The sequence below is a fragment of the Thermobia domestica genome, chromosome 11 (assembly GCF_964235325.1).
Source record: "Thermobia domestica chromosome 11, izTheDome1.hap1.1, whole genome shotgun sequence".
NCBI classification, from domain to species: domain Eukaryota; kingdom Metazoa; phylum Arthropoda; class Insecta; order Zygentoma; family Lepismatidae; genus Thermobia; species Thermobia domestica.
In genome coordinates this window covers 250,707,185-250,813,562 of record NC_137464.1, presented here as the reverse complement: position 1 = coordinate 250,813,562, position 106,378 = coordinate 250,707,185, and the positions used below count along the sequence as shown (strand labels likewise).

At 36.3% G+C, this 106,378-nt stretch overlaps 1 protein-coding gene across 1 annotated transcript; it reads left to right on the top strand.

Annotated features, from left to right (window-relative positions):
- The first annotated feature begins 26,890 nt into the window (after nt 1-26,890).
- On the top strand, nt 26,891-100,152 carry LOC145664921 (UPF0764 protein C16orf89 homolog). The gene is made up of 6 exons (XM_081732025.1): nt 26,891-27,394; nt 48,195-48,362; nt 56,926-57,173; nt 89,753-89,909; nt 92,944-93,061; nt 96,262-100,152. Exons 1-6 carry the CDS (start codon nt 27,199-27,201, stop codon nt 96,431-96,433), a joined length of 1,059 nt encoding a protein of 352 aa, XP_081588151.1. The 5' UTR covers nt 26,891-27,198; the 3' UTR covers nt 96,434-100,152.
- The last annotated feature ends 6,226 nt before the right edge of the window (nt 100,153-106,378 follow it).

Below are 106,378 nucleotides of genomic sequence, written 5' to 3'. Positions count from 1 at the left end.
AGGAATAAGAAAGTGTTGAATTTAAACATTCCTAAGAAATGCAATCAAATGAAATGAAATCTTTGTTTTAAGTCCCAAGGTTACGTTTGTTAGGCTAAAGGAGACGCTGATGATGAGGAATGAAGGAAATGGCGGAATGAGTAAAGTAGGAGGAAACGGGAGAACTCCGAGGAAACCTACGCACACGGTATTTGTCCACTACGAAGTTTACTTAGCGCGAGCTGGGATCGAACCAAGGACCCCATCCACCAGAGGTGAACACTCTACCACTGAGCCACCGCAGCACGAAACATTTCTAAGAACCATAGGCGCCTACTATATGGGTCCTCCGGAGCTCAAGCATCCATTGAAAGTTTTTAATTGATACTAGCACCCGTTGAATTTTTGCGTTGGAATTAACTTCAAAATTACATTTTTAAGCCGTAAATAAATAAATAAAGTATAGTGCATGTGACCTCAGGTTAAATTTCAGAAAGAGATGTGTATATATGTTCCCAGGGCCGGATTTAGGAGGGTGCAAAGGTGCACGTGCACCCCCCTTCGTTGTAAATATACACTGTCTAAAATGAGAAGCTAGCAGTGAAAGTAGCAACACTTTCCGAAACTTTCTGCCATCATCTTTCCGTTTGGGGCGTAGAAGAAAGTAGAGCTTTGCAAAAGCAATAGTTTAAGTCGATTTTCTGAAGGTTGAAGGAAAATGATTCACCAAGCAAAACAATATAACATTTGTTAAGTACGAAAAAAAAAAAAAAACAGAAGCCAGGAGGAGAGAAGAACATTTTCCCCCCCTGCATAACACTTGCGATCCTCTTTAAAACTTTTCTCCTTTCTATGCATCAATGTTGTCAGAGGTAAAGAATATTGTCACATGTCACTTTTTGAAGAGTTTCAGTGTGATTGGTTATTTTGGTAGTTATTGGTGCACCCTCCCTCAAACAATCCTGGATCCGGCCCTGTATGTTTCTATTTATCAATACGTATGTTAGACTTCAGGTTTACAGCATATTGAGGATCGAGCTATATAACATTATGACGATAACAATAATCCGTATTCACAAGCGAGTGTAGTTTTTTTATATATATATAATTATTTCATTTAAGAACTTGGTGTTACTATTTTATGTTTTTAAAAGTGTAAAATGCGTTTACATAAGTTATAAGACAGTTGAATCATTTTCTATGTCACTCATCTTATCGTCAAATGTTCTAATGGTTTTATTATTATTATTATTATTATTATTATTATTATTATTATTATTATTATTATTATTATTATTATTTTGTCTCTCTACTTTAGCCAACATTGGTAAACACGTTTGAAATTCACAAACAAAATCTTAAATGTTTAGGAATTTTGTTCATCATAAAGTTTAGGAAATCGTGCTAAAATAAATTAAATTAAAATATTTTTTTTTACCCTTTGCAATATAAAAAAATAAGTTTATGATTAATTATATTTCAGCAAGTCTTGAAAATCTCTGAAGCAGTGGCAGATCTATCCCGGGGCCGGGGGAACTAGGCCCATCAGTTTTTGAGTAACAAAAATAATGGAAGTTATTATTTATATATTTTTGAAAGTATATAGTAAACTCAAAATATAGCAATCTTTGTTCTGGTTGCCTCCCCCAGTTTTTACCTCCTAGATCCGCCTCTGCTCTCAGAAAGAATTTAGGAAACACTGGTTTGTTTGATCTACTAAAAAAAAAACATAATAAAAATGATATGAGATGTTAGTGAAGAAGCATAAGCATCCATTGTAAAAGTTTAAAAAAGTCGGTGTCGATACTAAGAACAACTAACCTGATTTGAATTGATATAAACAGAATGAAATCAATTTGACCTTAGAATCGTGCTCGTATGCTATTTCTATTTTTATATGAAACAATATTTTGTTCCTTCTTTCCGGACGTTGTTGTTTTAAGTCAATGTCTCCGTTCATCGGGTGCAGATGATAACTGCGTTTTCATGTCTTTCTGGGATTTACATATTCCAGCTTCGTTCACAGTGGAAAAAGACAAAAGTAGGAACGGGATAAAAAGAACGCCGCGTTTCTCAGTTCAAGTTAAATATTGAGTGAGAAAAGTTGTTGCAGAGGAAATATACGTAACATACAACATGAGAAGTGTTTCGATTTGGACTCAAAGTAAGTAAAAATTTAATGCGTAAGCTTTATTATAACTAGAATGTGTGTGTTAGTATAACTTTTGAACGGAAGACTTGATATCAGCAGGGTGGCGTGGAACCGACTCACATATTTCAAAGTTGAATATTGCGCAAGCGCGAGTGGGTTACGGGTGGGAGATTAGAAGAGAACAGGATACCATAACACTTACTATGGACATCGTTGAACAAATGTGTCTTCTGTGTTCGCACTTATTACGAAACGAAATCAGTCATTGAAGTGGAGCGATTGTTCAGACCAGTGTTCGAAGTGGAAAAAAAGCAGAGACCGTATGTTTTATTACGATTTTGACTCAACATACCGGCTATTTAAATATTTTCTTGATCACTGAAAAACCAGAGACGGTATGTCCTCATTACTGAAATACCAGAGGCATACCACCGCATACCGTCTCACTTCGACCACTGGTTCAGACATTTCTTTCTTACCTGACATTACGCTAAAGGTCCATTATAACCGTTGCAGTGTTTTTATAAATTGGCATCCTATCCACTTTACATCTCCCAGCCGCAACCTATTCTAAGTTATTGCGCCTGCGCAATATTCAACTTTGAAATGTATCTCCACGCCACTCTATTATTTATTTATTTTTGGTAGCAACTATTTGTTTATTTGTTGAAGATTAGGTGTTTAGCGTCCCTTTTTAGCACCAAGGCTACTTAAGGTGGAATCCCAACCATCATAAGGCGTTTAAGTTTTGACGATCGAACTCGGGACGACATGGATTAAAGACTCACGCGCTAGTCATCAGACTAGCGAAGACGGCTGATAGCAGCGTTTGTTGGTGCTTTAGCGTCAATTACTAGCTTCACTGGGTTTAAAAAAAAAAAAAAAAAAAAAAAAAATTAGTAGAAGCGCTCTGAAATCGATAGAAACAAAGAAAATATAACGAAAAATCGGAAAATAATAAGTAATCTATATAAATAAAAAATTAAATATCACTATTGTGAGCTGAATTTGAATTTAAATGGCGTCGGAGGTGTCACTGTTCATCTCAGCGACCACGAAAACTATGGTTTCGACACTAATATCAGTCATTTTCGATCATTATATATGTATCTCTCCTCTTCCCCTCCCCTAAGTGAAATGATAAAAATCCAAACCAAATCGGAATCTGATCTATGTTGGAAATTTGATCGAGATCGGTCGGGTGGTTCAAGAGGTTCAAGAGGTATACAAACATACTCACTTTCATTTTTTTTATATTGATTGTGGTAATACTATGAGTTATCTATGATTAATATAGAAAGGTACGTACGAGAGAAGTATTATAGTCATAGCAATAATCAACTTTTCCTTAGAACTCTAGACATCTATAATTCCTACACCAATATTCATGAACATTCTGTTAATGATGTAATGAAAAGAATTGAGTTTCGGAGAATGATTTTAATGCGTGTAAGTTATGTTTATTTGTGTCTATAGAATTGATGCAAGTACTATATCATGATTAGGCATTGACAAACAGGAAATAAGTACATCTTCGACTCTTAGATGTTAGTTTAATAGAAGTCCTGTAGTTGATACACTCAAGGGGCCGCGGTGGCACAGTGATAGAGCGTTCACCTCTAGTGAATGGAATCCTTGGTTCGATCCTAGCTCGCGCCAAGTGAGCTTTGTGGAGTGCAAACCGCATGCGTGGGTTTCCTCGGGGTTTTTCAGTTTCCTCCCACTTTCTTCATTCCATCATTTCATTCGTTCTCATCACCACCCGTCTCCTTTAGCTTAGCTGGCATAATTGTGGGACGTAAAACTTACAGATTTAATTTCATTTCAAAGTATTGTCTATCGATATAATGTAAATCTGACATAAGTTGGAACTTGTTTGTGGACCAGCTTGTTTGGATCTAGAAAAAAAGATGACATTGGACATTACGCTCTAACTCATGCATATGCAAGTTGGAACTAGGGATAGCCAGAACCGGTTCCTGGCGGAACCGGTTTTCGGCTATAAACGGATTCGATTCTACAAAATCTAATTCCGGAACCGGTTTTTCGGATCCAGGTCTGGAACCGTTTCCCAAGATCCGGTTCTGGGACCGGTTTTTCAGATCCAGATCTGGAACCAGTTCCTAAGATCCGTTTCTGGAACCGTGTTTTCGGATCCAAGTCTGGAACCGGTTCCTAAGATCCGGTTCTGGAACAGGTTTTCGGCTCTGAAGGGGTCCGATTCTAGAAGATCCGGATCCGGAACTGGTTCTTTGGATTCAGGTCTGGAACCGGTTCCTAAGATCCGGTTCTGGAACCAGGTTTCCGGATCCAGGTCTGGAACTAGTTCTGAAAACCGTATCTCCAAGAACCGGTTCTGCCGGAACCGAAACTTTGTTTCCATACCTAGTTGGAACAGGTGGAGGGGTGGCAATCACAGAGACTTACTGACATCGAGAGCCGTACGTATTCAATGGAGAAACTCCCTCTATCGTACACTAATATAACAGAGACACAAAATTTGTGATAAAGGTAACGAACAATTTACTTACTAAAGAAAAGCAGAAAAATCTACTAATTTATTATTTTAATGGGGAACTTGACTTTTCATGTTCTTGACTAGTCTCTGAGTGTTCGGTGATACACCGGATGTTCCAATGTGGAGAATATTTTCAAGGTGTGCATCAATTATTCAGGGGGAAAACTTCTGTTCAGTTAAAGAAATTACGTAAGAAATACACTTTCAATAACGGGTCAGACAGGGCGGGTGAAAGGGTTTAATGGTACGGAACTGACACGTTAGTGGGCTGTTACACATGGCTGCGAATTCTCTGTTGGTGTTGTAAAAAGTCCTTCATTTCCGCCGGTAATGGAAAGCAATTCTTCCTCGATAAATTCTCACCAATATAATTGAACCGAATAGGGATTCTAGATAGCGTCGGTAAATCGTTTCTGGAAGGCAAATGCTCGCTTCTATTTTGAATAATGCACCAAGTCACGGACATTTGTACTTATAGCGTAAATTGGCAATATAATAGTAGTAAATACACTTGTGGGTGAGATTGTGGGTCAAGAGTTCGATCATCAGGCACTACAAAAATGTTCGTATCAATAGTGTTGTTTGACGGTTCTAAATTTGTATCGTCTGTGACTTCTTTTTGTATCTCTTGAAACGAAAAGCTCTCCTCTTTAATATTATTATTTGATCGGACATTGCCTAAGAAGAGATTGTATCATGAGGGACGTCCTAGAGGGTATGGTGGCGGGAAAGAGAGGGAGGGGACGAAGGAGACTACAATTAATGGATGATATTAAAACAGAAAGATCATACGCGAAGACGAAAAGGTTAGCGGAGGACCGTGGAACATGGAAGCTTCTCAGTTGCGGCAAGTGACCTGCCAATAAAGGCAGAATACCTATGATGATGATTTGGACAATGCAAAAAACGTAAATTACGAATCAGAGAATAATGATGATTAGGAGAGTGATGGAAGTAAGAAATAAAATATGTAGCCAATTCTACTCTGAAAAGAGATGGAGAAATACGTATAAACGAGTAGAATAGTATATAACTAACTAACTAACTCTATGGCCTATGGAGCCCGGAGGTTCAACGTCGCGTTCACGAAAGCTCTCCACTGACTTCTATCCTTAGCCAACTGGATCCAGTTTCTACTTTGTATTCCTATTTCTGCGAGAATCCATCTTGATATTGTCCTCCCATCTGAGCCTAGGTCTTCCTAATGGTCTTTTTTCGATTGAATTTCCAGTTAAAACTTGGAAAGTGGCCCTATTTTCTTCCATTCTGGCTACATGACCTACCCACCTGAGCCTCCTAGACTTGATGACCCTAACAATGTTTGGTAAACGGTATAAATTATTCAGTTCCTCGTTATGAAGTTTCCGTCATTCTCCATTGCTGTAGCTCTTCGATCCGAATGTTCGTCTCAGGATCTTGTTCTCAAATACTTTCAGTTCATGTTTCTCCTTCAGAGTAAGAGACCATGTTTCGCAACCATACAGAACAACAGGCTTGATTATCATTTTATATGTATATTAAGCTTAAAATTCCTCGACAGAATTAACGACGACAAAAGATTTTGAACTGAATAATAACACGAATTCCCTGCTTTTAGTTGATATTTAACATATATCGTCTAAAATAAAGTTAGGCCTACCTGTAGTCGCTTTTCAAGTGATTTTATGAAAAGAAATGGCGTTATAAACCAAGTTTGATATGGATATCCCTTTCAATTCTTTGAATCGATTTTATTTTGATCCATATCTGTTTAATTTTTGCAATGAAATGTGGCAATCCATAGGCTGATTCTTTGAATCGTCATCATAATTATCATAATCATCATGATGACATTTTTAAGTTTTACATCGCAGATAGGCTAAAGGAGGCGGTGATGATGAAAAATGAATGAAATGGTAGAATAATGAAAGTGGGAGGAAACAGAACCCCGAGAAAACCCACGCACACGGTGTTTGTCCACCACAAAGCTCACTTGGCGCGAGTCTTTGAATCGCGTATCATATGAAACATTAAATACTGATGTAAAGAGCAAAATGATATGTAGGGAAGCGAGTTAAATCGACGTTAATTACAAAGGTATTTGACACTTCCTAATATTATTATTATGAAAGTAAATAATTCACTACAAAAATCGAGAAATCTATCTATCATTAGTAATTTAGTAAATATTACAAATGTGAAAGACAATATTGTTTCACAGAACGTTTTGTTGTAGTTTCTCACGCAGTATTAGATACGTTTATTTATTTGTGTATTATGTATATATGTATTTAATTTGCAATGTTCATCGGCAAACAGAAAGACACGATGGACGATTTAATAATTTATTAATTTAGCTATTTGACGAAACAAATGGTATCAGTGTGGAGAATTGTTTTATATAGTTGTCCATTATTTTTAAATATATGAATAATTAAAGATTTAAAGTAAACCTAATAAATGAACTACGTTCATTTTGCATTATGCCTTAAAAGAAAGACATTTCCTCCTTCGTTTAAAAGCCTTTGGTAGGTGAAAAGCTGTATGCTGACTCGCACTCCAAATCATAATGATTTTTTTTTTTTTTTTGAAAGAATCGATTTTTCTCAATCTTTGGTAATTACAGCTATGAATTTGTAATTAAGAATTAGTGCAAATTGAAGTAGTTCAAAGTATTTAAACCAAGATGTCTTGCAGGTGAATTTTTTTTTTTTTTTTTTTTTTTGGATTTAAAACCCAAATAAAGAGAAAATTATCCTAAATTTCGTTCTTCAGTGAATACCAATTCCACCTTTTAATAATGAATATCACTCAGTTTTCGTGTTTAATCTTATATTTATTTAACAATTTCTTTACCTTGATATACGTAAAATTAGAACTCACCATAAGAAGTATAGGGTTAGCATAAATGCTTCATTCATTTTGAAACGGCTACATTTTTTGAAGTATTACACGTGCAGCACAGTACACACATGAAACATATATGAAAAGAACCACACAAACTCAATAAGTTTGTACTGTGTGGCAGCATGAGTCCATTATCTTTCCGATTGGATGTAGCAGTGTGGCAGTACCTGTCGAAAATGGGGGAAAGCAAGCAAACAGTTTTTATGTGCTTGAATATGCCAGATGTTCGTCTGTTATAGCTGTGCAACGCTCTTTCAGAAGAGAGTATGGAAAGAAACTGCCATGTAGACAAAGCATTTTGTGATGGTATCGGCAATTCAAGGACACTGGTTGCTTGTGTAAAGGGAAAAGCACCTGGCCTCCCAGATCTCTTGATTTAATGCCCTGCAACTTCTTCCTGTGGGGGTACGTTAAGAACCTTGTTTACGTACCCTCACTACTGCAATCCTTAAAGTCTTTCCAGCCTTAGAACAAAGTAGACATAAGCAAAGCGAAGTGTGTTGCTCTGCGGCTCACACACGTGCTTCAGCAGCGAGAGACGTGAACAGCAAGATCGTCTGCTAGCTTACTGTCGTCGCATAATTTCCGAAGTGTAAGGCTATAGTTGGTTGGTAAATAATTAACGCACTGATACTAACTACTGCTATGCTGGAAATATGTATTTTCTTAAATCGTTATAAAAACGAAATTGTTTCTGTTCCTGTTGTTCTCTTTTTATGTTTTATAACACGAGACGAAGATAGCTTATTGTCACTCTTCGTCGCCATGAAACTCTGCATTCTACAATTTCAAATGAGTGGGCTCGGCGCGCGAACGCATACGCATGCGCAGTAAATACTATATGTCCAAGTACAGGTATGGTTGAAATAAAGCTACATCTGTTGTTAAATATTATGTATTTTGCGTTTCTTATCACAAAATGCAGGATAAATTCAGATATTTTTATTCGAAATTATTATTTTACTAGGGATTATATTGCGGTAGGATACTAGTGCAGTGAGAACAACAAGCAATCACTGGTCATCGACCGACTGGTAGTCAGATGGGTTTGTTTACATCTACTTTTTTCTAAGCCTGGAAAGAGTATAGTCGAGTTCAAAGAACGAATCATATATCTTTTCATATATCTTTCGTGTAAGTACATGTAATACTTTTGAAAATGTAGTCTTTTCAAAATGAATGAATAATTTATGCTAGCCTTGTACTATTAATGCCAGTATGACAGTTATAGTAAGCGTTATATTTGAATTTAAGATTCGTAATGCCGTTATAGTCGAGTTTTTTTGAAGAGTTAAACAATCGTTTGCCAACTTACCCAACAGATAAGTGGAGTTTTTGAAGTTTAAGTCAAATTCCCTACCAATTCTATTTCGTCACTCTGTACCACTGGCGCAAATCCCGGGGGGACGAGGGGGACATGTCCCCCAATCTTGGAGCTGGGAGGGACTGTCCCCCCAATAATCTGACTTAAAAAGTGCTTTTTTGGATAAGTGTGATGATTTATGCCCGACTGCCACAAAGGAATGTGAGATGAAATTGATTTCTCTTGGCTTTTCCATTTTTAAAAAAGAATCGTATTCTGTAGTATTTCAAACTGAATTTCGTGCTGTAGTGCGTTTAGTAGTCTCATCAATATGTATTAATTCCACTTCCGCTACTTGGGCACAAATTGCAATAAATGACAGAGGAGGATATGCCCGTCTCCTCATGCTGGAAAGTTGTCTCAGCTGTAGGAACGGGCACAAATTCCGGGGACATGGGGAGACATGACCCCTCCCAACATTGGAACTGGAGGCTCTCCCAATAATCCGATTTGAAAAGTGCTTTTTGCAGATAAGTGTGATGATTTGTGTCCGACTGCTACAAAGGATAGTGAGATGAAATTGGTTTCTCTTGGTTTTTCCATTTTTATTGAAAATGAAGGTGTGCGACTGTGTGTGACGTAACCTGATGTGAAATCTTATCTCTTCCTCTCCCCTAGGCCCTAGAACACGAAGAGTATATAGACTACCCAATGTCAATAACCCATCTTTTCAGTAAATGCGCATTTCATCTATTTGTAGTATCAGCCTAGGCAGCTACTCATGCTTCGTAAGCCAACTCTATGACCTATGGAACTCGAAGGTTCAATGCCACGTTCACAAAAACTCTCCATTGACTTCTATCCTTAGCCAACTGGATCCAGTTTCTACTTTGCATTCCTATTTTTATGTGATCCATCTTAATATTGTCTTCCCATCTGCGCCTACGTCTTCCTAATGGTCGTTTTCCGATTGGTCTTACCGCTAAAACTTTGAAAGCGTCCATACTTTCTTCCATCCTGGCTATATGTCCTGCCCACTTAAGCCTCCTAGACTTCATGACACTAACAATGTTTGGTAAGCCGTATAATTTATGTAGTTCCTCGTTATGAAGTTTTCGCCATTTCCCATTCCCGTTCCTCTTGGGTCCGAATATTCGTCTCAGGATCTTGTTCTCAAATACTTTCAGTCTATGTTCTTCCCTCAGAGTAAGCTACCATGTTTCGCAACCATACAGAACAACAGGCATGATTATCGTATTATACATTTTAAGCTTCAAATTCCTTGACAGAATTCGCGACGACAAGAGATTTTGAACTGAATTCCCTGTTTTTAGTCGTTATTTAATTTCTTCGTGAATATGATTTTCATCTGTTAATATTGATCCTAGATTTTTGAAAGTATCCACTTTATCAATAGTATTATTTAATATTTTAACGCATTCATAATTTGCCGTATTACGGTCCCGACGCACTTCCATGTATTTAGTTTTCTCTGCATTTCTTTCTATTGTTCTCATATCATCCCCTATTAAATTTACATCATCAGCGTACGCATAACCTGGCGAACACCATTCAACTCTAGGCCCTGGTTGCTATCTTTGATTTTTCTTATAGCGTATTCCAGGGTAAAGTTGAATAATAATGGCGACAACGCATCTCCTTGTTTCAGTCCATTCTCGACGTTAAAGCTCGTGGCCAAAAAATTTCTTACCCGGACTTTACTTTGGGATTCATTTAAACATATCTTAATTAATCTAATTAGCTTTTTCGGTATTCCAAATTCTGTAATAACGTTGTACAATATTTCTCTCCTAACCGAGTCGTACGCCTTTCTAAAATCAATAAATAGTTGATGTACCGGGCTACTGTATTCCCACTTCTTTTCGAGTATTTGGCAAATGGTAAATATTTGGTTGATAGTTGATCGATTTCGTCTAAATCCGCACTGATAATCTCCAATAATTTCATCTGCGTACGGGGTCAATCTTGCTAATAGAATGTTTGAAAGAATTTTATAGGATGTTGTCAGAAGAGAGATGCCTCGATAATTATTAGTCAGTTTAGTCGTCTTTCTTGTGGATTGGAGCAATGATTGATTCTTTCCACTCTTGTGGCAATTCTTCCTTGCTGTAGATAAGGAAAATGCATTTGTGTATCTTGTTCCACAATTTTTCGCCTCCAGCTAAAATTAACTTAGCCGAAATTTCGTTTACACCCGGAGATTTGTGTTTCTTTAATTTCTTTATAACGATTTCTACTTCTATTCGGTTGGGTTCTGGAATATACGGTTCTGCGGTGTGAATCTCCCTTTCTCCCCGCACATTAGTTTTTGGCTGCGTGTTAAGCAAATCGTCAAAGAAATCTGTCCATCTATTTAAAATGCTATCTGTATCAGTGAGAACTGTTCCATCAGCTTTCTTTAATATAAGCACGAGGTTGATAGCCTTTCTTAAATTCGTTGATCCCTTTATACATGTCCCGAATGTTTTTATTTTTACTATTATCTTCAAGTTCCTTAATTTTAGCTTTCAAAAACTCGCGTTTCTTTGTTCTAAAAGTTTTGGAAGTTTCCCGCCTGATGTCTACGAAATTTTGTGTAGTTATTTCATTCGGATTTTGTAGCAAACGTAATTTTTCCTGTTTTCTCTTCTCTGCTAGTTTGTTCTACGTATTTCCGCGTGTCCTAATTTTTCTTTTGAGAGAGGATGCTTCGTAAGCAATGAAAAGAATTCAACTGCTAGAATAGTTTTCTCCATAATTTTAAGGTTACATCTGTTAAGTAAAGAGTATATGACATGCGTCAGTTTTCTGTAACGATTCCTGCAATGTTATTGAGATTATCATCATTTTGCTCAAATACGAGTATTGTTGCGTCATACATAATTGATATTCTTTCTTCATAGTTTTGGGGAAGTCATTATTTATATTATTACAAAACAATTTTAACGTTGACCTTTGTGGATGCCTAATTAGAAACATACCAATTATAAATATGCATGTATTCAGATTTCAGAATGTGTTGACGGCAGTGATTTGTAATACTGATATGTACTACTACTTCATCTACATCGCCTAATATATGACATACTCTACAACAGGTTCACCTCAGAAATCAGATTCATCTACCGTAATATGAGTTTCATCTCCCTTCTCTAGAATAAGCCTCAAATCTGCCTACCACCCAATGTTGAAGACAACGAATGGCGTATTTAGGATTTTGTATCGAGGGGCTATGTCCAACACAAGGAAGGAAGTGGGCATTTGCCCACCTGAGTTTGAGAATTAAATAAATTTTAATTTATGCATAAATTGAAGTTATAATGGCAAGAATTGCAGACCGATAAATTCTATATGATATGATACAAAAATTTAGGAGTGAATCTAACCCTTTATTCTATTCATACAAGAAAAAGGAAGCATCCTCTTGGCCTTCCTAATTTCCCGGGCTAATTATTCCTCCGTTTTGATTTTCTTTAATTCAAACATTTCCTTCTTTTAAAAATAACTAACCGATATAATTTTTCCTTTGTTATAATAACCAAAGTCCTTTCATGTTGATATCCGCGCAAGTTGGTGTGGAGCACCAGTTTTGCTTATCAACTGCTCTTAGTTTTGGTGTTACTGATGACGGCCGACTTGAATCACAACTGACAACGGTCGATAAAGTATGATAAGCGAAATGAAAGAAAGTAACATCAAGAAAAAGAAACAGAAAAGTAGAAAGGACGAAAACAACAAAAGACGCAGAACAAAAGGACGCAGTTCTTACATGGAATGAAATTTGACAAATACAGTATTATTTCTGAACAAAGAGCATAAGAAAATGGAAAGTCTTAGAAATGGTAAGAAGGATTATTGTTGTGCATGGAATGCGAAAAACTAACAAATTTATTTCGGGGGGAGCTTGAGCCCAGTCCAATAGCCCCCTAAATACGCCACTGAAGACAATTCTACTCCCCTGATCCTTCACAGCATTGTTTTTCAACTTCATAAATATTTTGAACATCGCTTTTGTGTATATATATATATATATATATATATATATATATATATATATATATATATATATATATAATGGGAACGGTCTTACCCGTCCCCTCCCCTCAATGTTGAAGACAGATTTGCGCCGATGCTCTGTACTTTAACCAATTTACGAGTTGGCAATACAATAGTATCAAAAATTAGACTGTTGAAGTCAATATATTCCACGAAATATTAAGAACTATTTTGCAAAATTCTAAATGTTTCGATTGCAATAAATTATTAGTTTTTATGGTTCTAACGCCTGGAACATGCGAAAATTACAGAATTCTTATATTTGTATTTTCAAAAATTAAGTTCGCACAAAGTAACGTACACCCTTCTAAGGTATTATTGAAAGCGATGTTGTTTGAGCATCCGATTATGATGTTATGGTAATCGTAGTTGTATGACAATAATATAAAAAATGATCTCCATTCACAGGGATATCTGTTCAAATTATGAAATTTTCCATTTGCCATATAAACTCTTGATGGTATATCATATTTCTTTTCTCCATTTAGAAATCATAGAGATTTTACTTCATACATTTCTAAATCAAATCCTTAAAAAGTCCAAAATCGTTTACGTAAAGTATTTTTAATAATTCTGTAACACTTCTTTTTTTGGGACAAAATACAGACCAATCACAAAGCCCCCTTTAAGTGGACGATAATTACTTTTTTATATATAATGCACGACGGATATTATGAAGCAAACACTTGCTGATACGTTCATTTACATTATTGATCAACGTGTTATTGTGAATTGTTGGGTGTACGTAAGAAATCAAATAGGAAAGACCATGGCAGACCATATGTGAAAATGCACTTTGCGGATTCATAAAGAGAATCATGACAAAACAATGATGTGATAACACTGACCAATTGAAAAATATACTGTGAAACAAGCTTTCACTCATGTTACGCCAGCATTATTCTGAAAAATCTCACAAAGAACCTGGTGGCGTATTATCTTTAGCATGAAATTGCGGTGCATAGACTAATTCCGTGTATCATTAATGGTTTATGTGACACGACAATATCACAAATTCATCGTACATTAGCAAATAACAATTATTCTAGAGAACATTTTTTAATTTGTTTGCGAACTCCCTTATGGCTAAGGGGTTAACGTCGCGCCTGTGGTGTGGGAAACCTAGGTTTGATTTCTGGCGAGAGATCGGATTCCACTCCACGTCGCATGTGGCCTCACTACTGAAAGGGATGTCACCAAAAATCCTGCGCTTCCTGCTGAAAAGAAACCCAAAATCAAATCAAATCATGTGTTCATTTATTTCCGTATGATAGACATTCAGTCGAAAAAAATGTAAGTTTTTTCAGGTCTGTCATATTGAGTGAGGTTTTCTTGAGTTTTCCTCACTCACACCAGCCAAATGCCGAGATGGTACCTAGTATATAAGTCCCCGATCACTTTCTTGCTTTCCTCGTATAGTGTAATCGTCGAGGGACATCATTCTAGGGATGGCCAGAACCGGTTCTTGGTGGAACCGGTTTTCGGGTCTGAACGGATCCGGTTCTAGAAGATCCGGTTCCGGAACCGGTTTTTCGGATCCAGGTCTAGAACCGGTTCTTCGGATCCAGGTCTGGAACCGGTTCTGAAAACAGAACCGGTTCCTCGCGGAACCGGTTCCGCTGGAACCGAAACTTTCTTACCATCCCTACCTAAACGCGAGCTGCTGGCAAGCTGTGAACAGTATGCTAGATGAAATGGTGGAAGCGACAGGCAGGCCCCCAGGCAACGGCAGCTTGTCTCATTTGGCTAAATAAACTGGGTAACTGGCAAACTCATTGGCTAAACAGGCAAACTGGCCAACTCATTTGGCTAAACACCCACTGGTGGACCAAATTTTTTTTCTGGGGGCACAAGCGGGTCTGGGCGGGGAAGGCACAAGCGCATGATCCTCTTTGCATTATTTTTGAAGGTGAATTTTATGCCTCCTTTACGGGTTTTTGGGGGCTTTCAGATCCAGGTCTGGAACCGGTCCCTAAGATCAGGTTCTGGAACCGGGTTTTCAGATCCAGATCTGGAACCGGTTCCTAAGATCCGGTTCTGGAACCGGGTTTTCGGATCCAGGTCCGGAACCGGTTCCAGAACCGGTTCTGAAAACCGGATCTCCGAGAACCGGTTCTGAAAACCGGATCTCCGAGAACCGGTTCCGCCGGAACCGGAACTTTGTGGCCATCTCTACATCATTCCTCATATGAATGACGAGCTAACATGGCCATAGATGCTGGAAGCCCAGAAATCTAATTCCTCATCCTAATCCTGCGTATGAGAGGTAACGAGACTTTGTGACCACCCTGTATAATAAGCATTAATTTCAGTAAACAAAGTGATTAGAAGTTAATTGGAAACCAATATTTAAAGTATTCCCAGGTTATATAGTAACATGTTATTTGAGAATATCAACTTAAGAATTCAAAGTCGAGTTTCCTTTGGAAGTTACTGTTTGTAAAACACAGTAGCGGAAACTAGGTTTCAGAAACGTATTATGCGGTTATTTTACTTCTGAAGAACTGAAGACAAATCTCCTATTCGTCTTCATTAGAGTGTAGAAAACTTTCTTCTCCATTAATCCAAGCAACAGACAGAGCATAAATTTTTCCCACCTTCTTGTTTTCTTGAATAGAAATCGATACAATTCTAACAAATCACTGAACACTAGAAATTTTTCTCCATTGCGAGGCACTGGCACACGCATTACAACTGACTTGCCTTCTGTCACCTTCGAAATGATATCAAGAAACTTGCTAACAGATCATAAAACATCTCTGACAGTGATACCAACTTGAAACTTTATAAAATCCCGTCTCTAGAGGCAGAAATTCCCATTTCCCTCTTGAACATGAAACATTGTACTAAACACATTCTTTTTTTTTTTTTTAATGAAACTATTGTATACCACACATTTCGTTCAATATATTCTTTTATCTTCTACGTTTATCAAGGAGTGTATTTATTTATCAATACAACAGGTAGATGCCCAATTAGAATGCTGAAATATTACAATATATTTTTACAACAGTTTTTTTAGTACCTTGCCGGACGTCGTGCGTATAGCTACAATTTTTATCATGTTTTTGACATAATTTGTTGTAGGCAAAGCATATTTCTCCAGATTGGTGACTTCAACATTATGTTGGTCCTAGCCTTTTTGTAATAAAATAGACTGCCTTATTGGTTCTACTTCTAACTGAAGGAACATGAAAGTATAATAAAGTTTGAACAATCGAATTCATTTTGAACTTTTTTTTTTTTTTTTTTGGAGGAATACAGGATCGGCAATATTACGTCTTCTTTCTAATGAGCAAATATTAAAATTGTCTACCAATATACTACGGTTTTCAAGTAAGGGATAAATTCCAGTTACTTTGTATATCAAATACGTAAGAAATTTTGATTGAGCTTTTTCAGTTTGTTGGTGATTCTTTTGTTGCGAGGGGTTCCAAATTACAAGAGCATTTTCCAACTTGGAGCGTACATATGAGTAATACATTTTCAAGAGTGTTTCAATATTACTGAAGTCCTTAGCACTTCTGATTATGAATGCTAATAATGTAAAAGCACCATAAGTAACATCTTCGATGTGTTTAATGAACGTTAATTTCGGATCAAGTGTAACACCTAGATCTTTAACTGTATTAGGTCTGCTTATAGAAGTATTACTAAGTTTATAATCATATAAATAAGTATTTCCTTAATTGAAAGAAACAGCTGAAACTGTTAGTGAAAATAAAGTAAATTTTGCCATCAGAGTTTAGTATTTACATAATTTATTTGTGGCATCATATTGTAATAGGCGTAAGCAAGGGCGCCCATGTTGTGGTTTCTATAGGAGGACAAGTATAAGCGGCATTTCAAATATAGTTTCAAATTTTGCGATAACTATTCTAAAAAATTCTATTGGGTTTTCGATTTTTCGAAGTACAATTTCCTATAGGTGGGCAAGCGCCCCACAATGGGCGCCCTTGGACGTAAGTATGTTAAAAGAACTTTATTGTCGAGTCATTTTGTATAAAACATATTCGAAGTTGCTTGTTTCTTGCTTTGCACTTTACTTTTTCCGTTAATAGTATTCTTATTTAAAAAAAAGTACCAGAACACAAGTTACATATCTCGGAGATTGTTTCTTTGAGAATCGCAAGTTGCTTCTGTACTAGCAAGCATATTGTGGTAACAAAATTTGGCAACTAACATTAATTTTAAGATGATTGAGGAGTGGTTGGTCTACTTTCCGCCAATAGAGAATGTTGTTGCTCTCGATGAAAAATTCCATATTATCAGGTAATATTGTAACGAAAATTCCCTTTTCAAAAAATTGTCAAAACTCGCAAAAAAAAAAAAAAAATGGGTTTGTTTCCCACCTGTTGGCACCACTGATCTGTGCTTATTTTTTAGCAACAGTATAGCCAGTACCAACGCGTATTTTTTCATTGTACGTATGCAATTTCTATACTAATATACGCAAAGACTTGATACAGGGACGTAGCCAAAAGGGAAAATAGAGGTCTGGTACCCCTTAACTATATTCTGCTGCTCAAATAGGGATTATATGTTATATGTTTAATAACTGCCAAACTGGATCTACACAGTTGCAAATTTACGCGTTTTTCTGTAGAATTGCATAAAGTCTTTAAATGTTCTATTATTTTCTATTAGCTGTAAAGCACCCATTGTTGCAAGGTCCATTTAGTTGTAGTGCGACATCTTCAAACTCGAATTTTAACTAGCTCAGAATTTTGTCCAGTTTTTGTACATTTTTGTCCACCCAAGAAAAAAAATTGTACCATTCAAATAAAAGAGGGAGGGCCATTTCAAAATTTGGGGCACTTCGATCATCCGTAGTGCGACATCTTCAAATTCGAATTTTAACTAGCTCAGAATTTTGTCCAATTTTTGTACATTTTTGTCCACCCAAGAAAAAATTTTGTACCATTCAAATAAACGAGGGAGGCCCATTTCAAAATTTAGACCAACCATTTAGTTGTAGTGCGACATCCTCAAATTCGAATTTTAACTAGCTCAGAATTTTGTCCAATTTTTTCCCTTTTTTCCACCCAAGAAAAAAATTTGTACCATTAAAATAAACGAGGGAGGGCCATTTCAAAATTTGGGGCACTTTGATCAGCTGTCGTGCGTCATCTTCAAATTCGAATTTTAACTAGCTCAAAATTTTGTCCAATTTTTGTACATTTTTGTCCACCCAAGAAAAAATTTTGTACCATTCAAATAAACGAGGGAGGGCCATTTCAAAATTTGGGGCACTTCGATCACCTGTAGTGCGACATCTTCAAATTCGAATTTTAACTAGCTCAGAATTTTGTCCAATTTTTGTACATTTTTGTCCACCCAAGAAAAAATTTTGTACCATTCAAATAAACGAGAGAGGGCCATTTCAAAATTTGGGGCACTTCGATCACCTGTAGTGCGACATATTCAAATTCGAATTTTAACTAGCTCAGAATTTTGTCCAATTTTTGTACATTTTTGTCCACCCAAGAAAAAATTTTGTACCATTCAAATAAACGAGAGAGGTCTATTTCAAAATTTGGCCCAACCATTTAGTTGTAGTGCGACATCCTCAAATTCGAATTTTAACTAGCTCAGAATTTTGCCCAATTTTTGTACCTTTTTGTCCACCCGAGAAAATATTTTGTACCATTCAAATAAACGAGGGAGGGTTATTTCAAAATTTGGCCCAACCATTTAGTTGTAGTGCAACATCCTCAAATTCGAATTTTAACTAGCTCAGAATTTTGTCCAATTTTTGTACATTTTAGTCTACCGAAGAAAAAGTTTTGTACCGTTCAAATAAACGAGGGAGGGCCATTTCAAAATTTGGGGCACTTCGATTTAACTGTAGTGCGACATCTTCAAATTCGAATTTTAACTAGCTCAGAATTTTGTCCAATTTTTGTACATTTTTGTCCACTCAAGAATAATTTTGTACCGTTAAACGAGGGAGGGTCATTTCAAAATTTGGCCAATTCGATCTCCTGTAGTGCGACAAAATTTAAATCCTAATTTTAATTAACTCATAATTTTGTCCGATGCGTGTACGTTGTTGTAGAACTAAAAATAACTTTGTAATATTTAAAAGAACGAATTAGGGACATTTTTAAATTTTAGCCACATGGATTATTTGTAGTGCAACATCTTTAAATTAAAGCTTTTAACAAGCTTAGAATTTTGTCTAAATTTTGTACTTTCTTCTATCACCAGTGAAAGATTTTCTACAATTTAGATAAACATCAAGGAGTCATTTCAAAGTTTGGCCTATTCGAACACTTGTAGTGCGACATCTTCATAGTGATGTCAACCTGTTCGGCTGGGCTGAAGCCTTCTCGGTTGCGATAAGCCATCAGCTCAGCTCAGGTGACCCATCGGCTTGACTCAGGTTAGCCATGGCTTGGTTCGGTTCGGTTCACGTGAGCCATGGGTTCGGTTTGGTTCGGCGGAATTGAGTCATCAGCTCGAAACGGCTCGGTTTCGACGAGCCACCGGCTCAGTTCTGCTCGGCTCAGGTGAGCCATCAGCTCTCTTTTTCTCGGCTCGGCTCAGCTCATGTGAGACATCGGCTCGGACCGGCTCGGTTTTGAAATCTGTTGGCTCGGCTCAATTCTCGGTTCGGCTCGGTAGTGACTTAGCTGAAGAATTAAGGACACCAGCGTCTTCTACGAGTTTTGCACCCTCCGAAAATGTCGATATTTCATTATGTACCCTCGCCGTTAATGAGAAATTCCTAATTGAAAATGCCGAATTTCCATTAGCTTGGAACGCAACATATTCGTATTGAAGAACCAAGAATACCGGCGTTTTCTACAAGTTTTGCACGCACAGAAAATGTCGATATTTCGTTTTGTAACCTCAGAGTTAATGAGAAATTCCAAACTCAAAATGGGGGGCGCGGTGGCTCAATGGTAGAGCGTTCACCTCTGGTACTTGGGGTCCGGGTTCGATCCCAGCCCCCGCCAAGTGAACTTTGTGGTGGACAAACACCGTGCTCGTGGGTTTTCTCGGGGTTCTCCCGTTTCCTCCCACTTTCTTCATTCCACCATTTCACTCATCTCTCATCATCACCGTCTCCTTTAGCCTAACCGGCAGAATAGGCTGGTGTTCTTAATTCTTCAAAATGAGCTGGTGGCGTTCCAAGTTAATGGTAATTCGGCATTTTGAATTTTGAATTTCTCATTAACTGTGAGAGTCCAAAATGAATTATCGACATTTTCTAAGGGTGCAAAACTTGTAGAAGACGCTGGTGTTTTTAATTCTTCAGTACAAATTAATGGCGTTCCAAAATAATGGTAATTTGGCATTTTGAATACCGGGAATTTCTCATTAACTGTCGGGATACAAAACAAAATATCGACATTTTCTGAGGGTGAAAAACTCGTAGAGGACGCTGTTGTTCTTAATTCTTTAATACGAATTGGTGGGATTCCAAGTTAATGGTAATTCGGCATTTTGAATTCGGAATTTCTCATTAACTGTCAGGTACAAAACTACATATCGATATTTTCTGCGAATGCAAAACTCGTAGAAGACACTGGTGTTCTTTATTCTTCAATACAAACTGGTTGCGTTCCAAGTTAATGGTAATTCGGCATTTTGAATTTTAATTTTTCTCATTAACTGGGAGGGTTCAAAGTGAAATATAGACATCTTCGGAGGGTGCAAAACTCATGGAAGGCGCTGGTGTTTTTAATTCTTCAGTACGAAATAGTGGCGTTCCAAGTTAATGGTAATTCGGCATTTTGAATTCGGAATTTCTCATTAATTATAAGGGTACAAAATGAAATATTGGTATTTTCTGCGGGTGCAAGACTCGTAGAAGACGCTGATGTTCTTAATTCTTTAATACGAATTGCTGGCGTTCCAAGTTAATGGTAATTCGACATTTTGAATTTTAGATTTCTCATTAACTGTGAGGGTACAAAATGAAATATCGACATTTTATGAGGGTGCAAAACTCTTAGATGACGCTGATATTGTTAATTCTTCGTAACGAGTTGGTGGCGTTCCAAGTTAATGGCAATTCGACATTTTGAATTTTAAATTTCTTGGTAACTGTGAGAGTACAAAATAAAATATTGGTATTTTCTGAGGGTGCAAAACGTGCTCTACCTTATGGCAGGTTAAAACTTAAATTTCGCTTTTGTGGTAAATTTTGAATTTTGAATTTTAATTTTTCAATTGTTATTTTCGCGGTTTGGGTGATGGTACAAAATTTTTGAAAGAGGGTGCAAAACGGTGCAAAACTAGGAGATGATGATGGTACTGTTAAATCGTGAAAATGAGTTAGTGGCTGAAATACCATTAACTTGGAACACCATTTTGAATTTCGAATTTCTCAGTAATGGTGAGGGTACAAAATGTTTCAATCAAGGTGCAAAACGGTGCAAAATCGGTGCAAAACGATGAGATATAAAAGAATGAATTTTGGGATGGCGGAGTTCCAAGTTAATGGACCTCTTAATCCTGATGTACACAAAACCATGGTTAATTAAAAGTTCTAATTACACCCTAGTTACATTTCACTTGTTTTAGTTTGACCACGAACCACCTCAAACGCGATCCATACCATTTAGCTATATGCAATTATTCAAGGACTTACAGTTAGTAATACACATTGTGTTGATTTTTGGTTTGGTTTGTTTTAGTTTTATGTCCCATGATTATGCTAGGGCGTCTAAAGGAGAGGTGGAACTAATGATTATAATGAAATCCGAACCACTTCGGTCGTTCAACTGTACCCCCACCGGAAATCGAATTCGGGAGCACGCGAACCGAAGTCAAGCGTGCTAGCCACTAGACCAAATGGAGGTCCTCACATTGTGTTGATTTAAATCATTGAGTCAGTATTGTCAAACTCGAAGATCAAAAACTAGCGTGTCTGTGCTCTAAAAGTAGTGGATTTGAACTATTTGTAGGCCAAATATATACAGTAGAAATGAATTATGTGGCAACTAATGACTGGTACTAATTAAATGATTTTTAACATGGACCAGAAAATATGCTAGACATATTGCAAGAAATTATGATCGATGAACAAAAATAATTCTAGACAGAATACCACGAGATAAAAACAGCCTAGGAAACGTCCTTGTACAAGAAGGTTTGACGAAATCAAGGACAACTGGGGAGTAACCTGAAAAAGAATTGGTCAAGGTAGATAGGTGTAGTGAAGACTTGGAAGGATCTTCATCCAGCAGTGGATTGATAATGGTTGATTATAATTATGGTCATGATTTTATTATATCTGGACCTCAGTGCTAAACTAAACCAAGTCATAATTTCCTAATTTTACAGGAGAAGCGAATAACCGGTTCCTTAGGTAAGACCTAAAGTACTGTTTTTCAGCCTGTTAACTATAGGCCTACTAAGTAGTTACAAAGTAATAGGATGCTTTTAGACTTAACATCATTACACCACTAGAAAAAACATAGTATATTTAAAAAGTATTGTTAACTCAATTTCGACCAAAAAGTGACTTAGCATACATAGTCTATCTCTAAAGTTCATACATACATACACACAAAACACACACACACACACACACACACACACACACACACACACACATATATATATATATATATATATATATATATATATATATATATATATATATATATATATATATATATATATATATATATACTATGTATGCGATACCGGTATATATATACATCCAAAATTTAACGAAATTCGTACAGCCATAAAAAATATTTTTGATTCTTCATATTCCAGCAAAACTACGAAAATTAATAGAAAAGAAAACTAGAAAGTTAAGAATCACTTGTTTTGCCGGGACAGAGAAAATAGATGCATATAGCTCGAATTACCTATATACTTATATAATATGTCTGTCCATGTTTCGCAAGTAATTTTCAATCAATATAAAATTTCAACGTAATGAACGCATGATTAGTTTTCTCGAATAAAGATCACATGCACCGCTGAGAGCTCAAGAATAAGCTTAATCTATGTTAAGGCACTGGACATATGCTTATGTAATACATTACGACCTTATGAACTTGTATAAGAAACAGAATGTACTTAAAGTGAGACGCGAACTATACGAAACATCGGACTTTGAATCTAACTTCTTTGGTGACCCAACCCGAGACCACAGAGACTAGTAGCAAAGATGAGTGCCGTAGCTCCCACCACAAGGTTAAGGAAGTTCCTGTTAAGGAAGTGTCAATTAAACACCGATATGTGAAACGGTAATAAAGCATTTGGTCAATTTGAAACAAAATATAATGTAGTAATAATTTACTCTATTTGTTAAGATAATGAACGTTATATTCTGTTTTTAAAATGACATGCAAAGCAGAATGTATTGGATAATAAATGAGAAATTGTAAATTTCAATTTCGGTGCGATTAAATACATTCGTACTCCTATGTGTTGCGTTATCCGTTAGGAGGTATCGAACAATTTTGATTCAAAGGAAGGAAATAAACTACTGTATAGTACTGGAGTTAATTTAATAGAGTTTAATTGTATACGCAGCACTGACGATATTTGAGACAAAGTCTATTGCTGAAAGTGAAATATGGGTTACTATTATTGCTTTATCCCAAGTACGTTATACTCACTGATGATTGAAGCTGGAACACACATATGGAAAGCATTAGCGCTAGCAAATTAGCTACGAAGAGGCACATCACACCATAATTCTAAGTGAAGAATGAAGGCAAAAAATAAGAAGCGGAAACGACAGACTGTACGATAATAATACTTTCACAATTTTAATTTCACACTATTTATTTCGAGACTTTCGAGACGAGACCGAGATCGAGACAAGCATCTGTTGACCGAGACGAGACGGAGACCGAGACGACGATTTTTGACTTGAGACGAGATCGAGACCGCTACTTATCAACCGAAACGAGACTGAGACTTATAAAGTCTCGTCTCTTCTCGTTTCGAAGCTATCCCTAATTTTCACTGTCCGTGGTTTAATTGAAAGGTACAAAATTTTTACTACGTGATACAAAAACGTACAAAACCGGAAAAATTTTCAGTTAATTAAGTTGCACTACAGGTGTCGCACTACAGGTGTTCGAAGCTGCCAAATTTTGAAATAACTCCACGTTGTTTATTTGAATGCTATAAAATGTTTTGCTAGTGATACAAGAATGTACAAAAATTTATCGAATTCTAAACTTGTTGGAATTCAAATTTGAAGACGCCGCGCTACAGATGATCGATGTGGCTAAGAATTAAAATAGCCTACCTTCGCTTATTTAAATGGTACAAAAATGTACAAAAATCGAAAAAAATATTAGTTAATGAAATTACGAATTTGAATATTGTTGCACTACAGGTAATCGAAGTGTCCCAACTTTCAGAATGATCTTCCTCGTTCATTTCAATGGTACAAAATATTTTCTTTGGTGAACAAAAATTGGACAAAATTTTGAGCTAGTTAAAATTCGAATTTGAAGATGATGCGTTACAAGTGAACGAAGTGCCCAAAGTTTGAAATGCCCCCTCGCTTATTTGCATGATACAAAACTTTTTCTTCGGTGGAAAAAAGGACAAAAATTGGCCAAAATTCTGAACAAGTTAAAATTCGAGTTTGAAGATGTCACAATAGAGGTGGTCAAAGTGTCCCAAATTTTGAAATGGCCCTCCCTCGTTTATCTGAATTGTACAAATTTTTTTCTTGGGTGGACAGAAATGAATAAAATTTTGAGCAAGTTAAAACTCGAATTTCAAAATGTCTCACTACGTGTGATCGAAATGTTCCAAATTTTGAAATTGAACTCCCTCGTTTATTTCAATGGTGCAAAATCTTTACTTGGGTTGACAAAAATGGACAAACATTGGACAAAATTCTGAGCTAGTTAAAATTCGAATTTGACAATGTCCCACTACAACTAAATGGTTTGACTAAATTTTCAAATGGTCCCCATCGTTTATTTGAATGGTACAAAAATTTTTCTTGGGTGGACAAAATTCTGAGCTAATTAAAATTCGAATTTGAAGATGTCGCACTAAAACTAAATGGTTTGGCTAAATTTTGAAATAGTCCTCTTTTGTTTACTTGAATGGTACAAAATTTATTCTTGGGTGGACAAAAATGAAAAAAATGGAAAAAAATCTGAGATAGTTTTAATTCTAATTTGATGATGTCACACCACAGCTAAATGGTTCGGCCAAATTTTCAAATTGCTCTCCCTCGCTCATTTGAACGATAGAAAATTTTTATCCCAAGGTGGACAGAAATTGGACAAAATTCTAAGCTAGTTAAAATTCGAATTTGAAGATGTCGCACGACAGGTAATCGAAGTGCCCCAAATTTTGAATTGGCCCTCCCTCGTTTATTTGAATGGTACAATATTTTTTCTTGCATGGACAAGAATGTACAAAAATTAGACAAAATTCTGAGCTAGTTAAAATTCGAATTTGAGGATGTCGCACTACAACTAAATGGTTGGGCCAAATTTTGAAATGGCCCTCCCTCGTTTATTTTAATGGTACAAAATTTTTTCTTGGGTGGACAAAAATGTACAAAAATTGGACAAAATTCTGAGCTAGTTAAAGTTCGAATTTGAGGATGTCGCACTACAACTAAATGGTTGGGCCAAATTTTGAAATGGCTCTCCCTCGTTTATTTGAATGGTACAAAATTTTTCCTTGGGTGGACAAAAATGTACAAAAATTGGACAAAATTCTGAGCTAGTTAAAATTCGAATTTGAAGATGTCGCACTACAACTAAATGGACCTGTCGTATTGTTAAGAAAAAAGACAAACAAACAAATAAACAAACAAACAAAGACACTGGCCCATCGATACATCAGTGTGAGTGTAATATATTTTGTATCAGAATTGTACGTATTAGACTAATGACATTTTAAACTTTCTTGAGAATAATGTCACTCATACATGTGTTAAGAGATTGGACAGAATGTACCAAAGCAATCAACAGAAGGTGAATTTTGATCCAGAAACTTTTTACATTTTTTTTTTACATATACATATTTGTGAATAAGTACATGTTTGTGTATAAAGTATTAGCTAGAAGCACAAATACTGAAGTTTAGTACAGTGTGTAAACAAAAAATAGCTAGTTTATTTCTGTAGCTGTAATTTTGCCTTTGCATTGCAATGTATTTAGAATTTGCAGGGAATTGTCCGTAGATACATTATTGTGATAATATTTTCATTGGAAATACTTAAATACACAGGAAAAGTAAAAGTTTATTGTATCCTACTTGTATACTATACTAGTTCGATTGTATATTATACTATACTGTTCGATTGTATACTACTACTAGAATACTGAAAGCTGGAGTGAGTCCGAGCTACTTATGTTCAGTAGTGATTTTGTATTACACCATTTGTTTCAGAACTTGTTTGCGAAAAATAAAATCAGTTGTAGCTTACACACAAAAAAATCCTGTTCGATTACATTCACACGTTCCTCCTTACAAGATGACATCGTACATAAATTCAGAACCGATTCTGGGACCAGATCTCAGGAACCCGTTCCAGACCTGGATCCGAAAACCCGGTTCCGGAACCGGATCCGTTCAGAACTGAAAACCGGTTCCATCAGGAACTGGTTCCGGCCATCCCAAGTCTATACCGTTTGTCCAACGTACTTTTGAGTGCGCCCCTGGTACTAATAAACCACAACACATGTATATAATTTTCTAAAAAAAAAGTTACGAAATATTTCAGAGGGTCTAAATCGGGTGGACTTGTCGTCAGTACGCCCTTGCTAACCACTTAGCTTTCTAGTCAGAGACTTAGGTAAAGAAATTAGCTTATAACAAAGTATGAAAAAATTTCTCATACCCTGTTCGAGTTTGAATTGCAAACAACGTTTCAGATATCCCCCCTCCCTTACTCCCCTTTGGTTTTATCTCTTCTCGTTCCAAAGCCACTTTAATCTTAATTTTCTCACCTGATCGTGGATTCCACACGTGCAACAGAAGAAATAAGTAAGAGTCAAGGAAACAGCAGGAACGTGGAAGTGGGCAGATGATTTAGAAATCAACGTCACCAGAGGTCTCAGCCAATCTGAATACATTGCTTTAGTTTTGTTTAGTTTTGAGTGTGCTCCCCGCTTGCTTCTTTACTACACTTCTAATTCACCTGCCAATCTCTTCTTCTTTATCTTTTTTTTAATTCACAGTCTCCGCGGCTACAGTGACTAGATTATCTACTCCTGAGCGTTGTCTCACCTGAACAAAAAAGACGGATTGTCCAGGCAAGAGAGTGCTATTCAGTCTAAGCAGCGCGCTCAACGCAAACCATCTCCCGCCAACCACAAGAGGGCGCGTAAGGAACCAAATATGAGGACCTGCATATTGTTTACTTTGACTTACCTGTGTTTTCATCAATCTTCTGGCAATTTATGGAGAACACAAAATAACTATTTAATAAAATTAGAAAGTGTTATTCAATCTGTGGAAAATATTGTTGACTACTTTAAAAGTCGTTGGAATGAATTGATTTTCGATGCTGTTTTGGGCATTCGGATCGCTGAAGGTAAGAAGGAATTTTTTAAAGTATATATTTGATTTAGTTTTGGACTTTAGATTTTAACAGGATGGAATAATTTTTATCTAACTTATGATTTGAAGGTCCTGAAATTAAAATCTAATTTTAACCTTTAAAATAATTTTTAAACCTGTTACAAAGACTATTAAAGCGTTTAGCAAAATACAGTCGAAGTTCGATATCTCGAAATTCTTTCGGAAACGCAAAACATTCCAAATTATAGAAAATTCAAGATGAAGGAAGTAAGCCAGAGTGCTTCATGAAATGAAATCTTTAATTTTAACGTTCCACGGTTATGCCCTTCAGGCTAAGGGAGAATGATGATTAAGGCAAGTGAATGATGATGAGAGAATCGGTAGAATGAGGATGTGGGAGAAAACGGGAGAACCCCAAGAAAACTTACGGACACGATGTTGTCCATCACAAATTTACTTGGCCGAAGATCAAACCAGGGTACGTACCGTTCATATCGGAGGAATATTGACGTGTACAAGTGACTACTCTCTGTAGTGAATTCACAATTAGATAGTTCTTACATGCGTGGTATCGCTGGTCCTAACTCTCACTCAGTTTCTGTTCAACAGCCAGGGTCATCATTTGGGAAAGAGAGGGGTTAACGCTCCCCCTGAGTTTGAGAAGTACATACATTTTAATCGATTGTATATTCATATATTAAAAAGAAAACGTGTAGCAATGAAGCATTTTGCCCCCTGGCAAAATTCGAGATGGCGCTACTGAGTCCAGGTTATAATTACCAGTTTGCCAAATCCTTTTTTGATTTACAGAGGAAAGCAACTGGCCACCCTATCCCTATTTAATTGGCTTAGTACCTCCGGCTAGCTACGTTAGAGTAGGTTGACTAGAACCTACCTTCAGGTAGAACACTCAGACAAGCGAACTAGAGTAAATCTGACAGTTGTAAACAAACTAATCTTAGTTTTAGATACTATAGGCCTAACTTCAGGGCCGCCCACAGGGGGTATGTATGGCGCAAGCTGCGCCATTGAGAAAAATTTTAGGGGGGATTTTACTCTACTTTGGAACTAGCAATTTTACTGTCGGAATAGCATTAAAACAAAATTTTGAGAAGCTAATTTTCAAAAATTTTCCGGGGTGAACCCCCCGTACCCCCTGTTTCGATACTCGATGAATGAAGTACCGCGCAAGTAACCGTATGAAAGGAAAGGTTGGTTCGTTTTAAGAGAGAAGTGCCGCCCACAGAGGGATGAATGGCGCAAGTTGTGCCATCGAGAAAAAAATTGGGGGTAAATAAAAAAAATTGGGGAAGAATTTTACTCTAATGTCGAATAAGTAAGGCCATTTTTATAATTACTACTGCTCCTACTACTACCACAAGCATTCTATAATACTACTACAGGAAATAAAAAAAACAACAAAAATAACAATTACTAGTACTATAAAAACTACTGCTACACTGGGCAATTGTTTTAGAGGACTTGAGTTTTGAGGAGGGAAGAGATTATTAGTTTTGGGGGGAGTGCGCCATCAGCTTTGGGGGGGATGGGCACCCCTGACCACAATTACAGCTAATGCTATACTATGGTACTACTACTACTAAAAGTAAAGGGATTTCTCCTCTTCACTCGCATTCGAGATAGGCTATTGGACGACCAAATACTACATAGAAGCAAGGTTCCACGATTTTTAGATTTCAGTTCATACAGGGAGTGATATAATTTACACCACATACCTCTGGTACATGGGATCCCAAGTTCGATCCCCGGACAAGTAAATTTGTGGTAGACAATATTATGTGCGTGGGTTTTCTCGGGCTACTCCCGTTTTCTTCCTCTTTCTCATTTCACCAAATTCTTCCATCGTCATTCACTTGCCGTAATCACCGTCTCTCTTAGCCTAAAGGGTTTAATCGTGGGGCGTTAAACTGAAATATCTCATTTTATCATTTCATTTCAGTTTGTACCACGATCCGGGCCATCTTTAGAGCCAGTACCCATTTTACAGGTACCTGGTGAGCGAGAAAAGCTGAACCGCATTGGAACGAGGGAGTAGCATAGTTAGGAAAAGGCTTCTTTCTTCCCCTTTTCCCGGATAGTATGCTCGCCAAGGGACGTATTCAGCGAAGCAAATACGCTAATTATCGCCCGGAACAAGAACTCGCCTTAGCGCCCCCCCCCCGCCCAACCAAACGAAAACGCTCCCCCAAATATCTGCCCAATTTTGCGCCCTCCCAATCCAACGCCCGGGGCACAAGCCCTGTTTGTCCCCCTAGTTACGTCACTGGACGTCATTCTTCATATGACAGGCTTACAGCCATAAATGTCAGTAATGCCCAGAAGTGTGTAAATAATTAAATAAATAAATAAATAAACATTTCAAAATGACGATTATATTAATTCTTGACCATTCAACAATATCCGTATCTTAATCGTTCACTACTTCAAGGGCACTGACTGTAGCCATAAACCAGTTTTATTCTGTTTTTATTTTTATTTTTACGGAAAAAGCAAAACACATTAGTAAGGTTTCTTGCTAAGCGTTTCTTTTTGCACGCAATGTAGATAGAAAACATTATGAGGTGTAGAAAAAAGAAAAATAATGCTCAAAGGAAAAAGAAAAAGAAAAGACAGTCATTAAGAGCTATATCTACAGCTGGCGACATCAGGACTTATCACTAAATAGACAATTTCGAATTGTTATTTCGAAATATCCTTGCAACTTTTTTAAACTAATAAACTTATATTTAAAAAGCTGTATTTTTGTACGATACAAACTTCGACAGTGAGAGATTGTTTGACATATTTCACAATTTCACCAGATTAACAGCGTTACTTACAACCCGAAAAATATTGTATTTGTTCCAAAGGTATTACATCAGATTATTACATATTTTCAGATCTACATGTTAAATGAATACATACAATATTACATTCAGTACTCAGTGTTACAAACTGAGGACGGTACAGTATCAAAAACATAAACGAACACCCACAGTTTGGGAGCCTCTACAATGGTAATACCAAAGTGGGATGGTCGTTGCAATGCACATCCAAATCACTTTAGTGTCAAATACTGTGATCATGGTGTGACGATCAGTGTTTCGTCCAAAGTATTTTTGGGGGGGTACTGCCCCCCCCGGAGCTTCGAGAGTAACCCCCGAAGGAGATCAAAATCACACGTCTATAACATAATATTAAATAGAATAGTACCGGGTGAAAATACTATGTGCCCCTCCGAATACTAACTGTGCCCGCCCCTGAACATTTTCTCTGAAAGGAACACTGGTGACAATCCAATCAGTAGTTCGTGAGATGTTTTCTCTCCCGGACAGAAGACAACACGGACAAATGGGGTAAATATGTAAATAAAGAGGTTGTGGTTGGTAAGTCCAACTCCTTAACAAATAAGTTGTTTACAGCATGATTCTTTACACGACTCTCCCCAAAATAGATTTACGAATAATTATACCTTACTTTTGGATATTTTTACAATATTATAAAACAATGTGGTGTTAGTATGATATAAACTGCGAACGTGAAATAAAAGCAAGGATAGAAATGGCGAAAGAAGCTTTTTTTAGGAGGAAGAAAAGTCTATTTTGTTTGATCTTGAATAAAGAGTTGAGAAAAATACTCATAAAAGTGCTTCGTGTGGAGTATAATTACACAGTGTGGGGCACAAACTTCAACATTACGTACAAGTGATGAAAAACGACTGGAAGTTTTTGAAATGTGGGTGTGGAGAAGAATGGAAAGAATTAGCTGGGTCGCGGAAAACGAATGAGAGGGTGTTAGAAATAGTAGGAGAGAAAAGAACAATTTTAGATATTATTGAGAAGAAAAAGAGAAACTGGTTGGGACATTGGCTAAGAAGGAACTGTATCATGAGGGATGCGCTAGAGGGTATGGCGGCAGGAAAGAGAGGGAGAGGGCGAAGGAGGTTACAATTGATGGACGATATCAAAACAGAAAAATCGTACGTGAAGACGAAGAGGTTAGCGGAAGACCGTGGAGCAAATACCTATGATCACAATGATGATTACCGAGGAGGCGGCGTAACCGTCTGTGGCATATTGAATCAAAAGAGGAAATTTTATTCATTCATCTATATACGGCTGGTGAAGTCTAATGCACATAGGAAATGCATTGCTTTATAACCAGGCAGCGTCCAGTTTTATGAAGATCAAACTCAGCTATCTCTGTAACAAATAGCATCATTGCATTTTGGGGGGAGGGAGGGGAGGGAAACAATAGAAGGAGTGTTGTAGTTATAATATTACTTGTATAACAGACAGAATTGCATAACCTTAATGTATCAGTTAGAAACATTGTACTTGTATAATTTAACGTTTGTAGACTGCAAGGAATTTGAAAGAAAACTGCTTTTGTTACTAAAAGCAGAGTGCACCATATTTTCTCGGGGTTAAGTTTAGAGTTACCTCTCCGCTTTTTATAAAAATCAGGAAAATTTACAGGAGAAATGAGGTAAGAAATGATAATTTGAAGTTTTTATTTGATGTTTAGGAATGTAAGTTCGGCAGGAAAGTTATGTTTAATACGAGAAAAGATATGTGGAAGTTAGTACTATTTGCCGGATGCGGAAGCATTGCGGAAGGTTTCAGCAGCATGGTAGTTGTAAAATATGGCGAATATGGCGAACAGGTGTAACGGATGCGCAAAAATAATGAAGAAAACCATTTAAATTTTTGTGAAGCCCACGGAGTACTAAGTTAAGTGAAATGTAACAATTGTTAATACTTTAAGCACTGTTTTTTGTATGTTGCAACGTCCAAGGGCAACTCTGGACTGGAGGAGCAACTCTAAACTTAAGCCTTTTCTCGAGACAAGGTTATCTAAACATCGAATGAGCTATGTATTCCTTGCGTTTTAAGGTTTTTAGAATCTTACAATGAATTTTGAACAGGTCATTAACAATGTGATGGCTTTAATTGTACTCTTTTGAAATTGAAATCACAGGATGATGTCATTGTGACTTTGTTATCTTCTTCTTCATAAAATACTTCAAATTGCTAATAAAATAACACATCTTCCGCTCAGGTGAATATTAAGTAATGAATATTGATAACGTCCATAGTATTTAAAAATTGACGTCTTTTATGAAACTTTTTGTCATATTATTACACGATGTTTATCCAAACAGCTGTTAATCCTATTGTGAACTGCATTTCTGACAGCTGTTCCTCCACTTATCTACTGAAAGAGTTATACTGGAGGTTATGTTAATAATCTGTAACCAGTGGCGTAACTACAATGGAGCGAGTGGAGCAGTTGCTCCAGAGCGCACAGTAAAAGGGCGCAGAGATGGAGTGGGTCAGTGGGTCGGTGGGTCAGTGGGTCAAGTTTTCAGAGTGGATCAGTGGGTCGTGGGTCAACAGCATGTGACCCACTGTGACCCACCACCCACCGTGACCCACTGCGATCCACCACCCACCGTGACCCACTGTGACCCACCACCCACCGTGACCCACTGCGACCCACCACTCACCATGACCCACTGCGACTCACCGACTCAGTATGATCTACCTACCCACTCTGCTCACTGCATTGTAGACAGTATCTTCTGAAGACTGGTAAATTTGTCTCCGTTTTACTTTCAAGACCGTCATTTCCCTTCCTTTTCCATTTATTTCTGTCTACTTATCTGAAGTGAGTAAATCTAACCAAGTGAAAAAAGAATTTCAGGCACTTTTGGATATTGATATTTTTAATAGTAATAATAGCAATAGGACATACTACTACTTGGCTTTCGAGACTTGTGAGTTTTTAAAGGAGCTAACTACTGAAAAAAATACGTTTTTGAATCACTGTAATATATAAATTGTTAAAAAAAATGAATGTAACTATGTGTGCCTGATCATCACGGTCAAATTGCAAAGTCAAATTAAATTACTTTTGGTATATAGTTAGGCCTTAATCCAAACTGGGATGTTATATTGCTTTCATTATAATGCATAATATCCTAAGGAGGTAGTAAGAATCCGAATTTTTGCGAAAAAAAAATGAGTATCTCGCAAGCCGTTAAACTTCCGGAGCTGAAATTCAGTGTATTAACTCTTTATTGAAAATAAACATCCTAGCATTTTTTTTTTTAAATTCTTCTTTATGGGGGTGGGATACTTTCTCTATATGGAGAATTTGTAGTGAGTTGGTTTGTAAAAAGGATCGAAAATGATCGATGTTATATAAGAAAAAAAAATCAGAAACAAAAAATACAGTGCTTGGCTTCATATATCCATTGCTTTCTACTATAATAATTGCTGAAGCTTACATTTATTATATGGAGCGCTTACAGCACAGGGCAATTAACCCATAAAGTTGTGAGAAAAAATAGGCATAAAATTTGTACTGTAAGCTTAATTGCACGGAAATTTTAAGTTTGGACTATACACATAATTATATGGATTTACACTTTTTTTTTCCTTTTACGTTGGTCTACTTACCTTGATTTGGAATTTTCAAATTTCATCCTTTTTTCCACTGAAAAATATCGATAATTCAACAAGAAAATAATTATACTATGATAATTTAATTGAAATTCATCGTAATTTGGCACATGGCAAACAGCAATGTGGTAATTGAAGGGGAAGAAGGAGGGAAATTCCCATTCACCTCTGAACACTTTCCAGGGACCTCGTTCCCTTTCGCTTTCTAGACGGGGGAGGGAACTTGGTAATGGCATCAAACCTTTATGTGTAATTACAAAAATTAAATTTATAAACAAATAAGAAATCATCAGTTTATCAGGCTTTAATTGATAATTTATTCACAAGATTCCCTATCGAAGGCGTGGTAGATGAAGCTTCTGTTCTCCATGAGTCGACATTACCAACTGACATGGTCGATATGGAAAAAATGTTGTATGGTGATAAAGAGATGATACTTCTTGCTGAGTATTTCAAAACTGACCAAGAAAAATCGTTATCAGACTTAAGTCTAACATGCAGATTGTCGATGAGGAGTTGCAGAAATCGGGTAGAAGTATTATCAATTTCCACGACAGAGTGCGAACGGGGATTTCCCTTTATGAATTTACAGATGACTGATATTAGAAATAAACTAAGTGCTCAAAGATGATCTAACTTGTTGTTCATCAATGTTAATGGCCCACTGCTAGACAAGCTCAAAGTAGACGAGCTAGTTATTTCTTGGCTGAAGGATAGACATCATTCCGCTGCGGATGATTTACCACGAAAAAGTTACCAACAGGAAATAAACCCGACTTCGATAGTCATTCATTGGACCGCCCTCTGTCCGATTCATACTTTTTGAGATATTCGTCTCTAAACTTCATTTTCCCATACTTTCGACATACCCTATCTCCGTTACGAAGCGTTTGCGGACACAAGTTAACTAAGACTTTTTTGTTAGTTATGGCGTGTACTATCTACGGTTTAATTTATGACCATTACTTATTAAACATCCTGTATATATATAACTAAACACCTGAAGTGCGTGCGGCACTGGGCGGGTATGAGTAAATCGATGATTGATCGATCCAGGGCGTAGTAAAAGTAGTTACGCCACTGTCTGTAACACACATGTATAACTAAATATTGCGGGCCCAGTTCGTTTAAAATTATTTTAGTATCCACCAAAAGTTACCACGATAATTATTTCAATAAATTATACTATTTTTATTTCTTTTAAACTTCGTATTTCTTTAATACTTATTACTCAATTCACAGAAATTAAAAATACACTTCAATCACAATGGCTTCCTCACTTACAGGGTGTCCGAGAAGTCCTTCCCTGAATACAGAAATTGATAACTCAGGCTAGAAATAAGATAGAAATATGAAACTGGTGTTGAATTGTTTACAAACTATAAAAGTTTTTGTCTATGTTAGGTTTGTTCCGTTTTTACCAAGTCTCAATTATTTTTGTTTTAGGTTTGTAGTACGTAAGTAAGAAGCCCCAAGAAGCCATGCCAACCAACCAGGAGAAGGCACAGTGTGTCCTGTGGTACCATGAGACACGATCACCAACCACGGTGCAGAGACAGTTCCAGACAATATTTGGGAGGACTCCACCTGATGTCAAGAGCATTAAAGCCTGGTATGAGAAGTTCAAGAACACAGGGTCCGTTGCTGACCTTCCGAGGTCTGGTCGACCAAGAACCTGAGTGCACAGTGGAAATTGAATATCGCCTAGATGTATACGTGCTACCAAGGGTGCTTATGTGGAAGTGTACTGATGTGACCAAAACTTTTATAGTTTGTAAACAATAATCTTCCGCATAAATAAAACATAATTATGTCACCGCATAAATAAAACAAGTTTAAACCAGCGATGCTACGTCCTACGGAGAATATTTGCTTGTGCATTATTTTGCTACATAGTAACCCTCTCAGTTCAATGTAATACTATGAGCAAAATAAATGACGCGCCTCTTTATTTTGAAGTTTTTTGAAAATATCTCCGTTTTCTTTATATGTTCGAAATTTTGGAAAGTTTCCCCAGCAGGAAACGTTAATAACAAACCCATTTTTAATATTTGTGTTAGATATTAGCTTAAAATAAATAAATTAGAAGCAAAAAACATTAAATCGACCGAAATCACCTACTCTGCTAAAGTGGAAAATTTTCAAGAACGCAAGGGAATTCTGCATTTCAACACGAAGCAGCGACTTCTATGTCATTGAGAGAAATGTGGATTAAATCTACAAACGAAAATTTTAACGAAACATTTCTAATATGTCTTATTACGTGCATTATCTGCGAACTCCAAATATATGAATCTATACTAAGTATTAACGTATAGATAGAGCAAAAAGTGGAAATTACCTATGAAAACGGACGAATTGGTAGCACTATCGTAATGAAAAGTCGTCTTTACCGTAGAACATGTTCAGTTCACGTAAGAAAACAGTTAGCTCAGTTAGTTAAAGCAACGAGTCGGTATGCCGCAGGTAGCTGGTTTGAACCTCAAAGAAGTACAATTGTCACTTTTATTACTATGGTTATTTTATTTATTTTTTTATGTGGGAAAGAATCAAATTGTAACATATGTGTAAAACTCATGACGATACCAAAAAAAAATGTCGTTGTCGCACTTGCATTAGTGTCCCTAATTTTTGTTTGCAAACAGTTTCGTAATTATTTCCCCTGTGCTCATTGCTCACTACATGCTCACTGGTGCATAACGAATGTTTTCCAGTAAATGTTAATTCTAATATGGAGAAGTTTATAAAGTTTCACAATGTTTTTCACTAGATAGTCTTCTATCTACTTGTTTGGACATTTTAATAACAGATTTCCCTATTAAATGTTTAATTTTCCCTAGATGTTTAATTACGGAAAAGTATTACAATGTATTTGTTTTGAATTGAAATTGTTTTGAATTTACCACATGAGGTAAGTAGCCCGAAGGAGGAGAACTGAAGTAGCTGATACTCTACGTAAAAGCAACCTATTGTAGAATGATGATGCTTCTTTCCTTCAGCACATATCGTTAGAGAGTCAGATAGAGAAAAATCATGTTTTTCCTCCCCTATGACCATCCATCTTAAACCCCTACATAATAAAATATGTTAAAATAACCCTCAAAATTAGGTTAAATTTACAGAAAAGTTGTGATTTCAGAGGGGATCCGGACCCCCTGAACCCACCCCTAAATGCGTCCTTGTTTGTCAGTAACGTTTCCTCATTTTGAAACCCTCAGAAACTTCGAATATATAAAGGAAAACGAGTTATTTTCGATAAAGCATCACTTCAAGGAGACTCGACATTTTTATTGCACATGGTGGTACCCACCTTAACAAGGGCAAGGATTCCTTCCTTTTGGTTTTCTGCCATTGCGCTCTATCGAAAGGTTAGGTTTGTGAAATATTACTCCTAAGAACAAACGTGATTGGCAGAGAACCGTGATACTGGACACAACTCCACAGAAATGCATGCTGAAGTTTCGTTTGTGGCTACCCTTTGGTGATTTGCCCTCAAGGTCCATCGAGTTATAACTCAGTTCAGTCCCTGTTCTTAAGCCGTGTTCATATTACTTCGAACAGTTTTGACGTGTGTTTTCCAACCACCATAGGAGCAGACAATCAGGGCAAATCATAGCATACAATACATTTAAGCAAGTATATTTGCCGCGAAATTATTACACACATTACTCAAAGACTCTTAATATTTGAATCTATACATTTATTTATATAGATAAAGCAAACAGTGGAAATTACCTATCGAAAGAATAAATTAACAGCATGATCATAATGAGAAGCATGCCTCGTAATATAACAGACTTCTTTCGTGTAAGAAATCGAAACTCAGTTTGTCAGAGCAACTAGTCTGTACCAATTAGGTTGTTAGTTCGAGCCCAGTACAAGTAAGGGTTTTTATTACTATTTTTTTTTCTCTTTTTTATGTGAGGAAAAATCAAATTGTGACATCGCGATATCAAATGTATTTGGTTAGGTAACTTTGTATTAGCTAAACTTTAAATATAAGTAACCGTCGAAATTATTTCACTAACCGATCAGTTACTGAACATTTCAAACACGTCAAACCAGTGGCATAACATGAAGGTTATCCTCTCCTCCGCAGCTCTTAGTTATGCGTCCGTACTTTCAGGGACGGACCAAGGGCCGGGCAACCCGCGCAACTGCCCGGGGCGCCAAAACGAGCCTAGAAAAGTAAATTTTATAATTGTTTTCTACTGACTTTTTTGGTTTATATTCTGGTAAAGCAGCGGCAATTACATAATCTCTTTCCATTTCACCATGTAAGAAGAGAGTTTCATAGTACTTAGGGGACTGTATCGACAAATGGAGAGATGGCATATAGAATAAAGGGTGGAGAGGGAGTAAGTATTGTTTGTTTGTTTGCTTGAGTTTAGCGTTCCACGGTTATGCCTTAATGGCCAAAGGAAATGTGGATACTGATTATAGTGGAATTTCTCCCTGTCTTTTCGGCTGTCAAACCGCAGCAGATTGAGGTGAGGTACATTTCTTTTCAGCATGGCATCTAATATTTAAAACCATGCCCTTATATTTCTCTCTTTTTTTTTGTTTCTTTTATTTCCTTTATTTATTCTTTTACATGCAGAAAATAACCTGAAAGAAGAAAGAAAATAATTGATTAGTACATAATATAAATGATTGGGAAGCAGCGCATTCACCACCCTGAAAAATACAAATTTAAAAAAGAAAAAAATAAACAAAACACAGTGTAAAAAACGATATCTTCTCATTTGGTGTCTTCCATGATTCTCTATGCTTTTATCACACTGTTTCTCATATGTGTTTATGACACTAACGCGCACAACACTGACACACACACAATGTTAATAGAGGTTATAGAAATTAAAACGACATAAATAAATAAATAAATAAGTTTGTACTATAGTTCTGGGTGTTTGCCAGAACTTTAAAATTGTTTCTATTAGAATTTGATTTTTTTAAATTGTATCTTTTCAAAGTTCTATTAGTTCAATTACCTTCTTCGTTGGGTTCGTTCATTCCATAGGTTTCTCACTACATGCTCTGTTATTTTTTGAAAGTCATCGAATTTTGTTTTATCCTGCCGTAAGCTAGTCCAATCTTCATCACTAAGTTCATCTCTGAGATTTCTTATTTCTTCACTAGTTACGTAATTTTCACAATTCCATATTACGTGTTCAGGTGTTTGGATTTCTCCACATGAACACATTTCGTCATTTTCAATATTTAATCTTTTCAAATGTGTTTTGAAGGGTCCATGTCCCGACAGCGCTTTCATAGTTTCCTTCTTTATTTCACCAATTTCTTTCCTTACTTTGATAGTTGGTATGTATTCTTTGAGCTTTTCTCTTTTTGTTGTGGTGTACCATTCCTCCTGCCATTTTCTTTCTATCAACATATTTAGTTCGTCTTCGTTGTTCGGATTTGTACCTAGAATCTCTATTATTTTTATAGTTTCATTATTTTTTTCCATCGTTTTATAGTTTCTCTTAGTATTTGGTAGTGGATTGGTTCTTCTAGTGCAAGCATTTGTAAGGATTCTATCGATAGTGTCTTTGTGGTGGACAAACACCGTGTGTGTGGGTTTTCTCGGGGATCTCCCGTTTCCTTTCCACTTTCTTCATTCCACCGTTTCATTCATATCTCATCATCACCGTCTCCTTTGGCCTAACCGGCATAATCGTGGGACGTAAAACTCAAAAATTTCATTTCATTTTATTTCATTTCTATCGGTAGTGTTTTGATTATTCCTATTGTTCTAATTATAACTCCTCTCTGAACTCTGTTTATTTGTTCCCTTAATTTTTTATTTGCAAATACTCTGTGAGCTCAGATGTTGGCACAGTATTTTACTGTTGGCATTATTACAGCATTGTTGTACATTTGTAGGGTCTTTTGGGGTATCTTATAGTCTTTTCTTGCAATTGTGAGTATTTTATGTGCTACTTTCTTATCTTTGTCAGCTACGTTTTCTACATGTTTAGCATAGTTCAGTTTATCGTCAATACATACTCCCAAATACTTGAATTCTTTCACGCGTTCAATTTTTTTGGTTGTTAATCTTTAATATTGGATCTCTTTGTCTAGATTGCCCGAATATCGTGTATTTAGTTTTATTTCCTGATAGTTTCAGTTTATTTATTTCGCACCATTTTTGAAGCGTGTGTAATGGGGCGTTTACACTTAGTCGATTTACGTTCGATTCAGTTGAATTGACGTCACTTTCAACTTAATCGACCGTGTAAAAAGGACTTCAACTTAATCGCTTGTTGATCGAAAGCGACTAATCGACTAGCAACTGAATTGAAAAACGTTCTATTTTCTGTGGTCGATTCGATCAAATAGCCTAGCGAATACGACTAGATTGCCTACTGTAAACACCTGATTCCAAAACATTTTCAGGGGAAAGGAAAAGTGTCCGGCATGCGGTTATGCTTATTTTACATTAAATTACTTTTTAATGTTTTTGGGTGATAATATTAGTAAGAATTGTTTTTTTTAGCTTCGATCGGGCTTATATCAACGACATTATACCAAAATGTTCTTATAAATTATATGGTACATTGAGTTAGTGTGTACACGAATTAGAATCATGGATAAACCATCTGGTAGCAGCCCATCTCTCTCCAGGGAGAAAATTTTAGATATGTTGGAGAAAGGTGACATTTCTGATTTCGATTTATCTGAAGATGAAACCATGTTATAATGTTAATAAACAAAGAAATATACTTATTGGATTTTATATTTAAAAAATATCAGTGTGACCGATAGCCTTCTAAATATTTAATGTACACAAATGTGTACAACTGGACACCAATGCTATATAAAAACTAAAAATTTATATTACAGTGGAGTCCAGATGTACACATTTGTGCACATAAAAATCTGAAGAACTATGGGTAACAAAAACAAAATTTCAAACAAAATGGCATCAGAAGACCCCAATGCGTTTAAAAACCACAACAAATAATTTTTTCCAAGCTTAAAAAAATTCAGGTCTGAAGGGGTTAAAGAACTAGTCAATTTTACGAAATAATGTTAATTAAAAAAATCATATTTTTTCATTATTTACTGATTTTTTAATACATTGTATAGTGTATACCGTCATAAAAATGCCAATTTTTTGGTAAAAAAAGAGTTGGCTATAGATGAAAGTAGATTAATATGATATTGATTTCCACTGATGTAACATTTTTGCAAAATGAAGGTAAGCAGTATTTTATGTTAACAAGTGGTATACTGAGGTTATGATGAGTGACTCCATATGAAAGACAACTGTGTAATATATTAATTTCACCAGCGGAGTCTTTCTTTATAATATAGGAAAGTATATTTATGTTTACAAGTTTAGAGTTATTATTGTGGAACCATGACAAGTGCTTAAACCTACACAAAGATTCTCTACTGAAAATTCTTTCATCAAAGTACACGTATACTATGATTCTAATTACTGTTTTCTTCATATAAATTCCCTTATCGAACACCATTTTCTTTTCTTTTTTCTTGTCACTGCTATTTAATTTCGTCTCTTAATTCTTCTGCTATAACACCGCAAATTGTACCAATTACTTTTTGCTTGGACATCTTTAAAATTGCCAGTCGATTTCGAATCGACCAGAGGAGAGCGAGTCGACACGCAGCATTCAATTTCGATTGAAACAATTGAACACATCCATCGATCTGATTCGGTCTAGTTGCTTCGATTTAGTTGCAAATGCAGCGAGTCGATTTAGCCGTGCGACTAAATCGACCAAGTGTAAACGCCCCATAAGACTTGGTTCCCTTTCCTCTCAATTTCGTCTCTTGATCGTGCTGATACGACTATTGCGATACCGTCTGCATAGCCGACTACTCCTTCCGTGTCTTCCGTAATTTCCAGTGTTTTAGGCAGGGTTCTATAACGATATTATAGTATAGTGGAATCGTTATTATAGTGGAATCCGAACCACGTTTATCGTTCAACAGTAACCCACCGGGAATTGGACCCGGGACCACAGAAGACAGGCGTACTAGCCACTAACCAAGCGGGGGGGGCGAAGTTCGTATTTTTTATAGCGGGACATATTCTTTCTGAAGTTTTCGTAGGTAATGAATGTCTTTTTGAAAAATGGGTTTAAACTATTAAAAACACTATGATAAAATGTAAAATATATTCTACTACTAGGAGAGGGCGCCATAAAGTCACTTTGCCCGGGTGAAAATTTGGCCTGGTCCGCCCCTGCGTACTTGCTATACATTTTTTGGCTTTGCAGCTTGAGTGGTCTCCATGTCACAGGGTTGCGGGGACGATATTTACGCCTGTGCTTCGAACGTAATTCAATGACTGTTTCAGAAATTCTACCATCAGCGTGAAAACGGGAATATATATTTTTCTAATAGTTCCATAGAACTTTCACCCAGAACACCAGATGCAATTTTTCAGAATGGGCTCTGGCTAAGTATAAGGAGGGTCTGATGTTTCCTAAGTAAGTTCCTTTCAGAAAGTTTGCTATTTCTTTAACGGTGATGTAAATAAACATACTCATCGTTATTAGCCAGACACCAAACAAACCATCCTGGACAAATACCTCTAGAGCAACGATCAGTAAAAGTTCGTTCTGCCTAATTTTATAAGCGACTCAAGGGTGAAACACTTGTTAACGAAAGCAAGGCAGTGTATACACTGCCATGCTTCTGACAAAATATAAAGTGTTTTGTAATCTTTAGACACTTTTCCTATTCTTTTTGTCACCCTTGGTTGTGTAGGGCGCCCTCGAACAAATAAAGAAGTGGTAATATTACAGTCAAGGGGCGTTATAAATATATTATGTATTTCTTTTGTTACCTAACCATAACGGCCTAGGGTCATCTTCGGTAGAATAAAAAATGCTATGTGATATTCCATTTACGGAAGAAAGGATGCTCGAAATATATTTCTTATTCATTTTGTCTGCCCTGCTTGTCAGAAATTAAATATTTTCTTTTGGGAGGGTGCTGAAAAGAGAGGGGCAAAATAAAACGTCGTGCCCCTCCTACATTTTAAATTTGTTACGTGGTTGCTCAAATTATTACTAAAGAAAACACTTTAAACTAAGATGTCTAAGGTTACTACATTATGTAAGAGTGTCATATTCAGGAATAATAATAATAATAATAATAATAATAATAATTATTATTATTATTATTATTATTATTATTATTATTATTATTATTATTATTATTATTATTATTATTATTATTATTATTATTATTATTATTAAATATGAATGTCTTTGGAGAGCCGAAATTATGTGACACGAATCAGTACGTTTAGAGCTTAAAGATGAGTGGTCATAGGGGAGGAAAAAACAGGATTTTTCTGTCTGACTCTCTAACGTAAAGATTATTTGCTGAAGGTAAGAAACATCATCAATCTACAATTGGTTGCTTTTACGTAGAATATCAGTTACTTGAGTTCTCCTTCTTCGGGCTACTTACCTTATGTGGTAAATTCAAAACAATTTCAATTTAAAACAAATACATTGTGAAACGTTTCCGTAATTAAATATATATATAAGGAAAATTAAACATTTAATAGGGAAATCTGTTATCAAAATGTCCAAACAATTAGATAGAAGACTATCTATTGATAAACATTGTGAAACTTTATAAAATTCTCCATATTAGAATTAACATTTGTTGGAAAACATTCGTTATGCACCAGTGAGCATGTAGTGAGCAGTGAGCACAGGAGAAATAATTACGAAACTGTATGCAAACAAAAATTAGGGACACTTATGCAAGTGCGACAAGGACATTTTTTCTTTTTTCGGTATAGTCATGAGTTTTACACATATGTTACAATTTGATTCTTTCCACATAAAAAATAAATAAAATAACATAGTAATAAAAATGACAGTTGCACTTCTATGGGGTTCGAACCAACCAACTCCGTCATACAGACTAGTTGCTTTGACTAACTGAGCTATTTGTTTTCTTACGTGAACTGAACCTGTTCTGTGGTAAAGACGATTTTTCATTACGATCGTACTACCAATTCGTCCTTTTCCATAGGTAATTTCCACTTTTTGCTCTACCTATACGTTAATACTTAATATAGATTCATATATTTGGAGTTCGCAGATAATGCACGTAATAAGACATATTAGAAATGTTTCGTTAAAATTTTCGTTTGTAGATTTAATCCACATTTCTCTCAATGACATAGAAGTCGCTGCTTCGTGTTGAACTGCAGAATTCCCTCGCGTTCTTGAAAATTTTCCACATTAGCAGAGTTGGTAATTATCGTGATTTCGGTCGATTTAATGTTTTTTGCTTCTAATTTATTTATTTTAAGCTAATATCTAACACAAATATAAAAAAACGGCTTCGTTATTAACCTGTCCTACTGAGGAAACCTTCCAAAATTTCGAACATATAAAGAAAACGGAGATATTTTCAAAAACCTTCAAAATAAAGAGACGCGTCGTTTATTTTGCTCACACTTGTACTTACGCCATCGGATAGGAAGCTTCGAAACCACGCAAGAAAATTCTCTTGGTTGACGCTGTAGCCACCCGTGGAACGCTAATGAACATCTTCATCAGACTTGAACTTTCGCGCTCCTAGGTGCTCCTTTAATGGACCAAAGATGTGAAAATTTGATGATGCCAAATCTGGCGAATACATCAAATGTGGAAGGCACTAGAAACGTAGGTCTCACTGGTATTCATTATTGTACAAGCAGAATGAGGACAGGCGTTATTGTGTTGAAGCAAAACACCTGCACCGTACAATCCCTTTCGCTTTGTGCGTATTGCTGGCTGGAAATGGTTCTTGAGAAGGTCGGTGTCAGTAGCACTAGTCACTGTGGTACGTGGAAGCATGTAGTGTTCCAGAATAGGACCATTCTTTTCCCACAATAAGCTCAACATGACTTTCCTAGCAGAAGGCTGGCTGCGAAACTTCTTTAGTTTCGAAGAAGAAGGATGTCGCCATTCTTTGCTTGCACGTTTCATCTTCGGTTGAAAATGGTGGACCCAATTTCATCCCTAGTGACAATGTGAGCTAGAAAATCCTCACTCTCCTCTTTATAACGACTCAGCAGCTGTTGACATGTGATAACCCGACGATCTATCAGTATTTGCGTCAGCTGTCGAGGAATCCATCTGGTCGATACTCTTCCGTAGCAGCGTTCGTCATGCACTATGCGTTGTACTGGATTGAATCTCAAATCCAGCAAGGAAGTCATTTCAGCCAGGGTGATACGCCGGATTTCCTGAATAAGCCAATCTACTGCGAGTATGGACTCCTCTGTGATAACTCGAAGAGCCCGACCCGGGAAGAAACATCAGTCAACAAAGTTGTACCTTCGGTCAATTTCTTGCACCATTCGTAGACCTACCATTGTGACAGAGAGGCGTCTGCGCGTCTCCATATTTCATCTTCGTTTACCGATGAATATTAACTGTTTCCACATCTTCACTCCATAAAATTGGAATAACTCCACGCTGATCCTTCTCGTACAACTTCTGAGTGGTGCTGCCATATTGAATCATATTACTTAGCTCCAACCCTATCTACCGGCTCTTCTTCGTACTATCAGCCTGAAAAGACGTCAAGGACTGCAAATTTCCAAATACCTAAAATTATATTAATGACACTTTTGCAATTTTTATATGATTCTCCCTCGTATATGAGCTATTCCATATTCCCATTATCATTCGTAATACATATCCCGCAGAAATATTGTTTTACCTTCAATAAGTATGATAATGTATGTTATTCAGTAGTTGGAATTCGTGACACATATCTGATGAGGAAAGCATCGTTTATGAAAGAGGCACGTTTGTACATAACGTATGAGCATTCCAAAATAAAACTGTTTACGAAACAATGCATAATCAGTCAACTTGCGATATGGATTTGTTATAGTTCGACAATTAAGGTTACATATTAATGCATATGTACTAATATTTTGTAATAATTATATACCGGGTGTGTCAAATGTCCGGGGCCATAAGACAACTCCGTTATTATTCAAGATAAGGAAAAAAAATGAAAAGAGAGTGAGTTGTTGGAAATATGTGCTTTTAAATCTAAAATGACTTTTTTTTTTTTTTTTTTTTTTTGCAATCGCACAAGCCATTTGGGCTCCAAACTATTAACCCTTTGAAGGACAATGGTTACTTACATTAATCACTTTTTCTGATATATCTCGTATGGTTTGGTACTGATGGTTAGATACTGCTTATACAATCTATTGGAAAATATGGATACAGGTAAAGTGGTTTGCGTATCTAAGCATCAGCACCAAGGCATACGAGAGAAATGAGGAAAGGTGGTTAATGTAAGTAACCAAAACTTAAGGCGGCCAATGGCAAATGAGAAAGCAACGTTTTCAGACCAGCACGCTGTTCGAACTAAACATTATGACAAAATTGACACGGGAAATGTGCATATTTGTCATGTGAGGATACCTAGAACACCTCGAATTTCTGTTTTTCAACCAAGCAGTATTTGTTGCTATGGTAAGGGCCCAACGGGACTAACCTGCTAAACTGGCAACATTGCTTTTTCATTTAACATAAATCAATGTGCAGTCCAGACGGTTGCTGCAATTGGAGAAATTCCACCACATTCGATTGAATAATTTCCAATACCTTTTCGTGGCCCCGCGTAGCGTAGTCGCTAACACTCTCGCCTTTGGTGCGAGCGGTCCCGGGTTCGACTCACGGTGGGAACACTCGGTCAAAAAGCGTAAAAGCTTTTCCATGTCACCCATCCTGAGCGAGTTTTCCTGGGTTTTCCTCATTCTCAGCAAACAAGTGCTGGGATGGTACCTTACACATAGGTCCCAGACTGCTTCCTTCCTTCCTTCTTTCCTCGGACAGTGTGCTCACCGATGGACGTCATCCCTCATATGTGACAGGTAACATGGCTATAGATGACGAAAGCCCAGAAATCTAAATCCTAATCCTAATCCAATAAATTTCCTCTCTTTCCATTTTCCATGTCATTTCATAAAGGAACTGGCCTACGGCCACATCTCGCCTAAAAAGGGGACTTTTTAAACAAAATCTTAGAAGCCAGTTGATGATAAGCTATCCGGCGAGATGGGATTAACTGAAATGGAATTGAATCCAAATAATAGTCCTGGACACTTTTAGATGTTTTTATGTTATAGCGAAAAACAAATAACTATAAAGGAACTGATTTTTTCACTCTTTACAACTAAACCCAACGATACAGCGATATAACAGGTTACATTTTTGTCTCTTCTGGCACCCTAGCCTTACGTTTAAGAATAATTTCATCATCATATCGAAGTTTTAATCGATCGTGATATATTGATGTCAGAATATTACAATCTGAATCTACTGTTACTAGAAGTTACTGGGAACTAATAAAAGCAGAATATATTATGCAACGGACTCACAGCTACAGATATACACAGTACAGGGAAATAAACTCTTTGTATGGACACGGATTTTTATCAGAGCCAAGTGTGCAGTGGTGATATAACGAGTCTAAAATCAACGCGAAAATGTCCTGGACAATGAAAGATCGGGCATATCTCGTTCCTCAGTAACACCGAACATTACGCGGATTGACGTTGGACTACTGCACGATATCATGTCCGTGAGTTTCTAAGCTTCTTCCTGATGTCAACAAGAGCAAGCAAATGGTCATGTCACTGAACCTTTGCAACGTTACATCGAGGAGCGCGACAGTTTCCTGAACCTCATTGTAGCTTGCCACGAAACGTGGATACTGTATTACAATTCAGGGTCAAAACAGGAGAGAATGACATAAAAACATCCTTTCTCCCCAGTAACGATAAAACTTCTATCAACAGCGTCGACCGGAAAACTGATGTTCACAGTATTTTTGGACAGTCAAAGACCACTCCTACTGAATTTTCTCGTAAGAGGTCAAGCCATCAACGTAGAGTATTACTGTTGCATGCTTTTCCATCTGCAAGCAGCCATTAGGAAACTCTGTGATCTTATACCGGATATTGAGAATGTGGTTTTCCTCCATGACAAAGCAAAATCTCACATGTCGACTAAACAATCGCCGAAGTTCAGTCTTGAAAGTGAGAGATTATAGAGCATCTACTTACTATTCAGACCTTTCCCTCAGCAGTAATTACCATCTTTTTGGTCCTTTGAAGAAATTCCTGGCGGGACAGATGTTCACGAACTGTAGCAAAGTGCAAAACGTTCGTCGTTTGTTCCGTGATCAGCCGGCCGCCTTCTATGTAGCAGGCATTGAGAAACTTGTGGTACAGTGGGACAAATGCCTTAACAGATTATGTGATTATGTGTGATTCTTGTTTAACTTTCAATCAATAATTAATTGCTTATTTTTGTATATTAAATGTTTTTCCAGCTCAGCTAACAGTTTTATTAAATCATGTTATGGCCAGTCAGGGCTTAGAACGGAATGTAATTCCACAACCTATTGTGAGAAGAATACAAAATTTAAGAGATAAATGTACCTCGTTAGGAGACCATGTTCAACGAAACAGTCCAGAAGTAGATAGAAGGGAGTTGGCTGGTAAGTTGAATCTCCTACTTCCTCATATGTAAAGAATATCCCTCTAGAGTAATTCAAGTTATATCTATTTCTTGTTTTGTATATGTATGATAACACTTAGAGAATTCAAGTTACATCTATTTCTTGTTTTGTATATGTATGATAACACTTAGAGAATTCAAGTTACACCTATTTCTTGTTTTGTGCATGTATGATTCCTCTAGTAATTCAAATTATATCTGTTACTTGTTTTGTACATAGTTGAGCAGCTCTCGCGAACATAATGGTAAGCGTCACTATGAAATTGAATTATTAAGTGGAATTGGTTGGGATTGAAACCCTGGAACGGTATGTAGGTAGTTTACTTTCTAAAACGTACTTACAGACGGCAGAGAAAGCTTATTTCGTATGTGTCATTGCATTAAATTCCATATCAGTGTTGTGCATTCTCGAAAATTAGGAAATGTAACATACCATTAAGTTTACCCAAGCTTCTCTATTACGTAATATTCCCTAGAGTAATTCAAGTTACATCTATTACTTGTTTTGTGTATGCGATATCCTCTAGAGTAATTCAAGTTACATCTTTTACTTATTTTGTGCATACAGAATATCCTCTAGACTGAGATTCCTTAACCTATTTCATAACACGATTCCCCCTTTATATCATATTCTTTTGCCAGCGACCTAATAAGTAGTTTTCAGTTTGTTGTATTAAGCTTTTCGATTATTGCAGCTTATCGCTCACAGTTGTACAGTAAGCTTTATATGAGTAGGAGCAACCGTTTGATAATGAGTATGGAAATAAGTCTATCCTAATAAGATATTAAAAATGATCTTCAAAACTAGAAACTTTCGTTACTAGAGCCTAATTACATTTATCTTTTTCAGCTTTTATCACGACTCCTATTCATTGTTCTTACCAACTCTAGTGATCGAGACCCTCAGGTTGAGAAACCCCGCTCTAGAGTAATTTAAGTTCTACTGTTACTTGTTCCGTGCATGCATAACATCCTCTAGAGTGATTAAGGTATTTATTCCGAAGTTGGTCGTCCACCTAGTTTTTGGCTAAAAGCGTAATAATTGATTCCTTTCTGTACCAAAGTTTAATATTTAATTCACACAATATTGCCGAACGAGCGTTAGTGAGTGAAGGCGGGTTAGAGCCCCGCAGGGCACGTTGTTTTCTGTCTTTATTACAGCTAAATGGGAAGGGAGACCTGTGTTCTAGAACCTTGCCGCCATGTTGGTTGTGCTAGTTACGGTTACATTGAATTGTAACTTTCTCCACATTTCTTTACAGTTATTTGCTTACCACATTTTCAACAATTTATTTTTAGACTAGCAGCGTTCACCCCGCTTCGCTGGGGTCACCCCGGAACGCAATAAACTTTGTTACTTAGATAATTTTTACTTTTTCGCTTTCAAGTGATATGATAAAAACCATAGAAGATTGGAGTAAATGTTAACATTATATCGCCTGTCATTTATGTTAACCCGCCGAGTGACACGGTCATGTGGGTTGCATATAAATACGGTTAGATTTAGCTATGATGAGCTAACAAAGGATTTGTACGTTATGGACACTTGAATGGTCAATTATCTCAAGACACTGGTAATTGAAAATTAAAGTGATATGATAAAAACCATCTAGGGTCCAAATCTTAATAACCCCCCAAAAATGAAAGAAATTGGTTCAGCCGTATTAGCGTGATGAGCTAACAAAGGATTTGTACGTTCTCTTTTATATATATAGATTTATTAAGACGTGACTTTTACCTACTTTAATAGATTTTCCTGATTATCTCCTTATTGTTTTAGAAACTGTAATAATGTTACCTCATATCTAGGGCTGCGTGTCTGTATACCTGCAGCCATGTTTACAAAACAAATGCTCATTACATTCCCAGAATCGTACCACGCAGTAACCTTGCGCCAAATAGTTTCCTCCGCTTGCCAAATAGTTCCATGTTTAGAACCGCTTATATAAGAAAATAAACACTACTTTCGCTTTTCTTATACATTATCAAGCACACAAACGAGCAAATTATTCATTTCTTTCCGGTAAATTTTCAAAATTTTGCTACAAACGGACGACCAACTTTGGAACTTAACCCGTGATTAAAGTTGTATCTATTACTTCTGTTGTGTATATATGATATCCTCTTAGAGCAGTATTCTCCAAATGGCGGTCTGTGGTATTATTTACATCTCAAAAGCTGTAAACAATTCCATGGACCGACAAGAGTTTCCTATAGGCATTTCATTCAATTGAATCGTTCAATGAACCGATTCATAAAGAACCGGTTCCTTGAACGATTTAATTGAATAAAATGCCTATAGGAAAATCTTACCCCATGGGCCCTTGTACATATGTACTATATGTTATATACTCATAATTAAAGGTTTGTAATTTAATTGTGGTTAATATTGATACCTACTTCTCAACTATTAGTATTACCTGTGCGCATTTTCGCCGATCCCAAGAGGTTAATCCAAAACATGGTTGAAGTAGCATTCTTATTGGCCACGTACCGATGACGTTACCTACTATTACTACTACTACTACTGCTTTTGCTATGGATTTGTATAGTACAAGAGCAAACTTATTTTAATGAAAGAAGCTAAATGAAAATTTTAAAAAATAATCGTTAAATCACTTTTGATCTGTATAGTACAAGGGCAAACTTATTTTAATGAAAGAAGTTTAATGAAAATTTTAAAAAATAATCGTTTAATCACTTTCTGAATATTATTTTAACAAAAGAGGTTTTATAAAAAAAAATTAAAAATAACAAGAAAAACTACTTAGGCAGGAGGCAAGGTTTGATATCCGACGCCAAAAACAATTTTCCTTATTAGCATGTTGTGCTTACTCGCTCGGCCACGTGGGCCGACAGCAGCTGGCGTTTACTTTGTGCTATATGTATGTCATGACTCGTGATGTTGTACCTGTATTGGCCAATCAGATCAGAGGATATCTGAAGCTCTTGGGATCCGCGAAAATGCTATAATACCTGTGCATCAAAATTTAAAGGTTTGGGTTCCGTAGATTACCTTTAAAGAAAGGAAGGATTCGCAACTCTAAAGTAAACTGCTCTAGAGTAATTCAAGTTATATTTGTTACTTGTTCTATGCATACAGAATATTCTTTATAGTAATTGAAGTTACATCTGTTATTTGGTCTGCTCAAACAAAATATTCCAATAATCTAATTCAAATTCCATCTGGTAGTTGTTTGTGCACACAGAATATTCCCCTAGAGTATGTTAACTTTCAAAATGTAAGATGTTATTTTATAAAGGGACTAGCAGCGTTCACCCCGCTTCGCTGCGGTCACCCCGGAACGCAATAAACGTTGTTACTTAGATAATTTTTACTTTTTCGCTTTCAAGTGATATGATAAAAACCATAGAAGATTGCAGTAAATGTTAACATTATATCGCCTGTCATTTATGTTAACCCGCCCCGCTTCGCTGCGGTCACCCCGGAACGCAATAAACTTTGTTACTTAGATAATTTTTACTTTTTCGCTTTCAAATTGCAGTAAATGTTAACATTATAGTGCCTGTCATTTATGTTAACCCGCCGAGTCACATGGTCATGCGGGTTGCATATAAATACGTTTATTTTTACCTATGATGAACTAATAACAAAGGATTTGTACGTATGGACACTTGAATGGTCAATTATCTCAAGACACTGGTAATTAAAAATTAAAGTGATATGATAAAAACCATCTAGGGTCCAAATCATAATAACCCCCCAAAAATGAAAGAAATTGGTTCAGCCGTATTAGCGTGATGAGTTCACAAAGGATTTGTGCGTTCTCTTTTATATATATAGATTTAATACTGTTAGTAGCTTGATTATTCTTTATCTTAAACTAACCTGAATCGTAATGCACCAGTAATCAAAAGACATTGGTTCAATAACTATTCTATCAGGCCTTGTTTCCATTTTGTACTAATACACAATAACACACTGAGCAAGGCTATGTGATCATATGTAAAAAAACAAAAAACAAAAAAGTATCACCTAACAGTTTCAACACAATAACTGTGTCTTCATCAGACTTCCACTCCTTCTCAAGCACTGATTTGATGGCTCTCGGTTTGTCGCAGTCGGAAAGGTAAATTCATGCAGATGGGCGTATATAACAAATAGCTTACGTATATAACATGCATACAGATGGGCGTATATAACAAATAGCTGACGTATATAACATGCATACAGATGGGCGTATATAACAAATAGCTGACGTATATAACATGCATACAGATGGGCGTATAGAACAAATAGCTGACGTATATAACATGCATACAGATGGGCGTATATAGCAAATAGCTGACGTATATAACATGCATACAGATGGGTGTATATAACAAATAGCTGACGTATATAACATGCATACAGATGGGCGTATAGAACAAATAGCTGACGTATATAACATGCTTACAGATGGGCGTATATAACAAATAGCTGACGTATATAACATGCATACAGATGGGCGTATATAACAAATAGCTGACGTATATAACATGCATACAGATGGGGTATATAACAAATAGCTGACGTATATAACATGCATATAGATGGGCGTATATAGCAAATAGCTGACGTATATAACATGCATACAGATGGGCGTATATAACAAATAGCTGACGTATATAACATGCATATAGATGGGCGTATATAACAAATAGGTGACGCATATAACATGCATACAGAAGACTATTAGATGTCAGACATCCTGCAGCGACATGATGTAACATCGAAGCGAAAAAAGGCAGTACGTATGTAACATATGGATAACGTATGCTGCGTACAGATTTCCGTAGTAAACATATGGATTCCGTATATTTGTACAGTATACCGATATCCAGAGAAGGGATTTTTCACAGTGTCTACAGAAAACTACTAATCACGACCACTGACACGTTTTTGTAGAGATGAATAAAGAAACAAAATTGCTAATGACAAAGAACTGCCGACACTTTGGAAAGTGGTAACAGTAAAATTGACTGTCATTTTTATCTTCATTTTTGGAATCAAAATCAGATTAAGATCTGCAAATATGATGATCATATTTCATTCAATACAGGGGCGGATCCATGGAGGTGATCGGGGCAATGCCCCCCCCCCTCACCCTCAGAAGAGTAAACTTTATTTTATATATAAATAAAACACATTCCAGAGTTTGAAGCTCTTAAAAGTAGCTCTGAATAGCAGTATTACAACCCAACGCCCTCCCCCAGAAGTCCGTCCTGATTCAACATTTAGTTTTTCCTCGGTGTTCATATATCCAGAAATATTGGCTGGGAAAAGTCCAAAATATATACTAATGGAGGTCCAATTCGTCTATGTAATATGGAACCTGTCTTAATCTGCACCCGACAAGACGAAAAGTAATTGTTAATTGCTGCCAGCTATAATTTTTAGGAAAAATGATAGAACCAGATTATTTTCATAAGAAAAGAAAGAGTACAGATGAAGCGTAAAATGAAATCTTCAACTTGCACCAATTATTTCTCTGTTAAACGACTATAGTTCGGTAGATGCCTCGTGGGTATGCCCCTGATGACTGGTAATAAAAACCAATATCGCAAATTAATGGTAAATTTTTAAAAAATAAACTAAAACATTCTTTCTTGTAAATACTCTTATACTATATATAAATAAATAAATAATATTCGCATTGCACACGTTTCACTTACGAGGAAACCGATTCAAGTGTGACACGGAATTGTGGACGAGTTTATGCGCAAACAAAGTGTTTTCGTGTACAATTAAAACCCATTAGAGGGAAAAAACTCTCGATCTCAACCTTTTCGGAGATATAGAGGAATAAGGGAAAAGCTGGTGCTCCGATATTTTGCGAATTTTCGGCTATTTTGCGAGTGAATATGTTTGAAAACTGCATTGAAACGTTAAGAAAGATGCACCAGGGTAGAATAAAAGTGGTGTTGAATGTTGAGAAGAGTGGCGTAGCTTTTACCCGGGGCCAGAAAAAGAAGGAGCTTAAGGAATAACAAACGCCATTGACATGCAGAACAAAATTATATGATATTACATGCTAATATATCTTGTCGTTAGTTCTTAGAAAATGATAAAAAGTGATATAAAAATGATTAATTACATTGCCAAAGGAACAGAGACGTTATTATGTGAACAAAAATACAATGTTATATTCTGTGCAAAAGTGGTATACAAAAAAAAATTAAATAATATGAATCATAAACACATATTGTTGCAGACGTAAGTACGACAGTGTGTAGTTGTGTGACATATATTAAGACGCAATATATGGATCAATAAGCAAAAATAGCATCTTCAATTAAAAAAAAAAAAAAAAAGAAAGAAAGAAAAACGGTACGCCTTATATACTGTATATCACATACAGTTCCGATCGGTTAATAATGGTAGAAATTATAAATGTTTGGAAAGTTCGGAAGGCCACCATTTTTTACATTTTTCATCCTATTTGACTGATAATACTTTTATTCGATTCAGCGTACCAAGAAACCTGAACATAGACACCTTACACGCCTATTTGAGGCAACAATGTAACTCCGGTATTTTCGCCTTTCCAGTCCAAAACATTCTTCCCTTAGAACTTTTTATGGACTCTTAAGTTTTCTAACCCACACATCTAATACGATGCATTACTTCAGTTTCCTAGATGAAGGAATTCTTCATTTTTAAGAGACTCTTTTACTTGTACTAACGCTACATATTCAAAATTCGCAAAATATCGGAGCACCAGCTTTCCCCTTATTCCTCTATATCTTTGGAACGGTTGAGATCGAGGGTTTTTCCCTCTAATGGGTTTAATTGTACACAAAAAACACTTCGTTTGCGCAATAAACTCGTCCACAATTTCATATCACACTTGAATCGGTTTCCTCGTTAGTACGAATTTTGTAAATAAGGAATTTTACTTGAAATATCGTGGGACTGTAAGTTTCTTTCTTAACAAATAGTATGTGTATAATTCTTAGGTTACTGTTAGGACTATTTGAAGTGTTCAGAGCACAAAGGAAATAAGTCCAAGCGCCAAAGTTGTAAGAAATAGAGCTTGTACACAGGGGCGTCATTTAGGGGGGAAGGGAGGTGCAATTGCCCCCCCCCCTGAGTTTGAGATTTTTATAGATTTCATCAATAGAATAGTAGTAAGTAAGTGAAAAACGAGAAATTTTACTTATTTCAAGGGGTCTTGCCCCCCCCCCCCCAAAGCCAAATCTGAAATGGCGCTAATGCTTGTACAGTACGCTTAAGTATACATGGAAAAGTTAACATTGGTTTTTAAGGAGTTTGGCACCGAAAGGCACCCAATGTTAAATAAATAAATAAATAAACTAATGTTGCCAACCAGCAGTGTATCCTTCTTTCTGGGTCCCCACCATGCCAAAAATAAAACATTGTTAAGTAACAAATTTCAGCTGTTCTAGGTTTCCTCACACAACAATAGTTTGCGTGTTCCCGCGAGTGCTTACGTTGCTTCCGAACAGTCTGCTGAAGTAGAAACCAGGGCCAGCTCTATCATATGTGCAACATGTCCATTTGCACGAGGCAAAAAGTTTCGAAGGGCGGCAAAATCTGTTATAACTGTGTTATTTTGAATAAATATTTCTGGTTGGAAACAGATTTCATGATGATGGTAGTTATTTTTTTTTAAAGGTGGCCTTCTGTTTGAATACTACATTCATAAATCATGTTTAGGTCACATTAGTTTAAGGTTACATGGACAGTGCTAAAGCAAATAGTCAAACAAATCCCAGTATGAATTGCTTGATTGTTGTCAAATACAAAAAAAAACAAAAAAAACGCAATTCTCGAACAGTGATGAATGCCTGATCCATTTAGTTAGTTATCACAGTTTTGATATGAAAACTAGTTTTGACTTTGTCACAAACAAGTTCCTTATCATTGAAGGTGGAAACAAGTATTTTTCTTTTTTTAATTTAACAGATGTAAAAGAAAAATCAAGAAATAAAGATAAAAGAACTAGTTGCACTGGAATTATAAATTGATATATTGAGATTGAAGCTCGATATTATATTCTGTGAAATGGATTATATTTCATATGCATGTGTGTTTGCTTTATCCATCACTAACATAATAGTTTATTATTTTTTAAAAGCATACAACGAGATTGTATTTGTTAGGCCTTTTTGAGTGCGAGTGTACTTTCCCTCCCTTTGTTGTTCATGATTCAGTATCATACTTGAAATCGTGGCTTTTAACATTTTTCTCTCTGAGGAAAGGGGGCGCCAAATGATGCTATTGTACGGGGTGGCAAATGAAAATTCCCGGGGCGGCATATGACATTTTTTTTTCATTTAACATCAGTCGCTCTACCGATGTGAAGTCCAAAAGGCTGCTACGATTGGAAAAAGTCCACCATTTCAATTGAAAACGATCTATTTCGAACAAATTTTCTTTCTTTTCATTTTTTCCTATTTTTAATTATAACGAAGCTAGCTTATGACCCCGAACTGTTGATATACCCTGTATATATTATGCAGGTTCCACTGTATTTAGGCTTTGTATATATTCTACATGCTTACTTTTCTCTCTGCAGATTTTGGTTACATGCTTTCCTCGCATCTTTGGACATTGGACAATGCTCCACGGCCTCTTGGTACCGCTCCCAGCCCTGATGTTAGGTGTCCTCCAAATTACAATATACTTATGGACTTTTTCGTCTGCATGAAGTCGTTGGGGAAATGCCTCGCCCCAGAGAACTGTTGGATGAAAATGATATGTGACGGACCCGATAGCTACTACCTTACACATCAATTAATCTACCATCAGATGAGGGAAAAGAAAGTGAGTATATTACCAATGATAATCCCTATGTCCAGTTACTAGTTTTATAGCAATGCACGGGATTCAACTAAAGCCTGTGACAAACATCTTGGCATTTCAGCTAAACGAATAAAACGCAAGCTCTGACGCGACGATGCCAAGTGAGAAAGGGGCTGTGGATATGGCTTGGCTAAGCAGACGAACTACAGCGCGATCAGGTGGCAGGGGGTGAATTTATACAAAAATAAACGTGGCAATACCGCAACCCTCTCATTTGCTAGCAGCATTTAAAGGGAACTTGAAGTGCTGCCTTCAAATGCCAAGATGTTTGTCACGCCGTTTAGTTAGTAGAAGTGTCACGTAGATGGCACTGCACTTGTGCTTAAGGGACTATAGAGTAGTGTTTTCCAAGAGACGAGACGAGAAATAAGATAAATTTCTTAGAAGTTTCGCCTCGTCTTGATTCTCGGAAAGCTATTCTCGTACAAATTTAAGTACGAAATTTATTACTTTTTTTTTTTTTTTGCTTAATTTCATTTAGAAGTTATCAATATCTTTCCGCGTCACGAAAGGTCCATCAAGAGTGTGATATAACAATAGGTGTCTTTCATTTCAACTCAGGCAAAAAAATATAAAATTGTACCATCACCATCTCAGATATTGTTGAAACTTTTTTTATAGCAACTAGACATGTTTTTAAGAGACCTATATTTTTTTGTTTTGTCGAAAAAAAATTTCCCGCCAAGTAATAGGCCATCAAAGACGGGGAGTACAATTTATGAATTGTAGAAGACATGGAAAATGGTCAACTTCGGAGCCTCACCATTCGGCTATGGAGACAGGTAGAGTTATAATTCTTGTTGTGGTATGTACATAGGGATATAAATAAACTATATTTTATTATAGTTTGGTTTGCGCATGCGTATCTTTTTGTACATAAATTAACAAATGAACGTCAATTTATCTGGAAAGTCGAAGTTTGCGAATTTTTTTCGAGCACTTCTGGTTCGAATTTTAAAATTCTGCTTTCACGGTTGGTAAGACCTAGTTACTCGCTTTCCGAAAAAAAATTTGTATCGCTTCTGTGGTCAACCGTTTTGTCGCAAAAAATTCGAGAAATTGTAAAATTTTCAAAAATCGCCATTTTTGGGCGCCATTTTCTCGAAAACACCATTTTTTAAAATTCTGAAATTTTGTCAGATGGTTCAACTTTACCTGAATAATAAATACACCAAATATCATTCTCGACCAATGCTTCATGGATTAACTACAGCCTTTTAAAGTTAGCGAAGTTTCGCTAATTTTGATGTCACAGTTAGCAACACTGGGAACAATGAAAGTGCAATGATTTGATGATGTTTGTGGTTCATATTTATTAAATGAAGAATAAATGGTTTTCTTGGCTGTTTTTTTTTATTATTTTGATTAAAAAGGCTCTCTGAAATAGTAAAATGAGCCTCCCTCTACTCCTCCGTTTTCTTAAACTGAAGTAATCAGAGGTGGAAATTACGATTACGAAACACACAAATTTCAAGTTCACTTACTTAAAATGGTCTTTGGAAACTTTTTTTTTTTTTTTTACATGGACCAATCATTTGCTTGGTTGTTGTCTTCTTTGCTAATAGCATGTAACCGTGCAGATGCTCCAATAGATGTTGGTTCACTCGTAACTCATCCAGGAGTGGATCTAGGGAGACGATTGCCACCCCACCCCCCTCAGAAGAAGAAACTTTCTTATTTATATATAAATAAAACCCATCCCAGAGTTTGGAGCTCTTAAAAGTAGCTCTAAGTAGCAGTATTACAATCCCCCACCAGAAGTCCGTTCTGGATCCGCCCCTGCGTAGCACATTGTCGATAGTCACAAAACACTTATTTTCACTTCTCTTATGCTCTTCTGGAAACCTGTACTGTGCTGAAGGTTCATGTGGAAGCATAAACAGCACTTCAACTTCACGTAATTCATGATTATTCATAATATTTCTGCTACGCACCACTGGTTATCATACATATATGTATATAACCAAAGTTTATTTTTGCAGATTTCTTAAATCTACACTTTGAATTGCAAAAGTTCGATTTTGGGGGAAGTATGAAGTTAGTTCATGGTGACCCGTTGCTGCCATAAAAACTTCGCAATTTTCCGAAAGCCAAAGATAACTTCGTTGAATACCAGTTACCGGTCACATACTTTCCCTTTTTTCTTCCGGAAGTCGTCGAATTCAGTTCCAGGTAACAAAACGAGAGTAATACCCGGAGTTTGTACTTGACCTATACTCACAAATTCTCCTGCGGTTTTAGTGGGGACGCGGTGGCTCAGTGGTAGAGCGTTCACTTCCGGTGTTTGGGGTCCCTGGTTCAATCCCAGCTCGTGCCGTGTGGGCTTTGTGGTGGACAAACACTGTGCTCGTGGGATTTCTTGGGGTTATCCCGTTTCCTCCCACTTTCTGCATTCCACCATTTCATTCATTTCTCATAATCACCGTCTCCTTTAGCCTAACCGGCATAACCGTGGACCCTACTCCACTACCGTCGCAGAGACCCTTGCATGGCCGGTTTCACTGCAAAAGCACTGCTTTATCGGACCTGTCTGCATCTCGAACATCTGAAAGCGATTTTTAAAGTGGGATGCAGCACCATCAGAAATCACTGACACGGTTTGGGAAATTGTAGACACCTATTTTCACGTATTCAAACCTTTTTTTATAAAATATATTTTCGCTTTTCTTCGAGTATGTTTAGAATCTTGTTTATGACTATGAGTACATGAGCCGAATCGTGTGTTTTATCGTCGTTTATTACAACAAATCTGTCAATTGTTTCATATTTCGGTGATAACTCTGAATTCCACTTTGCAGAATAACAGTCCAGTTTTCAGCGAAGTCCACATGAAGTAAAATAGAATTTGTATCTTGAAATTTTATACGGTGGGTTTCAGTAGCAATTGATTCTCTTTGGATTTTCTTGATGTAGTCATGAATTACAATTCTTACAGTTAAACCGGCAATGTACGATACGAAAACAGAAAGTGGCACAGTTTTTTTTTTTTTTTTAACGAGATCATTATTCTCCCATATGGCATACGTAACCACTTTCATTTTCATCAGGATCAATAATTAAAGACACCACACTTATTTCTTCCACTCCAGGACATTCACCACATTCTTGAAGAAGACAGCTGTCATTTTCTACGGATCATACTACTAAAGGAAATAGGTCACTCATGACAGCTTCAATACAGGTTGCACCTTTGATTTGTAGCAACGCAGTAGCAGCTAACTTAAAATTTGCACAATACACACACACACACACACACCTCCCTCTCAGGTTGCGGACTGACACACTTTAGTCGAATACGAATACTATAAAATTCCGAGTGACCCATTTTTATGCTGGGATTGTTCTGTTTAAAAATTCAGTAAATTTCTTTGGAACGCGTAAGAACACATTTCGATTTTTTTTAACTTTTTGTCATTTGCGATCACTGTAATGACATCATTCTTAATTGAGACTTTGTCTGGATCATTCCAAATCATACTGAGGTAATAGCTTAGGCCTTTTATAGATCATCAGAATTCATTGGATGGCCATTTCAAATAAACTTAAAATTTGTGTGTTTCGTAATCGTAATTTCCACCTCTGATTACTTCAGTTTAAGAAAACGGAAGAGTAGGGGGAGGCTCATTTTACTATTTCAGAGAGCCTGTTTGTTCAAAATAATAAAAAACCAGCCAAGAAAACCTTTTATTCTTCATACCATATATTCTTCACAAACATCATCAAATCATTGCACTTTTATTGTTCCCAGTGTTGCTAACTGTGACATCAAAATTAGCGAAACTTCGCTAACTTTAAAAGGCTGCAGTTAATCCATGAAGCATTGGTCGAGAATGGTATTTGGTGTGTTTATTATTCAGGTAAAGTTGAACCATCTGACAAAATTTCAGAATTTTAAAAAATGGTGTTTTCGAGAAAATGGCGCCCAAAAATGGCGATTTTTGAAAATTTTACAATTTCTCGAATTTTTTGCGACAAAACGGTTGACCACAAAAGCGATACAAATTTTTTTTCGGAAAGCGAGTAACTAGGTCTTACCAACCGTGAAAACAGAATTTTAAAATTCGAACCGGAAGTGCTCGAAAAAATTCGCAAACTTCGACTTTCCAGATAAATTGACGTTCATTTGTTAATTTATGTACAAAAAGATACGCATGCGCAAACCAAACTATAATAAAATATAGTTTATTTATATCCCTATGTACATACCACAACAAGAATTATAACTCTACCTGTCTCCATAGCCGAATGGTGAGGCTCCGAAGTTGACCATTTTCCATGTCTTCTACAATTCATAAATTGTACTCCCCGTCTTTGATGGCCTATTACTTGGCGGGAAATTTTTTTTCGACAAAACAAAAAAATATGGGTCTCTTAAAAACATGTCTAGTTGCTATAAAAAAAGTTTCAACAATATCTGAGATGGTGATGGTACATGCTCTGCCTGAATTGAAATGGAAGGCACCAATATTTAAATTATATTTATTATTGGAGTATATTGTGTATTGACTTGTGTATCTTTCAATGTTGAAGGTGGCATCGTTGTTCAGTAGTAGAGCGCTTCCCATTGGTTCATGGGGTTCCTGATGAGATCCCTAGCCAAGTTAAGTTTGTGATGAACAATGTATCCACGGGTTTAATTCCGCATTTTCATTCCACCAATTCTTCCATCACCATTCACTTGCCTTAATCATCGTCTCCCTCAGCCAAAAGGACATAATCGTGGGGCGTTAAACTGAAATACTTCGTTTCATTTCATTTAAACGTTGAAAAATGAAATCTTTGAGTCTTTCGTCTCATGATTATGCCGGCTAGGATAAAGCAGACGATGATGATGATTAATGGTGGGATGAAGAAAATGGGAAAACGCGAAAAACCCGATGCACACTGTGTTTGTCCACCACAAAGCTTACTTGGCGCGAGCTTGGATCGAACCAGAGACCTCATGCACCAGAGATGAACGCTCTACTACTGAGCCACGGCGGCCCTATTCAAACGTTGATCAATGCTCTTCATTACGTCTGCGCAATCGCTGAACCAATTTGCACTTTTTATACTGTGAATCATGCAAACAGTAAAATAGCGTTCGAGATCTAATATCTTCTGTTACCTAGTGTTGCTTGCGAAATTCGAGAAATTTGTTGTTCCGAAAATGCGACGAGAATTATAATGTTTTTCGGCTCGTCTCGATTTTAAAAAGGCACTTCTCGTTTCATTGGTAACACTACTATAAATTAATAAGTTGGTATCAGATGCTCAGGCACTGGAAACATGGAGAATACGGAGGCAAAAAAGGCACTTATAATTTTAAAAAATAGGCAGTAACATAGGCACTAAAATCTAACTGGAAATAATAAAGATAAACATCCAGGGCCTTATGCACAGTTGTTTTGACTAGGGACGGCTGGAACCAGTTCCTTTCGGCTCTGAACGGATCCGATTCTAGAAGATCCAGTTCCGGAACCGGATTTTTTGGCTCTGAACGGATCCGGTTCTAGAAGATCCAGTTCCGGAACCGGATTTTCGGATCCAGATCTGGAACCGGTTCTGAATTTATGTACGATGTCGTCTCGTAAGGAAGAACGTGTGAACGTAATCGAAGAGGATTCTTTTGTGCGTAAGCTACAACTGATTTCATTTTTCGCAAACGAGTTCTGAAGCAAATTGTGTAATACAAAATCACTACTGAACATAAATAGCTCGGACTCATTCCAACTTTCACTACTCAAGTAACTTTTACTTTTCTTGTGTATATTTAAGTATTTCCGATGAAAAATTACCACAATAATATATCTACGGACATTTTCAATTCAATGCAAATTCTAAATACATTGCAATGCAATGGCAAAATTATAGCTATAGAAAAAAACCTAGCTATTTTTTTCACACTGCACTAAACTTCAGTATTTGTACATCCAACAAATATTTTTATACGCAAACATGTAGCTATTCACAAATATGTATATCTAAGAAATGTAAAACCTTTTTGACACAAAATTCACCTTCTGCTGATTGCTTTTAGGGATGGCCGAAACTGGTTCCTGATGGAATCGGCTCTGAACGGATCCAGTTCCATAAAACCCGGTTCCGGAACTGGATTTTTCGGATCCAGGTCTGGAACCGATTCCGGAACAGGAACTTTGTGGCCATCCGTAGTTTTGGCGAATGATTAGGGCCATACTAAGGGTTTGACTAACGTATGGTTATCAGAAATTATTCAGAATTTCTAATTAACACGTAGTTGACTAAGTTAATCACATGTGACTAATTAATTTAAGCTTCAGCAGAGGGTACCCTGATTTAGCTACGGTTTAGCCACAGTAAACTTACGTTATGAGATTACAAAGTCAATTAATTACTTATCACCTTTTCTTTTCTTTCTTTCTTTCTTTCCTTTCACCTCATCAGGTGTATTAGCCATGAAGCAGCGAGTCCTCTACAATATAGCCCAGTCAATGAAGGTCAAAAACCATCAAAGTTCGGAAAAAATTTGGGTAAAGCTGATTTTCTCTCAAGTGATAGACCCCTATGAGAGGAACATTTTCCCAAAAGTCCCCGCCCCTCCCTCTGGAGCTTCCCCCCACGCCTCACAGTGCGTCGAGCATATTCGAATAATGGACAAAAATAAAACAAATCATACTGAAGTTTTTATCACATGTTTATTGTGTTGCAAGGCGTTCTTTGCTCACTTAGACTGAAGCAAAGTTGTTCTTGAAGTTATCGAACTTGACAACTGTACTTATATAGAAAATATCCTGTTCAGGGACGTAAAAAAACTATGTTAGACATTTAAGGCCTTATGCAGAGTAGTTCTGACGCATGATTAGTGTCATACTAAAGAGTTCGAATAACATATGTTTCCTGCAGTAGTCAGGCCTTTGGTATGACGCTAAACATATGTCAAAACGACTCTGCATATGGCCCTTAATGTTTACGGCACTCGTAAACACGAACTCATACGACTCAAAACTACATAACACTAAAATATAATGAAAAGCAGTGCATGAAATGACTAAAACAGTTCTAGAGTTTTTTTTTTGTTTGTTTGTTTTTTTTTTAAAGATCAGTCAATGTGATCACTGTCTAAGTTATCAAATTCCATAGCGACAGAATTGTGAAGCTGGGCAGCATCAGCAGTTTTGAAATAACTTTCCAGATCCGTATCTGTCCTCCTTTTCTTTGCGTGAATCTGTATCTTGGAGGAGACAATAGGGTCAGATAGAATAAGCATATGCTTCATCAGGTCTAAATAAGTATTGAAGAGAGAAGTTTTTCGTATAAGATGTAGCCTAGTGTGACGGAAGACTTTCTGGAGGGCTTCTAAAGCTTCTTCCGCATAACCGACAATCCTTTGGACTATTCGTCATTTCTTGGTGTATTTAATTTCGCTGCTGCTTCTTTGGCAACAAAGGCAAGCCCCTCTGCCGATTTAGTCGCTACAAGAGGATCTAAGAAGGTTTTTTTTTCTTTTTTTTTTTTACTGCTTTTACTGAACACTTTGCAAACTGTTTACTGGTTCTACCGCGAGTAGAGCAAGCTACATCGGTCTTCACGTTGCTGTGATACCGAGCAGTTGTCACTGTTGAGACAGAGTCCGGAAGTGTACATGCACGATCAAACCACTCTTTACTTTTAGCTAGGAAAACCGACCAAACTCTGTGCGACATCCTCCAATTTTTTTTTTTTCTCAAGGTCATATTAATAACTTACTAAATTTCTCTAAACTGTTGTACACATCTTCCGCGGCGTCTTCAAGTTTATAATGACTACAAATAGCCTGCATGGTTTCCGCTTTCTTCCGACTAGCACTGGTGGTTGTTATTCATCTTTCAAAAATGTCGTTGTTTTTCATGGCGTCTTCTTTCGCAATTTCACTAATTACAGTCGATATTACAGACACTTGCACACACACTATTGTTGAATCCAAAGGAAATCATTAAAGGAAGGGATTCCTGCAGAGATCTCAACACATGTTTAGGCTGTTTTGAGATATTCCAAATATATCAGTAAAAAATGATTACCAATCGTTCGTCGTGAAGGAAACAACGTACCTGTGCTATAACTGCCCAGTAGTGACAAAAAGTCTCACCTTTCGCTTTGGTCTGAAGCACCAGTGCGATCACTGTAGAGATAATGACTCAGGTCGGTTTAATATAGTAGTTGTGCATGCGAATTGTTATCTGTAAGAGTGTCATCTCGAATCGGGTCGGTCTAATGTGGTTACTTTGTGCGCGCCCTCTGTGGGCTGACGGGTTGTCATCAGTTTGTGGCTAGGTATTTCTGTCTTGTGAATGATTTGTGCTTCATTCGGTGCTATTTGCAAGTCCGAAGAAAATTGTTTCTTTTCTCATTTTTGTCCATTGGTCGACGCACTGTGCGCCTCCTCAAAGTTAAAAAGGGCGTTTTAGAAAAAAGTCACTAACTAATTAGTCTTCAAAACTAATGGACATATTGACATGCTTCTTTCTTTCTCGTAATCTGTGAAATGTGCTCTACAATTTCGTATTCCTTAAAGTTTTTCATAAACCTAATGGTTTCTTGGCAATTTTAACCTAAAGAGTAAAAAAAAAAAAAAATCGCCCCCGCCATTTTGTTTTTCCTCTTATATTTCCTTAGTGAGTCGTGATATGGAAAAATGTTTCAAATAAATCTTAAAGAGCATAAAATTATCTTTCCAACGGTGTATATATTGTGGGAGTTACTCTTAAAATTAGCCATGTAGCGAGGTAAGTTTGAAGACGAGCGGACTCAAATTTTCGCCTCAAATATCAGTCACTATGTTTCACTTCGAAAGTAAAAAAAATAATAAAAATAACAAAGCTTTTTTTTAAAATAATAAACCACTACATTGTTAGAAAAGCATTTTCGTGATATCCCTTCTCTCCTCTGGATCTCCCGCCTTACCCCCTTCCCATTCTAAAGTTAAAAATGAGCGTCATCCATCAAAAGAAATTTTGTAGTTGTGTCATATGATTTTGGTATTAATAAGAAAATATATTTAAAAAATGTAGTTTTAATGTGGTTAAATGACTAAATGAGCATTACTTTATTAAAATTAATGTTTCTATTGACTTTTGCAGTATGTTTAGACTATATAGGCTGTATGTGTATCGACATTATTGTTCACGTTGTTGGCAACACTCCCCCCTTCCACTCAATCTTTATCAGACTTCGTGAAGAACAAACGCAGTGTTGCCAATTTGGGGGAAAAGTCGTTAAATCTAGGGGATTCGACTCCCAGAATAGCGACAAAAAATATTTTTTCCGATTAACGACTTTTTTGGCGATTTTTGAATGACAATTTGGGGACTTACTTACAAATCTAGCGATTTTTGTGCTGTGAACAACTTGTACTGTAAGCTCGAATCAGAACAGATATATATTTATTTTAGTTTTGCTTAATTGAATCAGCACAGGTGTTGACAAGCTGGGAAAGTACATACCATTTATTTCCATATTCCTGTTTTGATTGCTGTTATCTCTTGCCCTCTAACGGGGACTCTTTAATGTCCATTAGTCTGCAGAGCTTCAGTTTAGAGACACAAATAATACATTACCGATAGCAAGCTTCTTATCTATAGAAGCGTGAGTAAAAGCGAACTGTGTGAGATTTTTCTTCGTAGACCTTTACTTTTGTTTGTTTTTATGAACTCATTTTTATAGAAAGTAAAAAATATATTTTGCATTAAAAGTAAAATTGAAATTATTCTTAGTTACATATGATTCATCTACGTGTTTGTAGCGTAGATAGTATTATGGCTTGAATTGATCACACACACACATTTATATATATATATATATATATATATATATATATATATATATATATATATATATATATATATATATATATATATATATATATATGAGAGAAAGACGAAATTCTACGTATAATTTCTTTTAGCGACTTTTCATCCAAAATTGGAGTCATTTGATCTCCTATTTAGCGACTTTTTGTATCAACTTGTTGGCAACACTGAACAAACGAGTCAGTTGAGTCATAACAACTGGTGAGCTAGGTTGTTGTCTTCAGCGTCTCTGTGAAATACTTTGTGCTATATTGCAGGAAAGATTTCCCATCTAAAGCTGTTTAATAATAAAAGAAAAAAAAAAGTTCTTTCATTCTAAGTAACCTTAATAAAAGAACTCCCCTAAACGTTTTGAATTGTAAATAATCCTAATAAAAACAACTAGGCCTAATTAATCTTGAGTGCGATAAGGTTAAGTAATTAACCTGTCGCCATGTTACTGTTTATTTTAGGCTTATAAATATTTTTATAGCTTGTATTGTTTGATAACAATGGCCAGTTCAAGTTTCTCATGTATTATTTGTGGGGATGAATTGGAAGGAGATACCATAATAGTTGGAAAGGGGCTGAACACGATTATTGAAATTAGCTTAAAGCTCAACGATGGGCTTCATGAAAAGTTGGAAGGAAAACAAAATATTACAGTTCATAAAAGATGCAGGCAAAATTATACTCGACCTTCGAGTATTAACGCTGCTATTAGAAAATCAGGTAAATGCGAAAGTAATCCATCTTCAATAGCATCTTCGGTTTTGAGGAGTTCGGAAGTGAAATTTGACTTTAGAAAAGATTGTTTTCTTTGTGCAAAACCAGCAGAAATTGACACACAAGCACCTTCAAACCGAAGGAAACCTATTCACATTCTAACGATAATTGAAATAAGAGAATACATTCTGAAAAAGTGTGAAGAAAGAAACGATACCTGGGGACAGAAAGTAAAGGCCAGGCTTCTCAGTGTTAGCGACCTTATAGCTCCTGAAGCAAGGTATCACAAATACTGTTACAGAGATTTTTGTAGAACTACCAAACATGATCACGGGTCATTTGGTAGGCCAAAATCAGAGTTGAACGAAGCATTTTCTAGATTATGTGAACATATAGAGAATAGTGAAGAATGCCAGTACACAATAAAGGAACTACAGAACCTTTTGTCTCCAGGAAACGTACACAGATAAACACTTGAAACCTTCTTAAGGAACATTTTAAGAATCGTTTATTCATGTCAAATATAAAAGGACAACAAAATGTTCTGTGTTTATCTGATAAAGCTAACAAACTGATTGATCAGTGGTACAGAGCGTATGAGAATAGTGTTAGTAGCTGCAGACATTATTAGAGAGGATATACAGAAAATGATGTACGATTTTCAGAAATATCCAAGTGTTGATGAGATCAGAAGTGGAGGGGAAAATCTTGTTCCAGAGACTCTTAAATGTTTTATTAATAGAGTAACAGAAAAGAAAGGAGCTCCAGATACGAAGAAAAATGAACGCAAATGTGCGGTAATAAATCACGCAATAATTTCTGCTGTGAGACCAAGATCGTTTTTATCTCCCATTCAAACAGGTTTGGGATTAACACTGCATAGGTTATATGGATCAAAACATCTTATTGATCTTCTAACATCAATTTGTGTTTGCGTCTCATACAATGAAGTATCTGTATACATGAAGTCTCTCATAAATGCTGGATCGCCTAAGGTAAATGATGAAGGACTCATCCAATACGTATTTGACAATGCAGATGTTAACGTACGAACACATTCCACGCGACGGATTAAACACATTCCACGCGATGGGAGAGATAAAATAAATAACACCAAGTAAATGTGTTAAAACAGAAGTGGAGGTGAAGCGAACTCCGTTGGGAACATTTAATCCTGAAACTATTCGTATTCTTTCGTATGCCAAAAAAAAAGTCACCGTAGTGGGCTCTCCAATATTTTTGTGGAAGATTTTAATGACTTGAAAGTTACCAGAGGAATTGAAAGTCGAACGGTACACCCCATATTTCCAATGAATGTTTTGTGGATTGCAAGCGCAGATATGCAGCCTGGGTGGAATGGATTCATGACCTCCGTAATGAGTAGAAGAGAAGATCGTGAGGATACATATATATTAGGGATTCCCTTTATAAACATGGATCCTAGCAACCCATCAACAATTTTCTCTGCTCTCAGTTATGCTGCAGAACAATGTCAGAAGCAACGCCGTGCCTGTATTGTTACGTTCGATCAACCATTGTTTTTAAAGGCGGCTGAAATTGTAGCGTCAGCAAATCTCAACAGTGAAGTGTCAAAAATTATTCCGAGGCTAGGAGGATTCCATCTATTAATGTCTTTTATGGGTGATATTGGAAAGATAATGGAGGGGAGTGGTTTGGAAGACCTATGGGCTACAGTTTACGGTAAACTGACTGTGAACCACATGTTGAATGATCACGCATACGCAAGAGCTGTCCGAGCACATAGCCTTACTGCTTGTGCGATTGTTAAAGTGATGAAGAGCAGTTTTCCTGAAATGAATGGCTCTCTTGCATATTTGGAAAATATTTCTAAAGATCTTCTTAAAAGGGTTTTAATGAACAAGATGTTCTAGAAGAACCAGCTGTTAAAGAAGCTTTGAGCAAATTTAGCGATTTTTTTTTTTTGCAGGAAATTAGAACTTTAAGCAGAACAATTAAGCTGTGGGTTAATCTCCTTAGGTGCATTGACCTTATAATGCTGTTTATCTTTGCAGAAAGATCAGGAAACTGGGATTTACATCTGAATACAACAATTCAAATGCTCCCATATTTTCATGCTGCCGGACATCAGCTTTATGCTAAATCCGCCCACTTGTATGCACAAGAGATGTGCAAACTTGAATCAAAACTCACAAATCAAGAACTAGTTCTTTTTAAGGAGAAAGGATTCTTCACTATTAGGCGGAAAGGCAAGTACTGGTCAGGAACGTAGTCTGATATGTGCATAGAACAAGATTTGATGCGACCCATGAAATCTGTTGGAGGACTGACACATGGCCGTGGCATTACTGACAATACTCTTTCAAAATGGGTACTTGGAACACATTCTTTCTCAAAGTCCATGAGGCTGTAGATGATTTTTTGCAGTTTAGCGAACAGCACGTTGAACTACGAGAATCCAGAAAGAAGAAAGACTTGTCAGACTTACAGAAGTTTACAGCTTGGTTACAAGAACACAATCCTTTTACAAAGTTGTCTGGTGAACTGGTCTCTTTGGCCACTGGGTTTGTTTGTGATGATTCAATAAACTGTGATCAAGCATACGATGTCTGCACAGAAAGATATGGTGAAGACACAGGCAGCACAGAAGTCAGCAAGAGTAAGATCAAAAGAGGTCAATATCAATTCTCAACAGCTTTTTAATCGGATATTGTGTGTCTGTGATAGCGCCAGCAAATTAAAGACATATTTCGAATATGAATTGGCAGTACGCCCACCAGCTCTGTTTGACGAAGTTTCTCTTCGACAAGGTACAAAATCATCCTTGATGAGTTTTTGAAGAAGGAATCATCTAAGAACTAGATGTAAAGGATGCAACATATATTGTAGACGGTGGGTTTCTTCTTCACCATCTGCCATGGCCAAAAAATTGTACCTTTGGAGCTGTCTTAGAGAACTATTGTACACATGTTCTTAAAAAATAAGGTCAAAAATCTATCGTTGTTTTTGATGGTTACCCTAGTGAGCCTATCACGAGAAATGAAGAACAAAACAGGAGAGCGGGAAAAAATCTTCACAAGACAATTTTTTGTCAAAACAGTCTGTGCCACGGGAAAAGATGAGTTCTTAGGTAATAGAAACAATAAGAAGAGATTATCGTTGGCTCTGGGGTCTGAACTCGTGAAACGGGGATTGACTGTAATTACAGCAGAGGAAGACGCAGATGTTGACATTGTAATGACGGCCATTCAACAGTTGAAAACTGCTTCAAAAGTTATTGTTGTAAGATCTGATACTGACCTGGTAGTCTTACTGCTTTGTCTACTGAGAAAGAAAGTGCTTCTGTTTACTTCTGTAAAGAGAAAGGTGGTGTGACTCGGAACACGCGGTACTTCAGGATCGAAACATTGATTGAAAAGTTTGGAGATTGCCGGCACTACTTTTGTTCTGTCATGCGTTTACACGATATGACACGACATCGTGTTTTTATGGCATGGGCAAATTAAAAGTAATAGATATGCTCAAATCACCAGAATTTCAAAACTGGGCCAGAGTGTTTTTGGATATTTCAAAATCTAAAGGAGAAATATTATCTACAGGTGAAAAATTAGTTTTGGCTTTGTATGGTTTGGGAAAATACTCAAAGTTGAATGAAGCCCGATATCACAGATTTTTGTCTTTGACAAAGAAAAGATCTAACTTTGACCTGGCCAAACTACCTCCAACTTCTGAAACGTGTAATGAACATTCGCTCAGAGTATTTTTGCAAGTACAGAAATGGTTAGGAAATAAACTTCCTGACACAGAATGGGGTTGGAGGATAGAATTAATTAAAGAAAACGGACGCTCTAAAAAGACATTGAAACCTATTCCCACATCCAAGCCATTTGCACCAAACGAGCTTCTGTACATAATATCATGTTCGTGTAAGCAAAGATATGGCCAATACTGTAAATGTAAAATAACTAAAATAGATTGCTCTGCAATGTGTGAGCACTGTAGTGGGCTGTCTTGTCTAAATTCACATTTCTATTCCGAGGAAGAACTTGTAGAATTATCATCCGAAAATTAAATAGTATATTGTATAGCTACGGAAGATTAAGTTGAAAATACTGAAGTAAGCATAGGGGACATGTTCAAAATTAAGATGTAAACATAATAAAAAATGTTATAATTTCATATGCTAATTGACTGAGGAGATCCAAGGCAAAAAATAGGGAAAGGAAGAGCAAACAAAATATTTCAAATTTTTATAGTTTATTTGTTTATCTAGAAATTATTAGGTTTATCAAAAAATAGAAAATAAAATAAAATAATTTTATCACTTTTTAAGGATAAAACAGAATGTGAAAATTATCAGTGTGTTGAATAGTTTTGGGACCCGGTAATACCTTTTGTCAGAAACGCTTATTTTTAAATTTGGAATGGTAATGGGGATAGAGTAAAGGTTAAAGCTTCACAGGGGAGGCAGGATAAACAAAAATGCTTTTCTAATAATGCAGTGGTTTATTATTATTAAAAAAAGCTTTGTTATTATTTTTTTACTTTCGAAGTAAAACATAGTGACTGATATTTGAGGCGAAAATTTGAGCCCGCTCGTCTTCAAACTTACCTCGCTACATGACTAATTTTAAGAATAACCCCCACAATATATACACCGTTGGAAAGATAATTTTATGCTCTTTAAGATTTATTTGAAACATTTTTCCATATCACAACTCACTAAGGAAATATAAGAGGAAAACAAAATGGCGGGGGCGATTTTTTTCATTTTTTACTCTTTAGGTTAAAATTGCCAAGAAACCATTAGATTTATGAAAAACTGTAAGGAATACAAAATTGTAAAGCACATTTCACAGATTACGAGAAAGAAAGAAGCATGTCAATATGTCCATTAGTTTTGAAGATATGGCCTTTATTCTAAAACGCCCATTTTTTAAATTTGAGAGGGCATAGGGGGGAAAGCTCCAGGGGGAGGGGCGGGGAATTTCGGGAAAATGTTCCCCTCATAGTGGTCTATCACTTGGGAGAAAATCAGCTTCACCCAAATTTTTTCCTCGCAAAAACCTTTATTGACTGGGCTTGTAGCGCCCCAGAGGATGGCCCGGAACTTCTGAGTGCTACAGAGCGGAAGGCGTCTAACGTACTTAGAACGCAGACTAAAGAAAATCCAGAAAACTGAGTATCAAGGGGTCGCCAGTCTGTGAAAGATGAAATGGCAATGAAGTATAGGGCGCACAGACAACGTCCGACAACACGAGGCTTGCCCACACCAGCTCTACGAGAAGGCATGAACAAACCCCCCTTCCTCTTCTTGCCCCTGCGTATACCATAATTTAGAAATAGCTAACCTTAAATTAAACTTATCTAGCTACTGGGGACTTGCACTTGAACAACAACACTTAAAATGGAAAAGATTATTTATTATTTGATCAAAAGTTGGTATTAGGGCCATGGAAGCTCGATATAGAACAGGTACTTTATAACAGGTACATATACTATCATGCACAAGAACATATATATTCGTATATTTATAAAAACAATAAAAAAAAGTCATGAGTGAAAATATTCAGTTACTGATGCATAATTACATCAAAATTCTTGCAGCTATGAACAATTGAGGAGGGACAACCATCTTCACCTCCCTTGTATAATGATTGAAACATTAACACACTTCATAATAATATGCAAGCTAGATTCTTACCAAATTCCAGAAGAATTGTCACTTCTGAAGATGATGAAAGAAATAGTTTAAATTTATTATGCAAAAGATAATATCGTATCATAATTGTTAATTGTTGTACACTGCAACTAGACTTAAAGGATAATAATATAGCTATAAGGTACTAGCCAACGTATACCCACCATCGGGTGCGCGCCTACATGTGCACTATCCATACCTAAGTGCAAAACTCAGTATTAAAATTGTTACCACTAAGAAAAGGTATGCAATAAAATTATACACATTCATCTAATAACCCATTGAGACTGATTACCTGTTACTATGAGTTTTACATTCCACATATGGGCATTCTGTGTCCTTTTCTTGATTGAACTGGCAACATTATGCTCCACCCCGGTGAGAGTGAAGCTGCCATGAACACATGTATCGTTAAGCTTGTTTATTCAACATTGTGATTCTTACCTGAGAATATGCTCAAAGCATACTTACTAATGAATGATGCATGTATTCAGGATTGATGCTCAATAAGATAAGATAAGATAAAAACACTTTTGTGTAAACAACACAACTGCACTAAAATGCGAGTGGCCAACATTATATGGAGATTATAAGGGACACCTAGCACCAGTGAGAACACAAAACGGCTATTCGTGAAGTAGCACTGACAAATAGTAGAGGGTACAGCTTACTACAGCTATGAAGCAACATAAAAACAAGATAATTAAGTAGTGCGCCACACTTGTAAACACAGTTCTTCAAAGAACACCATTGAAATGAGCTTGGAGAGAGATAGCTGGAGAATTCACTGTTATTATGAGAAAGCACTGGCTAATATGCCACTTTCACTCAACTCAGAGAGCACTGAACATTATAAACACTAAAGAGGGCTTAGAAAAAGTAAGCTTTCGAAGAGCTTAACTGGGCCTGATAAATTAACAGGCTATATCAAAGATGAGCTTTAATACGCACCAACATGCTCAAACATAATTGAACATAACTAAAAACAACATACTCATCAAAAATGACGAATGTGGTTGCTACGAAGGCAACCTTTATCAGGAAAACACCTTTAAACTGCCCATCTTCATATAAGAAACACTAACACAACAGCATCTCATCTCACTACCAGTTGATCCTGAGCCAAGGCTGGGCGGAGCTAAACCAAAGGGGGCTCCAAGGTAACTCCTTAATAATGGAAAAAAGTATGAAAAACTCCAGAGAAATGTATTGTGGTGTAAAATAACATGTCCCAGAACTGCATTGTCGCTCGACTAAACACCGAGCGAGCGGCGGCGAAAATAACGCGTGGATTCTTCATGCTGCTCATTCACCTGGGCTATGGGCCACTAAAATGCCTCTAAATTATTCCAACTGAATATGCGTTTGGCATAAATCCTGCACCACTCTACAAGCTGCTTGTTAATAGACTAATACTGCTCACTTAAGAAACTGCACTGGTTCACAACAACACATATGAAAGGATATTAGTTTGGAATAAACATGCTACTTGCTACTAAAATGCCATAAGTAGCTATAGAATCCAATACTTGGTACAGTAACAAGTACACTAGAATGTAAAGAAGCCACATTTTGTTGAAGTACATGTTTAAGTTCAAGGAAGTAGTGTTGTAACAAATATATGAATGGGAATCAGCATTTAAGTCGTTTGTACCTGAAAACCAAGTTACTTCCTGGGATTGTACATTGCTGTTTCGTTACAATCCTTGTAAAGATCTGGACTCTTGATGATACTGTGCTATAGGTTGAATACATTGCTTCCTTCACTGATATGATACCGGACAGAGCGTGCATGGGGCGGGTTCCCACAGAAGTTTTTAGTGCTTCATTATGATTTCATATATTATCACAACTAAGAAAAAAAACTTCACGAAAATTGCCATTATCGTATTAAATGGAGAATGTCACTAGGACGAACACAGAAACTTGAAATATAATTAATAGAGAGGCACACACTGACAGACAAAAACTTGTAGCTGTAACAAAACACGTGGGAGACCACTCGCTCTTCTTTATAAATTCCTCTTGGAAATTGCACACCCAAAATTATGATGAAAAAGTAACCGTAAAGCTTCACTTACACTCAATGTTGCTCTGTCAAAACTGTTGATTACTAATAACAGGAGGATGGCTACGAGAGACCTAGATTAACTATAATTTTAGGCTTCATTTTTACAGATGTCGAGAAGCCATGCGGTACACAATCTCTTTCTTCGTAGTACTGCGGAAGTCACCCGCTCGTCTTCCCTCCACAGAAGCGGAAGTATCAATGTTGCCAGATCTTACAAAAGAGAATTAACAATACTACTTAAAAATATTACCATTATAAAATAACACAATTACTAAGGGCACTACATCCTCGCCCTAGTTGAATAAAAAAAAAGAAACTTTGCTGTCAAAGTTTTTTTTTTACAGGTAAGTGTTTACCAGCGATTCCTGTCTTTTCTGTAAAGAGCAGTTAAATAATTTTACATTATCTAAGTTTTGAGTACCAACCCATTCATTATTTAAATTTACTAAATCTACGGTATTGCTTTCCACACCAATTACCAAAAAAGGTTCAAGATATTTGACAAAAAACTTACTGATGGTTTTATCTAACAATGAGCTATGTTTACGATTTTTAACAAATACAAGGTCACCGATTTTAATCTCAGTGCCTGTTTGTTTTACCTTGGTTTCATTCTTCTTATGACTTTTCTTAGTATTCAATAACACATGTTGATGCCGAAAGGCATGGTCTACATTACCAAATTCAGGAGGCCAATTTAGCTCCTTTTTAAAATTTTCCAAAGCTGAATGATTTAGAAAAAGTTCTGAAGGTGCGTACCCTGTGGTAAGTGACACAGAGTTGTTCAACAGCGTTTGCACCTCAGATAAGTGTTGACTCCATTGAGTGTGATCATGACTTATAAATACCCTTAGTAACCTAGATATCTCTGAATGATAACGTTCCACCGGATTAGCTTTGGGGTTGTACGGACTCAAAAGTAAGTGATGTATACCATTCCTGCGACAAAAACGTCGCCAGAGGGACGAGAGGAACTGGGCGCCTCTGTCAGTTATGATTTCCTGAGGGATTGGAAAATGATAAAAGTATCTCCTACAGATTATAGAAGTGATTTCCTTGGTGCTAGCATTCCTAACAGGGTATAATACAAGAAATTTACTGTACACATCTAAGATAGATAATATATAATAATAACCATTACTTTTTGGTAACCTGCCAACGAGGTCCACACTCAGCTTGGCATGTGGGCTGTCAGCATCCACATGGCAAATTTGATGTACAAAGATTTGAGATTTACTTTTAGTTCTAGCACAAGTTTCACAATCATTAATGAACCTAGCTATATCTCGTTTCATGTTCGGCCAGTGAAATAACTTTTTACAATGTAGGTAACATTTGCGTGAGCCGAAATGAGCTTCCTTGTGAATTTCATCTATAACAATGTTTACTAGACTCTTAGGAATTATTAATTTCCAAGTATCATCTTGCTTAATATACACTAAATCTAAATGCTTACAAAAGTTAGGATTACCCTTTTCCAGTTTAGCAGAACATCTAGCTACAAACTCATCAGAGGTTTGTTCTTCCAATAACAGCTTAACAAAAGAAGATTGACTTAAATTTCGAAATACAGCGTTTACCATGAAAGTAGAATTAATCGTATTCTCCTCGTCAGGAGGATTGCGTGAAATAATGTCTGCAATACGGTTCTCTGCTGAGGAGAGATGTTCAAACTTAAGGTTAAAATCTTGCAACTTTAATAATAGTCTGGTTGTTCTAACATCCAAATTTCTAATAATTTTCAGATGAGTAATAGCTTTGTTATCTGTGTGAACAATTACCTCTTTTCCTAAAATGTAATCAGCAAAACGCTCGCATAAAAACACTACTGCTAATAGTTCAGTTTGAAAGATGGACAGAGATCTTTCCGTAGGTTTAATGCGCCTGCTGGCATACGAGATAACCTGAAAATCATCTCCTTCATACTGCCCTATATAGCCTCCAATGGCAATTATGGAGGAATCTGAGAACAAATGAAATGCCTTATTCATGTCTGGGAGCACTAAAGCTGGCGGAGAAACCAACGCTTTCTTTAACAGTTCAAATGAATGCATCTGTTCAGGACCAAAGTGAAACTTTACGCCCTTACACAATAAAGTTACCAAACTTTCAGTGAGGTCTGCGTAATTGTGAATAAATTTCCTTCTCCAATTTGCTAGACCTAAAAATTGTCTCAATTGCTTACGATTCTTGGGAATTGGAAATCTCTGTATGGTTTCATTAAGTTTAGGATTAACTTTAACTTCTTTACCTGATATAATGTGACCTAAGAACAACAATTCGGAAAACATGAACTTACATTTCTGAAAATTTAAGGAAAAGTTTAAGTTATTCAAGGTATACAACACGAATTCCAAATGCTCAAAATGCTTACTGATAGAATCGGAAAAACAAAGTAAGTCATCTAGATAACAAGAAACAAAATGCTTAGTGCTTAAATCGAAAATGCTATTCATTACAAATTGAAATAGACTAGTGGCAGATTTAAGTCCCATGACTAAATATTTGAAACAATATTGCCTACCTTCGAATAAAAATGCTGTTTTTTCATATGAATCTTCCTCTAAAGGCAAACAGTAATAACTGTCTCGGCAATCAAAAGAAGAGAAAACTACTGAACCTTTGAGACGTGCTAATATGTGTTGAATTGGCTCTACCTTAACATTAAAAGATACCACTTTAGTATTTAGATGTCTTAAATCTAAGGTGGGTCTTACTGATTGTTTGTCAGCTTTATAAACACAATGAATTGGATTGAGATAAGGAGATAACCTTTCTTCGATCACTCCCCACTCAAGCCATTTTTGAATGAGCTTTCTGAAAGGTTCCCGCATAGCATATGGTATGGGGTACGGTTTACATACAACAGGTTCGTTGTCTGTTAATTCTATCTTTAAAGGCTTAACCTTAGCAGGCCTAGGGCGTTCAGAAAACAATGATCTATAGCGAAGAAGTAGTTCCACTAATTTACTCTTAACTTCAGATGTTAAATCTGTTCTTTGGAAAATTGTATTTCGAATTTCACTTTCAGATACTAAGTAGTCTTCCTCTTTACTAACTTCCTGTATCAGAGTTTCAGATTCTACCGAACTAACCCAGAGAGAATTTAAATTTAATTTAACAGGTTTACCATCCAAATCATCCAACGTTAAGATTTGCTTTGAAAAATCAACTACACAATTATATTTGGTTAGGAAAGGAGTACCTAACAAGACGTCCGACTTCATTCCTTCTACAATAAAGAAAAAAATTTCTAAAACATGATCTGAAAATTCTAAATACAATATTTTCTGTCCTTTGACATTATACTTTTCATCACCTACAAAAGATTGCAATGTTACATTTCTAGCCGGAGATAACTTAGCATTAGGCAACGTTTCTACAATTCTTTTCCAAACACCAAAGTTTAATAAATTAGCTTCACAACCACTATCTATTATACATGAAAGAAAGATACCGGCTATTTTACCTGATAAGAATGGGGATTTGATAAAAGAACCAACATCATCATTATCTAAAGATTCACTCTCTTTCAAAATGAAAAACACATTCATGGGCTTTTGGGTATACCAAGTGCCATTACATCTATTGGAAAAATTACCTTCTGGCCGCTGAGTTTCAGTTTGGCGGACTCCAGGCGACCATTCGGGAGCCTGCCTCACTGGTTTAACGCAGTGCTGCATTGAGCATAAGGCTCGGAAGAGGTGGAAGTGGTTGCACCAACCTCAGTATAGCTGCTTCTAAGGTTAGGACAATGAGCGCAAGCACAAGGTGCTACTCTGGATTCAAATTGATCACATGAATTAACTAAACATTGAGCCACAGAGCTATCAGTATGGTCAGAGTGAACATTGTTCTGATTCTGATTTCTTACATTTGCTCGTCTTACATTACCATTATTTGGCCTACCCCTAGGGCGATTGTTATTATTATTAGCAAAATTATTGGTATTTGGCCTAAAATTACTATTATTGCTTCGTTTGTTAAACCAAAACTTTTTCTTATTACTATTGTAATTGGCATTAGGTTGCTTATTATCAATATAATCTTTAACACTAGGGTAACTAGTTTGAACCCATTTGTCCTTGGTTTGCGCCTTGCCTTGCTTATCATTAACTTGAACTGAACTAACCTGATCATCAACCGGTTCCTTGTCTACGACTGTAGCCAAGTTTACGTCAAAATGAACATTACGTTTCTTATTTTTGCTAGGATAATTATCTGAGTCTAATCCAACCTTACGCTTGGTACCTACAGATTCTAGTGAAATCAATGGACAATTCAATAACTTGGACTTGTCAGGAATTTCAAGTCTCATTAACCGTGCAGCTAGTTCTGATACAGAGGGAATATCCACTTGACTCAGAGTAAACTGATATTCCTGAGGTAAGGTATCAATAAGGTAGTCTACCAACTCTTCTTGAGGAATATTCCCTTTAAGCATTCTAATACCTTTGGACAGCTTCCACACGAACTCTGAAGCCTTGCCGTGAACATTAGGATTGTACTTTGTAGACAGCAGATATCGCAACTGGGCCCTACACACCTTAGGATTAAGGTACTGTGCAAGAAACAAACGTTTGAAATCATCGTATGAAAAGATTTGATCTTTAACCTGAGAAATCCAGCAAGCAGCTGACTCTTTCATAGACCTAACTGCAACCAAAATCTGGTACTCAGGGGACAAATTGGCTAACTTAAAGTTTTGCCCTAATTGCTGAAGGAAATCTAAAGGCGAAATTTCTAACACATTTCCTGTAAATTCGGGAAAGTGACTAAGATCGGATAATTTTAATGACTTTTGACATTTATTGGACGAATCGGAAACAGCCAGTATGGGACAATTATCAGCCCCTAGAGAGGAACTGGGCATGTTCTCTCTCAACATTCCACAACAACCAGGATTAACATTATTCGCATTAGCAAGTGACACACCAGAAACCTTATTCACACCTACTGTGCACGAGGAGACTACAGGATTTATAGAAATGCGACTGCTAACTTCAGAGAAGTTCCTATCCCCACTGTCTAACTGACCTCTATTCTGCGAAAAGCATGAATGAGTACAACAAGCGTGGCTTGGAGCATGAGAGAATGAAGTGTGAGTATTATTACCACTATTAATCCTGTACGTATCAGTAACGACATCTAAACAAGAGGATGGAAAACAAGATGTAGTAACAAATGAAGTGGTTCCCATTAATGGAGTGGAAACAACCACCGGGACCTTCGGAATGGTGTCATAGGAGTTACTTCTAGTATGAGAAATTCCCAAAAAACGGTCCACATCTTCAAAATGCCTAGGTTCCACATTTATAACTGAACCAGTCTGTTCACCACTTTCTTCTTCTTCATCTTCACCTTGTTCAAATAAACTATCCAATTTCTGTTTCAACACCTCAAGGTCTTCCCTCATATTAAGACATGAATTAGTATTACGCTGAATTTCCTGCATCTGATTAGCCAAACTATCTAATTGACGCTTACTAACACTGTTGTCCTTCAAGACATTTAGTAATGCTTCTTCTTGAGAGGCTAGATTTTCATTAACAACTTCAATTTGATGGGTAAGTTCTACAGTATTATTCTCCAAACGATTACTTAGAGAAGTAATTCTGTCATCCTATTCCTTGAGATGACGATCAACAGTTTCTTTTAAACTAGACCCTTCTTTATTTATAGCTACCTTTACTTGGGAAACCTCTTTATTTACCACCTCAGACATTTCACCAATGACCACTGTTTTTACCTGCGAGACTTCTTCAGTCACGGTGGCTTTCATCACTGAGACTTCTTCAGTTACGGCCACCTTTATTGAGTCTATTTGACTGGAAAGCTGAGACATCAATTCAGCAAAGTTGGAGGTATCACTACCTTTTTCACTAATGGTATCATCCTGATTCCTAGTAACTACGACTATAACATTTGAATCTCCATTCTCAGTGGAATCATTTATTGACCTACTGGGTTGTGCTACACATTTATTACAATCCCAGAGGACTTCAGGTTTACTTCTCTCACTAAATTCCTCTTCTGTTAACTCGGTGCAATGTCTACAGTACCAAGTGTTACAGGAGGTACACTCTAACAATGTGCCGGCATGGCCACATTGTCGCGTTTTCTTTTTATTCTTGTTCATTGTGACACTAATAGTTCAACACAATAAAAGAAAGAAATAAAGTTCACTATATTAGCACTACACAATACTGTTTTCTTTTATATATATATATATATATATATATATATATATATATATATATATATATATATATATATATATATATATATATATATATATGAACACCAATTCATGAAGATGGGGAACCCGTAACCCTTGCACTCCTGTTCCGTCTCAACAGCGATTTAGCAGCCTTGTTTTTTTTTTTTTTTTTTTTAGGAACCACATTACTACATCAAACCAGAAATGATATTCAAAAGAATGTCAAAGAATATTTAACTATAAAGTATGACGCGCTGACGTAGAGAATGTTTACCTGCTTTCCATGGCCAACACAACTAAATAAACCAACTAATAACATGTGATAATTGACTCATAAACACAAGAAAAGAATCAAGACTTCCAGGCACCTTAACGTAAGTTATGACTAACAAGAACCGAAATAGTCAATACCAATGAAAAAGAGCGATCCAGCAGAGAACCTAGCTAAGGGGAGCCAGAGCAATGGTATGAGAAAGGGATCAGAAGATTTCAGCTGAAATCCTGGATGAAGGTCGCCAAAAACCTACACACCCTGTAGCGCCCCAGAGGATGGCCCGGAACTTCTGAGTGCTACAGAGCGGAAGGCGTCTAACGTACTTAGAACGCAGACTAAAGAAAATCCAGAAAACTGAGTATCAAGGGGTCGCCAGTCTGTGAAAGATGAAATGGCAATGAAGTATAGGGCGCACAGACAACGTCCGACAACACGAGGCTTGCCCACACCAGCTCTACGAGAAGGCATGAACAAACCCCCCTTCCTCTTCTTGCCCCTGCGTATACCATAATTTAGAAATAGCTAACCTTAAATTAAACTTATCTAGCTACTGGGGACTTGCACTTGAACAACAACACTTAAAATGGAAAAGATTATTTATTATTTGATCAAAAGTTGGTATTAGGGCCATGGAAGCTCGATATAGAACAGGTACTTTATAACAGGTACATATACTATCATGCACAAGAACATATATATTCGTATATTTATAAAAACAATAAAAAAAAGTCATGAGTGAAAATATTCAGTTACTGATGCATAATTACATCAAAATTCTTGCAGCTATGAACAATTGAGGAGGGACAACCATCTTCACCTCCCTTGTATAATGATTGAAACATTAACACACTTCATAATAATATGCAAGCTAGATTCTTACCAAATTCCAGAAGAATTGTCACTTCTGAAGATGATGAAAGAAATAGTTTAAATTTATTATGCAAAAGATAATATCGTATCATAATTGTTAATTGTTGTACACTGCAACTAGACTTAAAGGATAATAATATAGCTATAAGGTACTAGCCAACGTATACCCACCATCGGGTGCGCGCCTACATGTGCACTATCCATACCTAAGTGCAAAACTCAGTATTAAAATTGTTACCACTAAGAAAAGGTATGCAATAAAATTATACACATTCATCTAATAACCCATTGAGACTGATTACCTGTTACTATGAGTTTTACATTCCACATATGGGCATTCTGTGTCCTTTTCTTGATTGAACTGGCAACATTATGCTCCACCCCGGTGAGAGTGAAGCTGCCATGAACACATGTATCGTTAAGCTTGTTTATTCAACATTGTGATTCTTACCTGAGAATATGCTCAAAGCATACTTACTAATGAATGATGCATGTATTCAGGATTGATGCTCAATAAGATAAGATAAGATAAAAACACTTTTGTGTAAACAACACAACTGCACTAAAATGCGAGTGGCCAACATTATATGGAGATTATAAGGGACACCTAGCACCAGTGAGAACACAAAACGGCTATTCGTGAAGTAGCACTGACAAATAGTAGAGGGTACAGCTTACTACAGCTATGAAGCAACATAAAAACAAGATAATTAAGTAGTGCGCCACACTTGTAAACACAGTTCTTCAAAGAACACCATTGAAATGAGCTTGGAGAGAGATAGCTGGAGAATTCACTGTTATTATGAGAAAGCACTGGCTAATATGCCACTTTCACTCAACTCAGAGAGCACTGAACATTATAAACACTAAAGAGGGCTTAGAAAAAGTAAGCTTTCGAAGAGCTTAACTGGGCCTGATAAATTAACAGGCTATATCAAAGATGAGCTTTAATACGCACCAACATGCTCAAACATAATTGAACATAACTAAAAACAACATACTCATCAAAAATGACGAATGTGGTTGCTACGAAGGCAACCTTTATCAGGAAAACACCTTTAAACTGCCCATCTTCATATAAGAAACACTAACACAACAGCATCTCATCTCACTACCAGTTGATCCTGAGCCAAGGCTGGGCGGAGCTAAACCAAAGGGGGCTCCAAGGTAACTCCTTAATAATGGAAAAAAGTATGAAAAACTCCAGAGAAATGTATTGTGGTAAAATAGCATGTCCCAGAACTGCATTGTCGCTCGACTAAACACCGAGCGAGCGGCGGCGAAAATAACGCGTGGATTCTTCATGCTGCTCATTCACCTGGGCTATGGGCCACTAAAATGCCTCTAAATTATTCCAACTGAATATGCGTTTGGCATAAATCCTGCACCACTCTACAAGCTGCTTGTTAATAGACTAATACTGCTCACTTAAGAAACTGCACTGGTTCACAACAACACATATGAAAGGATATTAGTTTGGAATAAACATGCTACTTGCTACTAAAATGCCATAAGTAGCTATAGAATCCAATACTTGGTACAGTAACAAGTACACTAGAATGTAAAGAAGCCACATTTTGTTGAAGTACATGTTTAAGTTCAAGGAAGTAGTGTTGTAACAAATATATGAATGGGAATCAGCATTTAAGTCGTTTGTACCTGAAAACCAAGTTACTTCCTGGGATTGTACATTGCTGTTTCGTTACAATCCTTGTAAAGATCTGGACTCTTGATGATACTGTGCTATAGGTTGAATACATTGCTTCCTTCACTGATATGATACCGGACAGAGCGTGCATGGGGCGGGTTCCCACAGAAGTTTTTAGTGCTTCATTATGATTTCATACATTATCACAACTAAGAAAAAAAACTTCACGAAAATTGCCATTATCGTATTAAATGGAGAATGTCACTAGGACGAACACAGAAACTTGAAATATAATTAATAGAGAGGCACACACTGACAGACAAAAACTTGTAGCTGTAACAAAACACGTGGGAGACCACTCGCTCTTCTTTATAAATTCCTCTTGGAAATTGCACACCCAAAATTATGATGAAAAAGTAACCGTAAAGCTTCACTTACACTCAATGTTGCTCTGTCAAAACTGTTGATTACTAATAACAGGAGGATGGCTACGAGAGACATAGATTAACTACAATTTTAGGCTTCATTTTTACAGATGTCGAGAAGCCATGCGGTACACAATCTCTTTCTTCGTAGTACTGCGGAAGTCACCCGCTCGTCTTCCCTCCACAGAAGCGGAAGTATCAATGTTGCCAGATCTTACAAAAGAGAATTAACAATACTACTTAAAAATATTACCATTATAAAATAACACAATTACTAAGGGCACTACAGGCTAATAGTAAAACTATTTCTTAAAGGAAACAGTGAGACGAATAGAAAATTTCCAGTTTTCTGAGGGACACATACAACTAATCGATAAATTATTTTCTCTAGTAATTACTACATAATCCTTCTATTGTCGCTAATATTAACTTTCTTCTACTTATTTCTGCCATAAATATATCCCTTAGAAACCAATACTTTAATTATAATATGATTTCATAACTATATATGTTTTATAGGACTTGATTCAGAGTCGTAACAGCGTGTGACTTGCGTCATACTAAGGGCTTGACTAATGCTTAAATCACTCAGTAGTCATATCTTTACAAGGGAAGTTCCCACAAGTTATCGCACAAATCTGATTGCCACATAGCATATCTGATAGAGCATTATGAGAAATGAAAATGAGCAAAACTTTAGGTGCTATGGACCAGAAGGTTACGACCTACGGACTTCAACATTTGACTATCCAAAAAATTATATCATGGAAATATATGCGTTTAAAGTAAATATTTTTAAAACCATTAAAGCAATCAAAACAAAAGGTGCACAATATAATCGGAGCAAAATGTTGTATCGAAAACCACAAACAGTGTTACCATAGATAAGGCAGTGTTGCCACCTCAGCATAAAAGTATTTTGTTTGAAACAGCACCATTTACAAATGTGCACAGATTTAAAATGCGCTGTTATCACTAAACACAACAGTGAAGTGTGGTGGTACACTTTTGCACACTGTTGGAGCTACCATGCAAGGGATCAACGTGAACCATTCAAATTTATAGAAGTATGTACGCAAGTCATAAAGAACAATTACTAATTTTTATTATTGACAATTCCTAAATTTAAGGTGGGTGAAATGTACCTCTCTCAAAATTTGAGAAGGGTGTCTTAAGAGAAGTAACTAATGTACTGATCCCAATGATAATATCTTGCAATAAAACCTCATCTTAATGGATTTTGGGGCACTACATTTGTAATCTCGCCTCATGTTAATTCAAATTTCCCGTTAAAATTGAAAATTGCTTCAAAGTGTAAAGTATTATTTAGTATAGAATAGTATTGGCATTTTTAAATCATAGAAGGATATGACGTAAATCAACAAAATTTACAGAGTTATACAGTATATTCGAGTCTTAGAGAACATTCTTCAACTTTTATTTTTTGACAATTCCCAAATTTACAAAGTGGTCCTATGTACCCCTCCCAAAAAATTAAAATGAGAATATTAATAAACCCATTTTCTGTCAAAGTGAACGAACCTCTGTTCTGAATTTTATAACCATATAACATGGTAAAGGCCCATAAAAGAAAATAAATAAGATAAATAACCGTCCACGTGGTCAGCACATAACTATATGTATATTTTTGGCACTTTCTTACCCATAGAAGCAGAACCATCCAGATTTACACAAATGTATATTAAGATTCTAGAGAACATTTATCAATTTTTATGTTTTGACAATTCCAAAATTTAAGGGATTGTTCTATGTAACCTTCCCAAAATTTAAATTGGGAGCATGAAAGTACCGATGTGCTATGAAAGAGAACGTGCCCCTGTACTCAACCTATAAGTACCTAAAGTAATAGAACTTCAGCAAAGAGGATAAGATAGGTCAATAGCCTCCGAAATTATTATTATTATTATTATTATTATTATTATTATTATTATTATTATTATTATTATTATTATTATTATTATTATTATTATTATTATTATTTTGCATTTTTTTTATCCATAAAAAAGAACGATATGGACTATCCAAATTTATGGAGGCACATACCCTGGTCCTATACTACCATACAAAAGGGCCTATTTGGTTGCAATGATGTAAACAAACTTTGGGATGACATGGCACAAATTCAGCTCAAATGTAGAAGAGACTATGCAGACTACATATTTCAAAAGCAAATTGTCCTAAAATGGATGGAACATAGTCAAAATGCACGAAATATTAACATTAATGTCATTGGAAAATCAATGAAAAAATGAAGTCGTTCAAATATCTCAAAAACTATGAGATGGCTAATTAAAAGCTTATTGCAAAGACATAATTAAGAGCTTAAAAACGATGTACAGCACATAAGATAAATATGAATATAACATTCTCAAAAGTCAAGTTGTTTGAGTAAGATCAATAATAATGATAAAGTATATGCAAGTATCTTCTGCGAATTACCCAGGGCCCCACGCGGAGTTTACGTGCTTGAAATATCTCATATCTGGATTTGGAATCTCCAGACTCAACTTAGCACGTGACGTAACTTTTGACCTGATCAAGTGACACGCTCTGGTCCTTATGGCAAACCTGATAGGCCCTTTTAAAACTTGGTAATTTTTTAGAACCGGTTGTTAAAATATTTTGAGTTCGCAGAACCGTTTGTTAAACCAAGTTATAAATTCTCACACACACGCGCGCGCTGCTGGAAGGGAGAGCGAGCTTATTGGATATAAACAATTGACCTATTAAAAGAAAAATGAAAATGAAATGAAATGAAATTTTTGAGTTTTACGTCCCACGTTATGCCGGCTAGGCTAAAGGAGACGGTGATGATAAGTAATGAATGAAATGGTGGAATGAAGAAAGTGGGAGGAAACGGGAGAACCCCGAGGAAACACACACACACACGGTGTTTGTCCACCACAAAGTTCACTTGGCGCTATTTAAAGAATCTTGCTTTGCTCTGTACATACCAGAAGATTAATGGCGGAGTGGGTGATCGGTTAATTTTATTTTAAGTATCTTTGATTTTAGAAACTCTTATAGCCACGGGGTTAAGCATATGATCTCTAAGAACAAGGTATGAACGTTTATTCCTTAATCTCAAATGCTCAGATATCAAGAATGAGAACTCGGGTTTTAGAAGTGAAGTTGTGAGCGTTATTTATATTTGAAATGCATACATACCATTATCAACAATTATCGATCCATTGCTGGATGAAGGTCTTTCTAATACTTTCTGACAACCATCTATCTTAGGCAATTCGTTTCCAAGATATTCACAGTGCTACATAATTTCGTCATATCACCTTGTATTAGGATGCTGTGTAGGTCGCTACTTATGGTACCCAGTAAAAAAAAATGGTTTTGTCTATCTTTGGTTTGCTTCCCTTAGGAGGGATGCACCGGTACACGTGCATTCCCCCTTCGTTGTAAATATACACGATCTGAGAAGCTAGCAGTGAAAAGAACAACACTTTCCGAAACTATCTGCAGTCATGTTTCTGTTTGGGGCTCAAAAGAAAGAGGAGTTTTGCTAAAGCAATACTTTAAGTCGATTTTCTGAAGGTTGAAGGATTTACCAAGCAAAGCAATATAACATTTGTCAAGTAGAGAAGAAAACAGAAGCCAGGAAGTTTTCCTTATATCACTCGCGACCCTTTTTAAAATACTCCCTCCCTCCCGTTCTACGGTATGTATCAGCGTTGTCAGGTGTAAAGCATTTTGTCACATGTCACTTTGAAGAGATTCAATGAGACTGGTTGTTTTGATAGCTACGGTGCATCTCCCTCAGAAAATCCTGGATCCGACCATATATATATATATATGTGTGTGTGTGTGTGTGTGTATGTGTGTATACAGAGAATAGGTTGGGAAAAAATTAGAATAGCACTACTGGTATCCATCCCAAAATTTCAAAACGTGGGCGAAGATATACCATGCCATGAAGAGGCGGTCCTATGCACCTAGGTCATTGTCTTCGGGGCAACGAACATGGATCCGGAAGCAGAAGCTGCCAAAAATTTTAGCTAACGAAACGGGTAATCCCGCACATGCTACTTAGGGACAAAAATTATTACGGATAATCACTCATTTAACAAAGTAAGTATAGTATAGTTTTTTTTTTTTTTTTTACAATATACTCTACTGTCTTTATTACAATATACTGTACTTTATATAAAGGAATTGTTGTAGAGTAGCTACTAGCCTATTCAAATTTTCAAGCCCTTGTTACTTCGTTGCTATTCATACGAAACAAGTCATACATACCATTACCGTAGTATCCAACGCTAAGATGCTTCCGATGTGCATTGTCTTGTCCATCTCCGTTGTGCTGTATGTGATAGAAGCTTCCAAATTTTGGATCCTTAGTTTGAAACACTGAATAATACATGTGGTATTTTAAGTTTTCGTTTAACATGTTGATTTAAAATATGTAATAACCTCAGGTAGTCCCATTTGAAAAATATAACTTTATACTGGGATGGCAACATTGTTCACTAGATGGTGGTGTTTAATACGTAATACGATGTCCCCCTTCTTATAGCTGCTTCACGCAAAGTTTCGCTTTTTATCCCTCTTTTGGTTTGTCCGTTATCAAGGATGATCCAGATAATTTGTCCACCCTGTACATTCAAAAATAAAAGACATGGGAAAATGAGAAAACACTCCCAACATACGTGCTTAAATTGTACTGTATTATTTATGCATACATACTTGATTTCTTAAGTGTGCAGACAACTAACATTGCGGATAGTTGATGTGTGAATAAACGACTTTCTACTGTATTTATTTACGACTGGATTTAAACTTATTTCTTTTTCTTTCTTTAATTTTAGGTGGATTGTCCTCAAGAAGTCCGATCTATGTCTATTCGTAACTTAACGATTCAAGACATTAAAATGTATCAGTGTCAAAAAATATATGAAGAAGCACTCGAAATAGTTCACCGGAAATATAGAGTCCCCTATGACAGAGACCTATTCATGGAACAAGGTAAGGATACTTATATTTTTATCTAGTGTTCGAAGTGGAGAAAAAGCAGAGGCGGTATGTTTTATTACGATTTTGACTCGACATACCGGATATTTAAATGTTGAAATCCAGTAATGGTATGTTGCCTAAAAGATTGCATTTCTATTTCCATAGTGAATCAAAACCATGGGAGAACTTTTTGTAGTCATGGGTTGGGTATGGAGAGGCTTTGCCCCCGCCTGCAAATTTCTGCGAATAAAAATAAAAAAATTATCCCCATATGTTGTATTATAGAAAACTATACACGAAAACGCTCTAATACGGATTTTTTTTTTAATGTTAACAATTTTTAAACAATTTCCCGCGGGTAAACTCCCAGAGTTCCCACTGGACTGAGGTATTCCAGACGCCCGGAAGGTTGTTATCCAAATTGACGCAATACACGTTTTGATGAAAGTACGTAAGCTCCATGATTTTAATATTCTTGACACACAATATAATAACCGAACACTTAAGCAAAATAACAGATTTTTTTTTTTGATTGCATGAACTATATTTTTTTCTCGTAAATACTGTAGTAAATACCGTAAACTCAGTTCTGTAGACCTATTTCTTTACAATTACAGAATATACAAAAGAAGTTCCGGCGAACTCATAATAATACTTTTCCATTTCGCTTTAAACGAATCCCTCATGCGCTGCCTTTCATTTGGATTGGGCCCGTGAGTGATTTCTTTCTGGCATTTGACCCTTGTCTTCACCCAGAGTTCTTGTGTAGGAACAAGGAGCGAATTTCTTTGTAGACAATTCTTTTTAAAAACAAAGGATAGGAAATCATCATCATCATATATATATATATATATATATATATATATATATATATATATATATATATATATATATATATATTATTATTATTATATAAGAAATAATTATATAAGAAATAAAAGTCTACTACTGCAAAGCAATTTGTCAGTTACAGTGTATAAAGATTCATTTATTAAAAGTATATTAGCACCTACTTTCCAGTGATGGTATGTCTTGATCACTGAAAACCCAGAGGCGGTATATCTTCATCACTGAGAAACCAGAGGCGGTATGGCTTACCACCGCATACCACCTCACTTTGACTACTGTTGTTATCACTAGAGTGCAGATCAATATGCACTAAAAATGTGAAAAATATGCATGCAACTATGCACTGAAACAAGTAAAATATGCGCATTAATATGCAAAATATGCACTAAGGGAAACATATATGCACAAAAGAATTACTTGAAATATCTATATTTTTCAAATTACTACACAATTGAAGATAAGGATAAAGTAACAATAGGTTCCATGTCAAGTTAGGTTGCAAAATCTTGAATCGAATTCGCAATCTCTAGTTGTTAAACACAATCATATAAGAACCGTTAACTAGTTTTGAACTTGAGTAAATTGCAGTGCACTACAACATCTCTCTCTAAATTTGTTAGTGTAAATTGTTTTCGTTTATCGGATAGTATGTCCTTGTATGATGAAAAGGTACGAACCACACTACAACTTGTCACTCGACAATATTCAAATGCAGCTATGTCCTCTGGCATGAGGTCTGGTAATAGTGTTCTGGATGCACCTTCTAGCACAGGTTTCACTTTGCACTGGGTTCTTGGAAGCTACTTTGTCTACTTTTTCTGCAACAATTTTCCCCACTGATGTTGGAACGGACAAAATTTCTTTATTGACCTCAAAGGGTGAGTGCCGTATACAAAGACATTCCTTCTGTCTCCAGTTACGTCACAATCGAAGGGAGGGATACAAAATGTGCATTTATAAAAGCCAGTTGGCTTTGTACAGTTTCTTTCTGGCATGCATCTAGTGCTTCTGAAATACACTTTGCCTCATTTGGATCTAGTGCGAGCAGTACCTGAAATAAATAGTACGTATGCATTAACACAGACAGGATTCTAACACTGTTACAAATGTATATACTACAGTTTAGTTAGCATCGTTCTTTTTTTTAAAATGATTGGAAAAAACTACTTACCTGTTCAACGGTCTGGAGATACCTACTGTCATACAGTAACTCCTGAATCCATGAGCCCCATCTTGTTTATATCGGTTCAGAAGGTAGGGATGTGTCGGGAAACATTGCTTTGAAAATTCTCACTCTATGAGGTGCTTTCAAAAATACTTTTTTCACAGCAGAGATCACATTATTTACACCTGGAAACTGTGCACGAACTTCTTCCGCAACTCTATGAAAACCATGTACAACACACGTTACATGGGTAAACTTTGGATATAACACTTGAAATGCTTTTCCTGCTTTAAGCATATAAGGTGCTGAATCTGTAAGGAAGATTAGAAACTTGTCTTCTCTATCTTCAGTCGGCCGTACAATTTCTGAAAATAGGATAAACACGAATTAAGAAATAATATTGATAAAAGAAGCAGACAAAGTTCAACGAAATAGGGCTAAATAACTTAAGCTCCGAAAATGTGTTATGTTACTTTTGAAAAAAAATAAATGGGGACTCAGTAAAATTATTTTTGAAATCAAGAAATTGAGGTAATTTTATCAAGGAGAGAGACTACAAATGAGAGTACCATCGATTATTGTACTTACGTAATGCATCACAAAACTGCTCTTGCTACAGCTGAATGATTTGTTTGTTCCAAAGCTTTTGCCGAAATCAAGTATGGTGTTCCTGGTTCATTTTGACTGAGCTTTTCAACGAATATACAATACACAGTATCTTCAGGTATCTAGCTTAGGGTGGATTCTTGAAGGTAAAATAGCAAAATAGTCACTGAAATGATGACGAAGCCAATAATGATAATTTATTTATAGCAGGTTATATATATATATATATATATATATATATATATATATATATATATATATATATATATATATATATATATATATATATATATATATATATATGTGTGTGTGTGTGTGTGTGTGTGTGCGTGTGTGTGTGTGTGCACAGTATATTAGATCTCTTCAGAATTATTTTATAAAGAAGTACTGATACGTATTTACAGATATTGTTTCTTTATGTTTTAGTGTTGCTATGTGGGATGGAAGGTTACATTGAGTTCATGCGAGAAGATTGGTTTGACCAGTTGCAAACATGGCAGGAACCTAATGGCTGCTTCAGATATACTACCTCAGACCCAGAAAGGTACGCTAACAGATTTAGTATGCTTAATTGAATATCATATAAGGCAGTGATTCCCAACCTTTTTTTCAACTTGCGGCACACTACGGATTAATTTGGATTCTCGCGGCACACTTATAGATATTATTATTTGTAAATATACAACACAGTGGTATTTTTTCTTTGATTACTGATCTCCTTCGCACAGAGAAGAAAGCTCGATCACTGTTTTTTCCCCGTAGTAAATTACTATGCTTATTTTTCATACTAATTTAAAAACAGAAAACAATTGCAATAAAATATTGGACTCAGGTTTATAAAAATACGCTCTCTTTTTCGAAAATTGTATTCAACCTTTTACTACGAAGGAAGATCACTAAACAACGAACGAACAAACTAATCTCTTTTACTTTTAAAACACAAATGTAGGTAATTTGTCGAAACGATTGAATGATATTTTAAATTTTCAAGTTACAAAATAGTCTGCAACAATAAAGAAGAAATAATTGTCATAACAATAATAAATACTTTTTTTTCAACATCAGAAATGTACAGAAAAGTAACACGGCATGAAACTTAAAATTGTAGGTTCATAATAGGGGTTCATAGTAATGTGCAATACAAATAGGCTATACATTTTCCCCTACGCTTTGCAATTTGATTGCTTAGAATTAATAATTTTGTTTCAATTTCCTCGCGGCACACCAGCGGCCCATTCACGGCACACCGGTTGGGAAACGCTGATATAAGGTAATGACAAAATTTTGACGAAATAATGTGTACTCTGTTTAATTAAGCCATGGTGATTGGAACAAAGCAGTAGGTGTCAAATACAGAAATAGGAGGGAAGAAAATAGAACTAGTGACTAGTTTTCGATAACTGGGAAGTATTATCAGTGATTATATAAAGTGCGAACGCGAAATAAAGGCAAGGATAGGAATGGCGAAATAAGCTTTTTAGGAGGAAGAAAAGTCTATTGTGTGGGACCTTGAATAAAGAGTTGAGAAAAACACCCATAAAATGCTTCGTGTGGAGTATTGTACTGTATGAGTGAGAAACATGGATATTACGCAAAAATGATGAAAAACAAATGGAAGCTTTTGAAATGTGGGTGTGAAAAAGAATGGAGAGAATTAGTTGGGTCGAGCGGGAAGCGAATGAGAGGGTGTTCGAAATGGTGGGGGAGAAAAGAACAATTTTAGATATTATTAAGAAGAGGAAGGAAAACTGGTTGGGACATTGATCAAGTAGAAACTGTATCATCAAGGAAGTACTAGAAGGTATGGTGGTAGGAAAGAGAGGGAGAGGGCGAAGGAGGTTACAATTGATGGACGATATAAAAACGGGAAAATCGTTTGTGAAAGACGAATAGATTAGTAGAAAACCGTGAAGAATGGAAGCTTCAGAGTTGCCACCTGCCAATAATGGCAGAATACCCATGATGATTATGATGGTTAGAGACAGTAACAGCATATTAACACACATTCGAGGACAGGTGAAAGTAATATATGAACACATCAGAACGAAAAGAACGTTTGTGCGTTCATTTGAGTTAAGTGTATCAGATAGATCAATCAATACCAAATCATAGCTTTGAGCTCTTAGGGCATTTTTTCTTTTTTTCGTCTCTGAAGGAAGATGATAGCTGTGAATAAACGGCTAAGGTTTTTTTTAAATAACTTCTAAACACAAGTTACATAAAACTGGAATTTCCTACAACACAAGAGGTGAGGATGTCTAGCCTCAAAAGTGGTGTCTGGTCTCGGAAAATGCATCTGTTTCTATTAGAAAAACTCTGCGAGTTGTTCCGTACTAGTCATCGCAAAATTTTGTGGGCCGTAACCCAATATAAAAACTGGAACAAACCATTATTGTGGTGTGCTATACTGATTGTCGCAAACTAAAACGTATAGGTTTTTTGCGTTTCATTGACGACGTAAACCTGTACGAAATGAGACCTTCTGTTTCGTCTTGTATTTTGTCACTAGTGCTACTCATAAGACGAGACGGAACAAGACGTTAATTTTGGAAAAGTATTGTCTCGTCTCGATACTCGAAACTCTTTTCTCGTCACGTTCTCTAAAGTTATACACAAAATTTACCCTCTGTTTTCTTTTTCAATTTCATCTAGAAAGTACAAGAACCCTTCCGCGTCACGAGGGGTCCGTGATGCGTGTTCCATAACATTTACACAACAGGTGGGGAATCTTTTTTGTTTTGAAGGCCGCATTGATATTGCCGATTTCCCCAAGAAGTTCTTTAACACCACAGTGGTGTTAGTTTCACAGCGCCAAACACCAGCTCTGTGTCAAACCTGTAACACCTAGCCTGTGTTAATTTCAACGCCGAACCCTTGTTGTTGAAATAACATGCTAGAATGGTAATCATGCTGGGACCACTAGCCTGTGTTATAATTGAATTATTTTTAACGTCATTAATTTTTTGCTATGTTCTACGATAATGATGGGTTTTTCATGAGTTTTATTTTTCTTATTTGGTTATGTGATAGCTATCACTCAGATATTTCTTTGTCAATGGAGATGAACATGAAGATATGAACTATTTTAATCCAAAATAATAATACTGGAAAGATTAATTGTAATACAGAATGTTTTCCATTCATTTTGTTTGAAGCAATTGCACAGAACTCAAGGGGCCTTATGCAGAGTCGTTCTGACTCGTGTTTAGTGCCATACTAAAGAGTTTGACTAACATATGTTTCCTATAGTAGTCAGGTCTTTAGTATGACGCTAATCATATGTCAAAATGACTCTGCATAAGGCCCAAGCAGTCTTTCTTTAGTTTGTTCGAATCTTGATTATGGAAACTATGACCGTGTCTAAAAAGCTTAACCTGCCGGCACTGGTGCCAAGTCTCACAGACCCGTGCCAACTGTTTTTGTAGCCTCTTACTAGTAGCTGGCCGTTGGTTTTCATTGGGGTTCAAATTGAAAATTTTATTTTTCAATGGACACTTTTGAACATGATTTATTACCTTGTGATAAAATAAAATTGTCAACAAAAAAATTAAACAAAAATTATTAGGTAAAGATTTAAAATTTAAACTAATGGGTCTGTGAGACTAGGCGCCAGTGCTCAAGTCACATTAACAGACGCCAGTGCCGCCGGGTTAAAAAAAAAAAAAAAAAAAAAAAAAGAAAGAAAATGATATAATCTGAGATCTTGACACTAACCTTATGGTTCTTTTATTTTATACTTTATAGGGAGGACAGGATGAATGCTGCTCCATATGTCGAATTTAGACGGCGAAATAAACGAATCAAACGATCCGAGAAAGTTATATCAGATGGTTGTCTAAATCATATGACAGCTGTAGCATTGGGAACGCTTGCATTCTACGCTCGCTTGCTGGCGGATTCTATTCTGACAGGCTAACAACTACTCCAATAATAATAATAATAATAATAATAATAGTAACAATAACAATTTGTGTAATGAATTGTAAATGGTGTAAATTTGCAGATGTTTCAGTTAAATTATAATGCTGGAGAAACTAGTATAAACACTAAAATAGAACTAAACTAGCCTCTAGAGCCAGTGACGAAGCTATAGAGAGCAAGAAGGGTGGGTGCTGTCCTGGTGGCATCTTCTGCCCCTGCTCCCCAGACATGTTGTGTTGTAGTGTAGGTCTAGTAATATAAAACAGTCATTTTCGGTAAACAAAAAAATTAACCCTTTAGTGGGCAGTGTTGCTCTAAGCAACATCGCATTTTATTGCGTTATCCGCACGAACTTCAGTGATCATTTATCATTGGCATTATTGCTTTCATACAATATTCATATATATGATTTGCGGGCCGCTTCTTTAGATACTTCTAATCTTCGTCAACAGGGGACAGTCAAATTTCGTATTGTAGAAGCTTTATCTCCTACGTTCCGCGAAAGTTCTTTCTTTATTTTTTAATTTGTGGTTTCTTGTTCTGTAGGAAAATATTTCAACGAAACTGTTGGTAATTACTGAGAGTATTCTTATGATATTTTACCATAATAGGGCAATGCTGCTCAGTAGCTACACATGAGACCTATTTTATGGCAATGTTGCTTTGAAATAAACACCCTGTATTTTGTAACCAAAGTACAAAAATACTTTAAAAATCACGAAATTATGATCAAGAAAACATGGTGCAACCATAAAAACAAATTAAATTTTTTAATGGTAATGCAATCAATGGTTGCTCATTAAAGGGTTTTATAAAGCTACTCCCCCCAGGTGATTAAACCTGGATTCGTCACTGCCTAGGGCATAGTGTGTCATATTTGGCAGATTCATACTATAATATCTACTTTTGTACTTAGAAACTTCTATGAGTCTTTGCTATGTTCTTCAACACAGTCTGATTTTTTTTTTTTTTTTTTTGGTAAACAGTAACAAACAAATGAGGGCTCTAGTGAGAGAGGAAGCAATGCCACTTGGACCAGAAATGGAAATAAATTAAATTTTCTAAAACATCATGTTGTGTCATAATTTGTATAATAAAGGGTCTTTTTTTCCTTACTTTATTATTAGGTAAATTATGCATAAGGAAAAATATGAATTTCAATGCAAATAGCATTTATTATGAAATGTATCGTATAATGTTTGTAGTATACCCATGTGGAAAAATTAATATAGTATATCAAAGAGTTTTAACTTGACTTTTAAATGCTTTTGCCTGAATGTAAACCATGCTCACAGGTTTACATATGAACTACAGAAAGACAGTATGTCTTCTGGAGTATCTTTACTATCCATTGTTTCTGCGGACGTTAGTTTTTGGTAAACACCATGAAAAACTGGACGAGTATAAGCCATTATTGCCATAAGATCTTTTAACTTCAGGGCTGACATGTTTCGCCCTTCTGAATAGAATAGTGATATTTCTTCAAGAAGTGTAGTCACATAAAATAATTATAATCAATCAGATTTCTTCTGGTTTTGGAGTGACGAAATGGTATCTTCAGGTATATTTGAAGAAAGGTGTGCCTAGTAGTGTTGTATCTAATTTCACAGCAGTTATTTTCGTGATATGAAAGCTAACATCGGATATTGCAACACCACTTTGTACTATTTTACTGTTCAACTGTTCGTACCTCCTCTACCGCCATACTAGACACCATTGGTAAGTGGCATAACTCCTTCTCCCACTCAAAATGCTGCTGAGAACGTATTCATGAACTGAGAATATCTACTGTAGAAATCTACTATAGAGGGAGCTATGTCATCACATGGTAGATGATATATGGCAGTAGATGACTAGAAATGGCAAAAACTAAAATTTTCAAGCAAGATTTGTCACATAGCTCCCTCTCTCACTACACCTCTCAAATGACTTTCATTTCACAGTGTGAAATTACTTACTATAGACTTCCAAACTATGTCAATTCAGTACTGGAACTGGAATACAGTAGTACATAACTTCTGGTTGCAATAGAGATACTGGTTGCTCCAGGAGAGGGGGTACGACTGCACCCACTGTTGTTTCACGGATATGAAACAAGAACTTATGCTTAAATGCTAATACTCGTATATGCAGAAACTTTTCCAGAAATGCTAATATTTCGGATTCCATTGAAAGGTCAAATTGTACGGCTCTCGCATACTTTTTATTTATGTATTTATTTATTTAGCAAACGCAACTGTTAACCTTGATATCTTTAACATTCACAAAAATTCCCGTATAGATAGCGGAAAATTAAATAAACCTTAAGGCAACGCTACCATAAGAGCAGTGTTCGTAATTTGAGGGAAATTTCGTAGGTAAATTTCAAGGATGTTATAAAATAGAGGATCTGCCCATATGTATCTTCATTATATGAACTCAGTGAAACCGAAAAACAATCGAGCATCGTCTGAGCTGGCACGTCTGATTGGCTACTCTCGTTTCCGCCATGATTGTTGGCTCGAAACATTGCGATCTTAGTGGTGCAGAGTGGGCAGAGTAAGTGTGGCAAAGCTGCGACGTATGGCTTTACGATTTTGTTGTATGGGCAGATCCTCTATTTTATAACATCCTTGGTAAATTTAGCAAAAAGCGAAAACTGGAATTTTTCAATAGAACGTGAAAATTCAGGGAAATTCTTGTGCTGACTAATTGACCAATATAAATGTTTTCTTTGTTCTTCAGAAATAAATCAATATAATAGCAGTAGTTTGTGCCTCTCCGTTCAAAGTAGCATAATTTGCACCCATTAATGGCTAGTAGTTGTGGGTATTATTTTGTTTTTAAAAAAATGAAGGAAAAAGTGTTTAAAAATAGAAGCAAAAAGCAAATGAAAAATTCAAATGTGGTTGGCATTTCCTTTAATATAGCTAATTAATCTTATCACTAGGAGCTCGGAAGTTGAGCAAAAATTCTCTTTTTTACGAGTGCCTCAAGACGAGGCTTAACATACGTTCATTTTGGGTCATTGTAGGCCAGAAAATGGCGGATATTATTTGTCCTTTTTTGGGCTTTTTCGGCGGTTTTTGGTTTATTGGTATTGTTTTAAGCTTTTCATAGGTCTTAACGTCTTCTTCTGCACTTCATCTTTCGATAATAAATTTACTGGCCATTAACTCGAATCACCACCACCTCTTAAACATCTTTTCTTTACTAAAGAAAATTCAAAAGATAAAATATTCTTCAACGACTGAACTGATAAGACCAGATCTGCAACAATCACAAGTCAGATAAGGAGGCGTAACAATGTCTTCCAACAAGGGAAGTGAAGGGGAAAGTTTTCTTATTTTAGTTTGTACTTCAGTTTGTGGAAGAACACACCTACCAGAAGCTTGTATTTCTTGAGCATTATATTCATTAAATATGTAATTCTAATTAAATTGGTTCGTATTTTTACGCCGTTTTTTTCAGTTTTTAGGTCCTTTTATTTTTTTTAGATATCTTTAGATCTTTTTATAGGTCCTTTTTAGGCAATTTTTAGGTCTTCAACTTCCGAGCCCTACTTATCACATAACTTCAAGTCATAGGAACTGGACACTCAACAAAAAATTTGATAAGAAAAGGGAAAATTCTGAGTCAGTCAAGGGTAGGGTTGCCATATTTTTTTGATCCAAAATATGGACAAGCCTTAAAATGACGACCCCTCAAATATACAGTGCTTAAACTCAAGACAAATATTTTGAAATTTCTTACCTAAAAATCATCTTTTTTTAGGTTATCACACAATTGTTTACTGTAATACTTAAAACACTATTGGAAACTAACATGTTTTAAATTTTTTTTTCATTAACACAAATATAATAAATCATGTAATTAAATTACTTATATTAAATCTAACAAAATGAACAAAATGAATTTTAATGAATGAATTTTTAGGGGGGTAATGGGGACGTCAGCAGCTCGGCTATATGTCCCAATGAACAAAATGAAATGGAAAAATGAAACACTTTTTTTTTTTAAAATATAACCTACTTTATTAATAGTAACTAAAATATACGTAAGTTATATTATGAAAACACAATTCTTTTCGCCCAAAATTTTAGCAATTCTGGATTCGGAAATTTTCGAGCAGCTCCAAAAGCTGTCAAGTACGGACATTTTCTTATTTCATGCTTTGTACGATACGGACACGGACACGGACCCAAAAATACAAACAGTCCGTACAAAATACGGATATATGGCAACCCTGGTCAAGGGGAATTTTTGTAAGGAAACCTGCGAATACTGAGTAAGAGAAAGGTGAATTTCTTTTCTTTAGAGTGTAAGATGGTGATAATATTTTGCAGAAGAAGGACATAAATCAATGGTTTACGGATAACACTCGATCATAAGTTCACTGTTGTCTTTTGAAACATAAATTTATAAAGAATGTATGTAATGACGCATGTTTAATTATAACAAATACAAAAGAAAATTAACAATACAGAGGCATTAATAGATTCGTTAAAGGCTTCCTTTTAACTAATGTTGTGTACACAAATTACAATTCAGAAATGTTATTAGGCCCTATGCAGAGTCGTTTTGTAGTATGATTAGGGTCATACTAACAGCCTGACTACTGCAGGAAACATATGTTAGTCGAACCCTTTAGTATGGCACTAATAAAGCTTCAGATCGACTCTGCATAAGGCCCATTTTGTTCATTATACTGTGTAAACATGCGTCATATATGAATACAGATACTGCAAATAAAATTGCTAGCAGAAATACCTGAATACATTATAAAGTTCTGCTTACGGAGGTATGGGTAGAGCTAAATTATACTCCGGAATCGTTTTCTCCTACCACCAAATTTTATTACAAAATCCTCCTTTCTTAAGACGCTCAATTCAACGTGTGGCTGTAACACGAACAGGCATCAACATCCAGGGTGTTGACAACCGTCCCCTGCAGTCCCAGATAGAGAAAGTGAGAACAGAGGACCAGATGCGGAGGATCATCTATCGTCTGTGATCCAGAGTTCCAGGAGGAGAGAGTAATCTGAGCTACTCCAGAGTTCCCGGCGACAACACAGGAATCTTCAGGACCGGAAGTGGTCGAAGAACCGCAGGAAGGAGCAGAGATTTGACAAAGAAGAAGATGCGAGTGAAGATTTAAAATAACGCGTGCACGAACGGTGAACTTAAGAGTCTTCATCCCGGCGAAATTAAAATACCGCTAATTTTACAGTAATTATGTGATATCTTCAAATAGATAAAAGATAATTGAAATATGGAACAAGAGCACCCTAGACAATATTATTTTACATGAGAAACCGTTATCACGACTCACTTATCTGCTTTCGATTTCGAGCCATTTTGAAAATCGGCATTTATTTTCGCGTTTCTAAACAGCTGAAAACGGAAAGCCACTAGGTGACTTGTGATAACGGTACCTCACTCAAAATAATATTGTCTAGGGCGCTCTTGTTCCATATTTCAATTATCTTTTATCTATTTGAAGATATCACATAACTACTGTAAAATTAGTGGTATTTTAATTTCGCCGGGATGAAGACTCTTAACAAAATTTAAGCCAGATCTGAGCTCATGAGAATATATCAGTGTTGAAATTTAAATTTTAAAATATTTTTTCTCTCTCTCTCTTGTGAGTGATGTGCGTGTACAGTGTGTTATACCATTTTTGCGATCCAGGATCGGTATTAAAAGGATTCAGCAGCTTACTTGGAGAGTGTCCTTTCCATCCACCTCAGAGCAGCGAAAGGTATGTGTAAGCATTTTAATGTAACATGTTTCTTTTCTGGCCGGATGCTATGATTTGGAAAACCCCATGAATCTGCTGGGCATATTTTATTTGTTTTGTGAGTAATTTTCTATCTCAGGTCTTGCGTTAAAACTGCGTAGGACCCTGAAAATAAGAATCTCATCATTAAAGTAACTTGTCCTAAATTTTTCATTTAATTAATTTAGCTCTACCGACTGATTTTAAATTCTTTGGCCTTCAGCTTGTGAGTGTATGCAGGGTCTAATTAGGTTAATCTCATTTGCATACATGTGTGTGATGTAGCCTTCAGCATTATCATTCCACCATTTCATTTGCATACGTCCTCCACTCATCACATACATTCCCCCCATTCACAATATAGTACCATCTATGGAGGAAGTAATGGATGATATCAATAAAAATAAGTAACTTCTCCTGAGAAGTCCTGCTCGTGAATCGGAGTAACTACAGCTGGAGTAATCTCCTCCCTCAATTTTGTATCAATAAAACCAGCCACTACTCAGGTCTAGACTGCTCCAGATTTATGAACGTTCACTCGCGTTTCTTCTGCGCTTAGCAGTGAATCGTATCAATAAAAGAAGTGATTACTCATTTCTCCCATCCGTCGCGCGGTCATTTCGTTGTTTTTAACCTATGGCGTAGTGTCTTAAAAGCTATGAAACGGGCAAGTAGCAACGACAGCTTCAATCAAAGTGCATTTGTGGATATTCTAAAAGAGTTTCCAGTGGTACTTTCAAAGTCACAGCTACCAGAAAGTAGACGAAGGAAAGCCGAAACTTTGAAGGTAATTACAGTGAAATGCAACGAAATATCAAATACATCTACGACTGAGACACAAATTCAAAAGAGAATCTTTAATATTCGAGCGAGAATAAAACAAAAATAAAAAAGAAGAAAAAATAATAAAAAAACGGGAAAGAAGAAAGTAATACTGAAACCATGGGAATGAACCTATTTGAGCTGATGGATGTTGATTCGAATCCAGCAATATCAATATTAACATGACAAGCGCATATCACGTGTTGTCCAAGGTCTTTGTAGATTGTTTGCCTTTAAGAACGAAATCAGGCACTTGACTCCTTTGTTTTCTTTTAAAAAAGTTCAGCCACTCACGTCATAATGCACGTCCATCTGATTGCGTTTTCCACACCATACGTGTCCCCTTTCGCCTTGACATAAACAAAATACATTCTCATGTATACACCCTTTCTATCAACGTTGAGTTGAGTTGATTATTAGTTTAACGTTCTTTTCAGTAGCATGCCTATATGAGACGGAACCCACTGATTAACGTGGAATCCGAACCACATGAGCTACCACATGAGCTCCTGCCGGGAATCGAACGCGGGTCTCCTTTGCCAAAGGCATGTACGCTAACCGCTTAGCCACGAAATAGCTCTTCCTATTAACGTATTACTCTCCAAAATACTAGGTTTCTTTTATGCCACTTGTGTATAGTCAAGTGCTTCCATAGCACCCGGAAATGTATATTGTTCTTGCCACTCTGCCTTTGCTGTTTGCATATTACGCACACTTCCGGAAACAATCCATTTTCAGGTAGTCATAGACACAGTACTTTGAGCCACACCAGAATCCCCTGACATTCCGACCTGGAATCCCGGATCACTCACGTAACGCAAGAAAACCAAGGGCACCGATTTCTCTGTAAATTTGGGGGGGGGGGACATTCAGATGCAGAAGGTATATATATCAGGATTTTAAGACAAATTGCACTCTAATTATGCCAAATATTGTATATTCATAAATACAATAGGGGGCCCACACGAGCTTTGGGAGGCCCGGGCCCCCTGACCCCCACAGGATCGGCGCTCTTGAAGAAAACCCGCATCTTTTCATCATTACGTAATGCACCACCCCGAATTTCGGTTGATTTTCCTTAAAAAAATGTTGTGCTAACCACTCTACATTTTCTTTCATAAACTTATAATTCGTTTTGTAATCTCCTTTTCCAACATTTCTATGCAGTTTATAAGTTTTTCTACGTAGTAAAACAATCATATACTGTAAAATGAATCAGAAAAGTGAATACCTGACCTTGTACTTGAAAAGTGAATGGTACTGATGAGCGACAACTCATCTGCCTATTACACAAATGAAATAAAAAAAATGAATGAGAGTTTGGAGAATTGAAGTTGACTCCACGGGGCTCGAACTTCAGTTCTCCAAGGTAAAAATACAGTTTTGCTAAGATGGTTTGGAATAAAAAAAATTGATATATATAACGAAAGATGACCTAATGTCTAATCGATCCTGTTTTCCCCATAACGGTGTCTCCAAGGCGCTAGGAAAACAGGTGCGTAGTTAATAATGAAGTGATTTAAATATGCGGAGCAAAAATCTCACAAGCTGCAAAGCTGAAAGAAAGATTTTTCACTAATGGCTTGTTCAGTTGGCTACACTGACTATCACCGAAGTGTGTAGAGATAGCAAAAATAGTTTAAAAGCAACAAACAAGGAAAGTTTAATTTAAAGTTTAAAAAATGAGTTAATTTAGATAAAAAATTTCTGATGGTCAATGTAACCGTGCTTCAACTTTTTCTGTTCAGGGTAATTTGAAATAACTTCTAGGTATGCTAATATCAGTTAAAGAAATAGGCATATCTTTGAAATGATAACCACATAAATGCTTTGGTTCTAACGTCAAATAGACTTTTAATAAGTTTAACGAGAAAGAAGTTTATATTTACAAAAATCAACAAGAAAGTTAATTTGGATTTACAAAAAAAATGAATTAATTGACTTTACTGAAAATGAATCAGACTTTTGACTGTTTTGACCAAATAATATGATTTCTGTTAACACATTCTTCACTGTACAACGTAATATTCAAATTATTTTATCTTGACTGTAAAATTTAGCAACAATTTATTTCTACTCAACTAAACTGACGATATTCGATTCTTTATAATTACCATGACGTAGTTATACAAACAAAAATTTCTATTAAACTGAATATTAATTAGCAAAATGATTTATTGTTTTCCTCCCAGACATAACCGACTATTAAGTAATTCGCCCACAGTTACTACCTCTTTTTATTAATAAAAGAAATGGAAATAAGTTTAAGAATCGGATTGCGGAATGAAAGAATTAATGGTTTATGTTGCTTGCAAGACTTACTGGGGAAATAGTTTAGAAGCGATAGTATGCTTTTGAGAAAATTTAGTGCACTGTTTCTAATGAACTCTAGTGAATTCTCAATTTTAAAAGATTTGCATAAACAAAACATAGCTTGGTACATATACTATATCAGTTGGAAAATAAAAAAAAAATGAAATCTTTAAGTTTTACGTCCCACGGTTATGCCGGTTAGGCTAAAGGAGACGGTGATGATGAGAGATGAGTGAAATGGTGGAATGAAGAAAGTGGGAGGAAACGGGAGAACCCCGAGAAAACCCACGAGCACGATGTTTGTCCACCACAAAGTTCACTTGGCGGGGGCTGGGATCGAACCCGGGACCCCAAGCACCAGAGGTGAACGCTCTACCACTGAGCCACCGCGTCACTTATCACATCCATCTGCACTTAAATTTCACTCGCACAGTTTATATATATCCGCCATCCATCGCCCTACTTTTCCTCTCTGAATACAGGAAGTCCACGTATATAGATCAATCACAGACTCAGTTCAAAATCACAAATTACGTAGCGTCACCGTAAGATGATAAAAATAATATCTGTGGCTAATGTTTTAAATATTTAGCTAAGTAATTTTGTAATGACTATGTTGCTGTGGATAACGCATGGTTTGAGTAGCTGGCTGCAAGGGGTCTTTAGCTAGCCATTCTTATTAAATTAATCACTTAAGTATATATATATATATAAGTTGACGTATCCTTATGAGTCGCGCATTGGTGATGTTTTTACGATGAAGAGTCGATTTAGAGTAACCTCTCTTCCGTGTAGGCGTTCTCCCAGCTTTCTTTCTTTCTTTCTTTCTTTTTTTTTTTTAAAATAGACACTTCATTCTTTTCTTTGTGAATTTTGAATTTCGGATTCTGATTCGCCGCTTGAAGTTCGTGACACCATTTCCCCAAAAATCGGTTGATGGCTTGGCTTTGGTTTCTAGCGTCTCTTTTGGGCTAGTACGTGATGTTAAAGAGTTTCATAAGCACTTGCGAAGATTGTAGATAAAAAATTTTGGTTCCTGTGTGTC

Coding starts and splice junctions, on each gene's coding strand:
- LOC145664921 (XM_081732025.1), top strand. CDS start 27,199: ATGAGGACCTGCATATTGTTTACTTTGACTTACCTGTGTTTTCATCAA. Junction 57,174..89,752: donor ATCAGATGAGGGAAAAGAAA/GTGAGTATATTA, acceptor CTTTAATTTTAG/GTGGATTGTCCTCAAGAAGT. Junction 93,062..96,261: donor ACTACCTCAGACCCAGAAAG/GTACGCTAACAG, acceptor TATACTTTATAG/GGAGGACAGGATGAATGCTG.